This window comes from Xenopus laevis, chromosome 3L (assembly GCF_017654675.1).
Source record: "Xenopus laevis strain J_2021 chromosome 3L, Xenopus_laevis_v10.1, whole genome shotgun sequence".
Classification (NCBI taxonomy): Eukaryota; Metazoa; Chordata; class Amphibia; order Anura; family Pipidae; genus Xenopus; species Xenopus laevis.
The window spans coordinates 137,273,603-137,417,781 of record NC_054375.1 but is presented as its reverse complement, the minus strand read 5'-3'; the positions used below and the strand labels follow the sequence as shown (position 1 = coordinate 137,417,781).

Below are 144,179 nucleotides of genomic sequence, written 5' to 3'. Positions count from 1 at the left end.
CTTGGGACCTGGGGTTTTCCGGATAATGGATCTTTCTGTAATTTGGGTCTTCATGCCTTAAGTCTACTAGAAATTCATTTAAACATTAAATAAACCCAATAGGCTGGTTTTGCTTCCAATAAGGATTAATTATATCTTAGTTTGGATCAAGTACTAGCGACTGTTTTATTATTATAGAGAAAAAGTAAATTATTTTTAAAAATTTGGATTATTTTGATAAAATGGAGTCTATGGGAGACAGCCATTCCATAATTTGGAGCTTTCTGGATATCGGGTTTCCGTATAAGGAATCCTATACCTGTATTTGTTTATAAGTATTTTGTGGTCACAGCCTCATTGCACCCCTACTTGATGTTTTTAAAAATGGTTGGTTCCCTTGTTTGTTATAATCAGTTCTTTGTGATGTAATTTGTGTCACGTGACTCACTGACACTTGTAAATAATTTGCTCCCTTTTGCAAAATATGAAGCTATCAGAAGTTGGACTTCCACCACTTGTATACAGTTAGGGGCAGATTTAATAAAGTTCGAATCGTAAATTCAAAGTTTATTTTTCAAGTTGATTTTTTGTTTAAACCCAACAAATTGGAGTTGGGAAAAATCCAAACTTGAATTCGAGATTTATCAAATCTCGACTCTGGGAGCAACTTGAATTTGATAGTACGCCACCTAAAACCTGCCGAGTTCATGTAGAAGTCAATGGCAGAGGTCCATCGACCCATTTGAAGACTTTCTGACATTCAAGTTTTTTTTGGGTTGGTAACATTTGTTCGAATTGTAGACTTTTAATTTTTTTTTTATTAAATAAGATACCATTCAAATTTTTCGAGTTTATTCATGGTACAAAAAAACTCTATCACTTGACCTTTGATAAATTTGAGGTATAAATGACAGAACTGCTGTTTTTGTAGAATAGAAAGGAGGGGAATAGATCACATAAGATCTGCCTTTTTTTTGCAGTTGGACGTCCCCTTGGTTCTTTCATGTATGAGTCTGTTGGAAAAATATCTCCTTTTCTAGTTCTTGCAACTTTGATTGTTCTGGAGGGAGGTAAGAAGATTTTTTTTCCTGCTCAATGTGTAAATCCTAAGCATGACCAACCCCAACCCTCTGCAACTAAATATTCTTTTTAAATAGATATTGTGTGTTCTATAAAGTGGCCACTAGAGATCACTATGCCTTAGGCTTTTTTTGTAACTCCGCCTAAGTGTTTTTCTATTGGCTCTTTATCCTTTAAATATTGTGTCTGTATCCTTAGAAAATTAGCCTATGATTAAGTGTCCCTGTGTTACACGAAACACGTCAGACGTTATTCTTTTTTGGATGTGATGTAAAATAAAGTATTATATTTTATATATAATTTCTGGCTCTTGGAACCTACTTTCGTTGGATGTTCCGGATTGGTGCCTGTCTAATGCGGTTTGTCATGACCAACCCCCTTGTGTTTTATCATGGTTTGACGTTACAAATTAGGACAAAATACGCATTCTAAATTTCTGACTAGACTAAATTGAAAATGCTGTTTTCATTGAACAGCTAAACTGAGGCCATTCCTCTAGGCTCCCTTTTTGTAAAGCCAATTGATTTGTCTTTAGAACAGGAGTAAACTCTAAAAAAAAAAATTAAGGTAAAGAGGTAAAAAACTCTTCTAAGTGAAGAATTTACATTCATTACTATTTTTTATAGTTCCAAGATATTAGCAGTTTTTGAACTAGCTAGCCCATCTTCGCTTTGAAATGCTTGCATTGCCGAAGTACCGCTAGCAAAAAGTCGCCAGCGCTCTGTGCCCACGATGAAACTCTGCGTTTCAGTGAATTAGCATTGTCTGAGCAAATCTTTGCCTGGCAAAGTGTAGCGATGGGTGCGAAGCGGTCGCTGGTGACTTTAGTGAATCTGCCCCCAGGTGATGAATGCCTGCATTGTACTTAGTTTGGTATCAATAGGCTAAAGATTTTATATTTCTATCCTTTGCTTGTTTATCTAAATTCTATGATTGCACTAACATTCCCTCCTCTCTACCTTCAGCTCTCCAGCTATATATACTAAGGCCAGCACAATTTGCCCCACCAGTAAGTTGAAATATGAATGTATAGAGAACACTGTGATACTAAAAATGTTGTTTCTAACATCCTGTACAATTTTCTTTTAGATGGTCCCCTCCACACCTTACTTTACACTTCTCAGGGATCCTTATATATTAATAGCAGCTGGTAAGATAAACTTTGTATTTAGTAGGATAGTGGGCTGTAAGATAAACATAGAATGTCCATATTGCAATTTTAATAGAAAAAAGGCTAATATCCGTGCTGTGTGTGTGTAGTGGGTGCTCAAACAAAAAGACTGTGTAGTTTTCACAACTGCAGCAACTGTGTCTCCAGTAGCAATGTTAAAAATGCAGCAAATGCCAGTCACTAGAATTTTAAGCTCTTATTGGCAAGACCTCTTGTCTTGACTTATTCTTACCTTATCATTCATAATCCTTTTTTGTGAACCTTTTCAGTGTAGAATCTACCAATTTGAGAAATTGCAGAATATTTTAATTTCATATATAAATTGTCTTTCATAATTACTACACAATTATCCTGTATTTTGATTCCTAGACAGTCAGTATTGAAAAGGTTTCCCACCTGCTTTGTTCATTTCTGTCTAAATCCCTTTGTGTAAATACAATTCAGATGGGTTTCAGTGGGGCAGTTATGTCTGGATTCACTGTTATAAAGATAGTCAGGTGCTCCTCCATAAATCATGGCTGGACTACGTTTAAGAGTTACAAAAAGTGAAAAACTTTAAAAAAAAACCATAGAAAATGAAATTAGTCTAAAAATAAACTAATCATTTTTCAGTATTTTCCAATTTTAAAATAAATAATTTAAAATAAAATAATATTTAAAATTAAATAATTAATTTAATTTAAAATAATTTACTTTGCTTTTCAGGTACTCTCTGTGTAACTAGCTTGGTTATTGGTGTATTGGAATCTTCTATTCCCATCTGGATGAGGAAAACAATGTGTGCTACCAACAGGCAAATTGGTAAGTTCTTGCATGGGAATGGCCTTATGGCACTAGGTAGTAACTGCCACTTGTAACTTGCCTTTTCCACAGACCAGTCAACATTTATGCCCCCAAAAGGATTGGCATAAAACTAAGTTGCAAATAGAAATCCCATATTATGTTGTACTTGTGAGTTCTTGTGACATTGATGAAAGTACAGGCAAACTTTTGGGGATTGTGCTTCTGTGAACGGGTTCTCTCGAGTCATTCTAAGGTTTAGAATAGATAATATAAAAACAAAATGTGTGCCAAAAAAGTGGAGGATTAATTGTTACATTTGCATTCAGTAAATTAATGTAAACGCTCCCCTTGAGTGTCAGCTCTGTATTTAAAAGCTCTGGTGCACCTATTTATAATAAAATTAACGCATGTATTAATTTCTATTTTATATTGTCCATTTTGCAGTATAACATTTCAACATTTGTTGAAGGATCAGTAAGTGTATTGTCACCTTAAGTAAGAAAGCAGCCACACTATACATTATGGTGTTAGTATGTGGCAGAGCCCGAAGGAATTACGGACCAAGGAGGAAGTAAACACAATTCAAGATATCCAAGGGGTTAAAAAGTTCAACGTAGTCAAGTCCAGGCAAAGGGTCAGCTCAGAAGGCAAGGGTCCAATAAATGGTGAAAAAGGCCAAGGTCAAGATCAGCAATCAGTAGAAATAGTAATTCAGCACACCCAGGAACACACAAGGTAGAACCTATAATAAGGCAAGGTCTGTAGGATTTTGGCGTGTTTTACAGGCTGATTTTCACACCAAAATGAGCGTGATGATGTCACACGTTACATGCTGACGGTGCACGTTTATGCTGCACGTTTTGATGCACAGTGATCATGACCCCATTCACATAGCGTCATAATGTCACTGTGTGCCACATGTCTCTCCTGGGTGCTGCCATCTTGCCGGCGAGTGCTCCTTATTTTATGTCTTTTACATAAAATAAACTTGAGCAAAGCATGAAACCTAACCCTCTAAATTCTGAGATGTTACTATGTAAAAAAGTCATAGATGGCCTTGAGCTGGTCTACTGATTTGGTCACTCAGCTTTTGTATGTCATAACAATGGCTTTTCTGAGCAATTAGTTTGGGAAGGCTACCAATAGATGACTTTCTATAGGAGCGTTTATAACTGGGATGGGAGTGTCATGTCTGATGCCAATTCCTGTTACACCGCTTAGTCTAATGTTTTATGAGCTGGTACACCCATTAATGCATTGGAATAAGGCTTTCTAAGGTCTAGAAAATTATGTTTCCCCCTAGAATACAGAAGAAGAGCACTGAGTGGAATCCTGATCTTGAGCTCCATGTTATAGCCACCAATTAGCATTAACTGATTTTATAAATATCTAATATAAGTAATTCTGAAACAACTGGATTTGCTGAGTAATCATTGAAGACGTCTCACTACTCATCCGAGCAGCTTCTTCAGTTCAACTGACTGGTGTGGGAAGTCCTTGCCATATAAACTCTTCCACTAATCCAATCACAATGGCACATTGTAACTCTTCAGAGAGGGGACATCTGAAGAAATTCACAGAGGTGTCGATTCCGTGTAGTTACTGTGATACTACACAGAATCAACACCTCTGTGAATTTCAGATGTCACCTCTCTGAAGAGTTACAATGTGCCATTGTGATTGGATTAGTGGAAGAACTTCCCAGTCAGTTGATCTGAAGAAGCTGCTCGGATGAGTAGTGAAACATCTTCAATGATTACTCAGCAAGTCCAGTTGTTTTAGAATTACTTATATTAGATATACCCTGGATGTATGAAAATTGTCATAGTCTGATTTTATTAATAATTTCCATTGTTTCAGGTTTGTCTTTCTTGCCACAAAGTGTTGCTTACCTCTTATGCTCAATCCTTTCTGGATTCCTGGGAAAAAAGTTGGGGAGGTACTGTATGTCGAGTTATTCTTGATACAAAGTGAAATGAATGGACTGGTTATTATACATTCCTTGCATTTACCACAGTCTTCAGGTGAAACCAGTTTCCTATTTGTGCTCTAGGTGTCGCTGCAGTCTTCTTGGAATGGTCTTAATGGGAATCAGCCTGATGTGTGTGAGTGTAAATTAGTGCAAACAATATTACTACCATTTAGAACTAGTTTGTCACTAAGTTGGATACAAAAATATGCAAGATTTTTTTTCTGTAACAATATTGAAATTTTGTAGTTTTTGTAGACCATCTCGAGTGACAAAAATGCTGCAAGTCAAAGGCAAAAAGAAACCCCATTCTACCAGTATTTCTAACTGCGAGACAAGACCTTGCTGCAGAAATTGTTAAGGCAAATTAATAACATGTTACTGCTCCTTTATCTGTTCTAGACGCCACTTGCTACCGACATTTATGGACTGATCGGACCCCGTATTCTTCTAGGCATATCTCTTGGAATTTTGGTCTCGCCTGTGATGCCTATCATTGGACATCTAGTTGACATACGCCACACTTCTGCTTATGGTGCAGTGTATGCTATTGCTGATATGGCTGTCTCTCTAGGAAATGCAATGAGTAAGAAAATCACTGTGGACTTTAGTGTCTGTCTCTGTTGTCAGATCATTTCCATAATGTTTTTGCTAGGGTAGTTTTAGCATCTTCATGTTTTTTTAAAAAGCTAATCAAGCTGGTGTTATTTCTACTGTTATAAATTTCTCTTCTCAGGTCATCCTATTGCTGAGGCTCTTGTTCAGAAGATTGGCTTTCCTTGGCTCATGGTCATCTTTGGTGGTCTAAGCCTACTTTGCTCACCACTCTGCATATTACTGTGCAAGCCACCAACCAAGGAAGAAAAGAGGGTAAGCAACATTAACATAGTGCAGTCATTGCATATTGATATATGGTGAATTAAGTAAATGTTACTGAAGTATAACTTACACATAGCTGCACCCTGGGGCAATGGCAATTCCTCCACCGATGAAACCTTTCACTACTAACAGTGACTGTGTTTGCCGCCTAAGGGCATTGACTAAAGTGATCAAGGGGTGGATAGTTCAACATTAGGCAAATATCCACCAAACTGTATAGACTGTTACATCTGTACTAGTGATGCCCAGGTTTGCCTGAAATACTCTGTACCCAAGGATCAGATAAATTAAGGCAGTTTACTAGAAGGTGGCAGGTCATATTCACCACCAGCCCTTCCCAGACCTCTCTACTATGTCCCAGCCCCACTTCTAATATTGCGTGGTATACTTTTATACTCCAGCTCCCCCTGCCCACTCCAGTGAAATCACAGACAGATTGGGGAAGGTGAAGGTATACAAATCAACCTGGTGAGTCAGTCAGTGCAGTCTTGCATAGTGTTATGGTGGGTCAGGGTTGGCGCAGGTTGAAAAATGTTTAACCCAGGCATCAGTATTCTGTACCATCAACTTTCACAACCTACCTAAAGAACTTCTATGTTTTTCAGGCTATCCTCAAGCTAGAGTGCTCAGTACAGACGAAATCCTCCTTCTCTCTGAACCAATTCGACTCTCAGACAACAGTTACCAAAATATTTTTGTTTCCTGCAAGAAAAAAAGACAAACCCGCAGTCTCTGGAGAAGTCACTTCCAGCATTCAATAACCTTATGCAATGTAATATCAATATCCCTATATGGGGGTTGTTGAAAATACAGCACTAACAAAAGCACTACAAGAACTACCCAGTTATCCTCCCATCGAGCCTTTGTATGTATATGCAAGCAACATATTGTCTGGATGAGGTTTGAAAGTCATTACTTGAAGATGGATTCTATTATTATTTGTAGAATACCCTGTAAATGGCAATATATTGTGTTGTTATACAAAGGAAGGAGCTCCACCAGAGGAGAAAACTGATCTCATAGAGGGTGTGAAATTTACAGTTTGAGAAACAAATTAGGATTGTGTAACAGAATCCATAGACCCTGGTTACATTTTCCCCTCTAAGAACTAATGAAAGATGGGATTTCTAGTTGTTCTGAAAAAACTTAAAACAATACAACTCAAATCACAGAATTCTGAAAGATTAAATAACAGCAGAAAGAGCTGAATGATTAATTAAGTCTTGCTAATTGCACACCTCTGTAGTGAATCATGGTGGTCTTTCTTTAAATGCCAAAGCAGAAAGGCTACTCCCTAGTAACCAAGTGCTTTAACAGTATAAAACAAGTTGACAGTTTATTTAAACTTTTACAGCTGACCCATTTGAATATAAACCTCACAGTGCACAGTGCATGATGGGGGTTGTAGTCTTGTTCCAGATTGCACCCTATGGGCCTAACATAGTGGGTACATTTTTAGAAAAAATGTAGTTTTAAGATGGTTTGTGCATGACATTTATTCCAGTATTTTTATAGTACATGTAAGGGATCTCTTACCTGGAAACCTGATATTCAGAATTAAGGCAAGGCCATCTTCTGTAGAGTCCATTTAATTACATTTTTTTAATTATTTCCTTTTCTCTATAATTTTAAATCAGTACCTTGTACTTGATGGGAACTAATTTGCATTATTGGTGGACAATAGTGATGGGCGAATCTGTGCCATTTCGCTTCGCCGAAAAATTTGCAAAACGGTGAAAAATTTGCAAAACGCATTGACTTCAATGGGCATCAAAATAATTTTGACGCATGTGACAATTTTTATAAGTGCCACTATTTTGTCCAAATGCATTAAAGTCAATGACAAAGTTTTCGTGACGAAATTTTGTCGCAGTTTCGCAAATTTATTTGTTGGCGGCAAAATGTGGAAATTCACCGCAAATTAGTTCCTGCTGAATTTATTTGTCCATTACTAGTGGACAAACCATCCAATAAGACTTATTTGATGAGAAGGCTTAAGGTATGGTGATTCAAATTACAGAAAGACGTTCCAGGTCCCACGCATTCCACATAAAAGATCTCATACTTGTTGATGCTTATGGAACTCCTTGCTGACTTCATGTCAGATATTATTCACAGAACAATTGCCATATTTTTCAAGACACTTTTTTACCGATATTTCACATTTGCATAATAAAAACAAAATTAGTTAATAGTGTAACTGTGCTTGACTAGAGTCCTTTTGGAGCTTTCTGGATAATATATCGTGAATAAAGTACCCCCTCTTGTAAAATATAAGGATATTATAAGTTACCGAGGAGTTTCATGACCATATAAAAACACGAGGCCGAATATAATATTCTCATATTTTACAATTGGGGGTACTTTATTTATTATAATACACAAATTTTAGTGTGTCATGTGACAGAAATTACATCACTACTCACCATTTATAACTGATGACATCACTACTCACCGTTTATAAGGATATAATTTACAAGATATTCATGGCTTTTGTGTATTATATAACATTTCTGCTACAGCGACAGCTTCAGCTACATTTGCAAACGTGTGTTTCCAGGGGATTTGATAAGTTTCAGCAGAAACATACAGGGAACAGTTTATCTCCAAAAGCCCACTGTTGTGACACAGGACAACTGAACATTGTTCCATCCAAACATCAGCCCACCACATCCTCCAGAACTAAAGTGATTAAGGTAGAGAGCATTTGAATCCAAAGAGCATTAAATAGCAACCAACAAAGACTTTTCACTTCTTTCTGCAGTCACTTCTTCAGGGAATCTAAGAACTAATACAAAAAAGGACAGTATTTAAAAACAAACTAATTATTCCTCTGAAATTACTAATTAACAAATTTACAATTTAAAGAGAACTAATGGGCCCAATGGCACAACTGAATTGCTTAATTAAGGTATGGACATCCCCTCCTGTCCTTTCACACCACAAACCTCCTGGGTTTCTCCAGTGTGGCTTGCCGCATTTATTTGCCGCATTTATTTGCCAGGGAAAGAAAGTAGTGCAGTGTGCTAGCCCAAGTGCATGACCCTGGTGTTTATGCATTCATGCCAATTGTATACCTGAACACTTTGCTGGAAGGACAGGACCAAGTCTACAAGCTCCAAGAAGGTGACAACAGGGTAGGAGAGCATATGACTCAAGATGGCTATGGCTGCTGTCCTTATGGAGGAGGTACAACAGCCTTATGTATTTTTAAACATCTTCAATAACTTTAGGGGGCAGATTTATCAAGGGTCGAATTTCGAGTTTATGGGAATTATTGTAAACTCTCATAAACTCGAAATGCAAAAAAAGAGGCCAATTGAAAATAATTAAAATCAGGTGAATAGGATGAATAGGATGGACCAGCAAATTCAAATCGATTCGAGTTTTTTCAACTAAAAAATTAAATATTTCAAAGTCCGCCAAATTACTTCAAATTGGTTCTAGGAGGTCCCCCATAGGCTAAAATAGCAATTTGGCAGGTTTTAGATGGCAATAGTCAATTTTTTAAAGAGACAGTATGATAAATTTCAAATTTTTTTAAAACTCGAAATCGAATTTGGACTATCCCCTAGTTGAGTTACACTAAAATAAACTCGAAATTTGAATTTAAAAATTCAAATTTTCATTGCGACCCTTGATAAATCTGCCCCTAGGTGTACATATTATAACAATAACTAAAAATACAATATTCATATAGCACAGTGATACAGAAAATATTGCTGGAACATTTCCCATGTCATGCAAACTGAACATCTATTGGTCGTTAATGTAATGCAGAAACATGTCCATAGTTTTGCCCCAGGTCTAGTAATGAGTATATGTTATGCAGCATATATTTGTACAAGGAGTGACCTGAAACAGAAATGCCTAAACATCTTCTGCTGAATGTTTGCATGGAAAACTACATGAATACTTGGGGGCAGATTTACTTATGGTCGAATATCGAGGGTTAATTAACCCTCGATATTCGACTGCCGAATTGAAATCCTTCGTCTTCAAATATCGAAGTCGAAGGATTTGACGCAATTTGTTCGATCGAACGAAAAATCGTTCGATTCTAAGGATTTTAATCCATCGATCGACCGATTTTTCTTCGACCTAAAAATTGTTCAAAAGCCTATGGGGAACATTGACTTCGGTAGGTTTTAGGTGGCGAACTAGGGGGTCGAAGTTTTTTTTAAAGAGACAGTACTTCGAATGGTCGAATATTCAAATAATTTTTAGTTCGAATCGTTCGGTTTGAAGTCGTAGCCGAGGGTCGAAGTAGCCAATTCAATCGTCGAAGTAGCCAAAAAAAAATGTAAAGTTTTTTTTACTCTATTCCTTCACTCGAGCTTAGTAAATGGGCCCCTTAAAATTCAAGATTGTGTTTCTCTGAATTGTGGTGATAAAAAAGCCATATAATTTTTTTTCACATTTGAGTTTTACAAATTTGAATTTTGAGATTTATAGTGTAAGCTTATATTAAACCGAGTGGCTCCATTGCTCTAACTATGAGCTTAACCCCAATAATGTGCTCCGGATAAGACCTTAATTTCCAGGGGGTGAGCCCTCGCAATGGTGTGGAGGCAGGGTATTGTGCAACTATAACTCTAAGGAATGCACAATAATCGGCCACCAGTGGTTCTTTAGTAACTGAACTGATTTATCAGAACATATCAACATGGGAGAATAGCATAATGATACAGAAGGCAACTATAGTGTAATACTCAGTACTGCAGTGAAGACCAATCAGTCTACCCAGAGTTTCTCCTGTTTCCGCTGGGGACACTTCTTATTAGAAACCCAGGGAGGATCTATCTACATCCCTATTGCCCTGCCTCTGGTTCCTTGACTAGGTAACAATGCCCTTGGGATCTAATTCCAAAGCTGCTCAATACAGGTAGCCCTAATGTGGCTTTCTCTCCTAGATAGACTATTACAGGGTCCAGCAATTCCTTACTAGTCCTGACCAATGATGCACTTTGGAAAGGGTCAGGTAAAAGCCTCTGGCAGAATCCTCTGCAAACTTCTTCCTGAGCCCACATGGCTCAGGCATTTTTATCATAGCACAGCGCCACCTAGCTGCCAAGCCTGGGATAGCTAGGGGTCATACTGTGACCCAGGAAATGGGGCATCACACCTTCCCTTAGACTAAGGGTCCTCTTTGGGCACAATCTGTGGGGGAATGCAAAGTAATGGGAATACATTTATCAGTCCCCTACAATAGATTTTTAAAAAATCTAAAATAATTCAAGTGAAGAAAATCAGCAGCTGAAACCTAGTGAGCTTCTTTAGAAGTCTATGGAAGATAAATCTAGTACCATATCATACCATTTTATTCAAAACAGTGGTTTGAATACGTTTGAAAATGTCAAAGAAATGCCAAGATATTCTATTTATTCAAGATCATGAAAAATGAGATCTCATATTTTATCGAATTTGCTTGCATTTTGAATGATGAACTATTTTTTACAGTCAAATTTTTAAAAATAAATTGAATAACGTGATATTTGTTTATGATCACATTTTTCCTATTGGGTTTTTTTTTTTTGTATATATGCTGGCACTTGAGAAATTGTGATCCTGAAAAAAAAAACTTGATTGTAATTTATTTTTGCTACCAAGTTTTAGAAAATTGATAAATCAGCTTCCCATATGGCTGGTTGTATGTATTTAGTCATATTCCTGTCTTTGGATCCTTACTGCCTACATATTGGGGTCCTGGGAAGCCCAGTGTCTTCCCAACCTATTACACTGCTCTGTTTAATATATTCTTTCATATACGAGAAGAAAGTACCATGGAAAATTCTCTGAAGAATAGTCCTACCTAAGAAAATCATAAAGAATGTAAATTGTGATATTCATAGTCTGCTAAGAAATAGTTGAAAACAATTGTTACAGCTATAAGATAATAATAATTGTTAAAAATGAAAATAAAGTGTTTAAAAAAAAAAAAAAAAGTCCTACCAATGACTTTATCCCTGGCACCAGTTTTTTTGCTTTTCATTCACTAATACCCTTCTCTTTTATATTTACGTCTTCTTCTTTGTATTGTTCAAATTGTTATAAACAAATCCATGGAAATCCAAGGCAAGTAGGGACTGGTCAGATATGACTCTCCTTCCCTCTTGGCCTGTTGAGCACACACTGCAAATCATAAACTAACAAAACTAACCTTATGACTATGCAAGTAGATGGTTTGCACAAACAAAAGAGTAGAAAGGACAATCCAACTGGTTTTTACACAGTTTATGGGAGGGTTTTTTTCATGGTTTTTCCCAAGCTCTCAATGCTCACTTCGCTGAATGACCACATCTGAGAGGCCTACAAACTACCTGCGCGTCAATATGATGCTGAACAACACAAAATAGAGAAAGCTTGCCCTATTACTACTGGGTCTAACGATTACCATTACTCGCAGAGGTAAGATACTTTTCACTTTTAACAGCACTTCTTCCCTTGTGCCTATAGATGTTTACATTACAGCTAATGATGCTAGTACAGGTATGGGATCCGTTATCCGGAAAACCATTATCCAGAAAGCTCTGAATTACAGGAAGGCTGTGACCCATAGGGGCAAATTCACAAAAGCGCGAAGCGCCTAACGTTAGCGCAAATTCACCAATTTACTTCGCCAATTTACTAACGGGCGCTGGCGTAAATTCGCTAGCGAAGTGGACCTACTCCAGAGTTACTTCGCACCCTTACGCCAGACGAAGTTGCGCTATGGCGAAGGGTCAATGTCACTATGCTAATTCACTAACTTGCGCATTTTACTGAACTATACCTCTTGCACCAGACTTGCCTTCACCACCTCAGACCAGGCGAAGTGCAATAGAGTAGATAGGGATTGCTTCAAAAATTGTTGACATTTTTTCTAAGTCCCAAAAAATGCTGGCGTTTTTTACTTTTTTAATGGTGATAGGCTGAAAAAGATCATACATTTTTTTTGGGGTACACTCCTTCCCCCCTACATTTCCTAACAAATGGCACCTAAACTATACAGTGGTCACATGTGTAGGGCAAAATAACAATTTTATGAAGGTTTCCCAGGCTTGTGTGGTGTAATTTATTTGCTGCTACATATACGTCCATTGTACTTTAAATTGGCACCGTATACAAATTAGGCATTGCTAGCGTAACTTCACTTTGCTTGACGAATTAACGCTAGCGCAACTTCGCTACCGTTCACCTCCCTGAGCGCAACTTCGCATTTTAGTGAATTTGCGTAGCGCTGGTGAAACTACGCCTGGTGAAGTGCGGCAGAGTGTGGCGAAACTATCGCTGGCGCAACTTCGGATCTTAGTGAATTTGCCCCATAGACTCCATTTTATCCAATGAATCCACATTGCTTTTTCTCTGTAATAATAAAACAATACCTTGTCTTGATCCAAACTAAGATATAATTAATCCTTATTGGAAGCAAAACCAGCCTATTGGGTTTATTTCATGTTTACACGATTTTCTAGTAGACTTAGGGGCCGATTCACTAAGCTCGAGTGAAGGATTCGAATGAAAAAAATTCGAATTTCGAAGTATTTTTTTGGTACTTCGACCATCGAATTGGTTAAATTCGTTCGAATTCGAACGAAATCGAACGAATCGAAGTAAAAATCGTTCGACTATTCGACCATTCGATAGTCGAAGTACTTTCCCTTTAAAAAAAACTTCGACCCCCTACTTCGGCAGGTAAAACCTACCGAAGTCAATGTTAGCCTATGGGGAAGGTCCCCATAGGTTTGCTAACCTTTTTTTGATCGAAGGATTTTCCTTCGATCGTTGGATTAAAATCCTTCAAATCGTTCGATTCGAACGATTTAATCGTTCGATCGAACGAAAAATCCTTCGATCGATCGATCGAAGGATTAGCGCTAAATCCTTCGACTTCGATATTCGAAGTCGAAGGATTTCAATTCGAGGGTCGAATTTCGAAGTATTTTTAACTTCGAAATTCGACCCTTAATGAATCTGCCCCTTAAGGTATACATTTCCATATTATGGAAAGATCCCTTGTCTGTAAAACCCCAGGTCCCGAGCATTCTGGATAACAGGTAACATATCTGTACTCAAAAACACACACACAAAATGTGTGAAATGGCTCATTGTATCGTCATATCGCCATATCGGATTAAACGCCAGCCACGTCTTTTCGGATAATTTTTCGGGTTAATTAACCCTCGATATTCGACCTTGATACATCTGCCCCTCAATAGTCTGTACTTCTTTATGATTCCCAGTGCCCTGACTTGGCAAAAATTAAAACACTATAATATCCAACAATTCTCTAAATTACTAAAAAAGTGCGGCCATTTTTGAAGTTGGTTTCCATGTGTAGAAAGAACATTATTGTGTGGCTTAAGGCATTAGTGCAACCTCGTTCCAAGCAACTGCCCATTTACCAATGATTTCTAGCGATATGTCTCTTTCCAAAAAAATAAGTGCAAGGCATTGAGATGCAGATGTTTCAGATGATCATTTGGAGATGTCTTGACTTTGGAAAAGTCATAAAGCCTTAAATGAACTCAAATTAAATCATTTTAACATTGACTATATTCAGAATGCTTAGGATGTTTTGCATCTGCATGCTTCATTCATAATCACAAAACCCCTCTACATCCATATTCTGCATTTTACAAAGTCCAAGAATTCCAGCTCTGAACGAGAGGATTCATAGAATAAATATGTCGGCAAGACTTTACCAGCATTTGAGACATAATCATTGTTTATTTTTATGGTGCCAGCAGGTTAAACAATAACTTATAATAAACAATTTAACATCAAATGACCTTCCTTCAAGATCCCAAACTCAAAATTCCATTCGGAACAAAGCCCTCTAATATGGAATATATTGTGATTTGCTAGCGCAAAAAAAAACCTGTGCAAAGATACTTGCAAACATTAATTACCGTTTGTGTCCTTTTTGGCTGATTAAAGAACTCAACATCGTAAAGTTTGGGAACAAATGGCTTTAGCAAACATTTACAGTGTATGTAATGACATTTCGCAAGCGCAAAGTCTTTTTAGCCTCAAAATATTCAACAAAACTCCAGAGCAGGTGTTAACGCTAAACCTATGCTTAGTGAAAATGACATTGACTGATTTTACATTGTGAGCAGTGCTATAAACATTTGCAAAGACGCCATTTTAATTAATGCTTGCGACTTTAAATTATATTCCCCCTTAAATGAACCATAATAATTTATTTTAGTATATGTCTACCAATAATATTATTTATCTTTTCACAATGCACCTCTGTCGGTCGTAGGGGCTAATTTATGAAATACTGAACTTAGGATTCCTGAGGGAGTCCCAGTAGTTGATATTTTTCCTTTTTTTCCTTTATTTTCTTAAGATTCAGAAGAAGTTTAAAGAATCAAGGCATTTAACAAAGCTAAAAGATATATCAGTTGGACAGAATGTGTTGTTGTGTTTTGTAAAACTAAATTCCATTCTGCCAAGTAGCTGCCCAGATCCGTCATCCTGATGCATATTGTATATAGAGAGAAAGGATTTAAACAGTTATTTTTCATTTTGGAACAATTCGTTCCAAATTGTCATTCTGAAAAGCTTTTTTTAAGTTTTACCAAGGTCTGAAAAATGCCACCAAAGAATTTAAGAGTATATCAACTAGGGATGCACCGAATCCAGGATTCGGTTCGGGATTCGGCCTTTTACAGCAGGATTTGGATATGGGCAAATCCTTCTGCCCAGCCTAACCGGATCCGACTCCCAATTTGCATATGCAAATTAGGGATTCCCGCCCCTAATTTGCATATGAAAATTAGGATTCCGATTCTGTTCATCCTTTCGCAAAGGATTTGGTGTTCAGCTGAATCCAAAATAGTGGATTAGGCGCATCTCTAATATGAACAGCCTGATGGCGAGATGAAACAGTTACGGTCCTGATCACACATAATTGTCACCAGAATAAAAGAAATAGCATATTGGCAAATCATGGCTAAAGGTGGACACATCATATAGAGATCATAATCTATATATAGAGAGAGAGAGAGAGAGAGAGAGAGAGAGATTAATTAGGGATGCGCCAAATCTAGGATTCAGTCCGAGATTCTGCCAAGATTCAGGGGTAAATTTATCAAAGAGTGAAGTTCCGCCACTAGAGTGAAATTCCGCAGCTTTCAATTCATTTCTATGGGATTTTGAAAGGCGTATTTATCAATGGGTGAAAGTGAAAGTTCACCCTTTGATGAATACGCCTATAAAAATCCCATAGAAATGAATGGAGAGTGGCGGAGTCTCACTCTAGTGGCGGAACTTCACTTTTTGATAAATATACCCCTCAGTCTTTTTCAGCATAATCCGGATTCTGGGGCCTGGCCAAACTGAATCCAAAAAAATCACATGACTTTTCGTTACACAAACAAGGAAGTCAAAAAATTCTTGACCGCTAACGGAGCAAGCTATTCTCTTTCCCATCTTTCCCCTAATTTACATATGCAAATTAGGGTTCAGATTTAGTTCGGTATATGGCAGAATCTTTCACAAACAATTTGGGATTCTGTACTCTAAGGGGGAGGATTCAATTAAACTAGAAAACCTTTTCTCCTAATTCTAATTTTCCCATCAACTTTAATGGAGTTGTGAGAATTAAATTTAGCCCATAGTCAGATACATTAAGATAAACCAGCATATCATAGTTAATAAGTTTCTTAAGGTTGCTTAGCATTCACTGGTGAACCTCTAGTTATGATTTATTATGTCATTGCTGAATACATTATACAAACTAACAAATGTAGAGGGACAATGAAAAGTTAATTTCAGCTGGTGGCCTCATTGTCTTGAAATAATGTTTATTTATATTCATTTTTGATTTTAAGGCCCTTCCAGAATCAGAAGTAGTTGATGTCACAACACCATGGTGGAATGCTGCTTGTGTCCGTGGCTGAAGAAGAAGCGTGAGTCCCGGACAGTGGTTCTTATTGTGGTGACGGTGGCTCTGTTTGTGGACTGTATACTTAACACCGTTATTGGTAGGTCTGTGTGTTTTTTGCTGACTTTCTGGATAGATATTTAATTGTTGGCTGTTTTTCTAAGATTTTTTAAGTAGAATATAATACAGAAAGGGTGCAAAGTATAAAAAAAACATACTCCTCACCACAAGTGCCTGTGGGTTCCTACTCTCCAGAATACTACTTTGTAGAAACACAAACATTAGCAAGACAACTACAACCATACTCAAGTCATTGACAAATGTTCTTTCTCTGGCAGCTCCAATCCTTCCAACGGTACTGACTGACTCTCTACATGGAAAAGAAAACACATACGTAACATCCAATTCCTCTGCTGTCTCTTTTGTATCCAACCTTTCGCTCTTTGATAACTCAAGTGAAGGCATTTACCAAGAACAGAATGTCAGTAGGAAACAGGGATCTGGTGAATGCTTCGACCAGGGGAATGACAATTTACGTGGAGAGAACATGCAAATAGGTCTACTTCTTGCAATTAAGGACATCATGCAAATTTTGGCAAACCCCATAGTGGGAGCTATAACCAACAAGTAAGTTAATTAATGGGAAAATCCTATGAGGTTTATAAAAACCTTCAGACAATGCTGACTTCCCTGCAAATCTTATGGGGGGAGTATTTATTAAAACTCAAATTTATCTTATTATTTTAAGAATAACTTCCAAAAACAATTATGCTTAACTTACTATAAAACCCAAAATGAATTTTTCAGGAAAAAGGCTCAACAAAATTTGTGCAATTTTTTTTAGAATTGTTGCTGGAAAACCTTGACTTTTTTGAGTTGTCATCTGAAAACCTTGACTTTTTTTTAGTTGTCCAGCATCAAAATGCCCGAAAAACTCTCAAGATCATGAAATGATCTTCAGATTGTAAAAGGGATATCTGCCTTTGACTTCTACATGAATTCGAATGATTTTAGCTCTTTTTTAGCAGTGTTTTTAGATTCCGATTTAGCAGCCTTGGAGCATAATAAATTTTGAAAAGTTAGATTTTTCTTTTTCCCTCTAAAAATTTCCCCTTAAAAACTCAACCAGAAAAAATTTGAGGCTTAATAAATAGGCCCCCAAATGTCATATTTCATGTGAAAAGGCCCTTTGATATGGAGGACAACGCATCACTGGTGGCTATATTGCCAGAGAAGGAGCCTGTGGCATCTCGAGTCAACCCTATCACTAGAGACAAATAAATATTTTTTTACCCTTTCTTATAACTCTGATCTATTTTCCTTAGATTTGGATTTGATGCCCCATTGCTTGTTGGATTTGCTGTTGTGTTTGCATCCACTTTAAGTAAGTATAACACATACTAATAACAAATGTGTTTTTGTTAGTAGAAATGTATAATGTTTGCCATTATTTTTTATTTCTCTATCCTTGGTTCTGATAAATGCATCATACGTTGTTATCGTGTTTAGTAGGAAGTCGTGTGACATGTGTTTTACTGTATGAGACCTCCTTATAGTTTTATTGGGAATTAGCTAGGGTTTGGTTCCTCAATACAGTACCTCTCTAGATTTCTACAGATTAAATGCTAAAGCACCTGACTCAAGATAAAACTGAGATCAGCTAAGATCCTATGGGGGTTATGTAATAAAAGGCACTAAGTTAGCCCAGTAGCAGTAACCCTTAGAGACCAATGAGCACGTAGTTTTTACTGATCACCTGTTTAGAAGCAAACATCTTATTGGTTGCTATAGGTTACTGCTCCTGGGCAAACTTAGTGTCTTTTATTACATGTGGGCTTACATATTTTATTAAAGGGGGGTGCAGAACGCAAAGCCTGCTAATGTAAATTAACTCCCTCATAAGTGGCATCTTTAAACTTGCCAAGTGTTGCCAGACAATAAGTTTACTACCTATACAGATATGCATACATGTAGATTGGTTTGTTTTGCAGTGTATGCTTTTAGCGAAGAGTATGCTTTTCTTTGTGTGGCCCGGAGTTTGCAGGGTATTGGATCATCATTTACAACTGTGGCAGGTAAAATACCATATATATTTTTATTTCTTTGTAATAAAACTCCATTTAAGTCAGCCATAATGTTGATTAACAAAAAGAACAAAAAACATGGTCACATTGTTACTTTCAGGCTAATAATTTTCCAGGTTATAGGGCGAGGGACCCTGCTAAGCTGGAAATAGAGGTAACAAAATACTTTTGATGAGTTTTTGCCCTTATGCCTTGTGTGTTATTGCCCCTACTCAGGATAAACTTTGTATGCTGAATTAAAGCACAATGATACAACACTATCCCATAAGAAACCGCAAACTATAGTTACAGTTATAGGGATATTATTAAAGTCTTAAAAACAATGTTGATGGTCTGCTTCTTAGTGAAACCGAATCAGTGGTTAACATGAAACTGTATTTGAAGCCGGATGGAACACCCAATATTGCTACAGCTGGGGTCATAATTTGACTCCTGCAGCTGTTTGTCAAGTTGATCTGTGCATTGTACTGTACATGAAACGTTCCATACAAAGGAGTGTAGGGTACATATAATATAATTACCAGGTGGGTGACCAACTTTAAAAAGAAGATTATGCTTCAATAGTGTCAGCAAATCCAGTGGAGGACTCTAAACTAAGAACAATAAACAGTTTCTGACATGTAACAAACCCCAGTGGATATGTACATTACATGCTGTTGCAGCTTTCTTATAGAATATGGAATCTAGTCCATACATGTAAAATTCATATTAACATAAAATACACTACGCATCACATATCCCATTACAAATACAGATTTTTCCTAACATAGAGCAGTATATGTTAATTTCACTGCCATTGAATCTACTCTTGTAAAAGTACCAACTGCATACTGCTCATCACATTGCACCAATTCTGGGTAAAGTTTGTAATAATCTGTAAAATGATTTATATTGTAACTGAGTACATTTCCATCAGGCTTGGCCCTGGTAGCAAATATTTACCCAGATGACGGGGAACGAGCAAACGCCATGGCAATAGCTTCCAGTGGTTTGGCGGCTGGAGCTCTTGGTAAGTACAACAAGGTCTTATTGATGTTATGTATTGCTATAAGGCTTCTCTACTGGCAGGGCCTCGCGGCTCTAGCAGTTTGGAGTGGGGACCAAGGAGAAAGCTGTATGCAGAAAAGTCCAATTCGTGAGGCGTAAGGAGAGTTTGTAGTTGTATCCAAGATCTGCCAAGATCAGGGCAGGCAGCAAGTAGCGAAGTCAAAGTCAAAGCAGGCCGTCAAGAACCAATGGACCAAGGCACGATAACAATTTAGGAGCATCCAGGAACTTTAGCAAGAAAGACCAATATTCAGGCATTGAACCCGGGTCTCTGATGTCCTTTAATTTAGAATTTGCTCACCGAAATGCACAACAGGGCCAACAACGTCACTATGAGGCCTGTTTGAAAACCAAGCAGAGCACTACTTTATGTTTGTATGTATATTTATATAGCACATCACCATACATTAATAAAGCAGAGAATAAATAATACCATAATAGAATATAATTCAATACAATAATACAGTTATGTTCAAAATGAAACAATAAACATTTAGGGACAATAGGAAGGAGCTCCCTATCCTGTAACACTTAGGGGCCGATTCATCAATAGTCGAATATCGAGGGTTAATTAACCCTCGATATTCGACTGGGAACTAAAATCGTTCGACTTCGAATATCGAAGTCAAACGATTTAGCGCTAATCCTACGTTCGATCGATCGAAGGATTTTTCGTTCGAATCGTTCGATTTCGTTCGAATTCGAACGAATTTAACCAATTCGATGGTCGAAGTACCCAAAAAATACTTCGAAATTCGAATTTTTTTAATTCGAATCCTTCACTCGAGCTTAGTGAATCGGCCCCTTAAAGTATCAGTTGGTGTGTAAGTTACAAACATAAATAAGGTGTAGGTTGGCAATAAGTAGAGCTATTGACAACAGGTTTGTCTTGCTGTTTGCCTTATAAATAGTTTGTTATCTTCTCAAAACAGAGAGAGCCTATAAATAAATATATACAGCTTGATGGTGTATGTAAATTGAAAGGTAATCTAAAAACACAACATGAATTTATTATAGTAATAGTAAACAAAAAGTATGTCATGCCACCCCAAGAGATGCGGAAAGAATGTTGGTAGGGAGAAAATTGTGAGAGCCAGCAGGGAGCAGTACAATGGTGAGAAAAATAGAATAAAGTACAGGCCAATATGGACTCTAAAGAGCTACATAGAGGAGATCAAGTCATTAGCAGGTAATACAACCTAAAAATCTCACTTTCTAAAGAACTGTTTATGTCCTGCTCATTAATATGGACAGTGCTGGCGTTGCAGGGTGGAACGATATGTTACTCTAAAGATGACACTTGTATTTCATTCTATGATGCTTGTTCGGTGGGCTCATTGAATAGACTGTGTATGAATTTAGTAATTGACTTTGCCCTGCCCTTAAAATAAATACTCTGGGCTGCAAAGGTTTATACCTGACTGTGAATGGTACAATGTAGAGGGAGACTTTGATCCACTGGTATACAAACCTTTAGGAGTCTAATATATACAAAGCAATTTATTTATAAATATATATATGTACAGTATCAAATAATAACTTTTACTATCCCGTTGTCTCCCCTGTGCAGTTGGTGCTCCCTTTGGATCTCTCATGAATGGGTTTTTGGGGAAGTCCTCTCCACTCTTGGTCATAGCAGCTGTGACTCTGCTGGATGGGTGTAAAAGAGATTTTTATATATATATTATTTGTCATGTAAACACGTGTATGTAAAATATATATTGTATACAATTTCAGCATTACTTTTCTATCTGTACACTGTCAAAAATTGTACAGATACTGTATATATTTGCATGAATGTAATAATATGATGTGTGTTTGGCCACACTGCTGATATTCCTTTTCTACATTGCCTTTAGCCCTCCGGCTGTGTATATTTAATCCAACAAAATTTTCCCCAGGAGTAAGTACCTGCTTTCATACTTACTGAGGTTCAGAAAGACAAAGAGTATATTGGCTCCTTGTAATACTTTTTTTCCTCTTTATAGAGTGTTCCTGCAACACCTTATCGGACTCTACTCACCGATCCTTACATTTTGGTGACTATTGGTAATGCCAATTGTGTGATAATTAAAGAAAGTACCAGAATTCATCCCATATCTGGCCAGTCCTACACTTAAATATAATGAAGCAATAGAATTCTTTATGTATCAGATGAAAATTGAGTGTAGGACTGGCCAGATATGGGATGACTTTGACGTAGTTGGCCAGCTTAAATATATTGCAATATATGGACAAACAATCCCTGTTTTGTTTAAAGGGTAAGGCATTTTGCAGTAGCAGTATGCACAAAATGTCTCTGTCTTAAATATATTGATAATGGGTTGAGTGCAGAGGACTCTTGTATTTGTCTATATATCTCTTTATCTAGCTATATATATATTTGGTCTACAATAAACCTTTGAAGTAAGATGTTGTTCCTGCCTTGTTGATTACACACTGGAGTGCCGTCATCTCTGTGGATATTGATGTTTTCTTAAGACTGGCACCCAGGACTCTATGTACTTATGGTGTGCGATCCTCATACTGTGGGACTACTATATATATATATATATATATATATATATATATATATATATATGATGGTTTTAGGAAAGCCTAGGGAAAGTAGTCTGGGACAGTCTAATATTGTAGAATTATTTTTGGTTTATTCCCCTTTGTCTACCATAATGCTATGTATTATGCTATATATTATTATTAAGCACTGCGTATCTTGACAGCGCTATATAAATAAATGATGATGATGATATATATATATATATATATATATATATATAGATCCGCAATGGTGCACTCCACAATAAGATAGGTACTCGCCTAGGTGCTGGTAACGGAATTATATATAATACTTGAAAAAAGGAAAGGTCTAAGGAACGATCACACTAAGCACGATCACGATGGATACAATCTGCCCTGATGGCTTTAATTCTCTTGCTCACTATACACGTGGTTTATTTGTTTATCTCCCCATGCTGGGGGGCGCACCTTGATGACGTCATGACACTACTTTTGGCGCCAATCTTTGTATGTTATTTAGGACCTCACTGTGTGTTATGTTTTACCTCCTGAGGACGGCTAGAGTGTACTAGCCGAAACGTTGAGGAATAAATGTCACAGCCCATGGGGGCTTATTTTCTTGCGAAAGTCCTGTGAGTGCAGTCTTTTTTCAAGTATTATATATATATATATATATATATATATATATATATATATATATATATATATATATATATATATATATAGCATTTTGGTAGACAAAGGGGAACAAACCAAAATAATTCTACAATATTAGATAGTCTCATAAGCAAATAACACATGCAGATTCCGTTATTAACTAGAAAAGCAAAGTGGCTGACTGTCCCAGACTACTTTCCCTAGGCTTTACTAAAACCATAATAACATTCTGTGTGGGAAGAATGTTTCTGGACATCTGCAGAGTATTAAGAGACAATAAGAGTGAAAATCCTAGAAGAAATGCATTGTTCTTCAGATACTAGATCTGTTGTGTTGACCAGTTTTCAGGGTTTATGGGAGGAGAGTAGGAATTAAGAAGGGTGGCTGATATTAGGAGAGTTTAGTATTTAATCATGGAAGAGGAGTTGAGGGAGAATTTGAAGGCCTGGAGGTTTTTTCAAAGTCTGATTGCAAGAGGCAATGGGGCAAATTCACTAAGATTCGTAGTTGCGCCAGGCGTAACTTCGCCGCACTTCACCACACTTCACCAGGCGTAGTTTCGCCAGCACTTTGCAAATTCACTAAAATCCGAAGTTGCGCTCAGGGGTAGCGTAAGGTTGCGAAGTTGCGCTAGCTTTGATTCGCTAAGTAAAGCGAAGTTACGCTAGCGAAGGCTAATTTGCATACGGCGCCAAATTCAAATTTCAATGGAGGAATAGGTATCAGCACTACAAATGGCTAGAAAAGCTTCAAAACATCAAATAAAATTTTTATTTTGCCCTACACATGTGCCCACTGTCTAGGTAAGTTGCCATGAGTCAGGAGATGAAGGGGGAAGGAGGAGAGCCCCAAAAATAAATTTGATCTTTTTCAGCCTATCACCCATAATGTAGAAAACACGCCAGCGTTTTTTGGGACTTAGAAAAAAATTGGCCTTTTTTTGAAGCAATCCCTATCTACTCTATTGCGCTTCGCCTGTTCTGAGGTGGCGAAGGAAGTCTAGCGTAAAAGGTAGCGTTTAGTGAATTTGCGTAGTTACGTCGCTAGCGAAAATTCGCCAGGCGTAAGGGTGCGAAGTAACACTAGCAAAACTACGCCAGCGTTCGTTAGTGAATTTGTGCAGTAACGAAAATGCCAAACGCTAGCGAAGTAACGCTAGCGTTCGGCGCTTAGTGAATTTGCCCCATTAATGAGTTTCAAAGGAAGGACAGTTAAAGAGTTGTGATAAGTTAAGTGGGAAGATTTTACAAGAAAGAAGTGTGGGAGGTTCTGCCCAGGTTCATGTTTCTGTCCATGTCTTTGATAATAAAAAAGACGATGTATGCAAGATAAATGCAAGAGTAATTGTAGCCTTCATACACACTAATATTCTACCATGAACGCATAAACTTAAGTGTTGTTGATATAATGCGCCTTAATAATGCTGCTATTCTGTGTGAACAAGGCCTTAATGTGCACCATGATCTTGTAAGATGCTTTTGTTGTTTCTCTTTAGTGGGATACTTCCTGACTAAATTCAGCTCTGGCATATTGCAAGCAACTCTGCCTATAAGAATGTTGCAACACATGTGTGCCCCCAGCTATCAGCTAGGTAAGTTGTTGACAGTCAAGCCTATAAATTTGTGTTTTAAAGAGACCTTCTGCTAACTAATGGCAGATTTTTTAAAAGCAATATTAAATGTTATGTGGGTCAAGCTTGCTTATTCCTTGGTGCTGATTGCCTGTCTATGATTCCTGGTCCTTGGGATTTTCTGGTTCTGACACCAGCCTGTTACTGATCTAACATTTGACTCACGTGTTGTTTTTCTGGTACTGACCCGGTCTGCCTGACTACAATTATTCAGTCTTTACTGGTAGGGATGGGCGAATTAGAACCATTTCGTTTCGCCAAAAATCCGCCGCCGTCGAAATGTCGCTGACGGCCATTAAAGTCTATGGTGGTCACATGATTTTTGTCGCGAGGCTAAATTCTTTTTTGACGCACAACGCCATACAAGTCTATGGGCGTAATTTTCACAGCGAAACAAGGGAAAAAATTCGCCCATCCCTATTTACTGGCTCCTTTCCTGCTCTATGTTTGACTCCCTTGATTGTCCCTGTGGGAGTTGCTGGATTCAAGACCTGGCGGCACCTGAGTAGCTGAGGGCTACGACCATGGACAAAGGTGACTGTTATAGTCAGAAGATCATGTCTAGACTGGAATCCAGTGACTTCCTCTGGGGTTTTGAATTCTAAGTTTCACCTTATTTTCAAACATATTTTCCCCTTAGGTCTGGCCCTTGCTCCAGCTACAATCACCTGCATTTTGACTCTTAATGGATTTGCATTTCTGTCCTTAAAATGGGGGAGGTGAGTGAAAAGGAAACCATTAAGAGGTGGGCTTGTGTGATAGAAGGAAGAAAGCAATTCTATGGACTGATGGATATTAAAGACCTGATGACTGACCTATTTTTTCACACTCTAGGTGGCTATGCATTTTGCTTGGATTCATTATTCAAGGAATCGGGATAATGTTTGTGAGTACTGGCATTCCTTATTGTGCATGTTTTGTGCTGAGGAATTTTACTTATAGAAGGGAAAATATTCTGTTCAGTATTCCATTAAAGGAAATGTAAAATTGCTCAGCGTGCTCTAAGCATTTATTATACTGATCCTGGGCAAATATGGAGTAACAGTCTCATTTTAGTGGTTTTGTAGGTGTTGTGAAACCATGAATAAACTCACTTTCATTAAAACCATTGGAAATTATTAAAAGATCAGAATATAAAAAGTATGAATGAAAAAAAATGCTGAACAATGAGGAATACCTCAAAAACCTCCAAAAATTCACGTTTTTCAGACCATTCCTACCAAAAAAAAAATCTGAAAACCTCTAAATGTCCAAATTGATTAAAAATGGTCGAATAGGTTCAGCGCAGCGTCCATTGATTTCTATGGTGCCCTGACAACTTTTAGAGTTTTTCATGATTTTTACACTTAATAAATCTTGAATTTATAGAGTTTTAAAGAAATATAGAAAAAAAACACACATTTTTACAGATTCATGAAAAAAATCTATAAATTCAATTGTTAGGAGCAGTAACCCCATATCAACCAATAAGATGCTTGCTTTTAAACAGGTGACCATTAAATTCAATAAGGGGTAACTGCCCGTGGGCAAACTTAGTGCCTTTTATTACATAACCCCCTTAGTGTCTTATATTACATAACACCCTTTTATACCTCTTTCTACTCTGCTATCACCACTATGCACAATATTATAGCATGCCACCCAGCATTCATTTCAAGGTGTGAGAATAATCTTTTCATAATGGATTAACATTGCAGTTAGTGATCGTAATTTTTCGGCAAGTTTCGCTGCAAAAATGACTCAAATAGACTAGAAAAATTTCTATAGTCTTCAATGCATTTTGCTAAATTTTTGCAGTTTCACAAATTTTTTGGTGAAGCAAAACGGGTCAGATTGGCCCATCACTATTTGTAGGACATCATGAGCCACCTGACCCAAATGTCTACTTGAGATTTGTTCCATGTATAATAATGACAATACTAACCTTTCTTCTCTGTCCTAGTTGCCTTTAGCTGGAAATATCTTTGAACTCATTGGACCAACCATTTTGATAGGAATTGGTACTTCCTTGGTGGGGGCGTCAGTAATACCACTGATGGCGTATCTCATTGATCTGCGTCACACATCATCCTATGGTGGAATATACGCCATAACTGATACAGCTTTGTGTCTTGGATTTGCTGTAGGTGAGGAATTACCCAACACTCATTGTATATGGGCAATAATATATAATCCATGGCCATCAATATATATTTTCTGTTTATTTCTACAATAGGTATGTGTGGTGTAAAGGGCAAATTAGTTTTTCATTTTGGAGTTTTACATTTTGACCAACACACACACTTTATAGTCCTTCCATTCTCCTCTAAATTGCTGCAATAAAGCTCATAAATACACAGGGTGCAAGTGCAGTCTCACTAAAATGAATACAAATGTTGCACATATTGATGCCATTCATTAAAGGTATAGTATCTAAACACACAGCGCCAATGTCCCCACCCACTCTTCTCTGATGAACAGCCGGTTATTGTGGCTTTTGACACCATGGGAACCTCAAGCTGCTGCCACCCTGCAATAATAGATGCTAATAATGTTGTAGCACACACTGAAAATAACGTAATTCCCTTAAAGTATTAGCCACCACTTGTATAGATATGGGACCTGTTATCCAGAATGCTAGGGTTTTCAGGATAACGGATCTATCTGTACTTTGAATCTTCATACCTTAAGTCTACTAGAAAACCATGTAAACATTAAGGGGGTTATTTATCAAAGGCCGAGTTTGTGAGGTTTTTTTCTACCTTGAATAAATTCACAACTCAAATGTTTGGTTATTTAAGAAAAAACCCAAATGTAAAAAAGTTGAATTAATGCAGGGGGAAAACTTGAATACTCAAATTAATTGAGTTATCACTGAAAAACAACCTTGAATTGATTTAGTTCTTAAGAGAAAACAACTGTAAAAACCTGAGAAATTATGAAGGCAAAAAAAAATCTTCAGATTTTTCAAGGGACATCTGCCATTGACTTCTACATGACCTCGACAGGCTTTAGCTGGATTTATTTATTTATTTTGGATTCGGGCTTTTAGCAGCTTCGGAGCACAATAAAAAAAAAATATTTTTAGTGAAACTACCCTCAAAACCTCAATTAAATAACCCCCTGAATAAACCCAGTAGACTGGTTTTGCTTCCAATAAGAATTCATTATATCTTAGTTTGGATCAAATACAATGTACTTGGATAAAGTGGAGTCTATGGGAGATGGCCTTTCCATGATTCGGCACTTTCTGGATACCTGGTTTCCAGATAACAGATCCCATACCTGTACCTAATGTGCAATTTTTAGCAGGCATGGCTTTCCACAAGGCCAAAATTATTCTGGAATTCTATAATAAATGGAACAATTTTCACAGCGTGTACTGGCTGCCAGTTTGTAAGCAAACATTTGATTGTAGCTAATTTTTAGTGATGGGCGCAATTGTGCCGTTTCACTTTCCTGCGAAATTTGCGAAACGGTGAAAAATTCGCGAAAAGGCGAATTTTTCGCGAACATTTGAGTCTCGTTTTTGATGCCGGCTTCCTTTTTTTTGGACGCTGGCGCACATTCGCCGGCAAAAATGCACCAGCGTCCAAAAAACGGACGCCGGTGTCCAATTTGTTTTCACGCCCGTTTCGCTAATTTATTCGCTGGCAGCGAATTGCGCAAATTTGCGTCTGGCAAAAAAATTCGCCCATCACTACTAATTGTATACCTTCTATTACATAACCCTGTAAGTGGAAACATATTCTTCATGGCTATATCACATCTAAGGACCCGATCACAAATACTATGGTCAATTTTTATATGGAGCCAGTTAAAGTGGACCTGTCACCCAGACACAAAAATCTGTATAATAAAAGTCCTTTTCAAATTAAACATGAAATCCAATTTCTATTTTTTATTAAAGCATTCATAGCTGTTGTAAGCTCATTTAAACATCTCAGTTGCCAATCAAATATTGTCTGCCCCCTCCTCTATGCCTGTGGCATAGAGGTGGGGCAGGCAATTACTTTCACTTTCCATTCAGCACTTCCTAGATGTCACTGCTCTCCCCACATTCCCCAGTTCTCTTCACCATTTAATTGTGTAACCAGGACATGGGGATGGACATCAGGTCCCCCATTCTGGTGCACAAACAAGATTCTGAGATGATACAAGGCTTGTCTTAATAACAGTGTCCACAAAATGGCTGCTGCCTGCTTGCTATAATTTTGAAATCCCAGACTGAAGGAAATAAGATTCAAATAATTTATGTAGTGTAATTAAAGTTCATTATCCTTGACTAATCTGATAAAATAGGATTTTGAATAATTTTTTTTGGTGACGGGTCCCCTTTAACCTGTCTATTTGTTTCTGTTGTGACTCCTTAGGCCCATTATTCGGTGGAGCCATTGCAAGTGTCATCGGATTCACCTGGTTAATGGTCATATTAGGTCTGTTACAAATTGTTTACGCCCCTTTCTTCATTCTCCTACATAATCCCAATGGAAAAGATGAGAAACAGGTGAGAAAACGCTCTCTGCCTTCTGTATTCAAATGTGCTTGAAATAGTTGCAGTGTTTTAGCTGAACTATGGCCAATAAAATGTTCAGCCATGCACTTACGAATAAACTAAAAAATGCATCAAATCAACAGAGTTTGTTCTAAAAATCTCCAACTTTGGGGTTAGATACTAAACAAGGCCATGAATGAGCTACAAAGAATAGTGTATTTTATTAGCTAGCAACTAGGGTGTTCCCATATTAACTAAAGGATCAGACAGTGTTGCTAAACTGAGGCTTAAATAAGGACTTTCTAAAGAGAAATGACAATTTGAAACATCTAGGGGCACATTTACTTAGCTCGAGTGAAGGAATAGAAGAAAAAATACTTCGAATTTCGAATGTTTTTTTTGGCTACTTTGACCATCGAATTGGCTACTTCGTCCTTCGACCACGACTTAGAACCGAACTATTCGAACTAAAAATCGCTCGACTATTCGACCATTCGATAGTCGAAGTACTGTCTCTTTAAAAAAAACTTCGACCAACTACTTCGCCACCTAAAACCTACCGAACATCAATGTTAGCCTACGGGGAAGGTCCCCATAGGCTTTCTAACCAATTTCTGATCAAAGGAAAATTGTTTGATCGATGGATTAAAATCCTTCGAATCGATCGAACGATTTTTCCTTCGATCGTTTTATCGTAGGAAATGCGGTAAATCCTTCGACTTCGATATTCGAAGTATTTTACTTCGACGGTCGAATATCGAGGGTTAATTAACCCTCGATATTCGACCATTAGTAAATGTGCCCCCTAGAGAACAATTCTTGAAAAAAGAGATAAGGGAAAATCTTCAAAATAAGTAAAATCTACAACCCCCACTTATCATATCACAAACAGCTTACCCAACACAGTGGAGGAAAGCCACAGATTTAGGTATTGTTTATGTACTCAATCCTCGGCCAGGGGAAATTTCCTGCTACTTTGGGAGGTAGACCAGATTTAAGGAAAATGTTAGGGTAAGCTTGGACAAGTTTTGCAGGGAGAATCCATTATAATTGCAGAGCTGCTAGTGTGGTTTTTGGAGAAAACATAAGTATAAAGACCTATGAAAGCTGCAGGGCTGGTTAGTAACTCATTCAGTAGAGCAATTGCATGCCTTCATGGAAGCTTTTATACGCATCAGAGATTAATGAGATGGAATGGTAAATACTATGCAGATGGCTGTAGCCTTTCTATCCTATGAATATGAAAAGATGTATTAGAACATGTTATAGTGTAAATTATAGTGTAATATATACCAAGGTTTTGCAGTAGTAATAACTAGCATTCACAAACTTTTTTGGGAATTTTCTAGTCCTGGACAACTTCATGTCAGCACCAAGAGGATTACCCTCTGTCTTGTTTCTACCAGAAGAACCTTAAAAAAAAGCTTAAGAAGACCAAACTCATTCCATTTGAACCATCGTTTGAACCCCCTTCCATCAAAATAAACTATTTTCTTTTTAGCCTCGGGAATAGGGATGTAGCGAACGTCGGAAAAAAAGTTCGCGAACATATTCGCGAACTTGCGCAAAAATGCGAGCGGTTCGCGAACGGTTCGCGAACCCCATAGACTTCAATGGGAAGGCGAACTTTAACATCTAGAAAAGACATTTCTGGCCAGAAAAATGATTTTAAAGTTGTTTAAAGGGTGCAACGACCTGGACAGTGGCATGCCAGAGGGGGATCAAGGGCAAAAATGTATCTGAAAAATCTGCCTGTGTGTGCTTGGAAGAGATAGTGTAGGGGGAGAGCTGTTAGTGATTTCAGGGACAGATGATAGTAAGCTTGCTGGCTAGTAATCTGCTTGATACTGCTCTGTATTGGAGGGACAGAAGTCTGCAGGGATTTGAGGGACATTTTAGCTTAGGTAGCTTTGCTGGCTAGTAATCTACTGTTCTCTTTAAACAACTGCCATACGTTGACCTTGTAGGCATTGTTTGCCCAGTTTTTTTGGACGCAGCCACTGAAGCACAGTTGCCAGAAAAAATATGCCATATAAATGCTGAAAATATAAATTTTTTTGGTTGCAGCCACTGAAGCACAGAGGTTTTTCTAGAGACGATAATATTATCAATATTTAGACAAAATGTGAACAAGCTCACACAGCTAGATGGCGGGTTGAAGAAAACACTGTGCAAATAATGCCTACAAGGTCAACGTATACACTACTACAGCGGTGGATACGGATTACGTAAAATATATTATGGCTGCTTGAAAAAAGTCACTCCGGTGTTTTTTCTGGAGACGGTAATATTATGGATATTTAGACAGAATGTGAACAAGGTCACACAGCTAGATGGCAGTTGGTTGAATAACACACTGGGCAAAAAATGCCTACAGGGCAAATAATGCCTAAAAGGTCAACTTATACACTACTACAGCGGTAGTAAAATAAAAAAAAGTAAAATAAAAAAAAAATGAATATTAAAAAAAAAAAATTAAAGTTGGTGCTGCTGAACTACTAGGAGCAGCAGATTAGCACACCAGTCCCACTCCCCAACACTGCTAGACTAATAGCACTGGGCTCTTATAGTAGTAGTAGTAGTAGTAGTAAAACAACAAAAAAATAAATAAAAGCAGTCCTTACAAGGACTACTGTTATTGCAGCAGTCAGCAGATGAGATCAGAAGCAGGACAGCTGCCCACTGCAGCTACATACAGAGCACTGCAGTAGAAGGTAGATTACTAGCCAGCAAAGCTACCTAAGCTTAAATGTCCCTCAAACCCCTGCAGACTTCTGTCCCTCCAATAACAGAGCAGTATCAAAACGATTACTAGCCAGCAAACTTTCAACTGTCCCTGAAATCACTAACAGGCAGCAGCTCTCTCCCTACACTATCTCTTCAGCACACACAGGCAGAGTGAAAAAACGCTGCAGGGCTTCGGTTTTTATAGGGAAGGGGAGTGGTCCAGGGGAGAGCTTCCTGATTGGCTGCCATGTACCTGCTGGTCTGGGGTGAGAGGGCAAAAAAAAGCGCCAACAATGGCGAACCCAAAATGGCGAACGTCGCGCGACGTTCGCGAACTTCCGGCGAGCGCGAACACCCGATGTTCGCGCGAACAAGTTCGCCGGCGAACAGTTCGCGACATCTCTACTCGGGAAAGCATTAGGCCTGTCAGCAAAAAAATCTAGAAAATGAGGGTTAAGTCTAAGGGGTCTTTTGTCCTCTTACTTGCTCAGCTACCAGACATCTGCTGGCATTGGTGTATATGGCTCTAATACCCCTCTTTATTTTTACAGATATGTGATTGAGGTGTCACAGGTTGAATAGTTAAAAGTATTTAGCCTAAATCTTATGGATTCTTTTCACCTTTTCCCACCATGTTGGGGAAATGCTTTAAAGGAAAGATACCAAGGTGGTTTATTGCCAATAGGTTAGCCACAATAGTGCAAGCTAGAATGTTATTTATTCTGTAGAATGCTTTACCAAACTTGAGTACACAACTATAGAAGCTCTTTCAGTTTGTTTAGGATAGCAGCTGCCATATTAGCTTGGTGTGACATCACTTCCTACCTGCTCACTCATAGCTCTGGGCTCAGATTACAGAAGGGAGTAGAGGAGGAAGGACAGAGAAGGGAAGGAGAGAGGAACAAACTGAGCATGCTCAAACTCATGCCTTGGAGGTTTAAGCTGAAACCAGGAAGAAGAAGCCCATGTGTACTCAATAGAAGAAAAGAAATGTGGTGTTCCTTTTGACTGAGGACTCAGAGAAGCATTACTTTGAGGAATTGCTGGTGTATTTATATAGCCATTTCTGATAAAACATTCTTAGTTTCAACCTTTGCTTCTCCTTTAAATGAAACATCAAAGCCAACTGCCTCGCTTTGAATTTTGTTTAAAAAGGTTGAGGTAAAAAAAATTGGGCCCATGGCCTATAAGCTCTTTAGTCATCCAGCTCAGTAATATGGCAGAAGGTGTTTTTGCAAGCCTGAAATGAGAAGGCTCTTGAACAGTCATTGAACTTGCCTCTGAGCCGTTTCAGTTGTAATTCCTGTTTGTGCATATATTAATAACGGATGGGAATCAGGTTATTCTTCTTTCTGAGCAGCCTTTAGCCGTATACAATAAGAAGGTTCCTCTCCCACTCAATAGCTTAGCAGCCCAGGATGTAGTTCCATGAGCTTCAGGCAAGGTAACAATATTGATTTTGTATTTTATTATAAAGGGGATTTTACTGAATTTTACTTGTTAATGATTCTCCCAGTTGAAGTCTACTTTAGATTTTTTTTTTCTTTGGAGCCAGTCTCTTGCAATATGTTAATGTCACTGGGTGTAACGGGTTTACTGGGTGTAGCAATATGCTGGTTTAGTAAGTGTCGGCCAATCTGTATGTATTTAGTTATGATTAACTAATCTTCTAACTAATTTAGTTCTGGGGCTAGGATACTGACTTGCCTAAAATCAGAAGTTAAATGTACGTCATGTGGCTCTGCAGGATCAATAACTTGTACAGATATTATGGCTGCTCGAAGAAACTGCCAAACTGATAATTACACACTGCAATAATTCTAGGGCCTGAGGGCATTGAGTATTTTTGAGCCATAATTGCCTGACCCCCGTGTGAGGCAGGTCTCTGGAATCCATTACAGAGTGTACAGAGCTATGTCCACCCCTTAAATACAGAGCTACCTGCGAGTGAGATGGTTCTACTCAGCAGTAGCATACAGGCAAATACCATTCAAGTCAATTGAATGCTGCCGGCAAAACTGGTGGGCAGCTGGAAATTGCATGGACTGCAAAACATTGGAAGATGAAGATGATAATGTAATGATGATGTATTCTGGATATTCTTTAGACTTTATTAAATGTTCCATTTGGAAGTAAGTGGAATTGGGCTAAAAAAAAATCCCAAACTAGAATATTACACTCATAAAAAGCACTTTGATGAGTATCTGGACATGAATGGGGCAGAGTTATGGACTGCTTTGAATGTGATGTGATTATTTCAAAGTCAAAATCCATAGCATTGTTATTTTCTGCTGAGGTCTTGTGGTCTGGCTGTGATCTGATCATAATAAATAGTTATGGGCGAATTTGGGGCGTTTCGCTTCACTGGAAAATTTACAAAACGGCACCGGCGTCTCGATTTTGACGCCGGTGTCTGTTTTTTGGACACCGGCATCTGTTTTTTGGATACCGGCGCAAATTTGCGGGCGAATTTTCGCAGGGGGTTTTCGAAAATTTATTTGCGGGCGGCGAATTGCATGAATTTGCCATTCATTCGCGCCTGGCAAATAAATTCGCCCATCACTAATAATAATGAATATTATTATTTACATTATATGGTGTAAGGATCTGTTAGTGTACTTGTTGGGATGCAGAAAATGTTATTGCTAGACTAAGACTAAGAAGCAGACAGTAGGTAAACTGTCAATTCTGCATTATGTAGAGGGTGGCTCGGGGCTCTGTCAATAGCTTTTTTTGCTAAGTTGTAATAATATAGAATATATTGGGTATTTCATCGACTTTGGTTATAGCTCTAATTCCTAAAGGTTGGTTTTCAGAGGGACTAATTGCTTTATTAGGGGAAATAACCTGCTTTTGATCCAGTCCTGGCAAAGCTGCACTCATTTTGGGATTACACAAATGTACCGTTATATGTGTTATCTCTTTTTCTTCATATTTGCCTTTGTTTATCATTGTGAAACTATTTGGGGTCATTTACCTGCAGTGCAGAATTTCAAGTGATCATTAAACTGGATCATTAAATTAATGGATCATTAAACTCGGCTTGTTTTTAGGCAATAGATATGGCAGAGATTATCTGTGTTTGCCACAAAAAACACAGCCCTCATTTCAGTTTAATACATCTCCTATCTATTATTTTGGCTGGGAGAAGTTTTCTTCTGTGTTCATACCTACTTATTTGTGACCTTTATATGTGTTTGACATTTGATATTTTATACAAGGCATGTTATTATTCCATGTTGCTGGGTTTTAGGGTCAATGCAAGCTGAATGTATTTGAATTTATAGCACTCCTATATACGACTCCCTGTCATATCTGGCCTCACCTGGCTACCTATTGGAAGGTTTCTGCTCCTTATTCAGATTTTATGCTCTTAGTGAGAGTTCTTATATCTCATTAAATTCTGCACCTGAAATTACCTTTTGTGTCCGCACTTGCATTTTCTGCAATGTGGTTGGCTGTATTAACCTCCCATTTTAGGGATGTTTCCTTGCTACCTTGCCACTTTGTGCTGACACGGAGTTGTTGAGGGAGAACTGTATCGTATTTACAATGATTTCCCTTAGCTAGTCATCTCCTTGTCAACAGACCTTTCTCTGGTACCTTTTTAGAAGCTTGCCACTAAGATGATGAAAAAGGTTTGGGGATGGTCTTTTAAAGCTTTGCAATGGTCCTTCTGGCAAGATCAGGAGGGCTGGCTACCAATATAGAGTTGTCCGCGATAGGAAAATCATGGTAAGTAATCATTTGTCTAGCTGACATATGATAAGCAGAGTACTGTACACCTTCAGTTATCTAATGTAGATAATATTGTCTTTAAGCCCATTTTAAACCATGGAAAAATGCAAGACGAGGCCAAGTCTGATGACCACTAGATGCACAACTCACTGGACCTGCTTCACACATCTACACCCGAGAGACTTATCATGTTGGCCAACATCAAGCAGTGGCATTTACAACATTAAAGCAACTTGTTACCTCCCGTTGATGTTAATCATAATACTGTTGCATGCTTTATCTGATATAATACTGTATATTGATGTCCATAACCTAGCATCTGTTTAAGTGGAATGAAAGACAAATGAATACAACTTTGATTATATTAAGTTCATATAAATTGCTAAATATAATTATATTATTCCAAGTTTTGAATGCTGTTCCTGTGCACCCTGCTGGATTTCTGCTCAATAATTGCTAGGTAGAACAATGCTGCATGGTGGTTGTTACCACTGTAAGGTTTCAATACTACATAGTTAGTTACATAGTTAAATTGGGTTGAAAAAAGACAAAGTCCATCAAGTTCAACCCCTCCAAATGAAAACCCAGCATCTATACACACACCCCTCCCTACTTTTAATTAAATTCTATATACCCATATCTATACTAACTATAGAGCTTAGTATCACAATAGCCTTTGATATTATGTCTGTCCAAAAAATCATCCAAGCCATTCTTATAGTCATTAACTGAATCAGCATCACAACATCACCCGGCAGTGCATTCCACAACCTCACTGTCCTGACTGTGAAGAACCCCCTACGTTGCTTCAAATGAAAGTTCTTTTCTTCTAGTCTGAAGGGGAGGCCTCTGGTACGGTGATCCACTTTATGGGTAAAAAGGTCCCCTGCTATTTGTCTATAATGCCCCCTAATGTACTTGTAAAGTGTAATCATGTCCCCTCGCAAGCGCCTTTTTTCCAGAGAAAACAACCCCAACCTTGACAGTCTCCCCTCATAATTTAAGTCTTCCATCCCTCTAACCAATTTAGTTGCACTTAGTCTCTGCACTCTCTCCAGCTCATTTATATCCCTCTTAAGGACTGGAGCCCAAAACTGCACTGCATACTCCAGATGAGGCCTCACCAGGGACCTATAAAGAGGCAGAATTATGTTTTCATCTCTTGAGTTAATGTCCTTTTTTATGCAAGACAGAACTTTATTTGCTTTAGTAGCCACAGAATGACACTGCCCAGAATTAGACAACGTGTTATCTACAAAGACCCCTAGATCCTTCTCATTTAAGGAAACTCCCAACACACTGCCATTTAGTGTATAACTTGCATTTATATTATTTTTGCCAAAGTGCATAACCTGCATTTATCAACATTGAACCTCATTTTCCAGTTTGCTGCCCAGTTTTCCAGTTTAGACAAATCACTCTGCAAAGTGGCAGCATCCTGCATGGAACCTATAGTTCTGCACAATTTAGTATCATCTGCAAAATAGAAACAGTACTTTCAATGCCCACCTCCAGGTCATTAATAAACAAGTTGAAAAGCAAGGGACCTAGTACAGAGCCCTGCGGTACTCCACTAACAACACTGGTCCAATTAGAAAATGTTCCATTTACCACCACTCTTTGTAGTCTATCTTTTAGCCAGTTCTCTATCCAGGTACAAATATTATGTTCCAGGCCAACATTCCTTAATTTAACCAGTAACCTTCTGTGTGGCACTGTATCAAATGCTTTAGCAGAGTCTAAGTAAATCACATCCACTGCCATCCCAATACTGGTTTTATAGAAACAACTGTAATTTCAACTGATTGTTCTAAGTATCTCCGTTCATACATTATTACAAGTGGAGAACAGCACTGCTAGGCAAAGGTTGCTTCACCCTGTATTCTTATTCCTTTATTTTACCTTTTCTTTTTGTTGTTACATCTGGGAATATGTCATGGGTTGGCATATGTATTAAACAATAGTAATGTTTCTAACAACCTTTTAAATGCAGAGAAACACTCACTTAGGGGGTTATTTATCAAAGTCCGAATTTATCTCAATATTTTCTGAAAAAAACTCAGACCAAATCCACACATGGGATTATTACACTTTCCCAAAAATTTTGTTTGCGGGAAAAAAAATCTGAAAATTTTCATGTTTTTTTTAAAAATTTTTACCTGAAAACCCAGCGCACATCAAAAAATCATTGGGACTTCTCCCATTGACTAATATGCAACCTCAACAGGTCTGAGATGCCAGATTTTCTGATTCTGACTTTTCCATCCTCGGGGTTTAATAAATTCTGAAAAATTCGTGATTTTTTAAAAGTCAGATTTTATATTAAAAAAATCACAAATTTTTCGTGATTTTTGCATTCGAAGTTTAGTAAATAACCCCCTTTAGATTATGCCAAACTGTGCAATATCTGTGTATTTACTACAACTTTATAATCACAGACCCCATTGCTTTTGATGGAGAATCCCTTTTCTCGGGTGTAAGGAAAATTCACCTCCAAACTGAACTAAGCAGATATGGTTATAAAAAAAAAGCACCTTAATTTATATCACATATTCTGATTACAAATAAATACAATAAATTACCCCCCCCTCAACTATCCAATATTTCATTTATTACATATGGGGCTGATTTACCAACATTTGGATTTTATTTTATTTTCACACCATATTTTTCCTCTTAAAATGTTTTCATTTTTCTAAATTCTAAATGAGGTTTATGAATTGTAAAAAACCACAAAACTTCTCCAAGTAAAAGCAGTCGAGGTCCAACAGAAGTCAATGGGAGCTGAGCTGATCCTATTGGACATTTTTTGCAGCCATTCAGACTTTGAGGTTTTTAGATTTTTTTATCGCTAGTAATTGTCTGAAAAACTCACATTTTTAGTGGTTTTAGAGATATTTTTATTTTTTCACATCATACTTTTTATATTCGGATCTTTTAATTATTTTCATGGCATTTGTCGTTTTAGAGAAAGAGAATTTAAATGTGGTTTCAGAAAGCCCTAATGCCACTAAAATTCAACCTATAAAATTGGGCCTCCCTGGGCCAGATTCAATTTGTGAAGAAAAGCTTATCTCCTAATTCATTTCCAGATTTTCACATAGAGCCAGAGGCAATTCAATGAAAAAACTCATGCAAACTCTACTGAAGTATATGGGAAAAACTGTAACTGAATTTAGGAGAAAAGTTTTCTCTCCTCATATGGAATCTTGCCCACATTATAAACCATTAAATGTAATTTTATTAAAAATTTGAATCTGCCCTAATATTTCCAAAATTATCTGCGTACCACTTCCACCATGTGTATTTTTAAGGATACAAGTAGAAAGGTCACGCTGAGGAGCTCAGTAATTTCTACCCTGCTCGACTGGCTCTGGTCAGCTGTAAGTCAAGTGAAAGCAAGAACAGATTGAAAGAAATCCCATCAGCAATAGTGGAAACCATTCCCAGAATAACAAAGGTTGTTAGTGCAGCAACTGTAGGACCAACTTCACGTGAATAATGCTGGTAGCAGAAAGATGGCCTTTTGTAATTTGGAGCTTTCTGGATAAGAGGCATTGTAATTAGTACAATGCTAATTACAATGCATTGCCTGACAACTTGACTGAAGCGAAACATGTCCGATTCGCCCATCACTAATAATGACAATTGTGCAGTTGCTTAGAATAAGCCACTCTATAACATACTAAAAGTTAACTTGAAGGTGAACCACCCTTTAAAGGAATTGTTCAGTATAAAAATAAAAACTGGGTAAATAGAAATATGGGTAAATAGCCTATGCAAAGTAAAAAATGGCTTTTATTGTAGAAATTCAGTCACTCCAGCCTTTATAAATGTCATTTGTAAAGGCTGAGTGTCCAGAGTGACTGGATGTCTAACATAATAGCCAAAACACTACTTCCTGCCCCCCAGACCATATTGGTAACAGAGTGGTACACTGCCATATTTATACTGACCATCCTCATCCCTTTGGTGGAGGTAACACTAAGAACTGGTAAGACTAGCACCCATAACATACTGTTCACAAATCGAATCTAACAAAGCACGTCCATAATGATAGGAACATAGATCTTTGTGTTTAACCACTGTAATAATAAGTGTTGCCACCTTTACCGGTTGGTAGGGGGGTTAGTGACAAATGGGGTTGCTCTGTGACTTAAATAGGGGTGAAGCAATGGTGTAAGGAGGTGGAGTGATGATCAAAGTGTCAGAACTTTGATGTAATGGATGGCTTGAGGATGGATTATGGTCAGATCAGGGAAGAGAAAAGATAAGATTGGGGTGGATCTGGGACTTAAATAGGGATACACCGAATCCAGGATTCGGTTCGGGATTCGGCCTTTTTCAACAGGATTCGGATTCGACTGAATCCTTCTGCCTGGCCGAACCGAATCTTAATTTGCATATGCAAATTAGGGCGGCGAGGGAAAGTGCGTGACTTTTGTCACAAAACAAGGAAGTAAAAAGAGTCCCCTTCCCACCCCTTATTTGTATATGCAAATTAGGATTCGGATTCGGTTCGGTATTCGGCCGAATCTTTGACAAAGGATTCGGGGGTTCGGCCTAATCCAAAATAGTGGATTCAGTGCATCCCTAGACTTAAATGGGCAAGTCAAGGGCTTACATTAAAGTACTAAGGGTATTAGAGTAGTGATGGGTGAATCGAACCCATTTCGTTTCACCTAAAATTTGCGAATTGGCAAAAATTTGCCAAAATGGGTGTCAAATTTTTTTGACACGCAACATTTTTTTTCCCATTAGAGTCTATAGGCTTCATTTTCGCCGTGAAACTTGGCAAAATTTCACTCATCACTATATTAGAGTAGTGACATTGGCAGTAAACTTTTAATACTGACTATGTTGGTAAAATACTAGCCAGGTTGCAGTTATCATTGATGGAATGTATATCATTTACACACTTCCAATAGCAAAAAAGGAGACAATTTAGCACAGCATGTCAAATTTCTAATAACTGTTTGTCCCCAAAATGGATTTATTCCCAGGACCATGAATGGTAAGCATGAATATAATACATGGCTACCACTCTGAGAGTACACTCCTAATATTGTGTGTGGTCCACCTCAGAGTACTGGAGCTACTGGTCCTCGTTCAGTGAAATCCTCAACTCATGCATCCATATGCAGCTGCCAAAAACAAAACGAGAACACTAACAGAAAGCTGAAATCAATTAGTTTTGAAAAAAAATACAGGAAAAGAAGAGATACAATACGCCTCACAAATATCCAACTTGTGTCATGCTGGAGAGAGCACTTTCTGAAGGGACTTTTCATGCACAGGCATCCCCTGATGATATTTATACACTGTATTTAATAATTATTAACTTCCCTGATGCAATAGCATTGTCTTTAAAGCTTATTAATAATAAAAATAATAATAAATTATAATGATATACTATATGGGGCCGATTCACTAACTTCGAGTGAAGGATTCGAAGTAAAAAAACTTCGAATTTCAAAGTGTTTTTTGGGCTACTTTGACCATCGAATGGGCTACTACGACCTTCGACTACTACTTCGAATCGAAGGATTCGAACTTAAAATCTTTCGACTATTCGACCATTTGATAGTCGAAGTACTGTCTCTTTAAGAAAAACTTCGACCCCCTAGTTCGCCATCTAAAAGCTACCGAACCCAATGTTAGCCTATGGGGAAGGGGAAGTTTTTTTGATCTAAGGATATTCCTTCGATCGTTGGATTAAAATCCTTCGAAACGTTCGATTCGAAGGATTTTATCGTTCGATTGAAGGAATAATCCTTTGATCGTTCGATCGCACTATTTGCGCTAAAATCCTTCAACTTCGATATTCAAAGTTGAAGGATTTTAATTCCCAGTCGAATATCGAGGGTTAATTAACCCTCGATATTGGACCCTTTGTGAAATTAATTTGCCCATCACTAATACCTTGCGTTCTTATACATTTCTCACAGATTATTTTACAAATTAAAAGTAAAAACAGAGCAAACAGAAAAACATTTAAAATGTCTATAAAGATTCTCGTTTATCTAGGTCATGAATGATATACAGTATGTAATAGAATTAAGTCTAAGGCAACTGGACATATAGGGGGTATTTACTACAATTTAATCCTATTATTGAATGAAAACCAGAGCAGATCACAATGTCAAGAAACATCTTCAGGGATATCTGCCATTGATTTCTACATGACCTCGGCAGGTATTAGTTGGAGTATTTTCGAATTCGGATTTTTAGCAGCTTTGGAGTATAATAAAACTCGAACTAATTAGGGTTGCCAAAATTTCAGGGGGGTATTTACAAAAATTCAAACTTTTCTCACTGTAACAAAAAAAATTCCCAAATCCCCTTAATATAACAATAATTGCTATCAAAAAAAGTTGGTGTGAAAAAACGTTGCAACAAAATCGTGCATCAATTCGACTTTGAATTTGACTCGACTGCTTGCCGCAACAATGTCAACAAACGTCTTCAGGGACATCTGCCACTGACTTCTACATCATCTCAACAGGTTTTAGCTGGATTCAGCATTTTTGAAAGTTGGTGGAGTTTTTTTGTAAAGATTGAGTTTTCAAGATTTGAGCAAATTCAAGTTGGCAGTTTTTCGAGTTTTTTCAAATTAAAAAAACTACATTGAAATGTTGATAAATAGGCCTCCAAATGTTTTCACTTTACTTAGTTTGTTTGAGCTTTCAAAAACTTTCTTTTGCCAGAATGCTACAATTTCCTTCTCAAAAAGCATAAAACACATGCATGTCGGACCGTACATACACACACAATATTCAAAATAACATATGTTAAAAACGAAACCTGCAAAACTGTTGTACATTATTTTATTAAATTATTTATATAAAAAAAGATGAAATAAACATGTCTTTGGAGATGCAAAAAAGACAGGTGGTGAAGATATTTTTTTTAAACTATATTTTTATGAATTTTTAAACACAGGAAAAAAAGGAAAGAAAAATGAAAACAGGCAGTGACAGTATTTGACAGAGAGTACATTAGGCATCAGTTGTGCATCAATAAGTTAGCATGGTCATGTAATAACAAATTGTGTATTATAAGATACTGAGCAGGAGATGAAGGAGTGGGGGGTGTCAGCATCAGAGTGTGTGTTTTTCTTTGGGTTATATGGGACTTGTGATGGAGTTTTGCACTTTTGGTACTGTATTAACAATTACTGGGGCACTACCTTGTACCCATTATTGTGGTCCACATTTTTTCAAATGTGGTTTTTTAGTTGCCCATTGTATAAGTCCCACTTTTGCAAAGGGCAGTGAGGCATCATGTAATAAAGCCATTAGGTATTCCATGCTCCTTTGTTGATAAATTCTGACGTGGACGGTGCTGTGGGAGCTTTCCAGTGAGCAGCGATCACGCATCTGGTTCCCATTAGGATACTTTGAACAACCTTTTGGGTGCGTTTAGATTTTTAAGAAGAACTTATGGAAAGAAGAACAAAGGGTTTATATTCCCTGAGAACATGTTATCTTGTGGTTTATCATGTGAAAACTTATGGATGAGATTCAATTTGAGGAGAAATTTTTTTTTCTCCTAATTCAGTAATATTTTTCCCATAGACATTAAAGCTGTCAATGTAGAAATCAATGGAAGCTGCCCATTTTTTCTTGCAAAGGTCTGTCTTCTGTTCATGGTTTTATAGGTTTAAGGAAATCCAAACGTTTTTATTTGATGTTCACGAAAATATTGAGGTTTTTGGATTGCTCAGCAGCTATTTTTGTTTTTGCTTTTTATAATCACATATTTTAATAACCTTCATGTAATTCATAGTTTTAGAGAAAATAAGTTTAATTGTTCCAAAAGCTCTAATTTTTCCATAGGTGGTGTGATGCAGGCTGGACCCAGTGATGATTCGTGGACATGTCGTTTGACCAGGGTATCATCACTGGAATAAAAAAAAAAAAAATCAAGGAAACATTCACATGGCTTTGTAGAATTGCTCTGCACAGTCTCTGAGATTTAATTTTCTGAAAAAAAGAAGAGTTTCAAAGGCTGTACTTGTATCTAGAATCCAGAAGCAGAAGACAGATGGGGCAACTCAGGGAGTTTTGCTAGTGAAGCGATAACCAACTCAGTAGGCAGTGGAATAGCCCTCCCCTCATTCATTCAATGGCAGTAGCCTAGACCTTACCTGTAAATACACCCACAGTAGCGGTCTTTGGACTGCCCCGAAAAACCCCCTGGACCGGTGGGTTGACCCACGGGTCAGGTGGGTTCGGGCCGGCAACCATAAATAAACTTCCGATCGTGGGCCAGTTTGGGTTGATCGCTCCCATTCATTCTCCTATAAATGCATTGCTTGCTACAGCCAAGTTTATCATCTACAAGGACTCCAAGGTCCTTTTCCAGAATGGATTTGCCTAGTGCAGTCCCATTAAGGGTATAAGTGGATATTTTTACACCCCAGGTGCAGGACTTTACATTTATCAACATTGAGTCTCATTTGCCTCTTAGCTGCCCAGATTGTAGTAATGGGCGAATTTGGGGCATTTCCCTGAAAAATGTCTAAAAATGTTCAAAAAGGCGGCATTTTTGACGCCAGAGAATTTTCGCAATGTTTTTGCGAATTTATTCGCTGGCGGCGGCGAATCGTGGGAATTCGTCATGTATCTGGTTTAATAAGCTAAGCTTTTTGCAACTAGTTATACACCTGGTCAAATCTGTAATCCCTCATGCGTCTTCTAAAGTTATATTTAAGTTTTGAGGGTGGCAAACCATTGCAATTGATAATATTGCAAAACTTGTGTAAACATTTGGCTAATCCCTATTGTTGGCAACCCTATTACTGTATGTATAATTTTTGACACTAGGAGGACCCAATATTTTCATACCATTATTTCCCTCTTTATTGGTGATAGCGACACACTCCTAATTGATGGGATTATGCAAACACTTTTTGTGCTGTACTTTATTTATTTTTAAGTTTTTACCCCTTTTAATGCCTCTTTAATGCCCTTGCATTTCTTTTGTTGCAGCACTTTTTTGAGACTCGTTGTTCCCTGGGCATCACATTATCACTTTTTGAGTATTAAAAAGTCTTGAAGGTCACTAAAGCTGGAAAAGCAAAAGCTTTGATGAAAATGAAATTAACATTTCACTGAAATTAAGATAAATTTAAGAATATGCAAAGAAGAACAAAGGGTTGGGTGTGTCACTTAACAAATGCAAGACTCCAACCATAGAAGCTTCCAAGAATCATTCTCTACTTCTAGGGGAAGGGGGCAATTTGAAACATGCACAATAATGACCATAAAAAAACAATATGTATTTTGCAACTGGTTTTAAATGTCTCCATGTAAAGTAATTATTTCCTAAGAAAAGCTTCAGAGTTATCTTACTGCCAAAAACATTTTTTTTTAGTTGATTCTTTGTTGGCTTATTTCAGAAAGATCACAGCAGCAAACCTCTTACTATATCAACTCCAATGGTTAACAAGGAATGTAATATTAATAAGGGTTGCTGGAAGGAAATCTTCCACATATTGATTAAACAATATGAAATCGGAAAATTGGCTCTCGGTAAAAAATAAAGTTGCCAACAAATAATGATGATTTTCATTTTGATTTTGAAACATTCAAGGTGATACAACAGCACAGAAAATTCATGATGATACATGGTGATGTTTAGGGAGATATTGCCACCAGATATCTCTCACTTTCGAACTAACACTCAAAGGGCCAGAATCAATTCAGTGGGAGAACTCATGGACAAGATTCAATTTGAGATGCAATTCAGTTCAGAAAAACTCATGGTTTATCACATGAAAACTCTATTGAAGTCTACGGGAAAAACTGGAACTGAATTTGCAGAAAAGTTCTCGAATTGAAACTTGTCCCTGACTTTTCACATGATAAACCATGAGAAAACTTTTTAACTTTTTCTCACTGAATCGAATCTGGCCCAATGTGTTCATCTACTTTCAGAGCTCATGGGCGCCCTCTGGATCTTCGGTCTTCTTCGGGTCCTCTTCCCTTTGGCAATTCATAGCACTTTTGAAAATCTGGAAGACGTCGTCCATGAGCTCCGCTGCACTTACCCTGCACCGATATTTGAGCAATTTATTCTGGACATTATGTCGGGGCTGGGGAAGCAGGAAACTGGACTATCTAGGGGAGTAGGTAGGGGCTTTTCTTAAAAGGTTTTAAAGGAGAATTAAACCCTAAAAATGAATGTGGCTAGAAATGCCATATTTTATACACTGAACTCATTGCACCAGCCTAAAGTTTTAGCTTGTCAATAGCAGCAATGATCCAGGACTTCAAACTTGTCACAGGGGGTCACCATCTTGGAAATTGTCTGTGACACTCACATGCTCAGTGGGCTCTGAGCAGCTGTTGAGAAGCTAAGCTTAGGGGTCGTTGCAAATTATCCAGCAGAAAATGAGGTTGGTCTATAATATAAGCTGATGCTACAGGGCTGATTATTAAATTCTGATGCTAGCTACACTGGTTACTGTGCAGCCATGTAATAATTATCCATTTTAATTACTATTCTGCCTTATACTGTGACATTTCTATTCTATGTGTACTGTATATTGTGAGTGGGTCCCTAAGCTCAGTGTAGCAATCAAATAAAATATATGAGTTACACACTGCAAAGATCTGGATCCTTGGGGATGTGGGTAGTGAAATGCTGAAGAGTAGTGATGGCCAAATTTATTCCCCAGGCACGGATTTGCAGCGAATTTCCGTATTTCACGACCTGCAATTTTTTACTTGAAACTGCTGAAAAAATTAATCGCCGGAAAAAAATTTGCTGCAACAAAAAAGTAGCTTGTGTAAAAATTGTGGCACGTCAAAATAATTTTGTCACCCATTGACTAATGCATTTGGACAAAAAAGTTGCACATGTAAAAATGTTTACATTTTTTTGGTGTTTCGCAAATTTTTTCAGCATTACGTAAAATTTTCAGTGAAGCGGGACAGATTCACCCATCACTACTAAAGAGATGTTGATGATGTTTTGAACTTTTTTTGACATTATGTGGAATTTTGAAAAAAAAATCAAGAACTTTATCATTATCACACTCATGAAATGAGATAAGTTAACATCCCCGACTGCTTAGATTCTGGGGCCCAGTATTGGTTTAAATGTAGCATCCAAACGTAACATTTATTAATCATTGCAGTGAGTTGTGGCCCTGGTTATGTGCTTGCCTAGTTGCAGCAGCCAAACAGATTTAGTTTAAATCTAGTTTTACTGCCTTGGGTCTAAGACCTGTTAATACAGGGATAGGATCCGTTTTTCGGAAACCCGTTATCCAGAAAGCTCCAAATTACAGAATGGCCATCTCCCATAGACTCCATTTTATCCAAATAATCCAAATTATTAAAAATACTTTCCTTTTTTTCTGTAATAATAAAATAGTATCTTGTACTTGTTCCAAACTAAGATATAATTAATCCTTATTGGAAGCAAAGCCAGCCTCGTTTATTTAATGTTTACATTATTTTCTAGTAGACTTAAGAGGTTATTTACAAAACTCCAAATTGATATCATTATTGTATTAAAAAACCACAACCAAACTCCCATGCCCATTTGTTGATTAATTCAGAAACTTGAATTAATCAGATTGGGGAAAAACCCAATAGAATTGAGCAAAAACCCAAATCGTCCAATTTTTAAGTTTTTTTTCCTGATTTGCTAAATTTTTCGGGTTTTTGCACGAAAACCCCCAATTTTTTTGATTTTCGGGCTAAACCCAGCGCAAACCACGATATTGGTCAGATTGGTGCCTCTCACATTGACTTATACAGGACGTCAAGAGGTCTGACATGGCCGATTTTCGGATTTGATCTTTTTGCAGCAAAAAATTCGAGTTTTTTTTTTCCTTGAAAAATTTGAGTTTTTGCCCCAAAAAGCTTGACTAGATTAATTTGAGGTTTAGTAAATAACCGCTAAAGGTATGAAGATCAAAATTACAGAAATATGCAGGAAACCATAGGTCCCGAGCATTCTGGATAACAGGTCCCATACCTATATGCTTAAATTAAAGCCAAACTGCATAGTGAACCTCATTATTTTCTGCCATGGTTCTGAGGTCTGCCTATAATCTGAGCTGAATATTGTACATTATTATTATTGGCTTGCTACGTCCTATTCCGTGTTAACATGGAGTTGTTGAGGAAAAAGGGAAAACGATATCATACTCACAAACATTTTCCTTACCTGGTTAACTGGATGTCAGCAGATCTTAACATTCTTTCTCTGGTACTTTTCTAAAACCTTGCCACTAAGGTGAAGGGGTGGGGTTGTCTTTAAAAGATTTGGTATGGTCCTTCTGGTGCGAGCAGGAATGCTGGTAACATGGTGTTGTCCAGAAAATGAAGATCATGGTTGTCTTTTTTTGATCTAAGAGACACATGAAAATACAAACATACATATAAATACCAAGAGTATTGTACCCCTTCAATTATCTAACTTAGATAATATTGTCTCTTTAAGCCAATTTTAAACCAGGAAAAAACACCAGAGGAGGCCAAGTCTGATGACCACTAGACCCACAACTTACTGAAACCGGTTCGCACTTCTACCTCTGAGAGACACATCATGCCGGCCAGCAACATCAAGGGGCAGATTTATCAAGGGTCGAATTTCGAAGTAGAAAAAGCTTTGAAATTTGACCATCGAATTGGAATACTTCGACTTCGAATATCGAAGTCGACTTTTTTTACGGTCAAACTAAAATCGTTCGATCGACCGATAAAATCCTTAGAATCTAACGATTTGAAGGATTTCAGCGATCGATCGAACGATTTTACTTCGACTTCCAATAACTTAGAAAAATGCTCTAGAAGGTCCCCATAGGCTACCATAGCACTTCGGCAGGTTTAATTTGGCGAAGTATTGAAGTCTAAGTTTTTTTAAAGAGATAGTACTTTGATTATCGAATGGTCGAATATTCGAACGTTTTTACTTCGAGTCGAAGTCGTAGTATCCTATTCGATGGTCGAAGTATCCAAAAAATTACTTTGAATTCTGAATTTTTTTACTTCGAAAAATTCCCTCAAATTCACTTCGACCCTTGATAAATCTGCCCCCAAGTATTTGCATATACAACATTAGGGGGCAGATGCATCAAGGGTCGAATATTGAGGGTTAATTAACCCTCGAAATTCGACTTGGAATGAAAATCCTTCGATTTCCAATATCGAAGTCAAAGGATTTTGCACAAAAACTGCGATCGAACGATAGAAGGAATAATCCTTAGATCGAACGATTAAATCCTTCGAATCGTACGATTCAGGAATTTTAATCCAACTTTAATCCAACGATCGAAGGATTATCCTTCAACCAAAAAAATTTAGCCAAGCCTATGGGGACCTTCCCCATAGGCTAACATTGGGTTCGGTAGCTTTTAGGTGGCGAACTAGGGGGTCGAAGTTTTTTCTTAAAGAGACAGTACTTTGACTATCGAATGGTCGAATAGTCGAACAATTTTTAATTTGAATCCTTCATTTCGAAGTCGAAGTTGTAGTTGAAGGTCGAAGTAGCCCATTTGATGGTCGAAGTAGCCCAAAAAACACTTCAAAATTCGAATTTTTTTTACTTCGATCCCTTCACTCGAAGTTAATGAATTGGCCCCTAAATCAACTTTTCACCTACAGTATTTATTACTGATAACAATGTTAACCATGAAACAGCTGTACGTGATAAAATATAGGGATAATCATCCTAAAGGCCATTCTCTGTTTTTAAAGAGGAACTATGAAATGTTAATATTATATTATGTTTCTAAACAACTGTTGAATAAAAATCTGTTAATTATGATTTAAATAACGTTTTGAATGTTAAACTGTTCCTATGTGCAGTGCTGGACAGCCTCTGTAAAATGGAGACAAATGAACAGAATAATGTTGCACCATTTTCCCAGAAACCACCATAGTTTCATATTGTGTAACAATTTGCAAATTATTACAACTGGAGTAAACACATTTTTGATAGAAATATACATTTTTCAATAACTGAACTTTTTATTTGCAGAGTTACATAGTTACATAGTTAAATTGGGTTGAAAAAAGACAAAGTCCATCAAGTTCAACCCCTCCAAATGAAAACCCAGCATCCATACACACACCCCTCCCTACTTTTAATTAAAATTCTATATACCCATACCTATACTAACTATAGAGTTTAGTATCACAATAGCCTTTGATATTATGTCTGTCCAAAAAATCATCCAAGCCATTCTTATAGTCATTAACTGAATCAGTATCACAACATCACCCGGCAGTGTATTCCACAACCTCACTGTCCTGACTGTGAAGAACCCTCTACGTTGCTTCAAATGAAAGTTCTTTTCTTCTAGTCTAAAGGGGTGGCCTCTGGTACGGTGATCCACTTTATGGGTAAAAAGGTCCCCTGCCATTTGTCTATAATGTCCTCTAATGTACTTGTAAAGTGTAATCATGTCCCCTCGCAAGCGCCTCTTTTCCAGAGAAAACAACCCCAACCTTGACAGTCTACCCTCATAATTTAAGTCTTCCGTCCCTCTAACCAATTTAGTTGCACGTCTCTGCACTCTCTCCAGCTCATTTATATCCCTCTTAAGGACTGGAGTCCAAAACTGAACTGCATACTCCAGATGAGGCCTTACCAGGGACCTATAAAGAGGCATAATTATGTTTTCATCCCTTGAGTTAATGCCCTTTTTTATGCAAGACAGAACTTTATTTGCTTTAGTAGTCACAGAATGACACTGCCCAGAATTAGACAACGTGTTATCTACAAAGACCCCTAGATCCTTTTCATTTAAGGAAACTCCCAACACATTGGCAATTAGTGTATAACTTGCATTTATATTATTTTTGCCAAAGTGCATAACCTTGCATTTATCAACGTTGAACCTCATTTTCCAGTTTGCTGCCCAGTATTCCAGTTTAGACAGATCACTTTGCAAAGTGGCAGCATCCTGCATGGAACCTATAGTTCTGCACAATTTAGTATCATCTGCAAAAATAGAAACAGTACTTTCAATGGCCACCTCCAGGTCATTAATAAACAAGTTGAAAAGCAAGGGACCTAGTACAGAGCCCTGCGGTACTCCACTAACAACACTGGTCCAATTAGAAAATGTTCCATTTACCACCACTCTTTGTAGTCTATCTTTTAGCCAGTTCTCTATCCAGGTACAAATACTATGTTCCAGGCCAACATTCCTTAATTTAACCAGTAACCTTTTGTGTGGCACTGTATCAAATGCTTTAGCAAAGTCTAAGTAAATCACATCCACTGCCATCCCAGAATCGAGGTCTCTACTTACATTCTCGTAAAAAGTAATTAAGTTAGTCTGGCAAGATCTATTACGCATAAAACCATGCTGGCACAAACTCATAGTATTATGATTTGCTATGAAGTCCAGTATCTTATCCTTTATTAACCCTTCGAAAAGCTTTCCTAATACTGACGTCAGACTAACTGGCCTATAGTTTTGAGGCTGAGAACGGGATCCTTTTTTGAATAGAGGCACCACATTAGCAATTCGCCAGTCTCTCGGCACTATGCCAGATCTCAATGAATCCTGAAAAATTAAGTAAAGAGGTTTGGCAATCACAGAGCTAAGCTCGCTAATTACCCTGGGATGAATACCATCTGGCCCTGGACCTTTGTTAATCTTAACATGTTCAAGTCTCTTTTGAATTTCTTCATGTGTGAACCATGCATCATTAGTTGTATTACTAGAATTGGGAGTTTTAAGAAGGAAACCTTCACTTACTGGTTCTTCATTTGTGTAGACAGATGAAAAATACGAGTTCAGAATCTGCGCTTTTATTTTGTTTTCATCAACCAGCTGACCCCCCTCTGATAGTAAGGGTCCCACCCCTTCCTGCTTCATTTTTTTTACTATTGACATATTTAAAAAATAATTTTGGATTTTTTTTAAAAAATTGTTTTCAAATCAGACACTGGAAAATTTATCTGACTATTTTAATGAAAAAAATCCAACCAAACTAGAATCCACAATTGGACCTTCTTTATTATTAAAAAAAAAATCACAATTTTATTGGATCTGGGACAAACACAAATTAGCAATTCGCCAGTCTCTCGGCACTATGCCAGATCTCAATGAATCCTGAAAAATTAAGTAAAGAGGTTTGGCAATCACAGAGCTAAGCTCGCTAATTACCCTGGGATGAATACCATCTGGCCCTGGACCTTTGTTAATCTTAACATGTTCAAGTCTCTTTTGAATTTCTTCATGTGTGAACCATGCATCATTAGTTGTATTACTAGAATTGGGAGTGTTAAGAAGGAAACCTTCACTTACTGGTTCTTCATTTGTGTAGACAGATGAAAAATACGAGTTCAGAATCTGCGCTTTTATTTTGTTTTCATCAACCAGCTGACCCCCCTCTGATAGTAAGGGTCCCACCCCTTCCTGCTTCATTTTTTTACTATTGACATATTTAAAAAATAATTTTGGATTTTTTTAAAAAATTGTTTTCAAATCAGACACTGGAAAATTTATCTGACTATTTTAATGAAAAAAATCCAACCAAACTAGAATCCACAATTGGACCTTCTTTATTATTAAAAAAAAAATCACAATTTTATTGGATCTGGGACAAACACAAAAAAATTAGAATCGTACGTTTTTTTCAGATTTTTTTCAGACTTTTTACAGCGCAGACCACAGAAACTTCCAAATAGGACAGGACAAAAAGTCCCATTGACTTACAGTATATACAACCTCAGCAGGACTGAGATGCCAGATTTTCAGATTCAGACTTTTTCCATCCTCTGGGTTTAATAAATCTTGAAAAATTTGAGTTTTTTCCCCCGATACTTGTAATTGTTTTCTCATGCTCTCTTTGTAAAATCCATCAGTTTTACATGGGTGGTGGATAAACTTTTTAAGTTGTATTCCAAACAGTGTTAGACACCAGGGTTCAAAGTTATCACTACTAGTCTTGCTTCTTCACTATCTAACTTTCACATCTATAAAGATTTACAGAAAATACCATAGCCATATCTTTCTTTTCATTACATTTGGGGGCACATTTACTAAGGGTCAAAGTGACTTTTCAAATGATAAAACTTCGAATTTCGAAGTAATTTTTGGGTATTTCGACCATCGAATAGGCCAAAATTCAATTTGAATTGAAAAAACTTCACAAATTCGACCATTCGAAAATCAAAGTACTGTCTCTTTGAAAAACTTCGACACTTCGCCATCTTAAACCTGCCGAATAGTTGTTTAGCCTATGGGGGAACCTCCTATAACTTATATGAGCTGTTGGCTAAGTTTTAAGAAGTCAAAGCTTTTTTTGTAAAACCGCACTATTAAATCGTAGGAATCGACCAATTCAAAGGATTTCATCGTGCGATCGAACGATTTTCATTTTAAGGAAAAAAACTTCGACTATCGTGCTACACCTATTCGATGGTCGAAATTTTTTCACTCGAAATTCGACCCTTGATAAATCTGCCCCTTGATGTCATCAGCATATCTAAGGTTACAGTTGCATCTACTTCAGGGAACCTACTGAATAGCAGGTGAAGATACTAGCAAATAACAGCAAACAGACAGGAAAGGCAGGGAAGAGTCCAAGGTACAGCAAAGCAGGGGTTATCAAGGTTTATATCCAATATCAAGGCAAAGGGTGAGAGCAGGCAAAGATTAAGACACAGGATCAGAAGTAAACACAGGACACAGGTGAAATGACTAGTAGATAGCGTTCCATTGGACTGTTGGTTGCTTCTGACCCTGACTCAAAATATTCCTTCTGATTTTTTACTTAATTTGCTAATATTCAGAAGGTGCTTGTTCTTATGACGTGTGCTTATTGTATGAGCCCATATCCAGTTGCTGTTCCTCGTGTGAAAGGTTTAGGAGAGGCTACTCATTTTCAGCTGACTCTGATTTCTACTTGCCTTACATACAGTAAGTTGTCACTGACCATGCTAGTTTGACCATAAAATGTTCGATTATTTTCCTTATATTTGTGGTTGAACAAGCTGTTATACGCCTGGTCAAATTTGTAATCCCTTGTGTGTCTCCTAAAGTTATTTACTTTTTTGATTGTGGCAAACCATTGAAATTGATAATGTTGCCAAACTTGTGTTAACATTTGACTAATCCCTATTGCTGGCAACCCTGTTATGTATAATTGTTCACACAAGGAGGACCCAATATTTTCATGCTATTACATCAATCTTTGTTGCTGTTAGCGACATATTCCTAATTGATGGGATTATGCAAACACTTTTTGTGCTATACTATATTTTTAAAATTTTTATCAGCATCTCTTTGGCTGTTAACACCAAACTTGCATTTATTTTGTTGCCGCACTCTTTGTGAAACTGGTTGTTCCCAGGGCATCACTTGTTTTGTGTATTTAAAATCTTGTAGGTCCCTATAGCTGGGAAAGCAAAAGCTTTGATCAAAATGAAATTAACATTTCATTGAAATTAAGATAAATTTAAGAATATGCAAAGAAGAACAAAGGATTGGGCGTGTCGATTTACAAATGCAAGACTCCAACCTCACAAGCTTCCAAGAATCATTTGCTACTTTTGAGGGGGGGGTTTAAAACATGTGCAATATCGGCCAAAAACAACAATATGTGCTTTGCAACTTGTTTTAGATGTCTCCATTTAAAGTAATTATTTCCTGAGAAAAGCTTCAGAGTTGTCTTACTGCCAAAAACATTTCTTTAGTCAAGCCTCGCTGAGAAAATTGCTAATTCTTTGTTTGGCTTGCTTCAGAAAGATCACAGCAGCAAACCTCTAACTATATCAACGACTTTAACGGTTTTAAACAATCTGTAATAAAAAAATTAAAAAAAGTCTCTCTATAAAAAATAAAGTTGTCAACAAATTATGATTCTTTTCTAATCAGATGAAGAAACATGAAAGGTGAAAAAACAGCACAGAAAATTCTTGACGATTCATGGGGGCAGATTCACTAAAGGGCGAAGTGGCTAACGCTAGCGACTTTTCGTCAGCATTGCTACCCGCACGGACATCGCCAATTCACTAACAGGTGCAGGCGCCAATTCGCTAGCGAACAGGACCATCGGTAGCATTCATTCGCACTCTATCGTCAGGCGACTTTTCGCTCTGGCGAATGGATTTTAATCCTCAAATTCAATAAGATGCAGATTTTACTGAACGTTACCTCTTTCGCCAGACTTGCCTTCGCCAGCTCAGACCAGGAGAAGTGCAATGGAGTGCATAGATCTTCCTCAATCTACTTTTACTTACACCATATTCTGTGAGTGGAAAAAGCATCAAAGTTCCAAAAACGTTGGCCTTTTCCTTTTTTTTAGAGTGATACCCTGCAAAAGTCCTTAAAAATTTTTTTTGGGTAACCGTGTTCCCCCATACATTTCCTAACATATGGAACATTAACTATACAGTAGGCTCATGTGTAGGGCATTATAACAACTCTATTTTCTTTATTAAGTTCAGTGGAAATGTAATGTGTATAACATAAAGACGTCCATACAACCTTTTTTTATAGATACTATAATTTTATAATTGGAATAGTGCAAAAACTGTCCTTTAAGGAATTGATTAGTATAAAAATAAAAACTGGGTAAATAGATAGGAATTGCAATATAAAAACTGGTTAAATATACTGTATAGGATTTGCAAAATAAATGTTTCTAATATTGTTAGTTAGCCAAAAATGTAATGTATAAAGGCTGGAGTGACTGGATGTCTAACATAATTGCCAGAACACTACTTTTAGTTTTCACTGATTGGTTACCAGTCAGTAACCAATCAGAGACTTGAGGGGGGGCACATGGGTCATAACTGTTGCTTTTGAAACAGAGCTGAATGCTGAGGATCAATTGCAAACTCACTGAACAGTTATGTCCCATGTGGCCCCCCTTCAAGTCGCTGACTAACTCAGAGTTAGAGAGCTGAAAAGCAGGAAGTAGTGTTCTGGCGATTATGTTACACATCCAGTCACTCCAGCCTTTATACATTACATTTTTGGCTAACTAACAATATTAGAAACATTTTTTATTTTGCAAATCCTATACAGTATATTTAACCAGTTTTCACACTGAACTGTTCCTTTAAGCAGTCCATGAATGCACAGGTTTGAGATTTGTTATCTGAAAACCCATTATCCAGAAAGCTCTGAATTACAGGAAGGCCATCTCCATTTTAATCAAATAATTATTTTTTTTTTTAAATTTAAAATGAATTCCTTTTTCTCTTCAATAATAAATGATTCCTTATTGGAGGAAAAACAATCCTATTGGGTTTAATTCATGATTAAGGGGCAGATTCATTAAGGGTCGAATTTCGAAGTTAAAAATACTTCGAAATTCGACCCTCGAATTGAAATCCTTCGACTTCGAATATCGAAGTCGAAGGATTTAGCGCTAATCCTTCGATCGATCGATCGAAGGATTTTTCGTTCGATCGAACGATTAAATCCTTCGAATCGAACGATTCGAAGGATTTTAATCCAACGATCGAAGGAAAATCCTTTGATCAAAAAAAGGTTAGCAAACCTATGGGGACCTTCCCCATAGGCTAACATTGACTTCGGTAGGTTTTACCTGCCGAAGTAGGGGGTCGAAGTTTTTTTTAAAGGGCAAGTACTTCGACTATCGAATGGTCGAATAGTCGAACGATTTTTACTTCGATTCGTTCGAATTCGAACGAATTTAACCAATTCGATGGTCGAAGTACCAAAAAAATACTTCGAAATTCGAAGTATTTTTCATTCGAATCCTTCACTCGAGCTTAGTGAATCTGCCCCTAAATGTTTTTTAGTAGATAAAGATCCAAATTACAGAAAGACCCCTTATCCGGAATACTCCAGTTCATGAGCATTCTAGTTAACAGGTCCCATACCTGTACTGATACATTTGTACAAAACTTTAATTTCCAGTATGTATATATTGACCAAAGGATCCTGACCAATATCTATGTACTATGGACATTAACCAATTTCTCAAACAGCCAGTGTATGGGTGTAATGCAGATGAGGAAGGGAAGAGGAGCTGCATCTACCTGCTGTTCTGGTTGTTCTTGCTCCAAACAAGCAGAAGATTAGAAAGTTGGTGCCATTCACTTAGCACTTACACCTTTCCAGATTACTTGAACCCACCAACATGCCAATGGGAACAAGGTGAATAAAAAATACACTTTGTGGCTTTTTTTTGTTCTTTGCACCTTACACCACTTTAGTGAGTAGCCCTTATATCTCTAGCTTTTTACAACAGCCCTCAGGCATGCATTTTAAGATAATTTTGGGTGGGGCTATAGGTATTTGCACTTTATTTTGGTATCCACTGGTAGCAAGTAAGATACTGGGCATTTCCCTTTGTATTCTAAAGAAACGGTTTCATCATAACAGCATTAGAGAAGAGAAGGTTCAATAGCTAAAGAATTTGATTTTCTCTGTGAAATGGAATGTATTAATTATGTATCAGATGCAAAACAAAAGGTCTGCTACACCCATATGTACATTAGTAGTCACTGGCTTGTGACTTGGGATGGTCACACTTTGATTTCTGTAAGAGGCAAGACCTTAAAAACAAGGATCCAGTATCAGGCAACACCTTAAAAACAAGGATCCAGTAGGCATAATTGTTTTTACAGTCCAGTGGAGAAGGAAAGTCCTTTTACACTTGGAGGTGCCAAAAGTTAGGCACCCCCAAGTGATCACATTTACTTACCTGACACCCTGGGCCGGTGCTCCTATCAGGAGAAAACTGCACTGGCCTGGGATTCTTCCAACGAGTAGTGATGGGCGAATTTGTCCCGTTTCGCTTTGCCACAAATTGCGCAAATTTCCTGGGAAATTCGCGAAACTGTAGAAAAATTTGCGAAATGACGATGTTGACACTGGCGACAATTCGCCGGCATCAAAATGGGGCCAGTGCTCATTAAAGTCAATGGGCGTCTGTTTATTGCATCTAAACCAACGGACAAATTCGCACGTGGCGAATAAATTCGCCCATCACTACCAGCGAGTACCACGGAGCGATCATCTTCCGGCTTCTTCTTTTTTCTTGCGACTGTGCATGAATGAAAAATGAATGAAAAAGCCAACTATTTCATTCTACTGCGCATACGTCTGCCCCAGGAAAGAAAAAGCAGGAAGTCGATGGCTCCACAGTGCTTGCTGGAATAATCCCGGGCCGGTACAGTTTTCTCCTGATAGGTGCACTGGCCCGGGGTGTCAGGTAAGTCAATGCGATCACTTGGGGGTTTCCCCAAGTATAGATGACTTTCCTTCTCATTTAAATGAACTTAAATTGGCCCAGTAATGCATGGTTACTTACAGCTTTTCAAGGCAAATGGTATTTATATCACATGTATTTATTATAGAATTCAGAAATTGACTGTGAAAGTAATAAATACCTCCGCCTTTATGAATACTTTGTTCTTGAGGCAGAGATACCTGATGGGGTTTCACAATCCAGTTGGCTGCACATCTCATTCTAACTGAAGCAGGACACAGACATCTGCAATATTGCCACAGAATTTCACCAACATACAATAAGGTAAGACTTTCTCCCACAGTATAACTCTTTATTATTTCCCCTGTCTCATATTCTATATAAGAAAGTATGAAAAAAGGGCAGGGTCTTTTTAAGAAAGAACTTCACAGAAGAATTATGGCACATAGAACTTAATAAGAACTTTATGATTACAATGATTATGACCACACTGTGTATAAAAATGTGCATCTGTTGTGTACTGTTTCAAAAATGGCGGTAAGATTGCCAACCAAAAATAATACAAATATTAATGTTACTGTAATATACATAATATTGAGGAGCCTCTTGATAAATGTTTGGGTCCAGATCCTGCTAATTCGGCTACTTTAGGAATTGTTGTATATGGATCTTTGCATATTTTTCTGTATGAGATATGGATGAGTAACTATGATACAAACCTTACGAGAAAGAAAGAAAGAAACAGAGAAAGAAAGAAAGAAAGTAATGTTACTGTAAAATACATAATATTCAGGAGCCTCTTGATAAATGTTTGGGCTCACATGCAATGCTGTTGTGCTCCAGATCCTACTAATTTGGCTACTTTAGGAATTGTTGTATATGGATCTTTGTATATTTTTCTGTATGACATATGGATGAGTAACTATGATACACAAAAGAAAGAAAGAAAGAAAGAAAGAAAGAAAGAAAGAAAGAAAGAAAGAAAAAGAAAGAAGGAAAGAAGGAAAGAAAGAAAGAAAGAAAGAAGGAAGGAAGGAAGGAAGGAAAGAAAGAAAGAAAGAAAGAAAGAAAGACCTTATGAGAATGAAAGTAAGAAGAATTTAATCTGGAGAAAGAAAGAAAGAAAGAAAGAAAGAAGGAAAGAAAGAAGGAAGGAAGGAAGGAAAGAAAGAAAGAAAGAAAGAAAGAAAGAAAGAAAGAAAGAAAGAAAGAAAGAAAGAAAGAAAGAAAGAAAGAAAGAAAGAAAGAAAGACCTTATGAGAATGAAAGTAAGAAGATTTTAATCTGGAGAAAGAAAGAAAGAAAGAAAGAAAGAAAGAAGGAAGGAAAGAAAGAAAGAAAGAAAGAAAGAAAGAGAAAGAAAGAAAGAAAGAAAGAAGGAAAGAAAGAAGGAAGGAAGGAAGGAAGGAAAGAAAGAAAGAAAGAAAGAAAGAAAGAAAGAAAGAAAGAAAGAAAGAAAGAAAGAAAGAAAGAAAGAAAGAAAGAAAGAAAGAAAGAAAGAAAGAAAGAAAGAAAGACCTTATGAGAATGAAAGTTAGAAGAATTAAATCTGGAGCAACTGGACTTGCTGAGTTGTCAACTCTCTGAAGCAGTTACATTGCACAACTGTGATTGGATTATTGGAAGAGTAGTGAAACGACTTCAATAATTACTCAAGTTCAGTTGCTCTAGACTTACTTCTACTAAATATCTTGATAAACGTGAAAATTTAAAATCTTTCACTGAAGTAAAAGTTTTATTAAAATGAAAAGTTAGAATAATGAGATTTTTTGGTATCCTTTTAACACAGCCACTAAAGGAATAGTTAGTCACTTTAAAATTAACATTTATGAGCAGATTTACTCATTTTCTTTTTTCTGTTGTAAGTTGCAGCAAAAATCATGGTAACTGATTTTTGTGATTAAAATTTTTCAGCCAGGGGTGCAAGAGCACACCCCTTAGTGCTGGCTAAACTGCAGCATAGGGTTACTAATACATCACTGATTTAGTGAAGGGAGTGCAGATGCCAGAACATGATGTTTTGCCTTCAGTCAGGTTTATTAATTTTTGTATTTGTGTTTTGGAATGGTTTTTTGTTTACACAAACATTCTTTTCACTTGTTTTCAACAAATAAGACTATTTTATTTTTTGAAAAATGCAGCTGTGGCCAAAAAACCTGCAGTTTTTGGAGATACTGTAGTTTTATGTTTATTTCTGGGGCAGGTTTATTCATTTTTGCCATGAGACGTTTTGCCCACCATCTCAAAAAAATTGCCAGTGCCATTTTTTTTTGTGATTTACATGAATCGTGGCTGATTTATCAAAGAAAATCTACTTTTTTAAATTATGTTTTTTTCTCATTTGAAAACACTCAACATTCTCAATTGTGGGCTTATTTATTAAATAAACTCAAATTTCAGAAACCTGATTGCATAAAAACATGAAAAAACAACATGAACACTGGAAATGTAATTCTACCAATCATTGCCAATGAGTCTGCCAAATTTTAAATTCATTTCATACTGAATTGAAACTGGCCCATTTTATAATTTTTGCATTTCTTAATACCAGTTTTAAATGCCTGGGTATTTTGGCTAAGATATGTTTATGTTCCTATTAGGAGTAGCCATCTCTCTAACACAATGGCTGGATGTTGTCAATGGATGAAGAAACAGTGGGAGTCCCGAGCTCCGATTCTTTTTGTGATTGCAGTGGCTATGTTTGTGGATTGCATTCAATTCACTATTATTGGTATGTACCATGTGTTCTAGGCCTATGCATGGCTTGTAAAAAAATGACACTGGCAACGAAAAATATTAGGCTAGTATTGCTAGTATTTCCAGCACAACAGAATCAGTTTATCTTTTACCATCTATGGAATGCAGCTGAATCAGTACAAATACTGGTCATACGTGCATGTGTGGGCCCCACCAGCAAAGGGTATTGCTGCTATTGTTATCACACCATATTTTTCTGGCTGGCCTGGAACTACAAAAGATACGCTTACTAATAATCCCCCCCCCCTGGTTTGTTGGTTACATATTTAAATTGTCAGTTTGGGCAAGCATAATACTAAAAATAAATAAAATCTAAAGGTCATTATTCCATTCTAATCCTTCTAGATCTCTCTGCAGCCTTTGACACAGTTGACCACACACTCCTCCTTGACATTCTACACTCAGCTGGCATTCGGGACACTGCTCTTTCATGGTTTACATCTTATCTGTCTGACCGTTCCTTTAAAGTTTCCTTCTCTAACTCTACTTCTACTACTTTCCCACTCTCTGTCGGAGTTCCTCAAGGCTCTGTTCTTGGCCCCCTGCTGTTCTCGGTCTATACAACTTCACTAGAAAAACTTATACAGTCATTTGGACTTCAGTATCACCTTTATGCTGATGACACCCAACTCTACTTGTCTAAACCTGATCTTTCTAATTCTGTTCTTTCCCAAGTCACAGACTGTCTCTCTGCTGTCTCCTCCTGGATGTCACAGCGCCACCTGAAAGTGAACCTTTCTAAAACAGAACTCATTATATTTCCTCCAAGATCTTCCCCTGTCCCTCAGATATCACTCACCGTAAACAAGACCACCTTTCATTCCACCACACAGGCACGCTGCCTAGGAGTTATCTTAGACTCTCATCTGTCTTTTTCACCACACATTCAAACACTTGCAAAATCTTGCCGTATTCAACTGCGTAACATTGCTCAAATACGACCCTATCTCAGTTCAGAATCAACTAAAACACTGATTCAGTCTCTCATCATCTCCCGCCTTGATTACTGCAACTTACTCCTCACAGGTATTCCAACAAGTCACCTTTCACAACTCCAATCTGTTCTAAACGCGGCCGCTAGACTCATTCATCTAGCTCGCCGCTCAACATCAGCTGCTCCCATATGTATGTCCCTTCACTGGCTCCGAATCTCTTCTAGAATCAAATTCAAATTACTTACACTCACATTCCAGGCCCTTAATAATGAAACCCCTCCATATATTTCATCTCTAATCTCCAAATACACTCCTTCACCAAACCTACGCTCTGCTTCTGATCTTCGCCTCACTTCTCCTCTGATCACTTCTGCCCATTCTCGTCTACAAGACTTCTCTCGGGCTTCTGCTTTTCTCTGGAACTCTCTGCCACAAGCTGTCAGACTTTCTCCTTCTTTCCAAACTTTCAAGCGCTCCTTAAAGACCCATCTGTTTAAAGAGGCTTATTCGATGTACCTTAATTAATCATTGCTGTATCAAAAATGACAAAGTGTTTATATAATCCTAATGTCTCAATTGTACCCTAACCATTTAGTTTGTAAACTCTAATCTCTAGGTCCTTCTAACCCTATTGTACTCTGTAATCCTTGTTTGTTATCCACCATTTATTCCCTGTTTGCTATAACTGCAGTAAAGCACTGCGTATCTTGACAGCGCTATATAAATAAATGATGATGATAATACAGGTATGGGACCTGTTATCCAGGATGCTTGGGACCTGGGGTTTTCAGAATAATGGATCTTTCCTTAAAATGGATCTTTGTACCTTAAAGGGCAGATTTATCAAGGGTCAAATTTTGAAGTAATGGGAGTTTTTTTGAAATCCCATAACTTCGAAATTCAAATAAAAAAAGACCAACTGGAATATATTGAAAAAAAACGAATTGATAAAAAAAAACTTAATCAAAGTTCAAAGTAAGATCAAACTCAATCAAATTCAATTCAAAGTATTTAAAAAAAAAAACTTTGATTTTTGAAAGTCCACCAATTGACTCCAAATAGGTTCTAGGAGGTCCCCCATATGCTAAAACAGCAATTCGGCAGGTTTTAGATGGCAAAGGGTCGAAGTCACAATTTTAAAGAGACAGAACATGATACATTTGGATATTCAAATTTTCTAATTTATTTAAAATTCAAATCGAATTTGGACTATTCCCTAGTCGAAGTACACAAAAATAGCTTGAAATCTGAGGTTTTTTTACTTCGACTCTTGATAAACCTGCCCCTAAATCTACTAGAAAGTCATATAAACATTAAGGGGCAGATTTATCAAGGGTCGAGTGAAAATTCGAATTTGAAATTAAAATTTTGAAATTGAAATTTTGAAATTGAAATTTTGAAATTCGAATTTTTGAGTTTATTTTAGTGGAATTCGACTAGGGAATAGTTAAAATTATATTCGAGTTTTTAAAAAAAATTCGAATTTGATTTTTGTAATGTATCATGTACTGGCCCTTCGACTATTCATCACCTTAAACCTGCTGAATTGCTGTTTTAGCCTATGGGGGACGTCCTGGGATTAATTTGGAGCTGTTTGCAGCCTTTCTAAAAAACTAGGTTTTTTTCATAGAAAAACTCAAATTGAATTTGATTCGAGTTTGTGGGTCGATTCTATTCACCCAAGTTTGAAAAATTCAATTTTTTTGAAAAGTTTCGATTGATCATTTTTTAATCCAAATTTTGAGTTCATTGGTGTTTTTATAAACTAACATGAACTCTAAATTCAACCCTTGATAAATCTGCCCCTAAATAAACCCAATAGGCTGGTTTTGCATCCAATAAGGATTAATTATAACATAGTTTGGATGAAGTACAAGGTACTGTTTTATTATTAGAGAAAAAGAAAATCACTTTTTAAAATTTGGATTATTTGGATAAAATGGAGTCTATAGGAGGTGGCGTTTCCATAATTCGGAACTCAGGCTAATGGTTTTCCAGATAATGGTAAAAGGAAGGAACACCGGCACATCATGGGGCAGATTTACATAGGGTTGAATATCGAGGGTTAATTAACCCTCGATATTCGACTGCCGAAGGTAAATCCTTCGACTTCGAATATCGAAGTCGAAGGATTTACCGCAATTAGTTCGATCATACGAAAAATCATTTGATCAACCGATTAAATCCTTCGAATCGAACGATTCAAAGGATTTTAATCCATCGATCAAACGATTTTTCTTCACCTAAAAAAAGCTAGGAAAGCCTATGGGGACCTTCCCCATAGGCTAACATTGCACCTCGGTAGGTTTTAGGTGGCGAAGTAGGGGGTTTTACAGAGACAGTACTTCGATTATCGAATGGTCGAATAGTCGAACGATTTTTAGTTCGAATCATTCGATTCAAAGTCGAAGTCGTAGTCGAAGGTCGAAGTAGCCAATTCGATGGTCGAAGTAGCCAAAAAAACATTCGAAATTCGAAGTTTTTTTATTCTATTCCTTCACTCGAGCTAAGTAATTGTGCCCCCATGGGTAATGCAAGCAGGAAAACCCTTGCTCGTTTATTGCGGATGCAGATAACGGTTCACATACCTGTATAATAAAATGAATACATCTAATTAATAGAGATTTATATATTACAATCAAGTAATCAAGTAAGGAAAAGAGAAAATATAGAATGAGAAGGCTCCTCAGAAGAAGTAGGAAATGTGATGAACAATGGTCATTATATAACATGACAATCTAGATAATTAGGAGATAATTAGTGTCAATGTCAGAATAAAAGAAAAACATTCACAGTAATCTCAGGCTTACATATATATTTCTTGCAGCTCCAATTGCCCCAGCTTTACTTTATGAGATCGAGTATAGGAATGGAAACACAACATTTAAGAACTCCTCTGGCCATTACCCTGTCTCCAGCTATGATGCCCTTTCCAATGTTTCACACGTTGACAACTCCAAAAATGCTCCATATCATGACCAGATCTTTAACGAGAGTCACAGAAATCACTCAGAGTGCTACAAGGGGAAGGACTTTTTAAATGATGAGAATGTGCGAGTGGGTCTTCTCCTGGCAATTAATGCCTTTGTTCAGCTTCTGACAAACCCCATTGTGGGTAAACTTATTAACAGGTAAGTCCAACTAATACGATTTCGAATCATATACTGCAGTTGAACTTTAAAGAACTTGTGTAATGTTATAAATTTTATACTAAATGCATTTTGTCTGACTATACCCCATTTAATAGAGATTTATTTTTTGTTGGCTCTTCTATCAAGAGCAACCTGAATTCCATTGCTCCTTAGGCAGTTGGGTCTGTATTTTCAGGCTTCTTTAGCCCTTGCTATGCAGCTCTTTGAAGAAATGAAGCCCAGAATATCAGGTTCTGTGGATGGATCTTCTGCATTCATTAGAAATTAGATTTTCTGCTTTCATTATAAATTTAAGCCACTTTTCTTCATGTACTTTTACTCTTTTTCTCTCCAGAACTGGATATGATGCCCCAATGTTTTGTGGCTTTATCATTGTGTTCATCTCCTCTCTTAGTAAGTATGTTCTCATCTCCACCTGTGCATCCCAAAAACCCTTGAAATCCTGGCAGGGAAGGAGGGACTAAACACTGATGTTACAAATAGTAACAACTACTCCACAGCTTACAGACAGCATGCAGGAACTACATAACCCACAATGCATTGCGCTGTGATGTTCCGTTCCTTATTGAAATCACATGTGCAGGGAATTGTGGGGTTTGGAGGATGCAGGCTGGTGACAGATGGCTGCTGATACAAAGTAACAGTAGTCAGCCAGCTCAGCAAAGTAGTCAGACAGATGAGCAGGAGAGCAGGGGGCTAGGCTTAGGAAACTGTCAGAAACCATTAAAAACCATGAGAAATCTGCTTATTTTTTAAATTGATGTATATTGCAAAGTTGCTTAAAATTATGTTAACTTTTCAAAAAACGTAACTTATGTTTTTGTGGAGTTCCCCCTTAAACGATATTCAACTGCATCACATCTGCAGACTAATAATCCTTGCTGCGTTGACTGTTATGAGTTAGAAGGCAGACATTTCACTGTTATTCATTTTCTTGAGGATGTATCTTTGTATTTTGCAGTGTTTGCTTTTGCCAACTCATACGTCCTTCTTTGTGTGGCCAGGGGGTTGCAGGGAGTTGGATCAGCCTTCACCATGGTGCCAGGTAAAATATCTTGAACTTCTTACAACAAAAATAAACTTCATTACTCGTCTCGCCTCATGAGCTCTCTGCACTGTTTATATATTCTAATACATATCTGCACTTTATTACTATACTCTATAATTCTGTATTACATTGTAAATAGGGTTGCCACCCGGCCGGTATTTTGCAGGCTTGACTGGTAAAAATCATGCTTGATCCCAATGTTATTAATAGGGGAAAAAGATTAATATATGGGAAGGCCAGTATTTTGTTCCAGAAAAGGTGGCAACCCTAAGGAGCAGATTTATCAAGGGTCGCATTTCGAATTTGAAAAACTTTAAAATTCAAATTCAAAAAGACCAACCAAAGTTAAAACAAAGGTTTTTTTTTGGCCGAATAGGTCTGTTTTTGATCAAATAGGTCAGTTTTTGATCGAATTAAAAAATTTTTTTTTGCAAAGTCCACCAATTGACTCCAGATAGGTTCTTGGATGCCCCCCATAGGCTAAAACAGCTATTTGGCAGGATTTAGATGGAAAATGGTCAAATTCAAATTTTTAAAGAGATGGTACATGATAAATTTTGAAATTCGAATTTTCGAAATTTTTATAAATTTTGAATCTAATTTGGACTATTCCCTAGTACACAAAAATTAGCTGGAAATTCAAATTTTTTCAATTTGAATTTTCACTTTGACCTTTGAATGTAAATTCGCAAATTTGGAATTGGTTTTCATTTTTTATTATTATATGTGGTTTACAATTTCAGCAGTCTGGTTCTTAGGGTTCAAATTATCCTAGCAGCCATGCATTGATTTGAATATGAGACTGGAATATGAATAGGAGAGGGTCTGATTTGAAAGAAGTAGCCATAACAATAGATTTATAGCCTTACAGAGCATTTGCTTATTAGTTGGGGTCAGTGACCCCTATTTGAAAGTTGGAAAGAGTACCCTTTTTCGGGAGGAAATTCAAATTTTTCATTGGAAAAAAAACCCCTCACATTTTTCAAGATTTATTATACCCCAATGCTGCAAAAAGCCCGAACCTAAAAATCCGCCATCTCAGACCTCTCAAGGTCCTGTATGAGTCAATCCCAAATAGAAGGTATTTAGCCCAATAACCCAATGATTTGGGGGTTTTCGGGCAAAAACATTAAAAAAATTTCGCTCAATTTTTTCACCGATCCAATTAAATTGAGTTCATTTATTAGTACATAAGACAAAATCAGGCATGGGAGTTTGGTTGAGCTTTTCTTATTGGGACAATGAGATACATTTGTGGTTTAGTAAATAACCATCTAAAAGTTAACTTAAAGGTGAACCACCCTATAATTGGAAATGTTTCAACAACTTTATTTATTTTCCCAGTTTATGAAAACAGTTGTGATTTTCAGCCTCTTTGAAAATAATTAGAACCATGAGATTTTTGTTAGTGTGTAACTTTTCTTCCTCTATAAAACACGGGACCAGCTACTTTTTTTCATAAATAAGGTAGCTTTCAAGGAAACTAGGCGAATTTGTTGCATTTTTTTTCTTTACTGATCTTTTTTTCCCCATCGAATTTAAATATTAGTGAATAGGACTCTCTGTTAAACAATAGCCAAATAATGGGTTTAGTCAGCCTTTGGCGCATAAACTTGGTTCTTCCTTGACATGTCCCTCAATGATCTTTTGCCACATTTTCGCAACTTTTCCACAACAGATTAAAAATCAACCGTGTGACATTATCCTTAGGAGGAAAATCTTATTGTACGTCAGTGTTTGTTATTGAGTCTCTGCTTCTTCATGGAGCCTATAGTGTTATATAATCTAAAATTATCTAAAACAATACAGTTTCCAAACACCTGTAAAGCTAAGAGTAATTTTTGAAGTAGTATTTATTTTGATAAGCATGGTTAGAATAAAAATAATAAAACTAATAGCCTGCAGTATTAGACCAAACTCATTTTAAGGTCCCTAGTATGTATATTTATATATATCCTACAAGCTGACACATTTTTTGTTTCTTTGTTTAATTATACATATTTGTCCCCTCAGCTATGGGCATGCTGGCACATTTGTTTCCAGATGATGCTGAAAGAGGAAAAGCCATGGGATTAGCCATGAGTGGTATTGCAGTTGGGGTGCTTGGTAAGTTTAAGTTCTCAGGCCTTAAGATCCAGCTGTAATTTCAGAGAAAACCGATCTGTATCATGAAGATACTTATACATTGTTTGTCTCCACAGCTGGGCCTCCCTTCGGTTCTGCCATGTATGAGTTTGTTGGAAAGTCTTCTCCATTTCTGGTTGTAGCAGCATTAGCTTTTATTGATGGAGGTAAGATACTTACTAATTTTAACCGTAATGGGGAGCTAACAATGAGGGGCGAATTAGTCCCATTTTACAAAAAATGTGCGTATTTCATGCGAAATTAGCGAAAAATTCACCAAGTACGAAATTTGACGCCCACGTCAGTTTGTTTTGTCAATTCATGTGAATTTTGACACCCACATAAAAGTCAGTGGTGTCCAAATAACTCTGACGCGTGACGGTTTTGATGCTGGTGACTATTCCGACGAGCTTCTAACTTTTTTTTGCGCTTTCGAATTTTCGCAGCAGTTTCACAAATTTCACGCAGAAATTGGCTGTGAATTGGCGCCTCGCAAATTTATTTGCCCATCACTAGGAGCTATCCAACATAGTGCAGCACTGTTTGCTTCTTAGGCTTATTGCCCAAAAATCAATCATTTTGCTTTCATGTTCTTTCACAGCAATGTCAATGGGAAGCAAATGTTCTAGTACAGGAATTTTTTGTCATTGCTTCCCTGAATTTATATACATATATAGTGAGCTCAGGGTTATTTTCACTGTTATAATATTTTACTCCAAATACTACAGTTGAGCAAAAACAAAAATATTTATTTCTTTACAGGACAGGAGAAGGATTTTATTTTGTGTTTTATTTTGTTTTGTGTAAGTCTTCCAGGGGCGCCTGTTGTTTGATATACAAACTCCAGCTGCACCTTCTGTTGCAAGATCTGCTATCTGGTTCCAGTCACAGTATATATATATATATATATATATATATATATATATATATATATATATATATATATATATATATATATATATATTATTTTTATTAGGTACAACAAAATGCCCCTAGGACAGGAGAAGGATTTTATTTTGTGTTTTATTTTGTTTTGTGTAAGTCTTCCAGGGGCGCCTGTTGTTTGATATACAAACTCCAGCTGCACCTTCTGTTGCAAGATCTGCTATCTGGTTCCAGTCACAGTATATATATATATATATATATATATATATATATATATATATATATATATATATATATATATATTATATATATATATATATATTATTTTTATTAGGTACAACAAAATGCCCCTAGTCATCCTAGCATCCTTAGCTAATAGAATTAAGCTTAATAGAATTAATTCTTTGCACCAAAAGATGTATAATAGAGAAAGACAGAGAGAGAGAGAGAGAGAGAGAGAGAGAGAGAGAGAGAGAGAGAGAGAGAGAGAGAGAGAGAGAGAGAGAGAGAGAGAGAGAGAGAGAGAGAGAGAGAGAGAGATCTTTCAGGGCTAGATCTTAAAGGAGAACTAAACCCTCTGTACATTTTCTCAACTCTTACCAATCCTGCACAGTTGATGAGTGCCCATAGTGAATCGCTAAATTGAAATTACACAGAATTACCTTTAGCAGGCTTCCATTGTCTTTTAATCCCTTTGTGGCCACCATTTACTTTCTTTCCTTCTTTCACTGTCGCCTGCACTTTAAAGCACTTTATGCACATGCATGTGCTTCATTAGCTAATTCATTGCGCATGTCAGCGTTTTATGATGTTGGCACTGCTGGTTGGAATGCAGTTCAGCTTGGGGCTGACAACAGGTGATCGCTGAGATAATTTAAGGTAGGGGAAGGTCATATAGCATCCTGTTTATCTGCCTTTCTCATTTAATAAAATGTATCTAGGGGGTTATTTCTCCTTTAAAAGAGGATAAAAACAAACAATTGGACTGAAAACTATGTACTATATTCACAAGGTTAACATACCAGCTGAGATGTAACGTAACCCTAAATTTTAACTTATCTAAGCACAGGGATACCTGTCACTGAAGTTGTATTAGATACCTCTTGTGATGTTTATTCAATAATGATGATAACATTAGCATCTCTCTTCATTCCTAGCACTCCAGTTATGTATACTGAAGCCTACAAAGCTTTCCCCAATGGTGAGAATCTGCACTTATATGTTATTAATGGGTTACAAAAGTACAAAAATACAGTGGAGATTTACTGTATAATGCTCTTTCTTTTCTCATAGAGTGTACCTGAAACACCCTACAGAGTTCTTCTCACAGATCCTTACATTGTAGTAGCTGCAGGTGAGAACAAGTTTATCCAGCAATGATTTGTGTTTGACAAAATCATAGTAATAAATATAAGACAATATATGAGTCAAACAGAGATACGTAAAACAGAATATGCTTAGAAATAAAGGTCAAATGTGCAATATGATTGTAGCTCACTTACTTGTTACTCAGTTTATTTGTGTCAGTACCAAGATCATCTTGATAATATAAATGTAATTAATTTCAAATGTTAAAGAGCAGGGAATCCTTTACTCCTGTGTCACATAATGACTGCAGCTGTGATTATATTTTGTGCATATTTTAGATATCCTATAGACAAATACAAGAGTCCTCTGCACTCAACCCATTATCAATATATTTAAGACAGAGACATTTTGTGCATACTGCTCCTGAAAAATGCCTTACCCTTTACACAAAACAGGGGTTGTTTGTCCATATATTGCAATATATTTAAGCTGGCCAACTACGTCAAAGTCATCCCATATCTGGCCAGTCCTACGCTTAATTTTCATCTGATTCATTAAGAATTCTATTGCTTCATTATACATTTTACAAAGGGACTAAGTTTTACCTGCAACTTGCTAGCTGCTTTCAAAGTAAAATTCCCAAACTTGGCTGCCCTTTGGGAGTTTTACTTTGAAAGCAGCTAGTAAGTTGCAGGTAAAACTTAAATATATTGATAATGGGTTGAGTGCAGAGGACTCTTGTATTTGACTATATGTATTTTGTGGTCACACCCTCATTGCACCCCCGCCTAATGGTTTCAAAAATTAGTGGTGAGCACAACTTTCCCTTGTTTGTTTTAGATATCCTAGATACTTCCATGAATTCCAACTGTCAATTTGCCTTAGAATATTGCTGCCTACATCAAACTAAGGGGCAGATTTATTAAAGTTTGAATGATTTTTTTTTGGTCAAAACACACAAATCAAAATTTTAAATCACCAACTAATGTGAGATTTATCACACCTCGACCCTGGAAACAGTTCTAATTCAAATATTCATGATCAATGGCAGAGGTCTGTTGAACCATTTGAAGATGTTAATTGCCTTCCTGACATTCAAGTTTTTTTTATTTTCCCATGAAAATGAAAATGGAATTCTGTATCCACTGAATATTGGTTACCCTCCCTCTGGTGGTACTGGTGTCAATAGAAACGTGCACTTAGAAAAATGTTATGTTCTAGGCACAACTGCTAAGCAAGAGAAAGTGCAAATCACTCTGAGCATTACAAGTTACTCCTTGGTACATTGTCCTTAGTAACTTGCTGCAAGCACCAATGCACCATCTTAACCTGCTCTAAAAATAAATAAATAATAATAATAATTGCCATTTAAAATGGTAGAAAGAATAGGAAACAAATCTTCCTGCTGTTTATTTACCATGTATCAATATTTGTTTGTGTAAGAGCCCCCTTTTATTTTTTATTCCCTAGTGGGTCTCTGTATTTGTAATCTTTCCTTTGGCATGCTGGAACCAACCATACCCATTAGAATGATGGAAACCATGTGCGCCCCCCCCCATATCAACTTGGTAAGTCTTGGTCTATTAAGGGTGGTAATGAGCAATTATTATGGCATGTGAATATGTGTTTTAGTAAAAAGTTGTTGTGTAGCTATATACAACTCCTATCAGCTTGACATGATTCTAAATCGTGGGTTAAACCAGCTCCTAATAGGCAGTGTCGGACTGGCCCACCAGGATACCAGGTAAACTCCCGGTGGGCCCAGGTGTCAGTGGGCCCTCCTGCTTCTAAACATTTGGCATATTTTATGGACATTCCTTATTTCTTTAAAAAAAACGAAAGAAAAAGAAACAAGACCAGGAGAATAGAGGTTGAGTGAGAAGAGGAAGAAAATAGTACTGAGAGTGGGCCCCTGGTCTTAAATTTTTGGTGGGCCCCTGATATCCCAGTCCGACACTGCTAATAGATTGGATTCTTAATATCATGCCGGTGGGGACAATTTGTCAGTTATTGTTGACAATTCATAAAATTTCAAATTCAACAATTTATATTTCACGCTGCAATGATTTGGTCATCTTTAAAGGAGTTGTTCAGTGTAAAAATAAAAAACTGGGTAAATAGATAGGCTGTGCAAAATAAAATAATATAGTTAGCCAAAACTGTAATGTATAAAGGCTGGAGTGACTGGATGTGTAACATAATAGCCAGAACACTACTTCCTGCTTTGCAGCTTTCTTGGTTTCCACTGATTGGTTACCAGGCAGTAACCAGTCAGGGACTTGAGGGGGGGCACATGGGTCACATCTGTTGCTTTTGAATCTGAACTGAATGCTGAGGATCAATTACAAACTCACTGAACAGTTATGTCCCATGTGGCCCCCCCTTCAAGTGGCTGACTAACTCAGAGTTAGAGAGCTGAAAAGCAGGAAGTTCTGTTCTGTTCTGATAGACATCCAGTCAATCCAGCCTTTATACATCAAATTTTTGGCTAACTAACTATATTAGAATTTTTTTTATTTTGCCCAGCTTATCTATTTACCCAGTTTTTGTTTTGACACTGAACTGTTCCTTTAAATGAAAGCTGTCTAAGATGGAAATACTACCCTCCTCCCTCAAACACCAATAGCATGCCAGAAATCTTTATTACAGTTAATAGTGCAACTATCACCCCTTCCCTGCAGCCCCAGTGCCTTAGGATTGTATTTATGTCATCCTTCTCCTTCACTCCTCATATACAATCAATAACCATATCATGTCACTTTACCTACTGACTATTTCTAAAATATGATCACATGTCTCACTAGAAGCCACCAAATTTCTAATTCTCTTTCACAATGTCATGTATTACCCCTGCAGACTTTATTAATAGACCTAACCCTCCAAAGATTTTCAGCACTCCAGTCCATAATGAATGCAGCGGCTAGGCTATAGTGATGTGCGGGTCTACAAAAATTGGACCCACACCCTAACCCAGCCGGAACCTCCATTTATAGACCCACCCATCTCTGACATCACAAAATGGGTGGAGCAGGGCAGGCACGTACATATCAATGGAGACTGCAAGAGCTGCGGTCGGCAGAGTAAAATGTGTGTGGAGTTCGGGTCAAACCTGACCTACCTGCAGATATCAGGCCAGCCCAGATATCACTACCAAGCTCATAGAGGTCAACCACTGTTTCTCTCCTATCCCAACATTTCTTCTGCTACCATTCAGAATAAACTACTGAGCGTAACATTCACAGGAGTTCCCAACTCTGCCGCAGTCTACAACTAATGTCCAAGTTTTTAACAAACCACTCATCATGCTTTTGTGACTATGTACTCCTCATATAAATTTTAATTGGAAAGCATAAAAACAATTAAGACAGCCAGTCAAGTGGTAATGAAGACTTCAGCAAGACTGACAGTGCAGATTTAAAACTTTCAATTTTGTTCTTTGCTAAAGCAAACGATATTTGCAATTATTTTTTTTTGTATCTCTTCAACAGGACTGGCTTTTCTTCCCTGTATGCTTTCATATTTCATTTGTCTTAATCTTTTTGCGGGGCTTTCGCAAAAAATTGGGAGGTGAGTCATTTCAATCTGCCCTACTGTGAGTTATTCTCCATTTATCCAATGAGTGTCCTGATTTTCTTCCTTACTCCAGGTGGCTATGCGTTATGCTTGGAATGATAGTTCTAGGAATCAGCGTCCTGTTTGTAAGTACCACTTTCTGCTTATTAGTGTTATACTAATTGGCAATATAAATAAAATTTAAAGCTCCATGGCCCCTACACACACTTTTGTGCACAATTATAGAAAAATGAAAAAAATAAAGAAAAGCATGGTAAACTTACAAAAAACTTGTGATAAAAATAAATATATAAATGCATTATGTGTTTTGATGCTTTTCAATAGAATGATCATGTATATCCCTTAATACACCCATCTATGGGGCAAATTCACTAACATTCCTAGTTTCGCCAGGCGCAACTTCGCCGTGATTCGCCGCACTTCACCAGCGTAGTTTCGCCAGCGCTCTGCAAATTCACTAAAATCCGAAGTTGCGCTAGCGTTGATCCGCTATGTAAAGCGAAGTTACGCTAGCGAAGGCTAATTTGCATACGGGGCCAAATTCAAATTTCAATGGAGGAATACGTATCAGCACTACAAATGCCTAGAAAACCTTCAAATCAGCAAATAAAAATTTTATTTTGCCCTACACATGTGCCCGCTGTCTAGGTAGGTTGCCATGAGTCAGGAAATGCAGGGGGGAAGGAGGGGAGCCCCAAAAAGTTTTTCGATCTTTTTCAGCCTATCACCCATAATGTAGAAAACACGCCAGCGTTTTTTGGGACTTAGAAAAAATTTTGACTTTTTTTCAAACAATCCCTATCTACTCTATTGCGCTTCGTTCGCCAGGTCTGAGGTGGCAAAGGAAGTCTAGCGTATAAGGTAGCGTTCACTACACTGCGCAAGTTAGTGAATTTGTGAAGTTACGTCGCTAGCGAAAATTCGCCAGGCGTAAAGGGTGCAAAGTAACACTAGCGAAACTACGCCAGCGCTCATTAGTGAATTTGCGCAGTAACGAAAATGCCAAACGCTAGCGAATTAACGCTAGCGTTCGGCGCTTCGGCGCTTAGTGAATTTGCCCCCATGAGTTTTCATTATTTTTACATTATATAAAGTGGAATTTCTTGCTTTCTCCCCTACCATGTACCTGGTGGGGAACCAGAACATGAATAATAGTTGGAATCAGTGAGCACCATTAAGCGATCATCTTCCTCTGTCTTCGCATGGCTGCGCATGCGCAGTAGAATGTAAAGCTGAACTTAAACCAAAAATGTGGCTAGTTCGTTCAACTGCACATGCGTTTGCCCCTGGAAATTTGAAGACAGCAGAAGCCGGAAGAAGATCGCTCTATGGTGCTCACTGGTATAACCCCGGGCTGTGCAGTTTTCTGCCAATAGGAGCACCGGCCTGGGGTTTCAGGTAAGTCAATACAATCACTTGGGGTGCCTAATATTTGCCACCACCAAGTGCACAAAGCCTTTCCTTCTCCTTTAACTAAAGTGGGTGGTTAATTTAAGAAAGAATATTCTCTTTTGACCATTATCTTATTTTGTTGGACTTACAGATGATGCAGGCATTATAAGGGTCATTTATGATTACAATGGGTGCTCCTTGCACTTCTGCATAGTTGCACATGGTGCTGATCAATCCTTAAGCTTTCCTGTTCTAAATCAAACACTGATGATGATTCAGGGCACTGAAGGAACACCACCTGAAGGAACACCACCCTATGTCAAATTGCCACTATTTGGTTGTGCTAAAACAATAGTGCACACTTCACTTGCATGGGGAACAACAGAAATTATGCCAGTGAACAGCAGAAAATAATGCCAGGCAAACTTTTAAGATAGCAAAGCAAAATAACTGATACACAGGACATGATGCAGGGGTCTCCCCTTTTGGATCATGTCCTGTGTATCAGTAATTTGCCTTGTTAGTATATTAGAGGTGCTTTTCTCTCTTAGGGGCAAATTCACTAAGATTCGTAGTTGCGCCAGGCGCAACTTCGCCGCGCTTCGCCAGGCGTAGTTTCGCCAGCGCTCCGCAAATTCACTAAAATCCGAAGTTGTGCACAGGGGTAGCGTAAGGTTGCGAAGTTCACTAGCGTTGATTCGCTAAGTGAAGCGAAGTTAAGCTAGCGAAGGTTAATTTGCATACGGCGCCAAATTCAAATTTCAATGGAGGAATACGTAGAATCACTACAAATGCCTGGGAAACCTTCAAAACATCAAATAAAATTTTTTTTTTGCCCTACACATGTGCCCACTGTATAGTTAAGTTGCCATGAGTTAGGAAATGTAGGGGGGAAGGAGGGGAGCCCCAAAAAAATTCTCGATCTTTTTCAGCCTATCACCAACAATATAGAAAACACGCCAGCGTTTTTTGGGACTTAGAAAAAATGTTAACTTTTTTGGAAGCAATCCCTATCTACTCTATTGCGCTTTGCCTGGTCTGAGGTGGCGAAGGGAGTCTAGCGTAAAAGGTAGCGTTCAGTACACTGCGCGCGTTAGTGAATTTGCGTAGTTACGAAAATGCCCAACGCTAGCGAATTGATGCTAGCGTTCGGCGCTTAGTGAATTTTCCCCTTACTGTGCACCGGACTGTCGCTAAACAATAAGAACCATTATTGAACCCATGTATAGAACCCAAACATATGATATCTTCATAATAGACAGCAATTTTTTGTATATTTTATATCACTTTATCCCTTGAACACAAATCTGGGCAGAAAAATACTTAAAATGAATCCCAAACAAAACCTTTCATACAGTACATCTAATGTGATTTGGTTGGTTAGAAATGAAAACGACAGTATTATTTCCAGTACACATTTCTCTGTGTTTCTGTTATTATGCACAAAATGAAAACAAAGGTATTCAAAGCACACAATATTTTGTGAACTGGGTCCTAGCTTATTATGTTGTGGATTTATTGTTTAAGAACATTCTTTATAAATGGGATTTGCTATTTTATTGAGAATGTAAAATAAATACAGGTATGGGACCTGTTATTCAGAACGCTCAGGACCTGAGGTTTTCTGGATAACAGATCTTTCTGTAATTTGGATTATCATAATTTATGTCTATTAGAAAATCATTTAAACATTAAAAAACCCAATAGGCTGATTTTGCCTCCAATAAGGATTAATTACAGTCTATATTAGTTTGGATCAAGTACAAGGACCAAGGACCATTGTAATGAGCACACAGTAATAGCTACGAGTGCATGACTTTATGGTACCAGTATGGGATCTCTTATCCAGAGTGCTCGTGACCTGGGTTTTTTCGGAAAATGGATCTTTCTGTAATTTGGATCTTCATACCTTAAGTCTACTAGAAAATCATTTAAACATGAATTAAACCCAATAGGCTGGTTTTGCTTCCAATAAGGATTAATTATATCTTAGTTGGGATCAAGTACAAGTTACTGTTTTATTATTACAGAGAAAAAGAAAATCATTTGAAAAAATTTGGATAAAATTAAGTCTATGGGAGACAGGCATTCCGTATTCGGAGCTTTCCGGTTAACGGGTTTCCAGATAATGGATCACATACCTGTACAATAATGTTATATGAACAAAATCTTACTGTAGTTATGGTAGTGTCATGTTAGGGTACTTTATATTTTTCCTTTCTGATGTCTTAGGTCCATCGTGTGGAGGAGCCATTGCTAAGGCCATTGGATTCACCTGGTTAATGGTGATATTAGGTATAATAAACATTGTTTATGCCCCTCTCTTCATTCTATTGCGCAGCCCACCAGGCAAGGAGGAGAAAAAGGTGAGACAACCCTGTTTCTTCATACTTCTCTTTATTTCACATGCTTTTAATCATGGTTGGAAAAAATGTTGGGTTGCTATAGCTGGTAGAACTCACATTGAGTCATTTACACTATAAGCTTCATACTAATTAATGCTGCAAAATGAACGGAGGGTAAGTATAATTTGGCTGCAGATGCAGAAAACATCAAAAACTGCTATCAAGTAAAGTTCTTCTCTCCAGGTTACCTATAGGGAAGATAGTTACATAGTTAAATTGGGTTGAAAAAAGACAAAGTCCATCAAGTTCAACCCCTCCAAATGAAAACCCAGCATCCATACATACACCCCTCTCTACTTTTAATTAAATTCTATATACCCATACCTATACTAACTATAGAGCTTAGTATCACAATAGCCTTTGAGGTCTCTGAGTGCAGATCCAGCTGTTCTGTACATCTGCAGGAAAATGGTCCATCACTTTCAGCACATAGACAAAATAAACATGTCCTTTAAATTGCATTAATCGTTGACTATATGTTTGAATGTTACCATGACAATTTCCAAATGTCGTTTTGTTTTTATGTAACACATTGCTCTATACATTGTTGTTTTTTCTGCTCTAAGCTAAAGAAAATTGTGTCTTTCAGCCTATACTAAGCCATGAGGAGAAGCAAGAGGAGAGCGAAGAATCAAGACCATTTCCCACATATCCGACTCATAGATCTGAGTCACAAGCAGATTCACTTTGCCTCCAAAAGTAACAAGGACACAGTCTTCTGGCCACCTCATTCTTCAACTTTTCATTCAGATTTAAGTAAAATTAAAAGATTGCAGGTTGCTACTTATTTAAGCACTGACACCCATTAGGCAATAGAGAAGTATTTACTAAATATTTAACCTGTCACATTCAGTACCTCCACTGTTTCCACTGTGCCTGATATACGTCATCTTTCTGGTGAGAAATAGTATTGGAAATACTTTCCCCTGTTTGGTGGGAAACAGGACAGGGGATATGAAATATCTTACAAAGATACAAGATTAATGAGCTAACTTAAAAAATAAAGGCTTGGTAATACATTCAGAAGTAATTCAGCAGGATATTACTGGGATATATGAGTATGAATTTCAGAGACTACCTCCCTCTATGTTGTGCCTCTAAAAAATATATAGAATACCCATTGTTCTGAGTCAATGTCTAGTGCAATACAAGGACATATGTAAACCCTCATGTCTTACACCCTATTCCTCTGTTAGTATATATTTAGAATAGTTATTGAATCAAACCCTATTCCTGTGTTAGTCCCCTCTTCCTATCTACAGTAGATCTTCTTCTCCCCAGGACCAGGCCAGTCACCATTATCTACATTTCAATATCATAAATTTCGACTATTGGTGCCTTCATAGCAGACCAGGAAAGTGTTTACATGTGAAATACTCACAAGATGTTAATTATATAAAATGAAATAAAATATTGTTATTTTTTTTAAATCAAATTATAAAAGTTACTGAATTTCTCGAATTTCTAATTTAAAAAAATTGCATAACCAACTTGGCAAACTGATAAGATGAAGCTACATCCTCCACAATCTCAGTGACGTCATATCCTATAGGCCAATGATCCAGTACTCAGTATTATCTAACTAAGGTCATACATGTGACAATGGAATATTTTGGAAGCAACAGACTAAGGTAAAGAATGGCAGGGAAATGTGGAGTCATGTGCTTGTTTCTCTGTGATGCACAAAATGTTTCTGTTACTCATCAGAAGACTCTTCTCTACTCTGTTCTAAGAAGAGCAAAACAGAAAACTTTCCATTTAGAAGAACTAGTGAGCAGGTGGTAGTGGTGATATAAATCCATTCATTTAGTAGAGTAAATAAAATGCTGATAAAATGAAAAGTAGAAAAAAAACAATTAATGTAAATTGCAAAGGTGCTTAGAAGAAAGCTCAGTACAATTTTCATTACATTCATTTGTTTTCAGGGTTTACATGTCCTTTGACGTCTTTAGCTCTAGTGGAACTTTTGAAGCATATCACATGGATGACCCCTTGTACATCAGTTAGCTTGAGAATGGTTCAGATATGGGAGCAAATTCCCTAAAGGGCGAATTTTCATCAGTGAGCGATCCGCCACACTTCACGCCACTTCAGACGAAAATTCGATACCACTACGCTAATTCACTAAAATGCAAAGTTGCGTCTTGGCAGCTGAACGCTGGCGAAGTTTCATAACGTTAATTTCTGCCTACCAAAATTATGTTAGTATTCTTGCATTTAGCTTAATTTGAATACGGCGGGTACATATAGGTCGTATTAATGTCTTTTTTGGAGATGTTGGTGCTATTGCTTAAAGTGGCCACTTATTATTACACATGTCCAAGGAATCAAAATAAAGACAAAAGAGAGACTCTAATGCCCTAGACCCGGGCTCACCATAAAACAAATGTGGCATGCCCCTCAAATTGGTTAAAAAAAACACAAACATTTTTAATAGTTAGAACTTTAATAGATAGAACTAGTTAGAAGGTAATCCCACTTTAAAAAATGAAAAAAAAAAACGCAGTTTTTTTAGAACTTTTATGACTTTCCAGCATACAGGATATGATGTCACTGACATAAGATTGAGGAGGATGTAGTTTCATCTTATCAGTTCACCTGGTCTAAGGTGGCGAGGGAAACAGATTACGTTCTGTAAAATTCGCACTTTAGTGAATTTGTGGAGTAACGAGTGTTCGCCTGAGCGAAAATTGGCCTGGCGATAGGGCGTGAAACAGCACTAGCGACTGTCTCTTTCGCTAGCAAATTGTCATCTACGCCTGTAAGTAAATTGGCGATGTCCTTGCGGATGAGATTTCTGGCAAATTTTCACTAGCGACAGCCTATAAATCTGCCCCATAGGGTCCAGGTAGTACAAATTTAACGGTAATATAGTAGCTGCTAAATTACTCATTTCCATTGTTTCTTTTCCCCATATGTCTCTTAGTGCTCCAACCCGTGCTCCACAACCTCCCAATGGACTGAACATGCATTTCCCCGCCCCCAAGGTTCCCATTCCCAGCCCCCAAAGTGCCAACCGCCAAAACGCCCCAGTTCCCAACCTATGATGTCACCGCCTCTCAATGCTGGTCGGTATGTTAGGGGAAAAAGGTGCCAACCCTATTCAAGCGAGCAAGCGAGCTAGGTATTGCCAACAGACAAAAAGGTGCAAGAGAACACTGTGGCAGGCATGAAGTATAGGGCTCCCTTGTTCCAGAGAGCACTGTGCTTTGCATCTTGTGCCAGATTCTTAATTCAGCACAAGGTACAGTGCAGCAAAGTACTAGATCTAGTACTAGTTCTAGTCACCATAGTAACAAGAGACAAACCCCTAACTTCGCTCATTGCCTGTACAGCACAGATGTACCATAAAACATACAAAAGAAGAGTTTTCCTGCCCTAAACACAATTTTTCAAATTAAAATAAGCATTTAGGGGCAGATTTATCAAAGGTCGAAGTGAAGGTTCAAAGTTAAAAACTTCAAATTTCAAAGTAATTTTTGGGTGCTTAGACCATAGAATAGTCCAACTTCGATTTGAAGTTGAAAAAAACTTCGAAATTCGAATATCGAAATTTATCATGTAATGTCTCTTTAAAACTTCGACTTCAACCATACGCCACCTAAAAGCTGCCGAAGTGCTGTTTTAGCCTATGGGGGACCTCCTAGAACCTGTATGGAGGCAATTGGGGGAGTTTGGGAGATTGAAGGTCGAAGTTAAAAAAAACTTAGAATCAAAGTAGGTCGAAGGCGCTATTCCTTCCATCGTACGATTCGAAGTAGGCCGAATACGGACCACTTCGACCCCCAAAATATTCGACCTCAATTCGGTTGGTCTTTTTGAATTCGAGTTTCGAAGTTTTTTCAATTCGAAACTCGACCCTTGATAAATATGCCCCCTAGATGTCCCATTACCATCAACCTGATTGAACAATCAAGGCAAACTTAGCCTCTGAATAGGGAATTTCCATGAAAGTTTTATTTTTCCTTTGTGGAACTGTTTAAATAATAGGTTGATAAGGTCATGAATGGGTTTACGTGTTAATTCAAGTTGGTATATATATAGTAAAAAACGGAATCAATAAATACATAAGACGCAAACCTCTTATCAATCGCCGGTGTTTTGCAGATGATTCACACATCTCAGTTAGAAATTAAGTCCTATTCCAATTTCCTGTACCAGTTCCACGGCTCGTTACACCAGGAAATCTACTTCCTCTTGTGCTGCTCTTTGTCTGAAAGTGGTAAAACCCCTTTGTAAAAATAAACATTCACATCCCAGCCTGTAACTCAGAATCAATTGATGACCTCCCGTGATACAGATCATAATGAATATTCTTGTTTTCTAACTCCTGTTCAAATGTTCTGTTTAAGTTACTATCAGGGTTATTCTTTTTATAGCCCTATCCTTTCTTCCACACATTTTAGGATGGGGCAAGGTTGAGCGAATTCTGTCCCATTTCGCTTCGCTGGAAAATGGGACAGATTCTGATAAAAACTGATAAAAACTCACTAAAATGCATTGAAGTCAATGGGCAGCAATCTTTTTTAACATGAGACAACTTTTTACGTGAACAACAATTTTTCTTGATTCAAATGCATTAAAGTCAATAGGCGTTTTTCACCAAAAAAATTTTGCTGCAGTTTCACAAAAAAATTCACAGATGGCAAAATGCGGAATTTTGCTGAAAATCCATGGCTGCCGAACAATTTGCTCATCACTATTGATAATATCACAAAAAATAGGAGTCTTCTAAACCAGCCTAATATAGGAGGAGATGATGATGTTACATTGAGGTTCTCAAAAAACACCGGCGAATTATGAGAGGCTTGCATCTTTGTATTTATTGATTTCATTTTCCAGTATATATATACCAAGCTAGAATAAGTCTGTGACCAACCCTGTTTAGTGACATTACGACAATTGACACATGAGTTTGTAGCATGTACTAGACTGTAGGTATCTCTAAAACTAAAATCCAAAATTCAAAGGTCTATTTGACCACCACCTTGTTACCATTGGAAGACAGCACGATAAACCTCATGAGCTAGAAATCTATTAATGATACTGAACAGTTAATGTTTTATTCAAATATTACAGACAAGCTAATAAAGAATCACCTGATGAAATTGATTAGCTTAATTAAACAAAAAGGCTGCAGTTAGTTGTTCCTGAGCAACGTGTAAGTTGTGATTGTAGCCACGTTGCTCCAAAGCTAATGGGGAGACACAGAAATTAGTAACCTTGCCTTGTTGAAGTTCAAGGTGAACTTGGTCATGAGGGATTAGCTGGCCGTCAGGACAAGACAATGACAACAGCCAGAAGAAACCTAGAAACATCACAGAATGAGGATGATATGAAAGTTGAGGGACAGCACAAATGTCTAGGTGAGACCATATGACTTTTTCAATTCAATTTTTCCATATGGTGTGTGTTTTATTGATTTCTTATTGTTTCTTTCAGTCTTGGAATTACACAATCACAGCACGCAGGCAGGAGCCATTTTGTGGACACTGTTATTAAGACCGGCTGTGTATCACCCCAAAATCTCATGTATGCGCCTGAATGGGGGACCTAATGCCCATACACATTGCCCTACACAATTATATAGTGTGAGGAGGGAGGGAGAACATGGGGAGAGCAGTGACATGTAGGAAGTGCTGAATGGAAAGTGAAAATAATTGACATATTTGATTGACAGCTCAGATATTTAAATGCATTTATAACAGGTATAAATGCTTTAATGGGTTTAATTGACTTTTACTATACAGCTTTTTATGTGTAGGTGACAGGTCCACTTTAACACCTGCTTAGGACAGGCATTAATAACAGTGCTACCTTGTGGGTGTGGGTCCTGCACTCTGCTCTTTGCCCCAGGCCCAAGCATTAAGTATAGTGCATGGTGTAGGAACAAGTGTATCAGTGTGCTTTTGCAAAGCCTAACAGTTGAACAGACCTTTTTGAAGGTATTTTTTTAGGTGTTGAATGGCATCATTGGTTCAAAAACAGTAGATCAAATTCAATATTGTTAAAAGCATCAAATCTAAACACTTAAATGTGATGTTACATAGTTACATAGTTACATAGTTAAATCAGGTTGAAAAAAGTCCATCAAGTTCAACCCCTCCAAATGAAAACCCAGCATCCATACACACACTCCTCTCTACTTTCACATAAATTATATATCCCCATATCTATACTAACTATAGAGTTTAGTATCACAATAGCCTTTGATATTATGTCTGTCCAAAAAATCATCCAAGCCATTCTTATAGTCATTAACTGAATCAGCATCACAACATCACCCGGCAGTGCATTCCACAACCTCACTGTCCTGACTGTGAAGAACCCCCTCATTGCTTCAAATGAAAGTTCTTTTCTTCTAGTCTAAAGGGGAGGCCTCTGGTACGGTGATCCACTTTATGGGTAAAAGATCCCCTGCTATTTGTCTATAATGTCCTCTAATGTACTTGTAAAGTGTAATCATGTCCCCTCGCAAGTGTCATTTTTTATTTTGAAAATACTATACAGTATATTTAACCAGTTTTTATTCTGAACTGTTCCTTTAAGCAATCCATGAATGTACAGGTTTGGGATCTGTTATCTGAAAACCCATTATCCAGAAGGCTCTGAATTACAGGAAGGCCATCTCCATTTTAATCAAATAATTAAAATGTTTTAAAATGATTTCCCTTTTCTCTGCAATAATAAATTATTCCTTATTGGAGGAAAAACAATCCTATTGGGTTTAATTCATGTTTAAGGGGCAGATGTATTAAGGGTCGAATATCGAGGGTTAATTAACCCTAGATTTTCGACTGCCGAATTAAAATCCTTCGTCTTCGAATAAAGAAGTCGAAGTATTTTGCGCAATTCGTTCGTTCGAACAATCGAAGGAATAATCGAATAATCGATTTTAATCCATCGATCGAACGATTATCCTTCGATCAGAAAAAACTTGGAAAGCCTATGGGGACCTTCCCCATAGGCTAACATGGACTTCAGTAGCTTTTAGGTGGCGAACTAGGGGGTCGAAGTTTTTTCTTAAAGAGACAGTACTTCGACTATCGAATGGTCGAATAGTCGAACGATTTTTAGTTCGAATCGTTCGATTCGAAGTCGTAGTCGAAGTAGCACATTCGATGGTCGACGTAGCCAAAAAAATACTTCAAAATTCGAAGTATTTTTTATTCTATTCCTTCACTCGAACTTAGTGAATGGGCCCCCATATGTTTTTTAGTAGACAAAGTATAAAGATCCAAATTACAGAAAGGCCACTTATCCGGAATACCCCAGTTCCTGAGCTTTATGGATAACAGGTCCCATACCTGTACTTATACATTTGTACAAAACTATAATTTCAGTATGTATATGTTGGCCAAAGGATCCTGACCAATATCTATATACTATGGACATTGGTCAATTTCTCAAACAGCTGAAAAAAAATGGATCTGCTGATGCACCACGTTGGCCTGTGCATGGGTGCAATGCAGACCAGGAAGGGAAGAGGATTGCATAAAAACATGAAAAAACAACATGAACACTGGAAATGTAATTCTACCAATCATTGCCAATGAGTCTGCCAAATTTTAAATTCATCTCTAAAACTCAATATTTTTCAATTATAGGGCCAGATTTGAGTCTGTGAGAAAAAGGTTTATCACATGAAAAGTCACGGACAAGTTTCAATTTGAGATGCAATTCAATTCAGAAAAGCGTATTTCACGGTTCATAACATGAAAACACACATGGGAAATAAATGAAACTAAATTCGGAAAAAAAGTGTTTTCTCCTCGAATTGAATCTTGCCCATGAGTTTTTCACATGATAAACCATGAGATAACTATTTCATACTGAATTGAAACCGGCCCATTTTATCATTTTTTGCATTTTTTAATATCAGTTTTAAAAGCCTGGGTATTTTGGCTAAGATATGTTTATGTTCCTATTAGGAGTAGCCATCTCTAATGGCTGGATGTTGTCAATGGATGAAGAAACAGTGGGAGTCCCGAGCTCCGGTTCTTTTTGTGATTGCAGTGGCTATGTTTGTGGATTGCATTCAATTCACTATTATCGGTAAGTACCATGTGTTCTAGGCCTCTGCATGGCTTGTAAAAAAAAAATGCCATTTAAAGGGTTTGTATTGTATGTAGTTTACTAAACAATCATGCCTTCATTACATGGCTCTGAATTAGTAAACAAACAATTATGTCCATATTAATTACATTGGCAAAGAAAATATTAGGCTAGTATTGCTAGTATTTCCAGCACAACAGAATCAGTTTATGGCTTTTCTATTACCATCTATGGAATGCAGCTGAATCAGTACAAATACTGGTCACACGTGCATGTGTGGGCCCCACCAGCGAAGGGTATTGCTGATATTGTTATCACACCATATTTCTCTGGCCATTGGCTGGCCTGGAACTACCAAAGATACGCTTACTTATACCCCCCCCCCCCGATTTGTTGGTTACATATTTGAAATGTCAGTTTGGGCAAGCATAATACAGGTATGGGACCTGTTATCCAGAATGCTCAGGACCTGGGGTTTTCAGAATAACCTTAAGTCTACTAGAAAGTCATGTAAACATTAAGGGGCAGATTTATCAAGGGTTGAAGTGAAATTTTGAAATACAAATTTTGAAATTCTAATTTTGAAGTTTATTTTAGTGGAATTCGACTAGTTTATTTTAGTGGAATTCGACTAGGGAATATTACGATCTGGATAGGAGCCATAGGGTGCCCAACCTAATCTTAGAGGGCGGAAGGAGAGCCGAAACCTTCCCCCGGTCTTCACCAATGCCATTTTGGGGCCCTGGACTTTCAGCTGCGGAGACAGGCAGGGATCCTATCCATGGTCAGGGCAAATGGGAAGCATTACTGGAGGGTAATCAAAGGAGTCAATTCAGGCAACGGATCAGTGGCAGGCAGCAGTCAATCAACGTCAAGAACAGGCAAAGGTTAAACCGGAATTATCAATAGAATAATAGGCTTCAGTGTAATCTAGGATCAGAAAACCAGCTTGGGCAAGAAGTACTGGGTGAATGACACTATGTATTAGAATTTTGGGGCCAATGTGAGAGAGCCGGCGTCACGGTGTGAGCTGCACGAGCGCCTGCGTCAGGACGCGCGGCGCCAGAATGACGATTGCATATTTGCGCTTCTGGATGTGGTGTGCATTTGTCCACGTCTGCGCAGAAGACTCAAAGACCCGACGTGCCTGGAAGTATAGGTGCGAGCCGGTCTCCAGGAACGCCTTACAGGGAATAGTTAAAATTCGAGTTTTTAAAAAAATTTTGTTCAATTTTCAGAATTTATCATGTACTGGCACTTTAAGAATTCAAATCCAACTATTTGTCATCTAATACCTGCCGAATTGTTGTTTTAGCATATGGGGGGCGTCCCGGGATCAATTTGGAGCTGTCTGCAGCCTTCCTGAAAATCTATTTTTTTTCAGAGAACAAATTTGATTTGAGTTTGCGGGTCAATCCCATTTTTTTATTAAAATTTTGAGTTAACGGGAGTTTATGGGAGTTTTTATAAACCCTTTTTTATGACCCTTGATAAATCTGCCCCTAAATAAACCCAATAGGCTGGTTCCAATAAGGATTAATAATATCTCATTTTGGATAAAGTACAAGGTACTGTTTTATTATTAGAGAAAAAGGAAATCACTTTTTAAAAATCTGGATTATTTGGATAAAATGGAGTCTATGGGAGATGGCCTTTCCATAATTCGGAACTCAGGATAATGGTTTCCAGATAACGGATCATATACCTGTACAGGTATGGGACCTGTTATCCAGAATGCTCGGGACCTGGGGTTTTCCGGATAATGGATCTTTTTGTGATTTGGGTCTTCATGCCTTAAATCTACTAGAAATTCATTTAAACATTAAATAAACCCAATAGGCTGGTTTTGCTTCCAATAAGGATGAATTATATCTTAGTTGGGGTCAAGTACAAGCTATTGTTTTATTATTACAGAGAAAAAGGAAATAATTTTTAAAAATTTGGATTATTTGGATAAAATGGAGTCTATGGGAGACAGCCATTCCGTAATTCAGAGCTTTCCGGATAAGGGATCCTATACCTGTATAATAAAATGGATACATCAAATTAATAAAGATGTATATATTACAAGCAAGTAATTAGAAGAAGCAGTTGTTAAAACAAAGTATGGAAAAGAGAAAATATAGAATGAGAAGTCTCCTCAGAAGAAGTAGGAAATGTGATGAACAATGGTCATTATATAACATGACAATCTAGATAATTAGGAGATAATTAGGGTCAATGTAAAACATTCACAGTAATCTCAGGCTTACATATATATTTCTTGCAGCTCCAATTGCCCCAGCTTTACTTTATGAGATGGACTATAGGAATGGAAACACAACATTGAAGAACTCCTCTGGCCGTTACCCTGACTCCAGCTATGATGCCCTTTCCAATGTTTCACACGTTGACAACTCCAAAAATGCTCCATATCATGACCAGTTCTTTAACGAGAGTCACAGAAATCACTCAGAGTGCTACGCGGGGAAGGACTTTTTAAATGATGAGAATGTGCGAGTGGGTCTTCTCCTGGCAATAAAAGCCTTTGTTCAGCTTCTGACAAACCCTATTGTGGGTAAACTTATTAACAGGTAAGTCCACCTAATACGATTTCAAATCATATACTGCAGTTGAATTTTAAAGATACTGAATGCATATTATCTGACTATACCCCATTTAATAGAGATTTCTTTTTTGTTGGCTCTTCTATCAAGAGCAACCTGAATTCCATAGCTCCTTAGGCAGTTGGGTCTGTATTTTCAGGCTTCTTTAGCCCTTGCTATGCAGCTCTTTGAAGAAATGAAGCCCAGAATATCAGGTTCTGTGGATGGATCTTCTGCATTCATTAGAAATTAGATTTTCTGCTTTCATTATAAATTGAAGCCACTTTTCTTCATGTACTTTTACTCTTTTTCTCTCCAGAACTGGATATGATGCCCCAATGTTTTGTGGCTTTATCATTGTGTTCATCTCCTGTCTTAGTAAGTATGTTCTCATCTCCACCTGTGCATCTGACATGTAATTAATTCAAACGCACATTTAGAAAACAAGAAGACTTCATAAATTAATTTAAGTACCGTATATACTCGAGTATAAGCCAACCCGAGTATAAGCCGAGGTACCTAATTTTACTTACGAAAACTGGGGAAACTTATTGACTCGAGTATAAGCCTAAACACAACTAAGACCGTTAGACAAGCAGGATTCTTTTGTTTATTTGTATCTGTAGATATATATTTTAAACCTTTGTGTTTTAAAAAAACAGCATGGGATTGCAGCCGTTCTCCATGGCTTGGTAACATTAATACCATTCTGTAGTTTCATAAAAGAAAAAATGTTAAAATGATATCCCCTTTGTTTAGTCTTTTAATTTAAAAAGTGCCAAGGTATTTTACTGCTTTGTATAACTGGGAACTGGCAAACAAATCAATATTATAGTGTATTCTGGTCATTCTCATGTGAGTTCCAGTAATAACATTGTGATTTTATGTTTTGAAAATTAGAATGGTAAAAAAAATTACAGACAAAGCAGACAATAGCACCTGCAATATTTTTCAATTTTAGCACTGCAGCTGCATCTGTTTTTGTGTGCAAATAAATGGCAAAATAACGTGGTGAGAACAAACAGCGCAACGGTGGGAGCAGCAGCGTGATCAGTGGGGAATCTACATCAAAACCCACATGATCTGTAACGTCAGCGTGTGCTGCTGAGTCCCATGCCCCTGCAACCCATCCATGGAGCCCCCGATCCTGAGGAGCCAACGGGGAACACCCCCCTCCCAGCCAGAAACAATGATGCTTACCCGCGGCGCAGGAGGAGCAGCAGTGCGCAACTTTGCGCAAGGAGTGTGGAGCGATAGCGATACCGGCTGAAGTGCGGGTGGCGCGCATGCTGACGTTACAGATCATGTGGGTTTTGATGAAGATCCCCCACTGATCGCGCTGCTGCTCCCACCTTTGCGCTGTTTGTTTTGGGGGTGCGAGATCGATGTGTTTCTGCGAACCTTCCCAGGGTTTCCCGGCAGGTAAGAAACTTCCCACAGAGGAGGGGAAAGCTTGGTTGGAGCTTTGGCGGAATGTGCACTGCCACTGACTCGAGTATAAACCGAGGTAGAATTTTTTAGCACATTTTTGGTGCTGAAAAACTCGGCTTATACTCGAGTATATACGGTAATAATAATATTTAAAGGAGAAAGCTGGCTTTCAAACCAAAATTTGATAAAGAGGCCCACATAGCACAGAAACCCCAAATACATCCATCACAGTTAGCTGTTTCTTCAAAACATATGAATAAATGTCATTTTCTATGCTGAAATCCATCTGTTTAACAGTTCTTCTCTTTCTGCATCATTTGAAATCCTGGCAGGGAAGGAGGAACTAAATACTGATGTTAAAAATTGTAGCTACTTCTCCACAGCTTACAGACAGAATGCAGGAACTACATAACCCACAATGCATTGCACTGTGATGTTCTGTTCCTTATTGAAATCATGTGTGCAGGGAATTGTGGGGTTTGGAGGAACAGGCTGAGGACAGATGGCTGTTGATACAAAGTAACAGTAGTCAGCCAGCTCAGCAAAGTAGTCAGACAGATCAGCAGGAGAGCAGGGACTTAGGAAACCATTAAAAATCATGAATCATGTATATTGCAAAGTTGCTTGGAATTATGTTTACCTTTCAAAAAACGTAAGTTATGTTTTTGTGGAGTTCCCCCTTAAACGATATTCAACTGCATCACATCTGCAGATCAATAATCCTTGCTGCGTTGACTGTTATGAATTAGAAGGCAGACATTTCACCGTTATTCATTTTCTTGAGGATGTATCTTTGATTTTGCAGTGTTTGCTTTTGTCAACTCATACGTCCTTCTTTGTGTGGCCAGGGGGTTGCAGGGAGTTGGATCAGCCTTCACCATGGTGCCAGGTAAAATATCTTGAACTTCTTACTACAGAAATAAACTTCATTAGGACTCATCTCACCTCATGAGCTCTCTGCACTGTTTATATATTCTAATACATATCTGCACTTTATTACTATACTCTATAATTCTGTATTACATTATAAAACAAATCTAAACGTGTCTTACTGCCCTAACCTGCACAAGAATCCCAATGCACTTTTAGTACAAATGGCAAAAAATTCCTACTTGACTTCATTTGACTTGAAAATTAGAGAAGAGTGAACTTTTTTGCCCAGTACAGTTTTGCATCGAAATATGCAAGTTTGTCAGTGGCAACATTTTTGACAAATTTGTGCTGGAAATTTTGTCTTGTGATGTATGGAAGAATTTTTTTTCCTATGGAGAACAGTTGTAACAAAGTGGGAAGACGTTAATTTAACAGGCAGAGCAATGTATATGGTATTGCAGAGCTAAAAATGCCTTCAAGTGGTGGTTCATCTTTAAGTTTACTTTTAGTATGTTATAGAATGTTTAATTCTAAGCAACTTTTCAATTGGTCTTTATTTTTTCTTTTTTATAGTTTTTAAATTATTTGCCTTCTTCTTCTGACATTTTCAAATGGGGGGGCACTTCGAATTTCAAAGTAAATTTTTGGGTACTTCGACCATCGAATAGGCTATATTCGACCATTCGACTTCGATTCGAACGATTCGAAGTAAAAATCGTTTGACTATTCGATAATCGAAGTACTGTCTCTTTAAATATAACTTTGACTTCATTCTTCGCCAAATTTAATCTACCGAAGTGCAATGTTAGCCTATGAGGACCTTCTACAACATTTTTCTAAGTCCTTACACATCGAATAAAAATCCTTCGATCGATCGCTAAAATCGTTCGAATCGTTCTTTTTGATTTTTATTGAATCATAGGATTGCCAAATTTGTTGAAAAAACTTCAAATTCGATATTCGAAGTTTTTAATTTGATGGACGAATTTCAAAGTTTTTTGTACTTCGAAATTCGACTCTTAGTAAATCTGCCCCCAAAATATAAAAATGCCTTAACCCAAAGTAGCTTTGCCTTCCCATTGGCTCCGATTCCTTTTGTCAGTTTCACAAATATTTTTTTAGTGAATTGTAATGCTACAAGTCAATAGACAAGATAACAGAAATAGTGGTCATGGAAGGGAACCATGGCAGTACAAGGTGCCAGAAAAAAACATGGCAAGTAAAAGCTACCAAGTATGTATAGATGTTAAAGGTGTTGTTCACCTTTGAGTTACTTTTTAGTATGTAATATAGAGAGTGATATGCTGAGACAATTTGTAACTGGTTTTCATTTTTTTTAATTATTTGTGTTTTCTGAGCTTTAGCTTATTTTTCAGCAGCTCTCTAGTTTACAATTCCAGGAGTCTGGTTCTTAGGGTTCAAATTCCCCTAGCAGCCATGCATTGATTGAATAGGAGACTGGAATATGAATAGGAGAGGCCTGATTTGAAAGTAGTAGCCATAACAATAGATGTGTAGCCTTACAGAGCATTTGCTTGTTCGATTTTTTAAAAGTTGGAAAGAGTCAGAAGAAGAAGACAAATAATTAAAAAAATTCTGAAAATAAATAATGAAGCTCAAATAAAAGTTGATTCAAATTGGCCATTCTATAACATACTAAGGGGGGTTATTTACTAAACCATAAATGTATCTGGTCTGGGGCATAAAATTTTTGCATGGGAAAAAAACCCTCAAATGTTTCAAGATTTAGGGGCAGATTTACATAGGGTCGAATATCGAGGGTTAATTAACCCTCGATATTCGACTGCCGAATGTAAATCCTTCGTCTTCGAATATCGAAGGATTTAGCGCTATTCCTATGATCGAACGATCGAAGGAATAATTTCCTTCGATCAGAAAATTGTTAGGAAGCCTATGAGGACCTTCCCCATAGGCTAACATTGGCCTCGGTAGGTTTTAGGTGGCGAACTAGGGGGTTGGAGAATTTTTTAAAGAGACAGTACTTCGACTATCGAATGGTCGAATAGTCGAACGATTTTTCATTTGAATCGTTTGATTCGAAGTCGAAGGTGCCCATTCGATGGTCGAAGTAGCCCAAAAAAACATTCGAAATTCGAAGTTTTTTTCCTCTATTCCTTCACTCGAGCTAAGTAAATGGGCCCCTTATTATACCCCAATACAGCCCAAACCTAAAAATCCCCCATCTCAGACCTTTCAAGGTCCTGTATAAGTCAATGGCAATGGTTCTTAACTGGAACTCAGCACTCACCAAAACCACAAGCTTGATAGACAGGTGCACGTGCAAGGTTGGCCACTCCAACTGACTAGATAATTCAAAATGAAATCACAGCACCATCCAAATTGTGTATAATCTTAAAAAGCCTTTATTGGGTTTCTGGCTTGGATCTCAAACGAACAACGTTTCAGGCCTGCATGGCCTTTTTTCAAGTTCCTATCCCAAATGGAAGGTATTGTGGTCTGTGCTGGTTTTAGTCGAATAACCCAATGATTTTGGGGTTTTCGGTCAAAAATTTTCGCTCAATTTTTTCCAATTAAATTGAGTTAATTTATTAATACATAAGATATATCAGGCATGGGAGTTTGGTTGTGGTTTAGTAAATAACCATCTAAAAGTTAACTTAAAGGTGAACCACCCTTTAATGGAAATTGTTTCAACAACTTTATTTATTTTCCCAATTTATGAAAACATTTGTGATTTTCAGCCTCTTTGAAAGTGATTAGAACCATGAGATTTTTGTTAGTGTGTAACTTTCTTCCTCTATAAAACACAGGACCAGCTATTTTTTTTCTTGAATACGGTAGCTTTCAAGGAAACTAGGCCAATTTTTTGCATTTCTTTTCTTTACTGATCTTTTTTCAGTAAATTTCAGTAAATTTAAATATTAGTGAATAGCACTCTCTGTTAAACAATAGCCAAATAATGGGTTTAGTCAGCCCATAAATTGGTTCTTCCTTGACATGTCCCTCAATGCTCTTTTGACACATTTTCGCAACTTTTCCACAACAGATAATCACTGGGTAGAAATCAACCCAAGTGTTTGGGCTGATACAGTTTTGTTTCTTTGTTTAATTGTACATATTTGTCCCCTCAGCTATGGGCATGCTGGCACATTTGTTTCCAGATGATGCTGAAAGAGGAAAAGCCATGGGATTAGCCATGAGTGGTATTGCAGTTGGGGTGCTTGGTAAGTTTAAGTTCTCAGGCCTTAAGATCCAGCTGTAATTTCAGAGAAAACCGATCTGTATCATGAAGATACTTATACATTGTTTGTCTCCACAGCGGGGCCTCCCTTTGGTTCTGCCATGTATGAGTTTGTTGGAAAGTCTTCTCCATTTCTGGTTGTAGCAGCATTAGCTTTTATTGACGGAGGTAAGAAACTAACTAATTGTAACCTTAATGGGGAGCTAACAGTGATGGGCAAATTTGTTCTTTTTGGACACCAGAAAACAGCGAAAAATTCACAAAACGTGAATTCTGACGCCCCTGTCAATTTTGATGCCCGCGTCAGTTCGTATCAATTTTGACACCCGCATTAAAGTCAATGGGTGTCCGAATTAATTTGACAGTTTTGACACTGGCGACTATTCAGACGCGCGTCCAACTTTTTTTTTGACGCTTCCGAATTTTTTGCAGCAGCTTCGCAAATTTATTCGCCGCCAGCAAAGCATGGGAATTTGCTGTAAATTCACGTCTGGTGAATTTATTAGCCCATCACTAGGAGCTATCCAACAGCAGCACTGTTTGCTTCTTAGGCTTATTGCCCAAGAATCAAATATTTTGCTTTCATGTACTTTCACAGCAACCCACTGATGTCAATGGGAATCAAATGTTCTAGTACAGAAGATTTTTGTCATTACTTGCCTGATTTATCCATGAAAACACTTTAAAGGGATACTGTCATCAGAAATTTTAAGTGTTAATAGTTAATAGTGCTACTCCAGCAGAATTCTGCACTGAAATCCATTCCTCAAAAGAGCAAACAGATTTCTTTATATTCAATTTTGAAATCTGACATGGGGCTAGACATTTTGTCAATTTCCCAGCTGCCCCTGGTCATGTGACTTGTGCCTGCACTTTAGGAGAGAAATGCTTTCTGGCAGGTTCCTGTTTTTCCTTCTCAATGTAACTGAATGTGTCTCAGTGGGACATGGGTTTTTACTATTGAGTGTTGTTCTTAGATCTACCAGGCAGCTGTTATCTTGTGTTAGGGAGCTGTTATCTGTTTACCTTCCCATTGTTCTATTGTTTGGCTACTGGGGGGGGAAAAGGGAGGGGGGTGATACCACTCCAACTTGCAGTACAGCAGTAAAGAGTGATTGAAGTTTATCAGAGCAAAAGTCACATGACTTGGGGCAGCTGGGAAATTGACAATATGTCTAGCCCCATGTCAGATTTCAAAATTGAATATAAAAAAAAATCTGTTTGCTCTTTTGAGAAATGGATTTCAGTGCAGAATTCTGCTGGAGCAGCACTATTAACTGATTCATTTTGAAAAAAATTTTTTTTTCCCATGACAGTATCCCTTTAAAGTGTAAATTATCACATAGTGAGCTCAGGGTTCTTTTCACTGTTATAATATTTTACTTCAAATTGTCACGGTTGGCACCCAACACCAGAACAAATGCCAAGCACCTTGGTCTTGGCTTGTGCTTCACCTGTAGTGTGACCGCCTTTGGCCTCGGGAGGAGCCATCAGCTACTTGTATGCCACCATGACTTACACGAGAGGTGCAAGGCTAGAGGTTCTGGATAGACAGAGGGGCACGACTGTTAGCAAAGTCTTTGGGCAGAAGGTTGTGGTGCAAGGTGTTAGACAGAATCACAGTCGGAACAGGCCAGGTCGAGGCAGGCAGAAAGTGAGCGTAAACAAATCAGGCCGGGTCTGGGCAGGCAGAGTTCGAAGTGTGGTCAGGCAGGCAAGGGTCAAAACCAGGAGATCAATTAGATGGATTAAGCAGAAGAGATAGTCGGAATTCAGGCAATGGATCAGGATACAGAGGTCAGAATCATCAGGAACAGGCAGGGGTCACAACAGGAAGTCAGAATCAAGATCAATAAACGAATAGTAAAAGCAAACAGCACCAGGAACAAATCCTATAACGGGCAGTGAAAAACGACACAATACCCCTTTAAGTACATTTGAAATTTGCGCCCTTGCGCCTATAAATACAACAGAGGCGCGCCGCGCGTGCGCTTAGTTACCAGGCGCAGGATGAAGACGGATGCGTGGCGAGCGTCCCCGCCATCCTCCCACTAGACCACCAGGGTAAGCTGTTACACAAATACTACAGTTGAGCAATATATTTATTTCTTTACAGGACAGGAGTGGGATTTTATTTTGTTTTGTGTAAGTCTTCCAGGAGCGCCTGTTGTTTGATATACGAACTCCAATTAAAGGCAAAGATGCACCTTCTGTTGCAAGACCCACTTTCTGGTTCTTTCACTTCCAATCGGTCGCAGTATATAGATATATATATATATATATTTTATTAGGAACGACCAAATGCCCCTAGACTATTTCATCCTTAGCTAATAGAATTAAGCTTAATAGAATTAATTCTTTGCACCAAAAGATGTATAATATAGAGAGAGAGATCTTTCAGGGCTAGATCTTAAAGGAGAACTAAACCCTCTGTAGATTTTCTCAACTCTTACCACTCCTGCACAGTTGATGAGTGCCCATAGTGAATCGCTAAATTGAAATTAAACAGAATCACCTTTAGCAGGCTTCCATTGTCTTTTAATCCCTTTGTGGCCACCATTTTAATTCCCTTTACTTTCTTTCCCTCTTTCACTGTTGCCTGCACTTCAAAGCTTCATTAGCTAATTTATTGCGCATTTCACCGTTTTATGATGTTGGCGCTGCTGGTTGGAATGCAGTTCAGCTTTGGGCTGACAACAGGTGATCGCTGAGATAATTTAAGGTAGGAAAAGGTCACATAGAATCCTGTTTATCTGCCTTTCTCATATATTAAAATGTATCTAGGGGTTTATTTCTCCTTTAAAATAGAATAAAACAAACAATTGGAATGAAAACTATGTACTATATTAACATGTTAACATACCAGCTGAGAGGTAACGTAACCCTACAGTTTAACTTATCTAAGCACAGGGATACCTGTCACTGAAGTTGTATTAGATACCTCTTGTGATGTTTATTCAATAATGATGATAACATTAGCATCTCTCTTCATTCCTAGCACTCCAGTTATGTATACTGAAGCCTACCAAGCTTTCCCCAATGGTGAGAATCTGCACTTATATGTTATTAGTGGGTTACAAAAGTTCAGTGGAAACGAAAAAACAGCGGAGACTTATAATGCTCTTTCTTTTCTCATAGAGTGTACCTGAAACACCCTACAGAGTTCTTCTCACAGATCCTTACATTATAGTAGCTGCAGGTGAGAACAGGTTTCTCCAGCAACGATTTGTGTTCGACAAAATCATAGTAATGAATATAACACAATATATGAGGCTATACCAAAAATAAGAGAGTCAGACAGAGATACGTAAAACAGAATATGCTTAGAAATAAACAATAAGAAGGTCAAATGTGCAATGTGATTGTAGCTCACTTACTTATTGTTACTCAGTTTATTTGAGTCAGTACCAAGATCATCTTGATGATATGATAATTAATGATAATTAATGTCAAATGTTAAAGAGCAGGGACTTCATTACTCCTGTGTCACATAATGATTGCAACTGTGATTATATTGTGTCAGGCTTACCGTCTGATCCAGCGAAGAAGGAGCAGGATTAGCAGAATGCGAACCCACAAGCGCCTCGCACAACACTAACCCACCTGGAGTGGAACAGGGAGAAGTGAAGTGGCGAGTAGCCAATGAGACTGACCAAGCGAAGTACAGAGGGTTCAGGCAGAAGCGAAGTCAACAGGCCGAAGTCGTGGGCAGGCAGCGAAGAGTCGTAATCGTAGTCAGGCAAGAAGGTCAGGGCAGGCGGCAATAAGACAATCCGGAAACAGGCTGAGGTCAAACACAGAGAATCAATAGTATACAATGCTAGGGGTTTAGTCAAATAACCTAATAACCAGGCAAGGAGTCAGAGTTCAGATTGAGACTAAATAGAGCTATTTGGCGCCAAACTAGCGTCATTACGCTGGCGTCGCACAGCTGACGTCAGTGCGTCCGTCATTGGCGTCCGTCGCCGGCGCCCATGCGTCCGCGACCGTCGCCGGCGCTATCGCGTCGGCGACCGTCGCCGGCGTCCAACACCGCGCGCCGACGCGCATCGGTTCCCCGATGAGCGCGCCTGCGCCTGTGCCGGAAGGAACGCGAAGGCGAATCCTTACATTGCCCCCCATCAAGGAGCGGCCTCAGGACGCAACTGGCAGAAGGTTTATCAGGGTAGCTCTTGTGAAAATCCTTCAACAGCTCCGCGGCATGGATATTAGAAACAGGCTCCCAAGAATCCTCTTCCGGACCAAAGCCTTTCCAGCTGACCAGATATTGGAGATGCTTGCCTCTAACACGGGAATCCAGGATCTTCTCAACCTCGAACTCTTCTTGCCCGTCTACTACAACAGGAGGTGGAGGAGAAGCTGTACGGCCAGGAAAATGAAATGCGGAGGCTGGTTTCAGTAGAGCAGCATGAAACACAGGATGAATACGCCAGGAATCCGGAAGCTTAAGTTGGAAAGCCACAGGATTAATCTGCCGAGTAATAAGAAAAGGACCCAGGAACCGTTGACCCAACTTCTTACTGGGACAGGACAATTTGAGGTTAGCAGTGGATAACCAAACGCGGTCCCCCACCTTAAACTCTGGATCGCTTCTTCGTTTCTTGTCAGCATATATTTTAAAGTTCTGTTGTGCTTTTCTCATGTTCTTCTGGAGTTTCAGAAAATTATCAGCCAAAAAGGTTAACCGGTCCTTGACTGCAGGAACAAGAATATCAGAAACAATGGAGGAAGGGAAGGTTACAGGATGTAGGCCATAATTTGCAAAGAAGGGAGACTGGTTAATAGAAGAATGTTGGGCGTTATTATAAGCGAACTCCGCTAGAGGAAGGAGATTAACCCAATCATCCTGGAGATAAGAGGAGTAACATCTCAAATACTGCTCAAGGGTCTGATTAATTCGCTCCGTCTGGCCATTGGTTTGAGGATGAAAAGCTGATGAGAGCGACACAGAAATCTTAAGAGCACCACATAAGGCTTTCCAGAACTGAGATGTAAACTGTGGACCACGATCGGATACAACCTCATCGGGAAGACCGTGAAGTCTTACTACTTCCTTGATGAAACAGTCCGCCGTCTCAGAAGCAGAAGGAAGTCCAGGCAAAGATTTAAAATGAGCCATCTTGGTCAAGCGGTCAATGAAGACAACAATAGTGGAGCAATCACAGGAGAGTGGTAAGTCCGAAATGAAGTCCATAGACACCGAACCCCAAGGACGAGAAGGAACTGGAAGGGGTTGGAGAAGGCCAATAGGACGAACATGAGAATCCTTGAATCTGGTACAAACTTCACACGAAGAGACAAATTTTAAACAGTCCTTAGTCATCCCAGGCCACCAAAATAGCCTTTTAGCAGAAACAATAGTTTTCTTAATACCTGGATGACCCGCCAGTTTAGCGTCATGAATGTTTTTGAGAACTTCCAAACGCATTTGTTCAGGAACAAAGATTTTCCCCTCATGCAGAAGAAACCCTTCTTTGGGCACTAAAGAAGGTTCACAAACGGTTTTAGATGCATCCTTAATTTGATTCACCAGAACAGACTGCAACAAAAGAAAGTTATTTGAATTAAGAATTGTCTCGGGAGAAGAGAGAGTCTCATCCTCAGAAGAAAACATGCGGGATAGGGCATCCGCCTTGACATTCTTGGACCCGGGCCGGTAAGTCAGGTGAAAATTAAATCGCATGAAGAAAAGGGCCCATCTTGCTTGTCTAGGTCTTAATCTCTTGGCGGAACGTAGGTATTCCAAATTCCTATGATCAGTGAAAATGAGAATTGGGTGTTTGGAACCTTCGAGGAGATACCTCCACTCTTCTAATGCTAATTTAATAGCAAGTAGTTCGCGATCCGCCACGTCGTAGTTGCATTCGCACTTGGCCAATTTACGTGAAAAGAAGGCGACTGGATGGAGTTCTTCTTGAATTCCAGACCTTTGTGATAAAACAGCGCCCACAGCATTTTCTGATGCGTCGACCTCTAACGTAAAAGGGAGAGCCAAGTCTGGATGGCGAAGAATTGGAGCCGACGTAAAGAGTTTCTTCAACTTCTCAAAAGCTATCTGAGCCTGTGATGACCAAGAAAATTTTTGATTACAGCGTGTGAGTTCAGTAATCGGTAAAATAATTTGAGAGAAATTCTTTATAAATTTCCTATAGAAATTTGCGAATCCAATGAAACGTTGAACCGCTTTCTTAGAAGAGGGAACAGGCCAATCAATAATTGCGGAGATCTTCTTGGAATCCATTTGAATTCCTACAGGAGAAATGAAAAACCCCAAAAAGTCTACAGATGTCTGTTCAAATACGCACTTCTCCACCTTGGCATAGAGCTGATGAGTACGGAGCCGGGCAAGAACCTTCTTAACATGCATTCTATGCTCTTCCAAAGAACTAGAGAAAATTAAAATATCGTCCAAATAAATGATGACGAAAATATCAAGAAAGTCTCGAAAAACATCGTTGACAAAATGCTGAAACGTAGCGGGAGCATTACAAAGTCCGAATGGCATGACGAGATATTCAAAATGACCATAACGGGTACGGAATGCCGTCTTCCATTCATCCCCTTCCCGAATTCGAACCAAGTTATAAGCCCCTCGTAGATCAAGTTTAGAGAAAATCTTGGCCTCCTTAAATCGTTGGAACAGCTCCGGAATGAGAGGAAGAGGGTAACGATTTTTGACCGTGATCTTATTTAAGTCTCTATAATCAATACAAGGTCTCAAGGAATGGTCTTTTTTTTCAACGAAGAAAATCCCGGCTCCGGCAGGAGAAGAAGATTGTCGGATAAATCCCTTGGCAAGGTTTTCATCCAAATAAGTGCGTAACTCCAGGAGTTCAGGCTCTGTTAAAGGATAAATGCGTCCGAAAGGAATTTGAGCTCCTGGGAGAAGATTAATGGGACAATCATAGATTCGATGGGGAGGTAGCCTATCGGCTCCTTTCTTGTTGAAAACATCAGCAAATTCCCAATACGCCAGAGGGAGAAGATCAAGACTTTCAGGAGAAGGAGAAAGGGAACATACTTTAATTGAAGAAGACGAATTCTCAAGTAAACATTTAGAAAGGCAAAATTTCGAAGAAAATGTTACACCACCAGTGGCCCAATTGATAGAAGGATTATGTCTCTGTAACCAGGGTAACCCCAAAATGATAGGGAATAAAGGAGACGAAACAACATCAAAATTCATTACTTCTGAATGAATTTTATTAATCACCACAAACAGTGCAACAGTCTCTTGAACCACAGGACCCGAAGTGATTAGGGAACCATCCGCCACACGAAGTGCTATGGGGTTCTTCTTTGATTGAAGAGGGATTTGGAACTGAAGGGCAACTTCGCGGTCCAAGAAGCACCCACTTGCCCCGGAGTCAAGTATTGCTTGTAGTTCCACCACCTTGTCTCCCCACTGCAAGGATAGAGAGATTGTCAGTAAGGACACAGAAAAGTTGCAACCATTAAAGTCTCTTCCAAAAGTCTCCTTACCCAAAGGACGGGTTGGACAATTCCGAAGAAGATGACCCGCTTGCCCACAGTACAAGCAAAGATTAAGCCTGCGACGTCTGAGGCGCTCTTCAGGGGTTAATGCCGACTTAATGGCCCCAATCTGCATCGGCTCTGGGGCAGTACTGATAGTAGCAGTAGGAACTGTAGATGTCATCATAGGAGGCATACGGATAGGAGGTGGAGCAGAAGGTAAGAGCCAAGTAGGAGATACAAAACCAGCCTTTTCAGCCTTTTCCTCCTCCCTACGTTCTCTGAGTCTTTGATCCAGCTGAATGGAGGTATGGATAAGTTCCTCCAAGGTGTCAGGGATGCCTGTACGGGCCAACTCATTTTTCAGCTCAGCCGAAAGACCCAGGCGGTAGCGGTTCTTCAGAGCTGCGGGATTCCACTCAGTATCCTCTGCCCACTGACGAAACTCCAGAGTATAGTCCTCGACAGGACGAGAACCTTGTCTCAAGGCATGCAGGGCGGCTTCGGCAGTGGAGGTTCTGTGTGGATCATCATAGACTACGGCCATGGCATCAAAGAACGAGTCCACAGTGGCCAAAACAGGACTTTGCCGATCCAACAGACGAAAGGCCCAAGTCTGAGGCTCACCGGTCAGGAAGGAGATAACAACCCCCACTCGTGTCTGTTCATTCGGATAGGTGTGAGGCTTAAGAGAAAATAGTAGTTTGCAGCTGCTTCTAAAGTTGCGAAATAATTTCCGGTCACCAGCAAACTTCTCAGGGAAAGCAACTTTCGGCTCCGAAATCTCAGAAGTAATTACTTGTACTTCGGCTGGAGCGGAGGAAGAAGATGCTGTAGCGGAGGAAGGATTAACAGCCGGGGGATGTACTCTGATGTGCTCCTGTATCTGAGCGTAACCGCTCTGAAGCTCTCGGACGGCTTGGGTCAAGGACGACAGCTGTTGCGTCAGGACAGAAAATGGGGAAGCCCCTTCAGTTGGATCCATGGCCTGGTTATACTGTCAGGCTTACCGTCTGATCCAGCGAAGAAGGAGCAGGATTAGCAGAATGCGAACCCACAAGCGCCTCGCACAACACTAACCCACCTGGAGTGGAACAGGGAGAAGTGAAGTGGCGAGTAGCCAATGAGACTGACCAAGCGAAGTACAGAGGGTTCAGGCAGAAGCGAAGTCAACAGGCCGAAGTCGTGGGCAGGCAGCGAAGAGTCGTAATCGTAGTCAGGCAAGAAGGTCAGGGCAGGCGGCAATAAGACAATCCGGAAACAGGCTGAGGTCAAACACAGAGAATCAATAGTATACAATGCTAGGGGTTTAGTCAAATAACCTAATAACCAGGCAAGGAGTCAGAGTTCAGATTGAGACTAAATAGAGCTATTTGGCGCCAAACTAGCGTCATTACGCTGGCGTCGCACAGCTGACGTCAGTGCGTCCGTCATTGGCGTCCGTCGCCGGCGCCCATGCGTCCGCGACCGTCGCCGGCGCTATCGCGTCGGCGACCGTCGCCGGCGTCCAACACCGCGCGCCGACGCGCATCGGTTCCCCGATGAGCGCGCCTGCGCCTGTGCCGGAAGGAACGCGAAGGCGAATCCTTACAATATTGTGTGTATATTTGATTTATTTAGATATCCTAGATACTTCCATGAATTCTAGCTGTCATTTGCCTTAGAATATTGCTGCCTACATCAAACTAAGGGGCAGATTTATTAAGGTTTGAATGATAAATTCGAATTTTGTTTTTATGTCAAAACACACTAATTCGAATTTTCACCAACTCAAATTTGCATTCTAATGTGAGATTTACACCTGGTCCCTGCAAACAGTTCAAATTCAAATATTGGTGACCTAAAACTTGCCGACGTCATTTAGAAGTCAATGGCAGAGGTCTGTTGAACCATTTGAAGATGTTAATTGCCTTCCTGACATTCAAGTTGTTTTTTTTTTTTATTTGAATTTTTGGGTCGTTTGTATTTGATCGAATATTAAGGGGGTTATTTACTAAACTCTGAATGCAAAACTTCTGAAAAAGTTGTGATTTTTTTTAATAAAATCGGACTTTTAAAAAATCACAAATTTTTTGGAATTTATTAAACCCAAGAGGATGGAAAAGTCAAAATCAGAAAATCCGGCATCTCAGACCTTTTGAGGTTGCATATAAGTCTATGGGAAAAGTCACAATGATTTTTTGATGTACAGTATGCTGGGTTTTCATACAATACCCAGAACTTTTCAGAGTTTTCAGGCAAAAAAATCAGGGAATTGTGAAAATCTGATAAAAAAATCCAAAAAAACTGTGAAAATCTGTTTTTTTTCCCCGCAAAGTAAATTTTCTGGGAAATGTAATAATAGATAAGTGTAAAAAAACAGATCAGAGCTTGTAGCATAAAATATTGAGATAAATTTGGACTTTGATAAATAACCCCTAAACGATTTTTTTCTTAAATAACCTCCCATTCGAGTTGTGAGTATATTTGAATTTATCAGAGCTAAAAAAATTAAGATAACTTCGAAATTCGACCTTTAATAAATCTGCCCCTAAATGTTAGTATTCAGGTTAATTGAATTTAGACATCAAGCTAAGAAGGCACAGTAGACCATTTAAAGAGGCTAAAATGTTCACTGTTATAGGCTTTTATGCCACCCCAGTGATTGAGCAGTAAAGTTCACAGCCCATGAAAATTAAAGTGGAATTCTGTATCCACTGAATATTGGTTACCCTCCCTCTGATGGTACTGGTGTCAATAGAGAAACTTGCACTTATAAAGATTTTATGTTCTAGGCACAACTGCTACGCAAGAGAAAGTGCAAATCACTCTGAGCATTACAAGTTACTCCTTGGTACATTGTCCTTTGTAACTTGCTGCAAGCACCAATGCACCATTTTAACCTGCTCTAAAAAATAAATAAATAACAATAATAATAATTGCCATTTAAAATGGTAGAAAGAATAGGAAACACATCTTCCTGCTGTCTATTTACCTATGTACCAATATTTGTTTGTGTAAGAGCCCCTCTTATTTTTTATTCCCTAGTGGGTCTCTGTATTTGTAATCTTTCCTTTGGCATGCTGGAACCAACCATACCCATTAGAATGATGGAAACCATGTGCGCGCCCCCATATCAACTTGGTAAGTCTTGGTCTATTAAGGGTGGTAATGAGCGATTATTATGGCATGTGAATATGTGTTTTAGTAAAAAGTTGTTGTGTAGCTATCTACAACTCCTGACAGCTAGACATGACTCTAAATCGTGGGATAAACCAGCTCCTAATAGATTGAATTCTTAATTTCATGCAGATGGGGACAATTTTTTTTTTGTAAAGTATGTGTATATTTTATTTTCTTTACAAAAAAAGCCTTCCAGATCCCAGTTTAATCTTCATCCTCTTCTTCCTCTTCATCCTGGTTGATCTGGAAGTATCTCAGCTCGTAGGTTTCTTTGCTGTTTGCAACCACACGAAGCCAATCACAGAGGTTGTTCTTCTTCAGATATTTCTTAGTGAGGTACTTCAGATATCTCTTTGAAAAGGGAACTTCTGAACTCACAGTGATTTTACTCTTGCTTCATTCAATTGACACTCCTCCTCCTCCCAAGTTTCCGACCTTGCCATTCACTTTGATACGGTAGTGCAAAAACTGCTCAAAATTAGCAGCATCCATGATACGATCTTCCACTGGATGAGTACAATCCAAGGTGAACTTGAGCAGTTGCTTCTTTTTCTTGTTGCCCTTGGTAACGGTCTTCTTGACAGGAGCCTTGGCGACTCGAGACAGACGAAAAGTGGGTGGGGACAATTTGTCAGTTATTGTTGACAATTCATAAAATTCATAAAATTTCAAATTGAACAATTTATATTTCACACTGGAATGATTTGGTCATCTTTAAAGAAATTGTTCAGTGTAAAAATAAAAAAAAACTGGGTAAATAGATAGGCTGTTGAAAATAAAATAATGTTTCTAAAGTAGTTAGTTAGCCAAAACTGTAATGTATAAAGGCTGGAGTGACTGATTGTCTAACATAATAACCAGAACACTACTTCCTGCATATCAATGGAGACTGCAAGAGCCGAAGTCGGCAGAGTAAAATGTGTGTGGAGTTCGGGCCGAACCTAAAGGACCTGCAGATGTCAGGCCAGCCCGGATATCACTACCAAGCTCTTAGAAGTCAACCACTATTTCTCTCCTATCCCAACACTTCTTCTGCTACCATTCAAAATAATCTACTGAGCGTAACTTTCACAGGTGTTCACAAATCTGCCACAGCCTACAGCTCACAACTAATGTCCAAGTTTTCACCAAACCACTTATTATGCTTTTGTGACTATGTACTCCTTTAATCGGAAAGCATAAAAACAATTAAGTGGTAATGAAGATTTCAGCAAGACTGAAAGTGCAGATTTAAAACTTTCAAATTTGCTTTTTGCTAAAGCAAACGATACTTACAATAGTTTTTTTGTATCTCTTCAACAGGACTGGCTTTTCTTCCCTGTGTGCTTTCATATTTAATTTGTCTTAATCTTTTTGCGGGGCTTTCGCAAAAAATTGGGAGGTGAGTCATTTCAATCTGCCCTACTGTGAGTTATTCTCCATTTATCCAATGAGTGTCCTGATTTTCTTCCTTACTCCAGGTGGCTATGCATTATGCTTGGAATGATGGTTGTAGGAATCAGCGTCCTGTTTGTAAGTACCACTTTCTGCTTATTAGGGTTATACTAATTGGCAATATAAATGAAATTCAGAGCTCCATGGCCTCTACACACACTGTTGTGCATATGTGTGTTTGGTATAAGTATACATGCACCTATTCACAATTATGGAAAAATTAAAAAATAAAGAAAACCATGGTGAATTTACTAAAATTTGCGATAAATATAAATGTGTTTTGATGCTTTTCAACAGAATGATCATGTATATCCCTTAATACACCCATATGAGTCTTCATTATTTTTTACATTATGTAAAGTGGATTTTTTTCCTTTCCCCCTACCATGTACCTGGTGGGGAACCGGAATAATAATTGGAATCGCCACTTCCTTTGGCAGACTTGGGAATCCCTATTTTGGCCAGTAACACTTTCAGATTATGCATTTGGTATTTCTCTTCATACTTTACAGCGCTGCGAAACATGTTGGCGCAATATAAATACATGTTAATAATAATAATACTTTAAATAACAAACTGCTGAGCAATTTATGCAAGTCTTCTAATGTACAATACAAAAATATGAGGGCAACCTACTCAACAGAAAATGTTACATTTCCTTCACTTTCATTGCCATCATTTACAACAATGTAATGACTTTACCATCCATCTGTCTTCCATCTACTAGCTAGAAATACTATAAAGGAAGCAGAAGAAGTCATATTTTATTTTATTACATATTTGGCTTGGGTGCAGGGCGCTCAGTCACTGTGCATGTAAATATCTATATACAGCCCTAATTAGAGTTGGCGCACACAACTGGACATCATGAAAGTCTAAAAAATCCAGCTAACCTTGTTGCATCCCTTTATAATTACAGTCTGAAACACATGATATGGATACAGAGATAACTGTATGGTATATTGATTTTTATTTTAATTAATTATTATACATTTTTTGCTCATAGATGCCTTTAGCAGTAAATATTTATGGACTTATTGCACCTCAAGCAGCACTGGGAATCGGCTTTGGATTGTTTGAGACATCAATGTTGCCAATCATGGCTTACCTGGTAGATTTACGTCACACTTCAAACTATGGGGGCATCTACGCCATCTCTGATATTGCTCTGTGCGTTGGTTATGCACTGGGTATGTAAATATTCAGATGTTCACTTAGGTGTTATCATTTAGATTTTGAATTTAATGTAGGATATTTGCCTGCCCATGTTTGTGTTACAGTACCTGCATACATTCATAGTTTTATTACATATACTCAATTTTTACTTAAGTTTTTAAATACATTTACTTAACTAAAGTGGGTGGTTTATTTAAGAAAGAATATTCTCTTATATTATCTTATTTTGTTGGACTTACAGATGATGCAGGCATTATAGGGGTCATTTATGATCGCAAGTGCAGTGAGCAAAGTGCAAATTCTCCTTGCAGTCAGTTGCACGTAAAATCCCACTTACATCAAGGGTGCTCCTTGTTCCAAATCAAACACTGATGATGATTCAAGGCACTGAAGGAACACCACCCTATGTTAAATTGCCACTGCAAAATTATGCCAGCGAACAGCAGAAAATAATGCCAGGCAAACTTTTAAGATAGCAAGGCAAAATTATTGATACACAGGACACGATGCAAGTGGGGAGACCCCTGTGTATTTATTAAAGTGAAACATTTTGGGGGCACGCCCCTTCGTCAGGCATCATGTCTGACGTTACACTTTAATAAATATGCAGGGGTCTCCCCTCTTGCATCGTGTCCTGTGTATCAGTAATTTGCCTTGCTAGTATATTAGAGGGTGCTGTGCACCGGACTGTGGCTAAACAAGAGGCCAGGGTGTGCCGGTGGGTTATTTATTAACCGTTGAAGATATACAGCACAATTGCACCCAATCTGTGATAAAGCAGATGTGCAATGGCACTCATTTTGACAAACCTCCGTCATTGCACCAGGCACAATGCCCCCCTGCCAAACGCAACAACGCTGGAATTCTGGGGGAAAAAAAGCTGTATTATGGGAAAAACACATAACAATTTACTCAACATTGTACTTTGCTCACTGCACTTTTTGGTCAGTAAAAAGCTCTTCTAAACTCTCATGTTACAGTATTGGTATTGGCAGAACCATTACAGAACCCATGTATAGAACCTAAACATGTGATATCTTCATAATAGACAGAAATATGTTTTTGTATATTTTATATCACTTTATCCCTTGAACACAAATCTGCACGGAAAAATACTTAAAATGAATCCCAAACAAAACCTTTCATACAGTACATCTAATGTGATTTGGTTGGTTAGAAATGAAAACGACAGTATTATTTCCAGTACACATTTCTCTGTGTTTCTGCTATTATGCACAAAATGAAAACGAAGGTGTTCAAAGCACACAATATTTTGAACTGGGTCCTAGCTTATTATGTTGTGAATTTATTGTTTAAGAACATTATTTATAACTTTTATTTGCTATTTTATTGAGAATGTAAAATAAATACAGGTATGGGACCTGTTATCCAGAATGCTCGGGACCCGAGGTTTTCCGGATAACAGATCTTTCCATAATTTGGAGTTTCATAACTTAAGTCTACTAGAAAATCATTTAAACATTAAAAACCCCAATAGGCTGATTTTGCCTCCAATAAGGATTAATTACAGTCTATATTAGTTTGAATCAAGGAGAATTGTAATGAGCACACAGTAATAGCTTCAAGTGCATGACTTTATGGTACAGGCATGGGACCTGTTATCCAGAATGCTCGGGACCAGGGGTTTTCCAGAAAATAGATCTTTCTGTAATTTGGATCTTCATACCTTACTAGAAAATAATTTAAACATTAATTAAACCCAATAGGCTGGTTTTGCTTCCAATAAGGATTAATTATATCTTAGTTTAGATCATGTACAAGGTACTGTTTTATTACAGAGAAAAAGGAAATCATTTTTAAAAATTTGGATTATTTGGATAAAATTGTGTCTATGGGAGACAGCCTTTCCGTAATCGGAGCTTTCTGGATATCGGGTTTCCGGATTCCATATTGATTCCATACCTGTACAATAATGTTATATGAACAAAATCTTACTGTAGTTATGGTAGTGTCAGGGTACTTTATATGGGGTTATAATTTTTCCTTTCTGATGTCTTAGGTCCATTGTGTGGAGGAGCCATTGCTAAGGCCATTGGATTCAGCTGGTTAATGGTGATATTAGGTATAATAAACATTGTTTATGCCCCTCTGTTCATTCTATTGCGCAGCCCACCAGGCAAAGAGGAGAAAAAGGTGAGACAACTCTGTTTCTTCATACTTCTCTTTATTTCACATGCTTTTAATCATGGTTGGAAAAAATGTTGGATTGCTATAGCTGGTAGAACTCACATTGAGTCATTTACACTATTAGCTTCATACTAATTAATGCTGCAAAATGAACGGAGGGCAAGTATAATTTGGCTGCAGATGCAGAAAACATCAAAAACTGCTATCAATTGAAGTTCTTCTCTCCAGGTGACCTGTCTGCATCATGAGGTCTTCTGTACATCTGCAGGAAAATGGTCCATCACTTTCAGCACATAGACAAAATAAACTAATTAAATTAAATTGCATTATATGCTGACTACAGTATATGTTTACATTTTACTTTGACGATTTACAAATGGCGTTTTGTTTTTATGTAACACATTACTCTATACACTGTTGTTTTTTTCTGCTCTAAACTACAGAAAATTGTGTCTTTCAGCCTGTACTAAGCAATGAGGAGAAGCAAGAGGAGAGCGAAGAATCAAGACCATTTCCCACATATGCGACTCATAGACCTGAGTCACAAGCAGATTCACTGTGCCTCCAAAAGTAACAAGGACCCAGTCTTCTGGCCACCTCATTCTTCAACACTTCATTCAGATTTAATGATATTTAAGATAAAGTGAACACCCATTAGGCAATAGAGAAGTATTTACTAAATATTTAACCTGTCACATTCAGTACCTCCACTGTTTCAACTGTGCCTGATAAACGTCATCTTTCTGGTGAGAAATAGTATTGGAAATACTTTCCCCTGTTTGGTGGGAAACAGGACAGGGGATATGAAATATCTTACAAAGATACAAGTTTAACTTAAAAAATAAAGGCTTGGTACTACATTTAGAAGTAATTCAGCAGGATATTACTGGGATGTATGAGTATGAATTTCAGAGACAACCTCCCTCTATGTTGTGACTCTAATGCAAAAAAAAAAAATATATAGAATACTCATTGTTCTGTAGAGCCAATGTCTAGTGCAATACAAGGACATATGTAAACCCTCATGTCTCAAGCTCCCCATAGACGCGACGATTCTTCTTGCCGAACAACCAATTTTTGAGAAGTCCGACCAATCCTTCGAAATCGTGCGGTTAGTGGGATTCGAACGATCGTACATCTTACGATTTTTTCGGCCGACATCTGTCAGGAAATTTATCAGCCAGGTCAAAAAATCTTTGTCGGTCCCAGTGCAATCTACCGTATATACTCAAGTATAAGCCGACCAGAGTATAAGCCGAGGTACCTAATTTTACCTACGAAAACTGGGAAAATGTATCGACTCGAGTATAAGCTTAGACACAACTACAGCCCTGTCTCCCAGCAGCGCACATTCCGCCAAAGCAACCCCTCCAGCGATCAACCGGACTTTGCAAAGTTGATGGTGATAGAGAATTGCCAAACGGATTACTGTGTGCATTGTCCCACTACTGTGTGCAGAGGGTGCTGTGTGATATTGCCATCACTGTTAATCTTTCGTATAACCAACAGAGGGCGCTGTGTGATATTGCAGTCACTGTTAATCTTTCATATAACCAACAGAGGGTGCACTGTTATTCTTTCATATAACCAACAGAGGGTGCTGTGTGATATTGCAGTCACTGTTAATCTTTCATATAACCAACAGAGGGCGCACTGTTATTCTGTCATATAACCAACAGAGGGCGCTGTGTGATATTGCTGTCTCTCCCCAAGCGAACTGTTGGTATAGCAATGATTAAAAGTGACTGCAATCTCAGCTACTGCCCACCGACTCGAGTATAAGCCGAGGTAGACTTTTTCAGCACATTTTGGATGTTGAAAAACTCTGCTTATACTCGAGTATATATGGTATCTATGTTTGCAGGGCCAAGCCAGCAGCTCCCCTTTGTTTTCCTGGCAAATTGGTCTTTTTAGTTGATGGTCAATTTGTACGATCTTTCCGAGAAAATCGTGGTCTCACGATGAGGATAGGATCTTTAAAAAATCTCAATATCTATTGCCAGCTTTACACCCTATTCCTCTGTTAGTATATATTCAGAATAGTTACGAAAAAAATGTAGGTGAAATTTCCGTCAAATTCAACACCACATTTTTGAGATGTATCAACCAAACCCTATTCCTGTGGTAGTCAGCTCTGTCCCTTTGTAAATTCGACTATTGGTGCCTTCACAGCAGAACAGGAAAGTGTTTACATGTGAAATAGTCACAAGATGTTAATTATATAGAATTAAATAAAAGTTTATTGTTATTTTTTTTAAACCGAATAATAGAAATGACTGCAGTTCTTAATATTCTAATTTTAAAAAATGTAATCAATTGCTAACAAACCCTTTTTTCAGTATTTTCTTGTTTCTTGAAACGAGGGTATTTGTTCTGTTACATGCGGCTCTTTATTCTCAGGTCGGCCCTTGTATTTATAGAAGGGTTAACCACACTGTATTCCACCACAATACAGCTCTTTCAAATAACTTGGGCACCTAATGAATTCTTTATTGAACAGATTATACACAATTTAGGTTGGTGGGTGCTGATTCATATGGAACAAGTTTATAAATCAGTAAATGCTTCAAGTACTTCTCACGTCAGTTTTTACACAGTTTCAGCTGCAGTGTTTAAAACACCCAGAGGTAGTACCATACTAGGGCCTCTAACATGAGCTCCTACGTCAAAGGCTGCCACAACCTCTAGGCCAGCTAGTATCTCAAATACTGTATATCACCCATCCATGGGGCAAATTTACTTAACTGCGAAGTGGCTGTCACTAGCAAAATTTCACCAGAAAGACAATGCACAGGGACATCACCAATTTACTAACAGGAGTAGAGGACAATTCACTACCGAAGAGCTCAGTGCTAACAAAGTTTCAACAGGCGAATTTTCGCTAAGGTGAATGATCGGTATTCATAAAAGTTAGAATTTTCCACTACGTTACCCCTTTTGGTTATACCTGACGAACTAATAAGATGAAGCTTCATCCTCCACAATCTTATGTCAGTGACATCATATCCTATATGCCAGAAAGTAAAAGCATTTTTCATATTTTAAAGTGGGATTATGTTTAAAAGTTGTAACTGTTTTTTTTAAAAAATTTTTAACCATTTGAGGGGCATGCCACATTTGTTTTAGGGTGGGCTCATGTCTAGGGCATTAGAAGATCTCTTTTGTCTTTATTTTGCTTCCTTGGACATTTTTAATAATAAGCAATTTCACCAATAATAACTAATAAAGACATATATATGACCTATATGTACCCTCCATATTCAAGTTGACCTGAAGGGCAAGTGTGTCAAAGAAGTTTCGATTTAGACGGCAAAAATTCTAGCGAAAGTCTGCTATGAAATGCTCACGCTGGCGAATTTTCATTGGCAAAACTTCTCCAACTCTTGTCTGCCGAGATGTAACTTCACATTTTGATGAATAAGTGTATGTACTGTCAATTAACATCTGACAAATTTGCATGAAGTGTGGAGGAGTAGTGATGGGCGAATTTGCGCCGTTTCGCTTCTTCGGAAAATTCCCGAAATGGCGTCTCGTTATTGACGCCGGCGTCCGTTATTGACGCCCGCGTCCATTTTTGACAATTTTTTTTGACGCCAGCGAATTTACGCGGGTGTTTTGCGAATTTAGTCGCTGTCGGCAAATCGCGCAAATTCGCGCCTGGCGAATAAATTCGCCCACTACTATGGAGGAGTCTGAGGCGATTTTTGACTCTTTATGTCTCAAGCTAGTCAAAGATTGGTTTCTGTATCAGCTACTTTTGACAATGGACTTAAAGGACATGTCAACCCCCATAATAAGAATTTAATCATTAACATGCCTCACTACAGTCTTCACATACCTATTACTCCCGTCCTTGAAAAGCAAAGCGCTGAGCTGTTTGGTTGATTGCAGCTTCCAGATTCTTCTCTGCACGATCAGCCTCTCTCCCCCCTCCCTTCAGAAAGAGCCTTGGCGTTTGGCGATATGCACATGCGCACTTTCTACTAGTTAATCTTGCGCATGCGCATTAAAGAGGACTCGGGCTTCGGGTAAAAAACATTAGCTGCATCATCAGTGACCTCTATAACACGCCACCTCAGGAAGAGCGCAACCCGGAAAAAATGATTGTATAGAGAGACAAAGAATGCATCAGTGCAGGGAGGAGGAGGCGATTTTCACAGCGAAAATAATGCGCTTCGGGTTGGGATAAGGTAGGCTACACAGGCATGCCAAAACTGAGAAAAGGCTTGACATTTCCTTTAAAGGGATCCTATCATCAGAAAACATGTTTTTTTCAAAACGCTTCAGTTAATTGTGCTACTCCAGCAGACTTCTGCACTGAAATCCATTTCTCAAAAGAGCAAACAGATTTTTTTTATATTCAATTTTGAAATCTGACATGGGGCTAGACATTTTGTCAATTTCCCAGCTGCCCCCAGTCATGTGACTTGTGCCTGCACTTTAGGAGAGAAATGCTTTCTGGCAGGCTGCTGTTTTTCCTTCTCAATGTAACTGAATGTGTCTCAGTGGGACATGGGTTTTTACTATTGAATGTTGTTCTTAGATCTACCAGGCAGCTGTTATCTTGTGTTAGGGAGCTGCTATCTGGTTACCTTCCCATTGTTCTTTTGTTTGGCTGCTGGGGGGGAAAAGGGAGGGGGGTGATATCACTCCAACTTGCAGTACAGCAGTAAAGAGTGATTGAAGTTTATCAGAGCACAAGTCACATGACTTGGGGCAGCTGGGAAATTGACAAAATGTCTAGCCCCATGTCAGATTTCAAAATTGAATACAAAAAAATCTCTTTGCTCTTTTGAGAAATGGATTTCAGTGCAGAATTCTGCTGGAGCAGCACTATTAACTGATTCATTTTGAAAAAAAAATTTTTTCCCATGACAGTATCCCTTTTACATTTCATTTTCCTATGCACAAGGCAAATTTTTGAAAATTAGGGACACACTAGGGGGGTTATTTACTAAACTCCGAATGCAAAAATTACGAATTTTAAAAAAAATCACAAATTTTAAGGAATTTATTAAACCCCAAGGGTGGAAAAGTCCAATTCAGAAAATTCGGCATCTCAGACCTGTCGAGGTTGACCTGCAAACTCGAATCAAATTTGAATCAAATTAGATCAAATTCGATTTGAGTTTTTTCACACACACAAAAAAAAAATATATTTTTTCAAAAGTCCACCATACGACTCCAAATTGATTGTAGGAGGTCCCCCATAGCCGAGAACACCAATTTGGCAGGTTTTAGATGGCAAATAGTCAAATTTGAATTCTTAAATGGACAGTACATGATAAATTTTGAAATTGGAATTTCGATTTTTTTTAAAACTCTAATCTAATTTGGTCTATTCCCTAGTCGAATTACACTAAAATAAACTCAAAATTTGAATTAGACAGTATCCCTTTAACATTTAACATTTAATTTTCCTATGCACAAGGCAAATTTTTGAAAATTAGGGACACACTAGGGGGGTTATTTACTAAACTCCGAATGCAAAAATTACGAATTTTAAAAAAATCACAAATTTTTAGGAATTTATTAAACCCCAAGGGTGGAAAAGTCCAATTCAGAAAATTCGGCATCTCAGACCTGTCGAGGTTGCATATAAGTCAATGGGAGTAGTCCCAATGATTCTGTAATGTGCGCTGGGTTTCGTGCAATACCCCTGAATTTTTCGGGCAAAGAGTGGAAGAGTTTATATGCCGAGAACTTCCCACACCAGTCTGTTGAACTGAAGAAGCTGCTCAGATGAGTAGTGAAACGTCTTCAATGATTACTCAGCAAGTCCAGTTGTTTTTAGATTGACCTATACTAGATATACCATGACCTGGATGAATGAAAATCTTCATAGTCTTAAAAGCATGTCTTTTCTTACCCACTTTAAAGTGATACTGACTCTAAAAAACTACTTTTTAAAATATGAAGGTACATTAAAAGTTACCTATAGGTCATGTTGATCATTTTTTTGCTGAGAGGTTTGTTCTTGTAAGTTATTAGTTGAAGTTTCTAAACTTGACTGTTTTGCCAACCACAAATATGGCAGCCTCTTCATACAGGAACATGGGGCAGGTAATTTACAAGCATTGTGCAAATACTTTATGGCAAAGTTATAAGTAGCTTTTAAAGGCAATATTATGATAGATGTAAAATTTAATTTCTGGTGTCAGTATCTTTTTAACACCAACACTTCTATTGAACCACAAAGGTTTTGTTTTGCAATGACGTTCCTTGCTTACAAGGGGAACATACTGATGTATATTTATTAAGCAGCATTTTAAAGATGTCCCACTTTTCAGTATTTAACCCTGTGAAAAGCATTTCCCACTTAGGGGCACATTTACAAAGCTCGAGTGAAGGATACGAATTAAAAAAACTTCGAATTTGGAAGTGGTTTTTGGGCTACTTCGACCATCGAATGGGCTAGTTCGATCTTCGACTACGACTTCGACTACGAATCGAACGATTCAAACTAAAAATCGTTCGGCTATTCGACCATTCGATAATCGAAGTACTGTCTCTTTAAGAAAAACTTCGACCCCCTAGTTCGGCAGCTAAAAGCTACCGAACTCAATGTTAGCCTATGGGGTAAGTCCCCATAGGCTTGCCTGCGTTTTTTTGATTGAAGGATATTCCTTCGATCGTTGGATTAAAATCCTTCGAATCGTTCGATTTTGACACGCATTTATGATATATGCTTTAATTATAATAGAAATAGAGTGTATATATATATTTTAGTTCTCCACATTTATCATTAGTAATATGGAGTTTTCCTTTCTCTATCTCCTCTTTGCAGAGTGGTAGCTCTGCGGCTTTAAAGAGTTTATTGACCATTCCTGCAAACATAACTGCTCTCACCCCTCCCTCTCCCCATAGAAAAGAAAAATCAGTACCTGGCTGGGTAGGGCTGAAAAATGGCTTAGGATTGACAGAAGAACAGCCAATGGGTGTGAAGGCAGATCTGTCAATCAAATAAATTTGACTCCAATGCAGAGTCTTCCAGAAGCCAGATAGGAGAGCAGCAGTTTCTGGTAGGAGCAGTATAATTAACTGAAAAATCTTAAAAACTGTATAAAACTGTTAATGCATCATATTTAGAGAATTGAATAACTTGATGCAATGATTCATTTTGATCACTTTTAATTTCTTGATAGTCCTCCTTTAATAAATTGGCCTACCAGGCTTGAAATTGATGTGGCTGCTAAAGTTTAATTAACGTGGCAGTCGTTTGAAAGTCAAAATGGAAAAATAAAAGAGGGGCTAAAACTAATTATAAAGCAGTTACCTTGACACTCAGACAATGTTTCAAATAGCAATCTTGAAATACGCAGAAAAATAAGTAATAATTCAAACCTTAAACAATTTATATAATGAATGGCAATTAAATCATTTGTAAAGGTAATTTAAAGGCAAACATTCCCTTTTATTCACTGAAGATAAATAATACTTTATTATGGAATGCCAGTTCTATTTGTGCTAAGATTTGTATTTGTATTTTTTCTTTAATTTTAGGAGTTCTCATTTCCATACCACTATGACAAGATGTTCCCCGTGTCAGTGTTTGAAGGGAACATGCGAGTCCCGGAGGCTGATCCTGTTTGTGATTGCAGTGGCCATGTTTGTGGATTGTATTCTGTTCTCAGTTGTCGGTATGTTTCCATGTGTTTCGGGTCTATTCGTGGCTTGTAATAACTGAAGAAAGTGCAACTTTATAGGATTGGTTTATTATTTATTGGCACAAAGATGAAGAATGCTAAAATGAGCAATGCTAAAATAGAGTTGCAATTAGTAATTTTTCATTATCACATCATTAACCGACCACCTGATGGCGGCCCTGATGCAGACTCGACAAGAATGGATGTATTGCAATATATATATATATATATATATATATATATATATATATATATATATATATATATATATATATATATATATATATATATAAAAAATACATCCATGTATGGAATCCCTTATCCAGTAACCCGTTATCCAGAAAGCTCCAAATTACAGAAAGGTTTCATAAACTCCATTTTATCCAAATAATCCAAATTTTTAAAATTGCTTGCTTATCTTAATAATAACAGTACCCTGTATTTGATCCAAACTAAGATTTAATTAATAACACAAATCGCCCCATTATCCCTTGGTTTTTATCCTTCTAATTCAAGTAGAGGTCTGACTGCAGTCAGTATTCAAAATTTCACAATATCCGAAGGAATAGAAAAGAACCCCCACTTGAACGATTAAAACTAAGGCAGTCACAAAGTAATTTTGACACACTTATTAATAGTCGGTTAAATAGTAAGCACTTAGATAAACACCACTAATCAGTGCATAAAGTTAAATGTAACACTTATTAATAATTTGTAAAGTGCTGTGCAATAAATTATAAAGTGCAGTGCAATAGGTTGATTATAAGGAGCTCAGAAAGCCAAAGGATCTATAATACCACAATAATATTGAGCCAATTAATAGTGATACCTGGATTGATCACTAATTTCTAAATTAATTATAATGCTAAAGAAATTTTAATTGATTTCTATAAGTCATTTACTAAGATGAGAATATTAATTCATTGAGTATAAAGTGCTGCAGTGCTGTATAAATTAATAATCCTTCCTAAATAATAAGGTTCAATTTTATAAATTAACTAGACTGCCATTAAATAGGATAAAAACTAAAATCAATGCTCAAATTCATGAAGAAAGGAGGAAAATGAAATAAGAGGAGGTGGAGTTGTCCTAAAACTGCTACCTGATTTGTTCTATCCCTGGGACACCACAAAGATGGAGAAGGCAGAGTAACCGGGACTGTGGTCTCGTAGTTATCTGAGCCCTAAGCTGATTTGAGAGGCTAATATATCCTATAAAACCACAATTCCACGGTCTCCTGGGAGTTTAGTATGCAGAGAAGGAGAAAGAGTTGAACCGAGCAAAGATTATTTCCACCACCCTCAACGAAAATTGTTTAACCCCAAGTTTTTAAATAGGCGCCTTGACAAAGCTGACATAGCGAAACGCGCGTCGGCGTTTCTTTTCCTGATCTTTGGTTTTCTTTTTAAACTATTTAAAAAATCTTCGGATATTGTAAGATTTAATTAATCCCAATTGGAAGCAAAACCAGCCTATTGGGTTTGTCATGTTTAAATGATTTTCTAATAGACTTAAGATCCAAATTACAGAAAGATCCATTATCCAGAAAACCCCAGGTCCTGTGCATTCTGGAAAACCGGTCCTGTACCTACACATGTACCTACACACATACGTGTCTCTGTCTCTGTCTCTGCCTCTACCTCTATCCTCTGGACACGAGCCGAAACGTTGATTACTGTAAATATGTCGAAATAAACTAATCTATATATCTATATATTGGGGTGAATGTTAGAATGAAAGTGAATCCTTTAAAATAATCACAGACTGAATTTCTCTTGCAGCTCCAATCGCCCCAGCTTTGCTTTATGACACAGAGTATGGGAAAGGAAACACAACTATAACCATTCACGACTCCGATTTTTCCTCTGTTATTCTTTCAAATCTTTCGATCTTTGAAAACTCAACAAAAGCACTGTACAATGACCAGATGGTTAATAGTACAGCGAGTGGCGGAAATCAAACGGAGTGCTACGAGGGGAAGGACTACTTAAATGAAGTGAATGTGAGAGTGGGTCTTCTCCTTGCTATTAAAGCCATACTGCAGATTCTGATAAACCCCATAGTGGGTAAACTCATTAACAGGTAACTTACATTTTATATAGCTGAATTTATAAATCATATCCTCTATGATTATAGTTTTAAATGTCCTAATATACTGATAAATGAACAACTTGAAGTTACACTTTGCATGTACCTTTACTCTTTTCCCCTACAGAACTGGATATGATGCCCCATTGTTTTATGGCTCTATCATTATGTTTATCTCCACTATCAGTAAGTAGGTCTATAGTATCCTTATATATACCTGTAAAAAGACATTTACTAGTTATAAGTAAGTTATTTGACAAAACACTTATCTTTCATAAAGTACAAGCTTTCTCAGGGGCGTAGCTACAGAGGAAGCAGACCCTGCGGCTGCTGGAGGGTCAGGAGGTATAGGGGCCCCATGAGGCCCTAATTCGTATACAATGTCAATAAATGTTGGTAAAACAGGTCAATCTCTAGACATTTTTGGGGCCTGAAAAATAATTTGCTGTGGGGCCCAGTGACATCTAGCTACACCACTGAGCTTTCTTATTGCACAGAATTGTGTTTCCAGCTTAATTGTCTGAGGAGGTTACAACAGTGATTTTCCTCTAATAATTTAATCGCAGCAGAAGTTAAATACATAGAACCTTGTGCCAGTTTTTTTAAAAAAAAGGATCAGTTCAATAGTTTAACTCTATACCCACTCCTAAAAACGTCTATTATTATTAAATAATAGTGTTAAAATGACAAAATATCTGCTGACCTAATTGGCTGTTATGAGTTGGTTTAATATGATGCATTTCCTTGCAGTGTTTGCCTTTGCCGATTCATATGCCTTTCTTTGTGTGGCCAGGGGGCTGCAGGGAATCGGATCATCCTTCACTATAGTACCAGGTAAAAATATTTTCAACCTATGACAATGTATGAAATGGATTTCCTAAAGATGATATGATGTTATAGCCACATTTTAGTGACATTGAAGCCTAAATAAATAATAAATAGTTAATCCAGGAAATTCAGCAACGTCCGCCCTCTCCCTTAAAGCACCGGGTCCTGTACAGTTGTGCCCCATGTGCCCACCTGATGGCTGCATTGATGTGAACCCATCAAGAATGAATGTATTTAAAAAAAAAAAAAAAATTATATGTAAAAATTATATGTAAATATTTACACAAGCCATTAATATCCTGTAAGTTGTATCCTTATAAACAGTTCTTAGTGATGTCATCGGTTATAATTGGAGTTTAGTGATGTAATTTGTTACATGACTCACTAAAACTTGTGTATTATAATAAAGTACTCCCTGTTGCAAAATATGAGGATATTAGAAGTCACTTCAGAGTTCCATGGCCTGTATAACTGTATAATAACACTCGGCTTCAGCCTCATACTTATATGGTCATGGAACTCCTCGTTATCATATCCTTATATTTTACAAGAGGGGTTACTTTATCTATCATCTATCTCTAACAAATTGCCATACTCCAGTTTAATTGTATATATTTGTCCCCTCAGCTATGGGCATGCTGGCACATTTGTTTCCTGATGATGCTGAAAGAGGCAAAGTCATGGGACTAGCCATGAGTGGTATTGCCACTGGTGTGCTTGGTAAGTTTTTAAGATCTTGGACTATTTAAGGGAGGGAAAACTCTCCACTATTTTGGTACACAGAGGCCATGAATACAGCTCTGCCTGCATTTGGTTGATTAAAAAAAATAATAATAATTAATTCTGAAAATGTTTTACTTCCTCTTTTTTTTTATTTAAACAGTTGGGGGGTCAGTATAAAACATTTATCTGTTGTAGCTCTTACACATTGTCTGTCTCCACAGTGGGGCCTCCCTTTGGTTCTGCCATGTATGAGTTTGTTGGAAAGTCTTCTCCATTTATGGTTATAGCAGCCTTGGCTCTTCTATATGGAGGTGAGAAAGATGCTTTGAGTTTTAATGCCAACAGAAGGCTATAAAACATAATCAGTTGCCTTTAGCTTCTTAAGAAAGTAATTTCAGTAATGAGTTTGGGCATTTCACCTTTAGTTCATTCATAGCTGATGGGAATCATGTGTAACCGCCATGTTATTGTCATGTTATCCTTGCCTCAAATCATGCAAAATGGTTCTACTAGGTTAGAACTAAATGAATGTCATCAAGGCCAGCATTTTCCCATGATTCCTACTGACACATTTGTCAATTTGTAAAATGCTCCAAGTCACCATATATAAATGTTCTTCCACCTTTTATGCTTATTTGGGCTTCAATCCAGAGTTTTAAATAAACAACCCCTTAAAATACACCTTATGTGTTTTAGTTAACTTGCTAACGTATGTGTGGGGGGAAGGTTTTTTTTTTACTTTCTTTAAAGGAGAACTAAAAATATTGAACAATTTGGGTGTCAATTTTTTTTCCTGACCTGACATTTACGAGTTATTTTATTGATAAATAAGATAAAATTGCGGATGGAAGTTTGGTTGAGCTCGGTTTGGTAAAAAATATGAGAGAAACTTGAGTTTTCGTAAATAACCCCCTAAATAAAACCAATAGGCTTTCCCCCCCCCGATAAGCAGTGGCGTAACTACGGGGGGTGCACAGGGTGCAATTGCACCAGGGCCTGCTCCCTATCGGGGCTCACCAAAGTTCGTCCTGCAACATGTGCCTTGAAGAGATTAGTTATTTTACTAAGTTCCCAAGTGTTTCCTATGGCACTGGCTGTTTTCCCACTCCAGCCCTGGCTGCTCTGCTAAGTTTAACTGTAGCTTCTAAGGAAGATGAGAGCAGTGTGCGCTAATACTGATCTTCACACCGGAGCAGGAGACTCGGCACTGAGAGATCAGTCCGTGTGCTTCCCCTCACTCACTATCGCTCACCGGATTGGCTGTGCGCCGCTCGGTCTTGGAGCAGGTATAATAACCTTGCAGAAATCCCTGCAAAGTGGCCATGCGCAGCACAGGGACACTGGGAAAATCCCAGTGGGCCCCAGTCTTATTGGGCCCCTCTTCTGCTGCCACTAGCTCACATAATTGCATATTCTTCTGTGCCCCTGCTTGCGACCCGCTACAGCTCCCAGCAATGTTTACTTCTCCTTTAAGAGGAGATCTGCAGTATTTGGTGCAAAGGAGCCTATGCGATGACATCACTAGTGCCGGCATCATTCACTTGGCAGAACTGCAAAGAGAGAAGTGTGCAAGGGAGAGAGGACTCAGACTTTTTATGCAGCTCTGGTGAGCCAACGAGGGGAGAATTTGGGGAGGGAGTGAAGGGTAGATAACGAACAATGTAAGGGTGTGGAGTAGGAGGAAGCTAGCAGCTAAAGCAGACAGGCCTTGCCTTCTAGATTTGACTACCCTATAACCAACACAGACTGCATGTTCCTGACTGTCCAGCTGCCTCTTTCTCAACAAGTTTCACACACTACTTCACTGACTGCTGCTGCACAGGCTGCTACCTCCCAACCAGACACCCCCCAAGCCCCAAGAAAGTTAGTTCCTTGTCCCCCTCCCCCAGACAATTTTGCTTGTTATCCACCAAGTTACATATAGGCCATGTGGGTTTTTCTCTTATTTATTTAAACTTTTAAAACCCTAGGGTCTCTAAATGTCTGTCTGCTCTGTTTATTTTGCTGCCGACCATTTATTTTTATTTTACTGTCTGAACTTCCCCGCTCTCCTCACAGTCATTCATCCCTCCTGTACATTCATTTAATTGTCGTACTCAGACTGGGGTGCATTTAGTGGTTAAATTAAATGAATCAAATTCAAGTTACTGTATTATCAATCGATCAACAAAATGAATATATGAATATCAATGAATTGATTTAATAAATTAAATGGAGTCCTAGTGTTTATAAAATGTGTGTGTCTGTGTACAAAGTAGAACACCAATTTTAAATTTTTCAGGGGACCAGAAAAAATTATGTAAAATCACGCAAATATGTTTCTGCAACTTAATCTTCAAGTTCTCGAAGTATTTGGGCACAGTCAATTTTAATTTGTAATACAATATTTACTAGTTAATGACAAATGTTAAGCATTGCAACATTAATAGACATTATACAGCACTTTCACTTCTGTACTTATCTGAGCGTGTGTATGAGTTATATGTTAGGCAAAGGGTGAATAATAAGAAATAGCTTCTTTAGCAATGTGAAGGAAATTTATTTAACTGACTCCACTTTGTTACTCTCTGCTCCACTCTTCAGTATCTTTCTTTCCTTGCCTCCCAGCTAGTCTCTATCTTTCAGAAACCTTAGCCAGCCTTTCTCTGTCTTGCTCTATACATATCCCAGTTCCACACCAGCAGCGATTCATAGGGGGCCCTGGGTGCCCATCCTGTACCAGGGCCCACCAGCGAGTAGTTACGCCACTGCCGATAAGGATTAATTTTATCTTCATTTGGGTAAAGTAAAAGCTACCGTTTTTAATTTGACATTTAAAATGTGTCTATGGGAGACTGCTTTTCTGTAATTTGGAGATTTCTGAATAAGGGGTTTCCAGATAACTGATCCCATACCTGTACATGTTTGAGGTTCTATTAGCTATTGTTTGCTACATATATGCAATTATCATTTTACCTACTCTTTTTATTCTTAGCACTACAGCTTTGTATACTTCGACCTATGAAATTTTCCCCAGTAGTAAGTATCAATATTTATGATTACTTGTGATCAGAGGGTTACAAAAGCACATGAGAAATAGTTGAGTTTAAACCAGTTTTGTGTTATTCTTTTCTTTCTAATAGGCTGTTCCCGCAACACCCTTCAGGGATCTTCTCATGGATCCTTACATTTTGGTGGCAGCAGGTGAGAACCTTTCTAAATCTTCCTCAGTTTATGAGATAAAGCTAAAGATATAAGATGTAAAAATATAAAGCTAAACATGTTTTATTAAATGTGCAAAAACACAAGTGAAAGTCAGAAATCTCCATAGTGTGTCATTACTCAATATGTATACTTAGGGGGTTATTTATCAAAATCTGGATCTTTCTGATTTTTTTTAAATTAAAAGTCAGACCAAACTAGAATCCACAATTTGACGTTATTTATCAATAAAAACTCGAAAAAATTGGATTCGGAAAAAATGATGATTTTTCAGATTGTCGTGCAAAGAACACAAATTTTTGGAGATTGATGACCCTGAAAAATCACACAAAAAATATATAGTTTTTATATAGTTTTCGCGGAAAAACCAGCATCAAATTTCATGAGGGTTGAAACAAATGGGTTAAAACAAATGGTTAAGGGGACTGCTATTGACTTTTACATGAATTTGGCAGGTTTTAGATGGGAGTATTTTTGTATTTGGACTTGGAACAGCTTCAGGGCCTAATAAATAGCAAAAAAAAGTCCCTTTTTACCGAGACTTCTTCAGGCTGCGTCAAAATGGATGCTGCAAAACAATCATGCCTTAATAAATAACCCCCTTAAAGATTTGTAAAGATAAAAAAATCAGCATATTTTAGATTGCAAGTTTAATCCAGTAAATCATGTTACATTAAGGGGGTTATTTATTAAAATACTCTAAAAATTCAGTCAATGGTTGAAGTCCAAAAGATTTTGTGGTTTTTGGGGCAAAAATCCAAAAAAAATGTTTTCTGGCAGAAAATCTGAAAATTTTTTACATTTTTTTTTTCCCGCACAGGATATTATCAAGAAAATGTATTGATAAATATGGGGAAATAACCCATGCGGAGCATATTTCAGAAAATGAGAAATTCAGATTTTGATAAATAAATCAACATTCTGAGAATTAGAAAATTGTTAAACAGATTCCTATTCAAAACTACCAAACTGCAAAGCTTTGAAAAGATCGCATTTGTCTGACATTTCTGAGGAAATCAAAAGTGGCATTAATGTGGTCCCTGTTGCTCTATTACAGGTATGGGACCTGTTATTCAGAATGCTTGGGGCCTGGGGTTTTCCGGATAACAGAACTTTCTGTAATTTGGATCTTCATACCTTTAAGTCTTCTAGAAAATCATATAAACATTAAATAAACCGAATAGGTTGGTTTTGTTTCATAGTTACATATTTCATTTGGGTTGAAAAAAGACAGTCCATCAAGTTCAACCCCTCCAAATGAAAACCCAGCATCCATACACACACCCTTCTCTACATAAATTCTATATACCCATACCTATACTAACTATAGAGTTTAGTATCACAATTGCCTTTGATATTATGTCTGTCCAAGAAATCATCCAAGTCATTCTTAGTCATTAACTGAATCAGTATCACAACATCACCCGGCAGTGCATTCCACAACCTCACTGTCCTGACTGTGAAGAACCCCCTACGTTGCTTCAAATGAAAGTTCTTTTCTTCCAATCTAAAGAGGTGGCCTCTGGTACGGTGATCCACTTTATGGGTAAATAGGTCCCCTGCTATTTGTCTATAATTCCCCCTAATGTACTTGTAAAGTGTAATCATGTCCCCTCGCAAGCGCCTTTTTTTTCCAGAGAAAACAACCCCAACCTTGATAATTTAAGTCTTCCGTCCCTCTAACCAATTTAGTTGCACTTAGTCTCTGCACTCTCTTCAGCTCATTTATATCCCTCTTAAGGACTGGAGTCCAAAACTGCACTGCATACTCCAGATGAGGCCTCACCAGGGACCTATAAAGAGGCAGAATTATGTTTTCATCCCTTGAGTTAATGCCCTTTTTTATGCAAGACAGAACTTTATTTGCTTTAGTAGCCACAGAGTGACACTGCCCAGAATTAGACAACGTGTTATCTACAAAAACCCCAAGATCCTTCTCATTTAAGGAAACTCCCAACACACTGCCATTTAGTGTATAACTTGCATTTATATTATTTTTGCCAAAGTGCATAACCTGCATTTATCAACATTGAACCTCATTTTCCAGTTTGCTGCCCAGTTTTCCAATTTAGACAAATCACTCTGCAAAGTGGCAGCATCCTGCATGGAACCTATAGTTCTGCACAATTTAGTATCATCTGCAAAAATAGAAACAGTACTTTCAATGCCCACCTCCAGGTCATTAATAAACAAGTTGAAAAGCAAGGGACCTAGTACAGAGCCCTGCGGTACTCCACTAACAACACTGGTCCAATTAGAAAATGTTCCATTTACCACCACTCTTTGTAGTCTATCTTTTAGCCAGTTCTCTATCCATGTACAAATACTATGTTCCAGGCCAACATTCCTTAATTTAACCAGTAACCTTTTGTGTGGCACTGTATCAAATGCTTCTAAGTAAATCACATCCACTGCCGTCCCAGAATCGAGGTCCTTACTTACCTTCTCATAAAAAGAAATTAAATTAATCTGGCAAGATCTATTACACATAAAACCATGCTGGTATACACTCATAGTATTATGATTTGCTATGAAGTCTAGTATCTTATCCTTTATTAACCCTTCAAAAAGCTTTCCTACTACTGACAGACTAACTGCCCTATAGTTTTGAGGCTGAGAACGGGATCCTTTTTTGATTAGAGGCACCACATTAGCAATTCGCCAGTCTCTCAGCACTATTCCAGACCTCAATGAATCCTGAAAAATTAAGTAAAGCGGTTTGGCAATCACAGAGCTAAGATCGCTAATTACCCTGGGATGAATACCATCTGGCCCTGGACCTTTGTTAATCTTAACATGTTCAAGTCTCTTTGGAATTTGCTCATGTGTGAACCATGCATCATTAGTTGTATTACTAGAATTGGGACTATTAAGTAGGAAACCGTCATTAACTGGTTCCTCATTTATGTAGACAGATGAAAAATATGAGTTCAGAATCTGCTCTTTAATTTTGTTTTCATCAACCAGCTGACCCCCCTCTGATAGTAAAGGTCCCACCCCTTCCTGCTTAAATTTTTTTACTATTAACATATTTAAAAAATAATTTTGGATTTTTTTTTTACTGCGTGCTGCAATATCCTTTTCCATATCAATTTTAGCTTGCCTTATAGCTTCTTTGCATGATTCTTTGCATTTTTGTTCTGTATTTAACCCTGTGAAAAGCATTTCCCACTTAATATGTTGCAGAGATGCCCTTATACTGTCCCAAGTTTGCACGTCTCAAATTTAGTGTTTTAGTTACTCCCTTATAGAATTGATTCTGCAACAGAGAAAAAGGAAATCATTTTTAAAAATTGATTATTTGGATAAAATGGAGTCTGAGAGACATGCCTTTCCATAATTTGTAACTTTCTGAATAACTGTTTTACGGATAACCGATCTCATACCTGTACCATATCTGATAAACACTGGATTTAGCAGTAATAAAGATTAAGTTGGGCACCAAGTTAACCAGGTTAATGTGTGATGCAAATGTGTGCAAGAAACCCTTTTTGCTCTTTCTTCCGTAGTGGGTCTCTGTATTGGTAATCTTACATTTGGCATGCTGGAGCCAACTTTAACAATTAGAATGATGGAAGCCATGTGTGCCCCCCGCTATCAACTTGGTAAGTTCTGTTCCATTAATTGTGACAATAAGAGATGGAACATTGTGCTTTAAAGGAATACCAAACCCGTTATATTAAAATCCCCAACCCCCCTACCCTACATAGACCCCCCTACCTGCTCCCCCCAGCCTAGGTATTACCCTTGGTAAATGCCACTTACTCTTAATATATCCCTCGTTGCAGATTCAGAGCACTGGAGTTTACGGACGCCATCTTCTTCTCTTCAGTAATCTTCATGAAGTGAGCGGCGTATTGGCGCATGCGCAGTTGGAGCAATCTTCCGATTTTTGACAACTGCGCATGCATCAAAAGTGAAGGAAATTGACGAAGACCCGAAGATTACTGAAGAAAAGAAGATGGCGCCTGTGAACTCCGATGCTCTGAATCTGCACCGAGGGGTAAGTAAAGAATTAGGGGCATTTACAGAGGGTACCACCTAGTCTATCACCCGCATCCCTCTTATATGAATGTTATTGTTACTGCTCTTTATATATTATACCTGGCTGCCATCCATGGAGTATTGTTAACTGAGCTCTTTTATTTTGGAACACGTGCATCGTATTTAACACATTTTACTGTTCATTGGCATGATATATTTACATACTGTAGTTACCTACATATTTAGCTTTGGTTGAAAAAAGACAATTGTCCAACACGTTTCACTCATCAGTGTATGGTACAGCACCTTCAAGGACTAAATAGCCTGTAAACAGAAATAATGCACCCTCCCTAGTTCTGAATATCTGTATATCCCAATGGCAAAAATGCAATATGCCAGGCTTCTCCCAAACATGAAAGCCAAAATACAACCATAGTAGCGGAAAGTGGGGAGCCAATGTCCAGCATCTAGATAATGTTTTGCCACAGGTTTGTCAGTGAGGCCATCACGGAAGTCCGTGCTTATAGTGGAACGATGCCCATCCATCCACAAACTTAAGAGTTAAGTCAATTTTGCCCACATAAGCAAGGCCACATGGACAAGTTATTAGGTAAATGACGTGTAGTAGTGCATGTAATGTGGTGTCTAATCAGAAATAGTTTACCAGTCTGTGAATGTAAAAAACTGTCCCCAGGGGCCATAAATCTGCAAGAGATGCCGGTAGGACAACGATAACATCCTGGTTTATCTGGAAGTAGCCATGTGCCCCGTCTTACTTGGAAACATTTAATTGGGTCAGTTTTTACCTGAAGGTCTCTCAAATTCATGCCTCTCCTGTGGCACATCATGGGTTTGTCTGGTAAGACCCTACATAAACCCTCATCTGCTGTAATGATATTCCAACCATCACATACCACTCAATTAAATTTACTAGAATGTGGATAGTATTTAGTATTAAAACCAAACTTGGTTGTGGCTTGTCACATTTAGGGGCATATTTATCAAGGGTCGAATTGAAAAACTTCGAAATTGAATTCAAAAAGATCAACCAAAATTAAGTAGAAGTTTTCTTTTTGGGTCAAATAGGTCTGTTTTCGATCGAATAGGTCCATATTTGGCCAAATTCAAATCGTTCGAAACGAAGGAATATCGCATTTGAATGAATTTGATTCAAAGTTTTCCCCTAAAAACAACTTTGAATTTTCAAAGTCCACCAATTGACTCCAAATAGTTTCTAGGAGGTACCCCATAGGCTAAAACAGCAATAGGCAGGTTTTAGATAGCGAATGGTAGAAGTCGAATTTTTAAAGAGACGGTACATGATAAATTTCGATTTTCACATTTTTTTCGAATTCAAAACTAATTCGGACTATTCCCTAGTTGAAGTAAACAAAAAATAGCTCGAAATTTCAAATTTTTTTTCATTCGAAAATTCACCTTGACCGTTGATAAATTTGCCCCTAAGTGTTACCCTGTATTTTCATTCTAGCCTTTGAAAGAGCTTGTTCAAGGACATTCGTGGGATAACCACGTTGTTTAACTCGCTCCCACATATCCACAATCTGCAATTCCGTTAATTCAACATTAGAATTATTCCTAAACACCCGGCAGAACTGTGAAATCGGTAGTGACCTCTTCATAGACATAGGATGGCAACTATTAAAGTGTAAAAGAACATTTTTGTCCGTGGGTTTACGAAAAAGGGTGTATTCTATATGGTTATTGGTCATGCAAATTTTCTCATCCAGAAAATGTAGAAATTCCTTATGGATTTCAAATGTAAATTTTACAGGGTTGTCAAGAGCAATTAGGTCACTAACCATCTTGTAAAATTCTGCTTCAGTGCCGCACCAGATTATATAATGTCGTCATATAGCGACGAAAGATCTTGTCACCATATTTAGGTATACTCATGTTCTGCTCATATTGGTGCATAAACAAATTGGCATAAGAGGGTGCCATGCCTGCCCCCATCGCCGTGCCAGACATCTGTAAATAAAAATCACTTTGAAAATGGAAAAACTTCATTGTAAGGGTAAATCTCAGCAACTCAAGTACGAAGGTTATTGGGGGACCTTCATAGGGTCCAAAATTAACCAAAGACCGTTGCACCGCCTCAACACTAACATCATGAGGGATGCGGGTATAGAGGCGGGATACATCTAAACTTGCCAAAAAATAGTTAACCCCTTCTGGAATTGTTAGTGATCTCAAGCAATCTAGCAAATGTGGAGTGTCCTTAAGATAAATTGGGATATTCTGGACCACGGGATGTAAGATAGTGTCCAAATAACCTCCAATAGGATGTAATAACGAACCACGACCTGAAACCATAGGTCGTCCAGGTGGTTTATGCATGTTCTTGTGCACCTTGGGTAAGGTGTATAGGTGGTGCACAAGAACATACATAAACCACCTGGATGACCTATTGTTTCGGGTCGTTGTTCGTTATTACATCCTATTGGAGTTTATTTGGACACTATCTAAATGTGTCAAGCCACAACCAAGTTTTGGTTTTTAATACTAAATACAATCCGCATTTTAGTAAATTGAATAGAGTGGTATGTGATGGTTGGAATATCATTACAGCAGATGAGGGTTTACGTAGGGTCTTACCAGACAAACCCATGATGTGCCACAGGAGAGGCACTAATTTGAGACATTCTGGTAAAAACTGACCCAATTAAATTTTACCAAGTAAAATGGGGTAAATGGCTATGGCCAGATAAACCAGGATGTTATCGTTGTCCTAACTAGCGTCACTGAAGCAATGCGGAAGATCCGTTAGCTGTGTCAGAGGGTCGGGTTAACAAATGTTTGCGGGGCTCGGTGGCTTTGGGGGGACGTTTACTTGAAGATATACGGCGTCCAGCAGCTTCTAAATTGTTATAGGAACGTGTTGGTATCCCTTTAGTATATGTTGATGTGGTTTTATTATGGTATCTCTATCAAGACTTGGGGGTGGGGGTTGACTCCTGTAATTGTGCCATTAATTTCCCACTATTGCCCAATTCAAACTTTCTTGTTCTACAAACTAGGGGGTAAAGAATTGCATTTTTACAATAAATGATTATAATGGATACATATGATAAAAGGTCAGATAACCAGAGAAAAGTGGAGACTTATGCAAGATTGGAGACTTATGCAAGTCTGAAAAACGTGGAACACTTGTAGCTTGTTCCTGTTGCAGAGGATCAGCAATATTACAGCACTGCTTTCATTTGAGCTTATGAAGTTTTATATACATATTTTCTACAGGTCTGGCTTTTCTACCATGTATGGTTGTATATTTCATTTGTCTGAATGGATTTGCTAGCCTTGCACAAAAAATCGGAAGGTCAGTCATTTAAATTCTGTTTATAGCTGCCCTATTGTGCCTTATCATCTTATTATCAAAGGATTCAACTGATTTTTTTTCCTACTCTAGGTATCTATGCATTTTGTTTGGAATGATCATCCTAGGGATCAGCGTCATTTGTGTAAGTACCATTTTCTAAACACAAGCATCAACAAATATGGACTCACCAACCACTCCTGTACAGGGTCATAAATCAGCAAAAGGGATATTTTGCTCCGGGCCACAGGATTCACCTTCAGCCCTTTTGTTCCTATAGAGCCTTTCTCCTTAAAACCTTTATCTTATGTGGCAATGTCAGCAGTCTCCTACACAAAAATGTGTATCACAAAATGGGGGCACATAAAAGAAAAATAACAGTGAAACTGCTGTAAAAACAGTTAATTGCCCTTTCAGTCATAAAACATGCCTGGCCATTCCTTATCATGTCTAATGAAAAGACCTTTAAAGGGATTCTGACATGATTTTTATGATGTATTTTTTATTTCTAAATTACTCTTGTTTAAACTACAAATAATTCTCTCTACAATATAAAATGTCATTCCTGAACCAAGTGTATTTTTTTTAGTTGTAATATTGGTGTGTAGGCTCCATCTCTGGTAATTTTGCCTGGTCATGTGCTTTCAGAAAGAGCCAGCACTTTAGGGTGGAACTGCTTTCTGGCAGGCTATTGTTTCTCCTACTCAATGTAACTGAATGTGTCTCGGTGGGACCTGGATTTTACTATTGAGTGCTGTTCTTAAATCTACCAGGCAGCTGTTATCATGTGTTAGGGAGCTGCTATCTTGTTACCTTCTCATTGTTCTGTTGTTAGGCTGCTGGGGGGGGAAGGGGTGATATCACTCCAACTTGCAGTACAGAAGTAAAGAGTGACTGAAGTTTATCAGAGCACAAGTCACATGACTTGGGGCAGCTGGGAAACTGACAATATGTCTAGCCTCATGTCATATTTCAAAATTAAATATAAAAATTCTGTTCTTTTGACAAATGGATTTCAGTGTCGAATTCTGCTGGAGCAACTCATGCGTTTTGAAATAAACATTTTTTTCCCATGACAGTGTTGCCCATTTCCTATTCTAGATGCCTTTAGCTTTAAATATTTATGGACTCATTGGACCTAGTGCTGCACTGGGAATCGGCTTTGGGTTGATGGAAACATCAATAATGCCACTCATGGCACAACTGGTAGATTTACGTCACACTTCAAACTATGGGGGCATCTACGCCATCTCTGATATCGCCCTCTGTATTGGTTATGCACTGGGTATGTAACCGTTTATATTTTCAGATTTTGTTTATGGATCCATGTCTTATTTTGCTTCTATTGTATTTCTATTTTGCTTATGACTTACAAATGGAGCATTCAATATGGCTTCCTACACCAGGGTAATACTCTGAATCAAGCTCAAATATTTGATTACTAATTCAAATAAATCAAGAGTTTACTCAATCAAGGATTAAGCATATTTATATGACTAACTTAATCTTCTACTGAGCAACCAACATAAGTACCATTTATACAATATTACAATGTGTACAAAATATGACTGTACAAGAATTGGGTTCTTTACTTGGGCTTAAATTTTTTTTCTTTCCTGAACTCTTAGGTCCATCATGTGGAGGAGCCATCGCCAAAGCTGTTGGGTTCAAATGGTTAATGATTATATTAGGTATAATAAACATTGCATTTGCCCCTCTCTTCATTCTAGTGCGCAACCCACCTGGAAAAGAGGAGACAAAGGTGAGATGACGATATTTCTTCATGCTATCTATCCTTTTCACGTGTTGGAAAAAGTTGGGTTGGTCTGTCTTAGGATCAGTTGGTAAATCTAACACTGTAGAGTCAATTCTGAGCCTCAAGGTGGCAAAACTAATTCAGGACATGTACAATATGGTTGTTTTCTCTATTGTGTATCAGGAGGTCTCTGAGCAGTAGGTTTGACAGCAGATCTTAGTCCTTCTTGCTGTGCATCTGCAGGAAAATGGTCGGTCACATCTATTACATAAGACAGTGGTCGCCTGACATAATCTACTCAAACTCCCCACTTTGGTCATGGCCCCTTCGGTTTATAGCAAGTTGACAAACACATGGGAACATTGTGGAATCGGGAATTATTGTTCTAAATAACATTGAAGACATCAAAGAATTCTTCACTATTTGACATAATAGATGGTCATCCAGTAGTATCTAGGAGAGCTAATAGAAATTGTCCCTGCAACTGTCCATAACTAGTTTTCAAGCTGGGCCTGAAAAACAAAAGTTGGGGAATATATAATGCAGATGCCTCCATGTTGTCTGTACCACTGTAATGGCCAAGCTTTGTGAGTTTTAATCTATGCTGTATATACAATCATTTCTAGAATATTTTAGAATGCAAGAGCAATAATTACATTATAAATATGATCAGCTAGGCATGACACATTTTCTAGGCCGTGTTGTCATTGTGAAGCACATGAATCCGTCAACTGATGCCTCTGTTCTAAACTACAATATATTGTCTTTCAGCCTCTACTAAGCCAAGAAGGGATACAAGCCTCATGATGCTAAAGACATTTCTGCAGATATGTCTCACAGACACCAGCGGCAAGGAGATGGCCTATTAAGGACAAGCCCAGTTTCTATTTTAGCATGTGCAATTATGTATTCTCACACTGAGGGGTGATGTTGATCGTAAGGGCTATTGTTTTCTAGAGATGCACTATATTGTTATAGCTTCTTTCAGAAGCAGTTTTTTTATTCAGACATTGGAAGTGGAAAATAATGTAGTCTATGAGAGACGGCCTTTCCAGAATTTGGAGTTTTCTGGATCATGGGTTTCCGTATATTGGATTCCACACCTGTACAGTGAGTGATATCAGCTCTTAAATTTGCCAGGGGTGGCTATTTGCCTCCTCTAATATAGTGGTGCCTGAGGCAAAGTTCTAGTCCTAAGGCAAAACAAACCTATGTATGTTGGTCATTGTAACCCTGTAGCTTTAAGGATTATGAAATTATTTATTTTACTAATATTACTAATGATATTAAAGGAATTGTTCAGTATAAAAATGAAAACTAGGTAAATAGGTTGTGCGAAATTAAAATATAAATTTCTCCAATATAGTTAGTTAGCCAAAATGTAATGTATAAAGGCTGGAGTGACTGGATGTCTAACATAATAGCCAGAACACTACTTTCTGCTTTTCAGCTCTCTTGGTTTTCACTGATTGGTTACCAGGCAGTAACCAATCAATGGCTTAATGTGGACCACATGGGTCATATATGTTTATTTTGAATATGACCTTCATGCTGAGGATCAGTTGCAAACTCACTAAACAGTTGTGTCCTGTGACCCCCCTTAAAAGTCACTGACTAACTCAGAGTTGAAAAGCAGGAAGTTGTATTCTGTTCAATATCCGCTCACTCCAGCTCTTATGGAATACAACTAACTATATTAGAAACATTTTGCACAGCCTATTTATTTACCCAGTTTTTATTTTTACACTTATCAACTGAATTGAATAGTACACTGTATTTATATTTTAATAAAGATTTGAATTCTGCACTGTTCATATGCTGAGTGCGGGACTTCTTCTGCCAACCAAGGCTCGGGCTGTACCATTATTCATTTACAAGTAATGTGGCAATGAGTGTCAGGCAGTTACATCTCATATGTAATTCAGTAATTTAGGGACAGACAAGCGTTTGAGTGAAATGGTAGAATTATAATCTAGAAAAGACTGTAAATAAATGAAATTATTAAATTATGACAACCATACTCTCAAGAGGTTAAAATGCACCCAAGCATTTGTTATACACGGAAAAAATGTTAGCTTGTTTCCTTTTTATTTTACCATTGTGCAAAGGAGACAACAATTCCATCCAATGGCATCACTACTTTTTTTATTTTTAAAATGAACGATCGATTCATTAAAGAAGCAATTTTCTTCTCATTATATTTCAATGGCATGTGCATTGTTTTATAACATCTCCTAAAATAAAAGTAGATGAAATAAGTTGCCTTCAGTCTCCCACTGTGAAATCAGTGTCTGCTTGCCATATCACACTGTGAGACTGATGGCTACCACTTGTAGCTGGCAAGGCTGCCAACTACATGTTGCCAGGGCTGTAACTAGGGGTAGGCAAAAGAGGCACCTGCCTAGGGCACAATGATAGGGGGTGCTGGTCAGGTATCTATTAAAGGGTATTCTGTCTACCCCTAGTCCATGTTTGCTCCCCTCTGCCACTCTTCCCTTCACTCCCCTCTGTAGCTCACCCCTCCATCGCTATTCCCTCTATAAACATGTCCGAGCATGTGCATGCGTTCGTGGGCGCACAAGGGTCGGTGGGCCGCTTAGATCGCCTAGGGTGCTGGTCAGCCCGGCCCTGCATGTAGCTTATGGGAGGCAGGCCCTGGTTTCACAATGGGAGACTGGAAACAGATATTTAAATTAGAAACTTCAGATAAATATGTCACATATGTACAGTCATATGAAAAAGTTTGGGAACCCCTCTTAAGTCTTTGGAGTTTTGTTTATCATTGGCTCAGCTTTCAGCAGTAGCAACTTCCTTGTAATATATAACATGCCTTATAGAAACAGTAATATTTCTGCAGTGACAAAGTTTATTGGATTAACAGAAAATATAACAAAATTAAACAGGTGCATATATTTGGGCACCCAACAGAGATATTATATCGATACTTAGTTGAGTCTCCTTTTGCAAATGTAAGTCTCTAGACACCTCCGATAGCCTTTGAGTGTCTGGATTCTGGATATGGGAATTTTTGACCATTCGTCCATACAAAATCTCTCCAGTTCAGTTAAATTTGATGGCTGCTGAGCTTGGACAGCCTGCTTCAAATCATCCCATAGATTTTCCATGATATTCAATAAGAGGGAATGTGACTGCCATTCCAGAATATTGTACTTCTCTCTCTGCTTAAATGCCCTTGTAGATTTCCAAGTGTGTGTCTTATTGAAATACCCAAACCCTGCAGCGTAACTTCAACTTTGTGACTGATGCTTGAACATTATCCCGAAGAATTTGTTGATATTGGGTTGAATTCATACGACCCTAGACTTTAACAAGGGCCCCAGTCCCTGAACTAGCCACACAGTCCCACAGCATGTTGGAACTCCAGCAATTTGACCGTAGGTTGCAGGTATTATTCTTGGAATGCGGTGTTATTCTTCTGCCATGCAAAGCACTTTTTGCAATGACAAAATAACTCCATTTTTGTCTCATCAGTCCAAAGCACTTTGTTCCAAAGTGACTGTGGCTTGTCTAAATGAGCTTTTGCATACAACAAGTGACTCTGCTTGTGGCGTGATTGCAGAAAGGGCTTCTTTTTCACCACCCTGCCATACAGATGTTCTTTGTGCAAATTGCGCTGAATTGTAGAAAGATGTACAGATAACCATCTGCACCAAGATGTTCTTGCAGGTCTTTGGATGTGATCTTTGGGTTGTCTGTAACCATTCTCACAATCCTCCGCATATGGCGCTCCTGCCAGACCTGGGCTTTACAGCAACTGTGCCTGTGGCCTTCCATTTCCTCATTACATTCCTTACAGTTGAAATTGACAATTTAACCCACTCTTTTCCCCTGGCGTATTTACAAATCGCGGTATCGGCAGAGGTAGCATGATCTGGGTCATCGTATAGAATGGCCATGGTACTAAAGAGTACCTCCAGGGAAAAATGGGCAGGATCAGACGGGGGTAACCTTAGTGCCCAAACTTGCGGGTCATCTTGTAGTAAGATCATAACAAACCTTACTTTCTCCTCACCAGTAGAAATGGAGTGAGGGAAAAAAATTGAGGTAAAATTTGCATGCCTCTTGGAAAATAAAAAACGTATTCTGATCTCCACTAAACTTGTCAGGGAAGGAGATGTTAGGTTCATGATATGTTAGGTTCATGAGAACTACCTTTATTACCCAGGGTAGATGAAGAGGAAATCCCCACAGGAGCTGTAGCAGGTGGTTGTACCGCAGGGATAGGTAGTTGCTGAACTGCATCTATCCTGACTGAGAGTATATGAAGACCTTGTTCTCCTCTTGTTCCTCTAAGCACTGTAGGAGGGTAGAGAGGAGCACCTCAGGGGTCAGAGGAGCAGCGGCAACATGACCTTTGTCGTACATGTTGGCCCATTGTACTGTCGCATACGGCTCCCTAAATTCAGTATAAGTGCTAAGCTCAATTTTCCACCTATAGCAACCACCTTGGGAGGAGCTCTTGGCTACTCAGATGCCGCTAGGTCTTCCCTAGCGGCACCACTCATGCCCTAAGACAAACCGGCAACAGAAGAAGGGGCATTACACGGTGGGCTTCCCCGCCGGCCCACTAGACCACCAGGGTGAGTCGTCATTACAAGTCTCTTTTGAATTTCCCCATGTGTGAACCATGCATCATTAGTTGTATTACTAGAATTGGAACTATTAAGCAGGAAACCATTAAGTAGTTCCTCATTTATGTAGACAGATGAAAAATAACAGTTCAGAATCTCTGCTTTTCTTCTGTTCTCATCAACCAGCTGACCCCCTCTGATATTAAGGGTGCCACTCAATTCCTGCTTCATTTTTTTTCTATTTACATATTTAAAAAATACATTTGGGTTCTTTTTACTGCTTGCTGCAGTAACCTTTTCCATATCGATTTTAACATATACGGCCTTCTTGTACTCGATAAACATTTCAACTATCCTAGCTAACTTGAAAGCCTTAAAAGCACATCTTTTCATACGCACCTCAACACCAATACTTCCATTGAACCATTAAGGTTTGTTTTGCAACAACATTCCTTGCTTTCAAGGAGAATATACTGAAATGTATATTTATTAAGCAGCATTTTAAAGACGTCCCTATTTTAAATGCATCAACAAAACTTTATTTTGATCATTTGAATAATTGTTAAATTGTATATGGATATGTACTCTATGTGTACAACACTTGTCAAAAGTCACTGACATAAATAAAATAAGGTATGAACAACACAGGCTAATAATGAAAATAAATTAACTTTAGCACAGTAGTAGTCAGACTATTTTGGCTGCAGCCACCCAATAAGGTCCTACATTTGTCCAGGGCCCTACTTTGCTAAGGTACCACATATATGAGAACTGCCACAGTTCAAAGGATATCTAAGGCAAGATATAATTGTTCAGCCCCAATTGCATCGTAACCGTCAATTAGGGTTGGCTTTTATAGGATCTGCAAATAATAATTTCTCTGAAATCTTGACCTTACTAGTCTTCAACTGCCCCCAGTGCCTACAGGGGGCAATTTTCAGTATGCTCATTGAGGCATCTCAGTAGTTGTTAAGTGGAGTAATTGTCATTTTTTTTTAGTTTTACACTCATTTAAAAAACAACAAAAGTTTCAGAGGAGATTGATGAAATGTCAGTCTTAAATAGTTAATAAAATAAATTACTCCGAGAACTTGACTAAAGCCGAAGGCTCAAGAGATTTATGGGGAGGCCAATTTATCAATTTTCGAGTTTAGGCTAAAAACATTACATTATTTCTTCTCCGTTCTAACCAGGTAATTTTGGTGCCACTTTGCTTTAGGGAGGGGCATAATATTAATGCTATCAGCACTTTTTTTCTTTGGGGTTTGTACCTGAAGAAGGCCACATTTACAGACCAAAATATTTTATTTCTTTTTTCAAATCTATTACTGTTAGTAAATCTATGTATTATTTTCATTCAAATGTGAACAAATCCAAAAAGAGCTGTGCTCTTTTAATCTATTATTTTACTCTGGCATCTAGGTGTGTGTTTGTGTATATATATATTTTTTTTTTTTGCAATTCAGATCAGTTCAAAGATCAATTTTTGCAGCAATCACTTGCCCCCCCCCCCAAAAAAAACAAGTTTTATTTCAATATTTGTGATTGTTTTTTTTAAAGAAAAACTCAGCTGGTTTTAGGATCACAATTTTTTTTTTAAAAAAAAAAGAAAAAAATCCTTCAAAACTGAAAACAAATTGATTTACATGTGCTGTAGAATATTTCAGGACTATATAAGTAAAGGATAATAATAACAATAATAATAAAATATTTAACACAGAATTCTAATACAAACCTGCTGATGGGAAACATTTGTTTTTATCCAGCAGATGTCACTAATAAGCTACCTTAAAGGCCAGTTCATGAATAGCATCAGTAGAGGTGGTGCATAACATACACAGTTCATTATTCATTTATAAATTAAAAGAACGCTTACATAGTGAAATGAGAAGGAAGTGCAAAGTACAAGATATATCTGAACTAGAAGAACAAAGAGGGCTGTAAGGAAGTAGGGATTTCATATTTTTCTCTGCGAGAAAAAAAACCCAGTGATTAGTGGACTCTTGAAGTCAGGTTTTGGGGTAGGAGCTTAAACAGTCTGTCGGCATATAAATAACCCAATTGTACAGAATATAGACCTCCTTCCGCCAAGGGGCATATTTACTTACGTGCGAATTTTCACTTTGGGAAACTTCCCCATACTTCGTGCAACTATGTCAGACCTTATTTCGTGACGAATTCGCATATTTATCAAAATGCAATTTTGACTCAGCAAAAGAACCCTGCTGTACTATCGTCAACGATAATTCATCAGCGCAAAAGTTTCTTAAAGAATTTTCTTTAGTGTTACTTTCTTCTTAGCGAAACTTTAACATATGTACGCTTAAGTCGATTTAAATATGCGGGTATATAAAGACCATATGTATGTATTTATTAGTGATTAGACAAAAGAGATCCTCTATTGTCCTTGACATGAGCCTACCCTAAAACAAATGTGGAAATGGTTAAAAAGTGTAAATAACATATTTAACAGTTACAACTTGTAAACATAATCCCACATTAATATATGAAAAAACACCAGTGTTTTGTGTTTTATTATTACTTTTTTGGAGTACAGGATATGATGTCACTGACATAATAATGTTCAGGATGTAGCTTCATCTTATCAATTAGCCAGTCAAAATCTGGAAAAATAGGCACTGGTGAAAAGGGAAATAGACATTGGTGAAAAGGGTAATGTATAGAAACTTTCACACTATTTTATGATTAATTTTGCGCATTAACGATCATTCGTCTGAGTGAAAATTCACCTGGTGAAATGGCGCAAAACTTCTCTAGCACTGAGCTTTTTCACTAGCGAACTGTGTAGATTAAATTGGCGATGTCCCTGCGAATTGTCATTTTTGCTGAACTCTCCCCAAAAAAACGTGCTTCGCTCTTTTGTAAATGCTTGCGACCAGGGTATAAGGCATATTTCCGTAATTTGGATCCAAAGTCTGCACACATTTATTTAAACATCTGGGGCATATTTATCAAGAGTCGAACTTCGAATTTAAAAAATTTCGCAATTTGAATTCTAAAAAGAACAACCAAAATAAAGTCAACTTTTTTTTTTTTTTTTGGTTTAATAGGTCCGTTTTCGATCGAATAGGTCTGTATTCGGCTGAATTCGAATTGTACGAATCGAAGGAATAGCGCATTCGATCGAATTTGATTCTAAATTTTTCCCCCAAAAAACTTTGATTCATCTAAGTCCACCAATTGACTCCAAATGGGTTCTAGGAGGACTCCATAGGCTAAAACAGGAATTTGGCAGGTTTTAGATGGCGAATGGTCGAAGTCGAATTTTCTAATTTATTTCAAATTCGAATTGAATTTGGACTATTCCATAGTCGAAGTACACAAAAAATAGCTAGAAATTCAAATTTTTTTCTTTCGAAAATTCACCTCGACCTTTAACAGATCTGCCCCTAAATAACCCCAGGAAGCTAAATTTAAATTTCCTCTCTCCCATCCCGTTCTCATGTTATGCTTCTTCAAGGCATATTAGGTTTGCTTACTTTGATTGTTGACATCCTACTTATCTAGGATTTTTAGGATTTACAGGCAACTCCAAGTTACTTATGTTGAAATGTGCTTCATCAAATGCATATAAATTATAAATATGTACTGCATATATATGAAGGATAATAATAATAATACAGGTATGGGATCTGTTATCAAGAATGCTCGAGACCTGGGATTTTCCAGATAATGCATATTTCCATAATTTGGATCTTCGTACCTTGTTAGCTAGAAAATCATGTAAACATTAAATAAACCCAATAGGCTGATGTTGCTTCTAATAAGAATTAATTATATCTTAGTTGGGATCAAGTACAAGGCACTGTTTTATCATTACATATATTAATATGGATTATTTAAATAAATAAATATGGGAGACATCCCTTTCATAAATAGAAGCTTTCTGGATAATGGATCACATACCTGTACTTCTACTTCTTTATTGACTTCTTCAGGATTTTCATGTCAAAGACATAGTAGCACATTTACTTGCATTAGCAAATTTTTGCTTCAGAAGTCTCCATCATACTTTGCGAAACTATGGCAGACATTATTTAGAGGGCAGATTTATCAAGGGTTGAAATTTCGAATTTGAAAAACGTAGAAAAAGACCAACCGATATTTATAAAATATACTTTTATTTACAGGTGAATAGTCTGTATTAGTTCGAATTCGCCTGAATTGGAATCTTACGAATCAAAGTTTCCCCCCCAAAAAAAAAGATTTCATTTTTCAAAGTCCACCAATTGACTCCAAATCGGTTTTATGAGGTCTGCCATAGGCTAAAACAGCAATTCCGCAGGTTTTAGATGTCGAATGTTCGAAGTCAAATTTTTAGACAGTACATGATAAATTTCGATATTCTAATTTTCTATTTTTTTTTCAAATTCAAAACGAATTTGGACTATTACCATGTCGAATTACACAAAAATTAGCTCGAAATTTAAATTTTTTTAATACAAATTTTCACTTCGACCTTTGATAAATCTGCCCCTAGGTGTTGGCAAAAATGAGAATTTCACTTACCTACTTGATGTAAATTCTTCTAGTCCCAACATGTCAGTACAGGGTATTGCCCCTCCCAGACCGTGTGTACTGACATGGAGGGACGCAGAAGAAAGAATGTTGGGTATTTTGGTCAGCGATGATTCGTTGGTGCGAAAATTTCATAACAAATTTTCAATAGCGTTACTTTCGTCCTAGGGAAACTTTGTTAAATTACTCACGCTTATGTCAAGTTAGATTCAGTGGCTATTTGGGTATAGTGCGAATTGTCTTTTTAACGAAAATTCGTCAGGAAAACAAAAGTCGCTCTTTAGTAAATGTGCTCCACAGACTCTTCATCAGACTGAGACTTTGCACAATCCCAATGTTCTAAGGAATGGGATCAGTTATCCGGGAAACCTTATCCAGAAAGCTCCTAATTATAGAAAGGCTGTGTCCCATAGTCTCCATTTTATCTAAACAATACAAATTTTTAAAATATGGTTTCCCTTTTCTCTGTGATAATAAAACATTACCTTGTACTTGATCCAAATGAGATATAATTAATCCTTATTGGAAGCAAAACCAGCCTATTGGGTTTATTTAATGTTTTTATGGTTTTCTAGTAGACTTAAAGGGATACTGTCATGGGAAAAACATTTTTTTTCAAAATGAATCAGTTAATAGTGTTGCTCCAGCAGAATTCTGCACTGAAATCCATTTCTCAAAAGAGCAAACAGATTTTTTTATATTCAATTTTGAAATCTGACACGGGGCTAGACATATTGTCAATTTCCCAGCTGCCCCAAGTCATGTGACTTGTGCTCTAATAAACTTCAATCACTCTTTACTGCTGTACTGCAAGTTGGAGTGATATCAACCCCCTCCCTTCCCCCCCCAGCAGCCAAACAAAAGAACAATGGAAAGGTAAACAGATAGCAGCTCCCTAACACAAGATAACAGCCGCCTGGTAGATCTAAGAACAACACTCCCATGTCTCACTGAGACACATTCAGTTACAGAAGGAAAAACAGCAGCCTGCCAGAAAGCATTTCTCTCCTAAAGTGCAGGCACAAGTCACATGACTGGGGGCAGCTGGGAAATTGACAAAATGTCATGACAGTATCCCTTTAAGGTATGAAGATCCAAATTGCAGATCCTAAAAAACCCCAGGGCCTGATATAACAAGTCCCATGGGTTACTAGCCCGGGTACAAATTTTGGTGGTGGCAGTGTGAAAAGAACAGCAAGGGAAGGATCCCCACTAACTTCTCACACTAAAGTAACATATATTATTTCCTTTTGTTACTTGTTTAAACCCTGACAAACTGCTTCAAGAGATGCAATAGTCGTAAATGATAATACAGGGGTGGTTTAGCACACAAGGCATTTACTATACCAGCTCAGCTTCAGGCAGTCATGTGACTCCAAAATGGCCTTTGGCAAAAGTACACAAAAGTTATTGTCCATTAAATATTTATTTTTAGCACATACCCTTTCATTTAGCTGGGAGCCACTGTCTGTTTTGCATTGCTGGGAGCACCTGTTTTTTTTACTCTGATCTTATGAAAATCTTCTTCAGAGTAGAACCATAAATTAAAATTATAGTCACTAGTGTAAAGAAAATTGTTTCCTCATCTAAAGAAGCAAATTACAAGGTATAAACACGGATAGAATGTCTATGTGTATGCAAGGGATACCAATATCTTAGAATTAAAGATGAATGACAAATATACTGATATTTCTGTATTTCTATAAATTTGTTATGAGCTAAAAGACTCCCAGACCAAACACTAGAAAAACCAATGCCCTAAAGTATTTATAAAATGTTTCTTATAATACAGCAGTACATGTGTTAACCACGAAACCATCCTGCAAATCATGGACAAAAGAGGTAGGGGATCTGTTCTCCGGAAACCCGTTATCTAGAAAGCTCAGATAACAGAAAGGTCATCTCCCATATACTCCATTTTATCCAACTAATTCAAATTTATAAAAATAGTTTCCTTTTTCACTCTAATAATAAAACAGTACAACAATGGGATCCATACAAAAGAAGAGTTTTCCTGCACTAAACACAATTATTCAAATTAAAATGAGCATTTATTGACCCATTACAACCAACCTGATTGAACAGTCAAGGCAAACTAAAGGTGGCCATAGACACACAGATAATATCGTACAAAAACTAATTTTCGTACGATAATCGGTGCATGTATCGTGGGATCAGCAGAAGACTCGCCAATCGGGCTGGACTGAAAATTTTAATTGGGTGCCTTCGAAGGCACCCAAACCTTGGCCATTGTTAGTGCTGAATCTTTAGATACAGGTAGAATTCTATTCTTTCTATCTGGATCTGACGGTTCAGCTCTACAGTAAATATTGAAACAAACAATCTTTCTTGGATAGATCTTTTCGAAGAAAGACCGTAATTGTTACATCTATGGCCACCTCTAGCCTCTGAATAGGGTATTTCCATGAAAGTTTTAGTTTTGATTTGTGGAACTGCTGGTCTGAAATAATTAGTTGATAAGGTCATGAATGGGTTTTACGTGTCAATTCAAGCTTGGTTTATATATACTGGAAAACGAAATCAATAAATACATAAGACGCAAGCC

At 37.9% G+C, this 144,179-nt stretch overlaps 5 protein-coding genes and 1 pseudogene across 7 annotated transcripts in view; 5 read left to right on the top strand and 1 right to left on the bottom strand.

Moving 5' to 3' along the window:
• Positions 1–6,622, top strand: part of LOC108710328 (chromaffin granule amine transporter) — a 17,539-nt gene extending 10,917 nt beyond the window's left edge. Inside the window, exons 7-13 of the mRNA XM_018251467.1 lie at positions 960–1,049; positions 2,936–3,031; positions 4,874–4,952; positions 5,067–5,118; positions 5,385–5,568; positions 5,719–5,852; positions 6,467–6,622. Coding sequence (XP_018106956.1) covers positions 960–1,049; positions 2,936–3,031; positions 4,874–4,952; positions 5,067–5,118; positions 5,385–5,568; positions 5,719–5,852; positions 6,467–6,622 — 791 coding nt within the window. The remainder of the gene's footprint in view (positions 1–959; positions 1,050–2,935; positions 3,032–4,873; positions 4,953–5,066; positions 5,119–5,384; positions 5,569–5,718; positions 5,853–6,466) is intronic.
• A 10,042-nt stretch (positions 6,623–16,664) lies between these two features.
• LOC108711607 (chromaffin granule amine transporter) lies at positions 16,665–35,912 on the top strand. Its single transcript, XM_018253498.2, has 14 exons — positions 16,665–16,837; positions 17,076–17,364; positions 18,063–18,121; positions 18,729–18,812; positions 19,738–19,830; positions 21,439–21,528; positions 21,728–21,771; positions 21,857–21,917; positions 24,538–24,633; positions 25,313–25,391; positions 25,507–25,558; positions 26,615–26,798; positions 29,025–29,158; positions 35,695–35,912. Exons 1-14 carry the CDS (start codon positions 16,723–16,725, stop codon positions 35,746–35,748), a joined length of 1,434 nt encoding a protein of 477 aa, XP_018108987.1. The 5' UTR covers positions 16,665–16,722; the 3' UTR covers positions 35,749–35,912.
• A 21,471-nt stretch (positions 35,913–57,383) lies between these two features.
• On the top strand, positions 57,384–78,792 carry LOC108711608 (synaptic vesicular amine transporter). Of its 3 annotated transcripts, none has more exons than XM_018253499.2 (13): positions 57,384–58,107; positions 60,384–60,514; positions 64,303–64,606; positions 64,962–65,020; positions 65,589–65,672; positions 67,689–67,781; positions 67,877–67,966; positions 69,842–69,885; positions 69,978–70,038; positions 71,463–71,560; positions 73,481–73,559; positions 77,190–77,323; positions 77,952–78,792. In XM_018253499.2, exons 2-13 carry the CDS (start codon positions 60,406–60,408, stop codon positions 78,063–78,065), a joined length of 1,269 nt encoding a protein of 422 aa, XP_018108988.1. In that variant the 5' UTR covers positions 57,384–58,107; positions 60,384–60,405; the 3' UTR covers positions 78,066–78,792. The 3 variants fall into 3 exon arrangements, with proteins under 3 accessions (XP_018108988.1, XP_018108991.1, XP_018108990.1); XM_018253502.2 differs by lacking the exon at positions 77,952–78,792 and adding an exon at positions 73,639–73,690; XM_018253501.2 differs by lacking the exons at positions 71,463–71,560; positions 73,481–73,559.
• Positions 78,793–81,176: 2,384 nt separating this feature from the next.
• Positions 81,177–109,782, top strand: LOC121393089 (chromaffin granule amine transporter-like). The gene is made up of 15 exons (XM_041587007.1): positions 81,177–82,728; positions 85,294–85,417; positions 87,687–87,990; positions 88,322–88,380; positions 90,239–90,322; positions 93,420–93,512; positions 93,608–93,697; positions 96,528–96,571; positions 96,668–96,728; positions 104,030–104,125; positions 105,467–105,545; positions 105,625–105,676; positions 106,605–106,788; positions 108,795–108,928; positions 109,383–109,782. Exons 2-15 carry the CDS (start codon positions 85,309–85,311, stop codon positions 109,494–109,496), a joined length of 1,503 nt encoding a protein of 500 aa, XP_041442941.1. The 5' UTR covers positions 81,177–82,728; positions 85,294–85,308; the 3' UTR covers positions 109,497–109,782.
• On the bottom strand, positions 104,315–105,042 carry LOC108710173 (annotated as a pseudogene).
• Positions 109,783–115,924: 6,142 nt separating the features above from the next.
• On the top strand, positions 115,925–134,294 carry slc18a2.L (solute carrier family 18 member A2 L homeolog). Its single transcript, NM_001086569.1, is given in 15 exon segments — positions 115,925–115,944; positions 116,426–116,562; positions 118,350–118,650; positions 118,784–118,842; positions 119,407–119,490; positions 120,112–120,204; positions 120,429–120,518; positions 123,182–123,225; positions 123,330–123,390; positions 126,918–127,013; positions 130,651–130,729; positions 130,820–130,871; positions 131,828–132,011; positions 132,355–132,488; positions 133,254–134,294. Coding segments are annotated over 14 exon segments (1,428 nt in total). The 5' UTR covers positions 115,925–115,944; positions 116,426–116,447; the 3' UTR covers positions 133,290–134,294.
• Positions 134,295–144,179: the final 9,885 nt, after the last annotated feature.

What these genes read in the sequence shown, in the direction of transcription:
- LOC108711608 (XM_018253499.2), top strand. Translation starts at nt 60,406, where the DNA reads ATGGCTGGATGTTGTCAATGGATGAAGAAACAGTGGGAGTCCCGAGCT. An exon ending in TATTGCAGTTGGGGTGCTTG is followed by an intron (nt 67,782 to 67,876) that starts GTAAGTTTAAGT and finishes TTGTCTCCACAG; the next exon opens with CTGGGCCTCCCTTCGGTTCT. An exon ending in CAGGCAAGGAGGAGAAAAAG is followed by an intron (nt 77,324 to 77,951) that starts GTGAGACAACCC and finishes TGTGTCTTTCAG; the next exon opens with CCTATACTAAGCCATGAGGA.
- LOC121393089 (XM_041587007.1), top strand. Translation starts at nt 85,309, where the DNA reads ATGGCTGGATGTTGTCAATGGATGAAGAAACAGTGGGAGTCCCGAGCT. An exon ending in TGTGTTCATCTCCTGTCTTA is followed by an intron (nt 88,381 to 90,238) that starts GTAAGTATGTTC and finishes TTGATTTTGCAG; the next exon opens with TGTTTGCTTTTGTCAACTCA. An exon ending in GTGCGTTGGTTATGCACTGG is followed by an intron (nt 106,789 to 108,794) that starts GTATGTAAATAT and finishes CTGATGTCTTAG; the next exon opens with GTCCATTGTGTGGAGGAGCC.
- LOC108711607 (XM_018253498.2), top strand. Translation starts at nt 16,723, where the DNA reads ATGGTGGAATGCTGCTTGTGTCCGTGGCTGAAGAAGAAGCGTGAGTCC. An exon ending in TTACATTTTGGTGACTATTG is followed by an intron (nt 21,918 to 24,537) that starts GTAATGCCAATT and finishes GTTTCTCTTTAG; the next exon opens with TGGGATACTTCCTGACTAAA. An exon ending in CTGTCCTTAAAATGGGGGAG is followed by an intron (nt 25,392 to 25,506) that starts GTGAGTGAAAAG and finishes TTCACACTCTAG; the next exon opens with GTGGCTATGCATTTTGCTTG.